General features: G+C 33.2%; 4 protein-coding genes and 1 pseudogene across 11 annotated transcripts in view; 4 read left to right on the top strand and 1 right to left on the bottom strand.

Annotated features, from left to right (window-relative positions):
• LOC143239229 (uncharacterized) overlaps positions 1-13,871 on the bottom strand; it is a 32,963-nt gene extending 19,092 nt beyond the window's left edge. For 2 of the 4 annotated variants that reach the window (XR_013021068.1, XM_076480134.1), the window contains exon 1: positions 10,232-10,375. The gene's annotated coding sequence lies outside the window, so the exon portion shown is untranslated. Of the gene's footprint in view, positions 1-7,284; positions 7,388-10,231; positions 10,376-13,006 lie in introns of those variants that run through there. The other 2 variants (XM_076480133.1, XM_076480135.1) reach the window with 2 other exon arrangements.
• Positions 13,872-39,220: 25,349 nt separating this feature from the next.
• On the top strand, positions 39,221-66,100 carry LOC143237766 (uncharacterized). 4 transcript variants are annotated; one of them, XR_013020249.1, is made up of 5 exons: positions 39,231-40,447; positions 56,770-56,871; positions 60,917-61,050; positions 61,726-61,877; positions 65,972-66,100. XR_013020249.1 is itself a non-coding variant. In XM_076477330.1 (4 exons), the coding sequence occupies exons 2-4, from the start codon at positions 56,796-56,798 to the stop codon at positions 66,047-66,049; spliced, it is 306 nt and encodes a 101-aa protein (XP_076333445.1). In that variant the 5' UTR covers positions 39,221-39,597; positions 56,770-56,795; the 3' UTR covers positions 66,050-66,100. The 4 variants fall into 4 exon arrangements, 2 of the variants coding, with proteins under 2 accessions (XP_076333445.1, XP_076333446.1); XR_013020248.1 differs by having other exon boundaries at positions 39,233-39,597; XM_076477330.1 differs by lacking the exon at positions 60,917-61,050 and having other exon boundaries at positions 39,221-39,597.
• Positions 66,101-66,875: 775 nt separating this feature from the next.
• Positions 66,876-96,211, top strand: LOC143236586 (organic solute transporter subunit alpha-like; annotated as a pseudogene). The gene is made up of 5 exons (XR_013019592.1): positions 66,876-66,986; positions 67,164-67,321; positions 74,022-74,133; positions 85,851-86,105; positions 95,354-96,211. The product of XR_013019592.1 is annotated as an organic solute transporter subunit alpha-like (transcript).
• A 4,478-nt stretch (positions 96,212-100,689) lies between these two features.
• LOC143240747 (uncharacterized) lies at positions 100,690-114,628 on the top strand. The gene is made up of 2 exons (XM_076483708.1): positions 100,690-101,193; positions 112,124-114,628. The coding sequence occupies exons 1-2, from the start codon at positions 101,014-101,016 to the stop codon at positions 113,363-113,365; spliced, it is 1,422 nt and encodes a 473-aa protein (XP_076339823.1). The 5' UTR covers positions 100,690-101,013; the 3' UTR covers positions 113,366-114,628.
• A 14,963-nt stretch (positions 114,629-129,591) lies between these two features.
• LOC143236585 (zinc transporter ZIP11-like) overlaps positions 129,592-143,729 on the top strand; it is a 34,152-nt gene continuing 20,014 nt past the window's right edge. The window contains exons 1-2 of the mRNA XM_076474880.1: positions 129,592-129,951; positions 131,814-131,852. Of these exons, the coding sequence (XP_076330995.1) occupies positions 129,844-129,951; positions 131,814-131,852 (147 nt within the window). The 5' untranslated portion in view covers positions 129,592-129,843. The remainder of the gene's footprint in view (positions 129,952-131,813; positions 131,853-143,729) is intronic.

The following is a 143,729-nucleotide window of genomic DNA, read 5'->3' as shown; positions in this document are numbered from 1 at the left end:
TCTACACCAACAAATCATCATTCCTGTGATCACGACAAACAAACCTTTATTTATATTCTATATACCACTTGTCAAGGCCAGGCATGGCCTAGCGCGTTAAGGCGTGCACTTCGTAATCTGAGGGTCGCGGGTTCGCGCCCGAATCTGCGCCAAACATGCTCAACTTCCCAGCTGTGTGGGCGTTATAATATGACAGTCAATTCCACTACTCGTTGGTAAAATAGTAGACCAAGAGTTGGCGGTGGGCTGCCTTCCCTCTTAGTCTTACACTGCTAAATTAGGGACGGCTAGCACAGATAGCCCTCGAGGAGCTTTGTGCGAAATTCCAAAAACAAACAAACAACTTGTTAACTAGATTTAAAAAATAAATTTTCATTTTCATAACTCAACTAAGAATATCTTCTGACTTTTTCAGCTGTTTTCTCCCACTTATCAGTTTTATTTTTCTGTTATTTTCCTTTTCGTTTGCTTACGTCATTTCATTACAACAATTTAGTCAAGAGTATTGTTACACTTCTAACCAATGCGAAGAAAGACAACAATAAAATGGAACCACAATATTACTGAATATTTGTACATAGTAACTATAGCGACAAGACATTAAATTAAGCGGCCGAACTTTGAGAAGAAAGAACGAAATGTTACATCAGAAAATTACTCACCTTACATTTCGCGGGTATTTCGACCAATACAATTTGTAGGTATAAAGTTTTGTATAAATATTTTAATTGTATATTCACATAAAGTCATTTTATAAAAAATGAATTAAGTTCTTGAAATGAGAAACAAAAGTCAGACAACTAGTAAGAAATATTTACTTTACTCTGCAACCTGTGACAGGCTAGGCAGTTAGTGTTAACTAACACTGTACTGTTTTAAAAAGCGTCGTACTAAAAAATAAGAAAAGGGACTATTTGTTAAGAGAAAAATATTCTTTTTTTACGGTAATTAATGGAGAGGAAAACTGTTCTGATTGTGATAACACAAATACTATTTTTGATCCATAAAGTATAGTACCGTTTATTTAAAAAATGAACAGATTTTTTAACTACATTCATTAAAAGCATATTTATAAATTACATCAATAAAGACATAATCAAACATTCAGATTTAGTACCAGTGAAAGTCGAGTTCTTGTTACGAGTACAATACTTTAAAATTCTGTTCTTTGATAAACAAAGGTTTGTCGTACGTATCGTAGCTATTTGTATAATTGTCTGAATTTAGAATACCAAAGTGGGAATTTTTTATAGATTATTGTTTGTGGTGCCAATAAATAGGTAGTGACACAATGTATTTATTATATCGGACACACATATACAGATATGCACTCCATGTCCAACAAATAATAATAAGATCAGAAAATATCACCAAATTAATTCTTTATATTGGATTTACCAAAAATATATATCTTCAATATTACACTGCTGGCCAAAATCTTAAGGCCAATGAACATAAAAACAAAATATGCATTTTATGTCGTAAGACTCCACCACTTATTTGAGTAGAGATTCGAAAAATGAAAATAAGAAAAGGGAAAATAAAATTTAAAACTTTTTAGCATTTAATGGAGAAAATTTGAACACTATGAAATTAGCCTAAGTACTATCTGGTCAAAAGTTTAAGACCATGCCAAAAAGAAGACCTAACCAAGGTAGGAAATGACAAACAAGAGGTAAAAGTAGTGAGTTGCATGGTCGTCATTGCAAATAACTTCAAACATTTGCTTTTAATACCTAGTGGTTGAATTAATTAAATAAAGAAGTAGTCATCAAAAGTTATTTTAGTGAAAAAAAACACGACTATTTAACTCAAAAACAAGGGAAAAATGCTCTCTGCATTACCATGAGTGGAAGCGTCATAAATCACGAGAAGGTCTTCTTCCCAATTTTAGCTAGTCTATTCCAAATAGAAAGGCCGAATTTACGACCTGAACTGCCCTCTAGGCAGACTGTAATTTTGATTTAGGGCACTTAACTGTGCAACTAGGTATCGGGAATGCATTGTTTCTCCTTTCAAGACAAAGCTGGACAGGTCATAGCTGAAAGGAGATTGATCGATGTTCACAGATATCCTATACACACGCTTCCAAAACTATACCTTTAATATATTTCTGCTCCTTCATCATTGTTAGTTTCTTTTCTTACTCAAGACTGTCACATGCAAAGTAAAAGTTGTTTGCAGGTATAAGGTTTTATTACAGAAATGAAGACAATAGGTACTACACAATGCTCATCTTCCTTTGCTGAATTTAACTGTCAGCCCTGATACTTATATATAAGTACATTTACGTCAATTTTTTGAACCTTATTTTAATACCTACTGGTTCAATTAATTAAATAATCAAGTAGTCACGAAAAGTTATATAATGATTGAAGAAAAAATATGACTGTTTAACTCTATGAAAAAGGGAAAACTGCTGTCTGCATTACCATGTGTGAAAGCGTCATAAACCACGAGAAGGTCTTCTTCCCAATTTTAACTAACCTATATCAAATAGAAAGGCCGAACTTACACCCTGAACTGCCCTCGTGGCAAAATGTAATTTTGACTTGGGGCACTTAACTGTGCGATTTGGCTTCGTGAATGCATTCTTTCTGCTTTCTAGAGAAGGGTGGACATTTCATAGATGAAAGTATCTTGATCGATATTCACAGATGTCCTACACACACGCTTCCAAAATTATAGCTTTAATATATTTATGCTCCTTCATTATTGTTACTTTCTTTTGTTACTGAAGAGAGTAACATGCAAAGTAAAAGTTGCTTTGCAGGTATCAGTTTTTATTTCAGAAATGAAGACAACAGGTTGTGCACAATGCTCATCTTCCCTTGCTGAATTTCACTGTCAGCACTAATACTTATAACGTATGCTGAGAGTTTTCAAGATACCAAAGACATACACAAGACCTATCGATATAGACTTCTCGATGTCTTCATGGTAAGAACATTTATGTAAATCTTTTATCAACCTTCTTTTAATACCTAGTGACTAAATTAATTAAATAAAAAAATGTCACAAAAATATTCAACGATTGAGAAAATAAAACATGACTATTTAACTCCATAAACGAGGGAAAACTGCTGTCTATATTACAATGTGTGGAAGCGTCATAAACCACGAAAAGGTCTTCTTCCCAATTTAGCTAGTCTATTCCAAAGAGAAAGGCCGAACTTACACCCTAAACTGCCCTCTAAGCAGATTGTAATTTTGATTTGGGGCACTTAACTGTGCAATTAGGTATAGGGAATGCATTATTTCTGCTTTCAAGACAAAGCTGGACAGGTCATAGCTGAAGGGAGCTTTATCGATGTTCACAGATGTCCTAGACACACGCTTCCATAACTATAGCTTTAATATATTTCTGCTCCTTCATTATTGTTAGTTTCTTTTCTTACTCAAGAGTGTTACATGCAAAGTGAAAGTTGCTTTGCAGATAAAACTTTTTATCACAGAAATTAAGACAACAGGTACTACACAATTATAATCTTCCCTTGTTGAATTTCACTGTCAGCACTAATACTTATAACGTACACAGTGTTTTCAAGATGCCAGAGACATGCACAAGACCTATCGATACAGTCTTCTCGACGTCTTTATGGTAAGTACGTCAATATTTTATGAACCTTCTTTTAATACCTAGTGGTTCAATTAATTTAACAAGGAAGTTTTCACGAAAAGTTATTTAATGAGTGAGAAAATAAAATATGACTATTTAACTCTATGAAAAAGGGAAAACTGCTTTATGCAGTAACAAGTATGGAAGCGTCATAAACCACGAGAAGGTCGTCTTCCCTATTTTAGCTAACCTATATCAAATAGAAAGGCCGAACTTACACCCTGAACTGCACTCGAGGCAAAATTTAATTTTGACTTTGGTCACTTAACTGTGTGATTAGGCATCATGAATGCATTGTTTCTGCTTTCTATAGAAGGGTGGACAGGTCATAGCTGAAAGCTGCTTAATCGATGCTCGCAGATGTCGTAGACACACGCTTCCAAAACTATAGCTTTAATATATTTCTGCTCCTTCATCATTGTTAGTTTCTTTTGTATTGCAAGAGTGTTACATTCAAAGTAAAAGTTGCTTTGCATGTATAAGTTTTCATCACAGAAATAAAGACAACAGGTACTACACAATTAGCATCTTCCCTTGTTGAATTTGACTGTTAGCACTTGTACTTATAACGTACACTGCGAGTTTTCAAGATGGCAGAGACATACACAAGACATATCGATACAGTCTTCTCGACGTCTTTATGGTAAGTACTTCTATGTCAATCTTTTATGAACATTCTTCTAATGCTTAGTGGTTCAATTAATTAAATAATGAAGTAGTCACGAAAAGCTATTTAATGATTGAGAAAATAAAATATGGCTATTTAACTTTATGAACAAGGGAAAACTCCTTTGTGCAGTGACATGTATGGAAGCGTGATAAATCACGAGAAAGTCTTCTTCCCAATTTTGGCTAACCTATATCAAATAGAAAGGCCGAACTTACACCCTGAACTGCCTTCGAGGCAAAATTTAATTTTGACTTCGAGAACTTAACATTGCGATAAGGCATCATGTATACATTGTTTCTGCTTTCTATAGAAGGGTGGACAGGTCATAGCTGAATGTTTCTAAATCGATGCTCACAGATGTCCTAGACACACGCTTCAAAAACTATAGCTTTAATATATTTCTGCTCCTTCATCATTGTTAGTTTCTTTTGTTACTCAAGACTGTTACATGCAAAGTAAAAGTTGCTTTGCAGGTAAAAATTTTTTATCACAAAAATGAAGACAACAGGTACTACACAATGCTCATCTTCCCTTGTTGAATTTAACTGTCAGCACTAATACTTATAACATACACTGCGAGTTTCCAAGATGCCAGAGACACACACAAGACATATCGATAAAGTCTTCTCGACGTCTTTATGGTAAGTACTTTTACGTCAATCTTTTATGAACCTTCTTTTAATATTTAGTGGTTCAATTAATTAAGTAAGGAAGTAGTCACGAAAAGTTATTTAATGATTGAGAAAATAAAATATGACTATTTAACTCTTTTAACGATGGAAAACTGCTTCTTGGAGTAACATATATGGAAGCGTCATAAACCACGATAAGGTCGTCTTCCCAATTATAGCTAACCTATATCAAATAGAAAGGCCGAACTTACAACCTGAACTGCCCTCGTGGCAAAATGTAATTTTGGATTGGGGCACTTAACTGTGCGATTAGGCTTCAGAAATGCATAGTTTCTGGTTTCTAGAGAAGGGTGGACATTTCATGGTTGAAATTTGCTAAATCGATGCTCACATCTCTACTAATCGTACATTTGATGTAGCTAACCGCCTCCCGCTGGTACAGCGGTATGTCTCCGGATTTACAACGCTAAAATCAGGGGTTCGATTCCCCTTGGTGGGCTCAGCAGATAGCCCAATATGGCTTTGCTAAGCAGTCAGGCGCCTGCATCTCGAATACCGCTTATCTCAATGGTTAGCAAATAGAAAAGACAGTTATGTTCTTGAGTTTGGTTTATTCTCTTTTAAATATTAATACGAAAATTAGATAGAAAGCTGGCTAGACAGAAAAAAGCAAATAGTTGTTATAAATATAGCTAGGTCAAACCGGACTAATGTCACAAGTAGGGAACGTCAAGGCTCAGTGTTAGCACATTTGTTGTTGTTTTATTTACTTTAGTGACATAGATGAATAAATAATCTCTTGATATTTTAAATTTACTGACATTATTAAAGTTTTGGGTGTTGCTGACTTTGAAAAGGATGCTGTTGCTTTACAAAAAAATTTGGATTAGTTAGTGAGCTGGGCAAAGAAATTGCACCTTGTTTCTAATTCTAATAAATGCAATATATTACATGTGGTGTATCACAAGCTGAAATTTAATTTAACATTAAAAGTATTACAGAAGAAAAAGATCTCAGTGTCTTCCTTATTGATCATTAATTTTTTAAGCCATCCAAACAATGTGCTGTTGCTAACGGCAGGGAAAATAGAGTTTTAGATTGTATCCATACAAATTATAAATACATATATAAAAAGGTCATAATGTCATTCCATAGGTCACTGATTTGGCCACATATAGAGGTCTTTACTTCAGTACGAATATTGAATAGTTGGAAAGGACATCAGAGGAGAAGTACTACTTTCAGATATGAGTGCAATTAATTTAAGCAAGTTTAAGGGAAAGCTTAAAATATATTTGAACGTAATGGCTAGCTTTGAGTTTGAATCTTTTTTAAAGTTTTAGTTTAATTTATTGGATAAGACAGTCCAGATGTATCAAACATTTTCTCGTTGTCCTTTAATGTTATAATTAATATATAGAGAAAAAATATTTTCCATTCTATTAATAGGTAGAAACGTGTTTGGTTGTTTATTTTTAAATTTCAAAGTTCTTCACTTTTGCTACACATTTTAAGCATTATCACTTATAAAAAGTTGGTTATTAGTGATAACACACATAACCAAATGTTTATAAGTAATAACACACATCAAAAAGATAAAAATTAACCAAATATTTATAAGTGATAATACACATTAAAAATATAACAATTAACCAACTGTTTACAAGTGATAATACAAATTATAAAGATAACAATTAACCAACTGTTTACAAGTGATAATACAAATTATAAAGATAACAATTAACCAAACGTTTATAAGTGATAATACACATTAAAAATATAACAATTAACCAAATGTTTATAAGTGATAATACACATTAAAAATATAACAATTAACCAAACGTTTATAAGTGATAATACACATTAAAAATATAACAATTAACCAAATGTTTATAAGTGATAATACACATTAAAAATATAACAATTAACCAAATGTTTATAAGAGATAATACACATTAAAAATATAACAATTAACCAAGTGTTTATAAGTGATAATACACATTAAAATATAACAACTAACCAAATGTTTATAAGTGATAATACACATTAAAAATATAACAATTAACCAAATGTTTATAAGTGATAATACATATTAAAAAGATAATTAACCAACTGTTTATAAGTGATCATACACATTAAAAAGATAACAATCAACCAACTGTTTATAAGTGATAATATACATTAAAAAGATAACAATTAACCAAACGTTTATAAGTGATAATACATATTAAAAAGATTCCAATTAACCAAATGTTTAGAAGTGATTACACATATCAAAAAGAGGCAAGTTTTAACTAGGTTATCCTATTCATAAAAGTATAGGCAATCTAAAGCAAAGCAAAAGAAACTTGTTCTGTACTTACCAAGAAATTATCCTTCAAACTGCAGGATGTGATCCAATCTAAGTGGTAGTCATTTAAAGACTGTTCTAAAACAAGGTTTACAGATCCTCACCAACCACATCACCTTTTAAGAGAAGTATGAAGAATAGAGTATTCCATACCTCCATATTACCATATGGTTTATGTGGCCATAACACCTGTTAGGTCAAGTTCACATATACAGGGCATCCTGATATGAATGCACCAAAAATAATGTTAAATAGATTTTTAATTACTTGGGATAAAAACAAAATTGAAAAAAAATAAATTTCTGAAGACTTCTATGTTTTCTAAGTTCATTATTATTCTTGTTACTTACATTATTTACAAATGTATTTTATTACAGATTTCAGAACTAAACTCTGTTTTTGATTAAAATTATAACACTTGAAGCATTCCTCCAGCTTAACTTTGGAAACAAAAGTCTACCACAATAAACCAATGGATATTGAGAAAATGAAATTTAGTATCCATGATGCTGTTGTATTCATCCCTACAACTATGTTAGAAAATGTGTTCTGAGAATGTGAACACAAAATTAGATTGATTGTAACTAATGATGAGAGATGAGTATAAGTTTATTAATTAAATAAAATAAAACTTACAAGCATTTAGAAGACATTTTGTTTTGAATTTTGTTGTTATCTTAAATAATACAAATATTATTCAACTTTCCTTTTGGTATATGCATTTTGAGACACCTTGTATTTCCCATTATCATCAACCCTGAATTAGCTATCACCAATGTGTAATTGGACAGTTTGTTTTTCACAAGGGCTATCTCCACTAGCCATCCCTAATTTAGCAGTGGAAAACTACAGGGAAGGCGCACTAGTCATCACCATCCACTGCCAACTCTTAGGCTACTTTTTCACCAATAAATAGTGTGACAGAAGTCACATTGTAACACATCCATTGCTGAAAGGGTGAGCATATTTGGTGGGATGGGGATTCAAACTCACAACCCTCAGATTGCAAGTCAAGCACCCTAATCACTTAACCATGCTGGATAATTAGTCATTAACTGGTAATAATAACATCAACATATTTTAAAGCTGGTTACCTAGATGCTATAAATAACCATGGTAAAACCAAAGCATATACCTGTGAAAAATATTCATCTTTCTTTTCATGTTCAAAGGGAATGAAACACATGTTTGTTTGTTTTTTAATTCAACACTTACAAACCTAGTACTGGGTATGTAAACATATATGTATATATATATATATATATATGTATGGCACAGAGTAAGTTTTAATATTTGTTACAGATTAACAAAAATAAATATGTAATTCTTTTTTCCCTAGTTCTGATGGCTTGATTAATTTATAAAATTCCACAAACATTGGTTAGTATTAATTTTTTTTTTTTGCCTATACAGTAAGTAGTGGTTAGTAAATTAAAAACTAAAATAGAAGATAAAGAAATAATTTGATAGCATATGATAACATTACTGGTTGGATCACATTTTCAGTCTAAAAAGTTCTTGTGAATTTTATATGTGCATACTGACTGAAGGTAAACTTTTTAATGAATGTAAATTTTCTTTTCAAAATATAATTTAATTATGATATTCTAATAAAGGTTTGAGATCCAAGGTACAAATGAAATCCATCTGATACTATCCAAAGACGTCTGATGGTACCATTCAATAAACATAACAATAAACAACAAAAGAGACTTTTACAGGTGCTTTATTTATATATAGTAATTTCTTAAGATTCACAGTTCTATCAAGATGGAAATGGATAAGGGATCAGAGCACTAGAAAACATACAGTAAGTTTCATTCACATGTACAAGATTAAGAACAACAGTGAAGTTTCACTCTAAAAGTTTTAGTTTAGTTTCAATACCTGAGCCATTCCTGTATTAGTATGGGTTGTTTTAGTAATAAAAAATTTATTGTGTGCAAATAAATATATACAAAACTATTCTTTCACTTGAATATACTGCATTAGCAAAACCACTTTAACTTATTCTTACATCTTCTCATGTAAGAATATTCCTGTAGTTTTGAAACATGTACACAGAGAAAGTTATCTTGAACAAAAACATTATAAAGTAAAATTCAAGGAAACAACAAAATCCCAGGTTTGAGGCTTGTTCCTAAGTTTGTAAACTTCACATTAAAATCCTTTCTTTGATACCATCACTAGTCACTTCTCAGAGATCATACGCAACTTTTTATGCAAATAATATTTATTTAACATTGACTTAGATAGAAAATAATCTTTTCTATCCATTCATGTTTAGCCTATGGTTTTATCTTGTTTCAAGGTAATATATACAAAAGTATAAACCTCCATCAGTTGCCACGTATGCTAAAGTTCAACCACAATGCCCATGAGAAGTGTGTTTTTTGACTAGTGAGAACCCCAATATAACTGGCATGGGAAAAGGTATTCAATCTTTAGTCTTGTTATGTAATACTGCCAGTGTATAAAAACAAAAATAATAAATATAAATATATCACAAAAACAAAAGTTTCACTCATCAAATTAAGTGCAAATGAGAAAAATAAAATAACATATCTGTTCAATGCAGTGCTAAGAATGAAGTTATCACAAGTGCATTGAAGGAGTTATTGCACATGAAGGATGTGTTGTTTTCCTTCTGCTGAAGGACTGTTTTTGCATGATGACATCATAATGCACCAGTGCAGTTCATATGAGTAAGTTCAAGTCTAGTGTCATGAAAACCTCATAGGAGATGCAAGAGAGGAATAACATTTGTGTGTGTGTGTGAAGACATGGATTACCATCTCATAAAAATCATTATTGAATCAATAATCCAGCTACATTCTGAAACAGGATAAATACTGATAAAACTAACTATTGTAGTTATTCTACTAAAAAAAAATACTTGAGTTTTTCTAGTGCTTTCTAACCTCAAATTTAATAATCATAACAAAATAAACCATACTAACCTTTTGCCTTTACAACTGAACAAGCAAACAGTTCCATCCTGGTAGCCCACTAGTAGGTAGCTTCCAACCTAACTCAAACCAGTTATCATTCTTTTCATTTTCAGAGCTTTTATGTCTAGCATGTCCGAGCCATCTTCTAGCAAGACAACCAAATAAAGTAAACACAATATTCATTCACATAATTTTAATATAGTTTTCTTCCTATTACCTCAAAAAATGCTACAAAAAGGGCATTCTAGAATTGTTGTAGAATTTGTAATTTAAAATAAGATAAGAATTAATAAAACAAAATTTGTACTTTGATTTAAATCCAAAAACCTTAGAAAAAGCATTTTAAATTTTGAAACAAAATTAGTGTTCACTAAATGTCTGTAGTTAATATATTTCAACCAACTATAATATACTTTTCACATTATACAGCCTTATTCAGTATCATGTATTACTCAGTTTAAAGAGGGTTAAATCTTCAGCCAAGCAGGTTCAATGCTCATATTTACACAACAAAAACTGAATGGATTACAGAATTACATGTAGTTTTTGTCACTGGGCTTAAATGCTAAAATAAATTATACGTGGATGTATATAAACAATTTGATTTTACACTGTTGATAAACAAAATCAACATTTTTATTATTGGAACCTCACCTTTATCTGTCCAGTTTTGGATGCAACACATAGAGCACCAGTGGAAGGTGATTGGACTGATTTAAGGAAATGTTGTTTCACATTGCTCCTTCCGTATGTATTAACATTTAAAATATTTTTCTTTTAAAATTTGTATTAATTTGAAGATGTATAAAATATATATTTCGCATTTTCACACGAGCATTATTTTATGTGAGACATGAGCTAAGTAGCCAGATCAGAGACCCCTTAAATTTCATAAATGGACCAAATGTTGAACTTTGTGGCATTAGGGTGGTTAAAGAGAAGCATGCGGTCGAGCTAACTGGTGAATGAATATTTGCTGTAATATTTTTATCAACGTCATCCAAGGGTCGTGGGTTCGAATCCGCACCACATCAAACATGCTCGCCCTTTCAGCCGTGAGAGCGTTATAATGTAACGGTCAATCCCACTATTCGTTGGAAAAAGAATAGCCCAAGAGTTGGCAGTGGGTGGTGATGATTAGTTACCTTCCCATAAGTCTTACACTGCTAAATTAGGGACAGCTAGCGCAGATAGCCCTCGTGTAGCTTTGAGCAAAATGCATAAACAAACAAACAATCTTATCAACGCAAAAAGTGTAGTTACCAAACTGGCCTACAACTGTGACTTAAGTCTCTTGAGACGCACGCTTAATTCTATTTGTGGCTGCACTTTTTTAATAGCTAAAATGTATTTTATTTGATATCATGACTTTTTATCAACATACACTGCAGCAAGTAAAAAAGTTACATTTAACAACTTCAGAATCACAACCCTATTATTCGCAGCAGGACTATATTTTACAAAATCAACCAGATTCTTTAAAATACATGGTGGCAGTTTTTCCTCTCTAAAAGAATGTTAATAACTTTTTTTATAGTAACACCATGGAAACCAGTTTAACAATTTCTGTCAGTACCATCATGTACTCGTACAGTCGTATCGCGCACCATTATTTATGCTAATTGCTTAATATAATATCACGCAGGGGTGTATCCAGAAATGGTCATTGGGAGGGGATAGTTTGAGTACTTGATGCAAGTGCTGCAGGCGCGAAGCCATGTTAGGGGGTTAGAGACCATGCCTCCCAAGAAATGTTTTAATAAAAACATAAAAGAAAAGCCTGAATTATGCATTCTGAGACCACCTTTTTGCAAATATCAGAATGGCACACTGAGGTGTTTGTCTTATTTTTTTAATTATAAATAAATATATAGGCCTATATATATAATATATAACTTAAAGCTATCAGGCCCAGCAAAGTAGGCCCACAGTCCTGTCATCAACATATAAAATATGGAGTCACTCAGGAGAGTGCAAAATATATGTATAGTGTCTAAAATCTGTTTTCAAATATCATGGACAGTGTATGTTGAGATTCTATGGAATTCAAGAACTTTCTTCACAAATAAACAGTAGGTGGCACCGTGGCAGGCTGGCAGCACCATGGTACTGTGAATGTGACGTTGACAAAGAGAAGTTGCGATAAATAGTCATTCACCATGTCAAGCCTGAAAAAGTAAAAGACACTGCATGGGTTCTTTAAACCCATTTGTGAGGCTGACCCTGATCAATCTGCTGCAGCCAATCAGGTTGAATCAGTCCCATTTCAACTTTTGACCTTGTCATCTATAAGAAGTCCCATTTCAACTTTTGACCTCGTCATCTATAAGAAGTCCCATTAACACTAACCCAAACTGATTCAACCTTACTGCTATTTTTGCTCTGACTCAGTAGGATGAAATTCACTCCTCACATTTAAAGCTATTCCTTCATCTTTTTCAGTACTCTATCTCTTGTAAACAGTTTGTAGACTGGTATTTCAAAAAATTCTCTCATAAAAATTGTTAATATCCAACTATGTCTCAGTGATACTCATACCATCAAAATTCTCAGTTTTCAGAACTGCTCTGAACTCATCAATTTCATTTCTAATACTCCTATCATTACAATAGAAACAATTAATTATATATTTTAAAATGTACTCATGTTTTCCATTCGACTGGCATATTGTCTCCCTGCATGCACACCGACTGCTTGCCTTGAGAAAGCAAGCAACATCCCCGCCCTTAAGAATAAACTAATCTCTCTAGCATTACAATACTATAAAAAAGCATGTAATCGTACCCAATTAACAAGGCAATTTCCACAACTGGCAGCCATCCCGCGAATATGTATGCCACTTAACTTTCAGTGTTGGGCACTGGTAGGGTGGATAATTCGGCGCCCTACCAGTGAAAGTGGGTTTTCTCGGGGTACTCCTGTTTCCTCTCACAGCAAAATCTCAGTTTCATTGGACCTATAGATCCCAGCCCTGAAAAGGGGCTCGTCTTTAAGCATCAAAATTTTCGTAACCTACAGTCATGTGTTTTAACTGTGTCAACGTTCTGGTTTTGCATCTTCCTTCTCTTTCCACTTCGACCACATCCACGCCAAGATATCTTCGAAAAAGTGTAAGCCGAATTTTTCATCTGACTCTTCACACGCATTCTGGCTCGCCGACCCTTTTCGCAGCTTTAACCGACGCTCCTCCAAGAGACAATAAAATTTGCCAACATCACAAGGTAATTTACCACCACCACTCTAGTTTCGTAAATAGGTGTTACTCCCGTCCAGTTAACAAGTTTCAAAATTATGTGCTAAATTAACTACAGGGATGAAGAGAAACAAGGGTTTCTGACCGCCCCGGGTTATTTTTTCTCCCCCTTCGGTGAACGAAATGATAATTTAACTCAAATACCAACCAAGAAATTCACTAACTCCGCATTATAAACTACTCATTTGAAAGGTCTTAACTAGTACCACCTACTACTAAGTAACTCAAGTTTATAACCATTAGAAAGTGAACTTTCCCTCAACGTAATTCTGACAGTTGTTTATAAGTGACTTGAAAAAGACTTCTGCTGAAACTGTAGATGTGTGAGTAATAAGTCGTTGTTCTAAATAGGAATGGAATTTTTTTAAACCTATATTTACTTTACTCAGAGACCCTAGTAAATTACAGGAATGTTGAGGAAACTAGTACTGTAATCTGATTTTTTTAAACCTATATTTACTTTACTCAGAGACCCTAGTAAATTACAGGAATGTTGAGGATACTAGTACTGTAATCTGATTATTTTTTTTTCAAAGTTAGTACCCTACACACTCCACTCGCAAGGCTAAGCAAGGCTTAGGATAGTTAAAAGGTATGCGCGAGTAAAGAATTTCGTAATACGAGTACATACTCGAAATCAATGTTTTTTAAAGTAATTTTCATTTACTTTATGTTTTAAGACGTATTACTGAAAATTAAACATTAATTACTGCATACTAATATGTATACTTATGTACTTTTGTAAGCCAATACATAGTTAGGCCTACTATATTTGTATTATCGTCTAAACTGAGGTAAATTTAAAACCACATTATACTACATTCGAAACTTAAACTTTAAAACAAGAGGGTAGTAAGTTACATAAGTATGTACCCAAATAACATCATACACATATGCTGCGAATTTCGACAGACGTCAAATAGATGAACAGCAGAACTGAAACTACTGCGAATTAAATGGTTCAGCGAGGCTCGGAACCTACAGGGCGGCCCGTAAGTCCCTATCCATCCATGTGTTATGTCTAAACGTTATAATACTAATGATGAGTTGAATGCAGCTGTTACCGCGGCATTTGGAACAATAACACCTGCTATGTTGAAGAAAATGTCTCATAGAACATTGTGTCACATAATATTATACAGCGAGAATAAGGGACAGCACACAGATACACTGGATACATAAGATATACGGATGGGTAGGGACTTACGGGCCAACCTGTACAATGTTTATTGGACCAGAGCAACTTTGAACCATATAATAAGTGTTTTCACACATTCTAATTGCAGTTTTATTACCTTTTGAAAGTTTCATTTGTAAGAGTTATAGGAAACATAAGCCGCTTAGTCCGATATTGTGTTCTTGGAGCAAGGGTATGTATGAATGACACTTTTCTGTTTTGCATGTGCGTTCTTGCGCTCGAGGGTTTTGTATTATGGTGCCGTGCACAACAACGGGCTAAAACGTACGCGAAGACGGTCAGTGATGTCAGCTTTACTTACAGTAGGTTTAACTTTAGATGTTAAAAGTAAAACAAATACAGAAAATTTATGGGATATGTTTAACAGTTGAAATTTGAAAATACGTACTTTGAAATTTCGTGATTAAGAGGTTATAAAAGTGAAATGTGAGATTCTTGAGACAAAGAAAGGAATTTTTTATCTCAGAATGAAAATCACTTCGGTATAATACCAGTTAAAATAATAAATAATTTCATGAATAAATATTAATAAAACGTACTTATTAAAAGATGACTTTTCGTGTGCAAAAGCCTTGTAACGTTTACTAAAAGTCTATCAAACATTCAATTATTTAGAAGTTGCTAGTATGCAAACTGTAACGAATACAAATGTCTAAGAGTTTGGTCCAAGAGGCAGTGTCGACAAAGTTAACTCTCTCCATGATGTGTCAGTTCAAGAAACCAACAACGGGACCATTTTTACTTGTACATAGTTGTAATATTATAACTTTTAATACAATATGCATATCTTCTGAAATTGTGTAGTCTTTTTAATGAAATACATTTACTAAATATTTTACTGTGAATATATCAAGTATTTGTTTTGAATAGTTTGTATGTAAAGTGAATTTTATGTTCAAATTAAAATATTTTTTCCTATCTTAAAAATTTTGGATTTGTTTTAATTAATTTCTAAAACGTACTAAATACAGGGTGGCCCGTAAGTCCCTACCCATTTGTATATCTTATGTATCCAGTGTATCTGTGTGCTGTCCCTCATTTTCGCTGCATAATATTATGCATAATACGCTCTTCAAGTGTAAATGGGCTTACATCGGCCATATTTCTCTGAAAAAAAAAAAGAAATAAATTTATAATACATGCGTAATTGAATAACATAACATATGGATGGGTAGGGACTTACTGGCCACCCTATACATTTGAAATATTTGTTTTCAATAAAACTATATTTTATCTGTTATTTTCTCCAGAGTAACTCGTAACTAACCACCACACAAAATTGAAGTAAATCTGATTTACTGATTTTAACTTTCTCGAATAATTTGAAACTGTAACATGAAACTATCTTCGTTTATCCTAAGTAGTTTTAATCTCGTAACAGTATATTGCACTTTAAACCATATCTAGCTGCTATTCGTGGCATTATAAGTTATAAATCACTTGAGGAACATGGAGGTTATATTGTGCTATCGACTAACATTACTCATGATATATTCACGTGTGTGCTTCATGAAACATTATTATCATATTATTATGTATTTGATCTTATTTAACATTAACTAACCCTATTTTTACATTTCAGTCACTTTTGTAATAATAACGAATAAACATGAAATAAAATACTTCAATATTCATTGTACTTGTTGTTGATAACAATCAGATTTCTTTTATACTAATGGTAGTAATGCACTGAGTAAGTTTTGTTTAATTAACTAAGGTACCGAAGAACATAGACTAATAACATGCAAAAAGTAGACAATTTCTCCCAATTCTTTCAATTTTTGTGGCTTTCTAACTACGTAACAAGAGCCATAACAAATTCATCCACGCTAGTCATTATCATTTCCTTTGGACATAGTTTATACTAACAGTGAAACTGACAATTCACCTTTCATAAAATAATGCTATACAAGACATGATTTAAAAGATGAAAACCTTGAATTTCTATTGTTTGTAAATAGTGTAGAATTAAACACGAGAGAAGCTTTCACACATTCTGAAAGATAATTCTGATTTTATGTTTATTAACTCTGTAACCAAAAATAAAACAGAAGGCTATAAAAATTGTGATTTGTCTGAACGATGACGATTTTATAGTGAGTGATTTGTATTTAGTATCATACATATTGGAAGGGTGGTGGATCAAGTACTGAAGAGAAGATACATAGAGAAAATGTCACATGTGTGGAGGGGTGGTGGATCAAGTACTGAAGAGAAGATACATAGAGAAAATGTCACATGTGTGGAGGGGTGGTGGATCAAGTACTGAAGAGAAGATACATAGAGAAAATGTCACATGTGTGGAGGGGTGGTGGATCAAGTACTGAAGAGAAGATACATAAAGAAAATGTCACATGTGTGGAGGGGTGGTGGATCAAGTACTGAAGAGAAGATACATAGAGAAAATGTCACATGTGACACACTAGGGGAAATTTGTGATTTTTTAAAATATTATCGTATAAAATCATGAACTTAAAACCTATTTACTGTTAAAATATGGATTATTAGCTCTATAATTATTGGAATAATATAAACAAAAAGTAGATGAAACCTCACGATATGCGCAGTACAAAATGCCAGTCAAATTAGGTTAAAATCTACATTACTCATGAACTATTCATTCTACAAGATGCCAGTCAAATCTACATTACTCGTGAACTATTCATTCTACAAGATGCCAGTCAAATCTACATTACTCGTGAACTATTCATTCCACAAGATGCCAGTCAAATCTACATTACTCGTGAACTATTCATTCAACAAGATGCCAGTCAAATCTACATTACTCGTGAACTATTCATTCTACAAGATGCCAGTCAAATCTACATTACTCGTGAACTATTCATTCCACAAGATGCCAGTCAAATCTACATTACTCGTGAACTATTCATTCCACAAGATGCCAGTCAAATCTACATTACTCGTGAACTATTCATTCCACAAGATGCCAGTCAAATCTACATTACTCGTGAACTATTCATTCCACAAGATGCCAGTCAAATCTACATTACTCGTGAACTATTCATTCCACAAGATGCCAGTCAAATCTACATTACTCGTGAACTATTCATTCCACAAGATGCCAGTCAAATCTACATTACTCGTGAACTATTCATTCCACAAGATGCCAGTCAAATCTACATTACTGATGAACTATTCATTCCACATATGAAAATATTTCTTTTCTCTCTTTCATTTGCTTAGACTTTCATTTATTGCATCATAACAATTAATTAGACTAGTTACCCGTTCAGTTGGTGATACTTAAATAAAGGCATTGTCCGTAACTTTGTATCGACAATAGTATATATAATAAAATATATACAGTTAACTTCTTGGTGGTTTTACCTTCAACATCTTTCTTTTAGTTACCCTGTACCCACCACCAGTACCATATTAGTGCACAGACCACCCAAATAAATAAATTATGGTTCATGAATCTAGTAGAATAGAAACAAGAGTGAAAGATTATTACTATTATTTTAAAATATTACCCCGAGCCCCATTAAACCTTAATCCGGCACAACCATTCATGGGTATTAAAATCAGATATTTAACGTCTTAAGCCCACATACTTACCGGTAGCTTGTGGTGGATATTGCGTTTGCTAATTTAGCTTCCTTTCTGGCTATAAGATTTCAGAAAAGAATTAGAGATATGGTGATAATGAGGCTTCTATTCTATATGTACTAGTGTGTGTTTAACATTATTTGAATGTTTAATACTTACACGGTACAGAAATGACAGTAAAATTAGTGTTAGAACTTGCAACCCTAAAATATTGCGATTCACGTGGTGGGCAGAGTGCATGCAGATAGCTTATTGTATCGCTTCGTACTTTAATAACACCAAAACTTTTGCAGAAAACACTATTGCCATCTGTAGATATTTTAAGAAACTATAGAATACCAACTATTTTTATTAGATCAAACAAATTATCGCGAAATATCTTTCAAACAGTTGAATTGTTTAATCGCTAGAAGAGGAAGATGTTAATACATATAGAGAACTTGATAAAACAAACTATGCACACACCTAGACCAACAACACTAAATCCCAAGATACAACAAACTACAAAACCTTACACTGCTGTATACCATATGTTCCCGACATCGGCGAAAAAATAACCAACATTTGGAAAAAAACTTATAACAAAACACAACATTCCATTACACATTAAATTTATTCAAAAACCAGGCACAAAACAAAAATTCCTACTATGTAAAAACTACACTGACAAACACAACACATGCCCCCCGCTAGTACAGCGGTATGTTTCCCGATTTACAACGCTAAAATCAGCGGTTCGATTCCCCTCGCTGGGCTGAGCAGATAGCCCTTTGTGGCTTTGTTATAAGAAAAACACACAAACACAACACCATCATTTGTAAAATATAACGCAACAACTGCCACGACCTGTATATTGGAGAAACAAGCAGAAAAAATGGAAACCAGATTCAAATGACACCTTCACATGTTTATAAACACTACAAATAAAATAAACACAACATAACCATAGAAAACACCCAGATATTAAGTAGGGAAACAAATATAAACAAACGCAAAATCAAAGAAGACCTACTTATACAGCAACTAAAACCAAAATTAAACCAATATAAAGGAACACGTTTACACCTATGCTAATTAATAATCTAACATCCATCTGCAACGCCCCCTACAATCCCGTGCCCGTTTATACTCTCGTTTCTGTGACATTTGTCCCTGAACGGTCACATTCAAACTCTCTTTCTTAACCTGAAGATGACCTTGAAGGGTCGAAACGTTGTTCTCTCCTTATCAGTAATACCCATACCAGCCCTCCTGAGATACAAACTACAGAATATATCCTGATGTATTCCCATGATGTATTTATCACTTCTGTTTTTGTTTCTTTTTCATTTTTCTTATGGATTTATACAAAATTTCGTCTAAAATATGATGATACAGTTTGTGTTTGCTTTCATCTAAATATTTCATATTAATATATTGTTCTTTGTTTACCTTGATAGGCATAAAAAAAATAAATTTCACTGAGTATTTAATACAACAGAAAGTATTAACGTATTAACTATATTGCTAGTGTTTGGCGAGAGGCCTCTTTAACGCCTGAGATGACATATGTAATGTGACTAACATATAATATATTCTCGTTTGTTTACAATTATGCATTCTTATAATTACTATAGCATGAAAAGTATCTAAATGTTAATATACTAATGAAAATAACCAGTCTCAGGATACAAGAAATTATATGAACTGATTTACCAGTTTTGTTAAACTGAAATAAGTTTTACAGAACTTAAAATTCATTATTTTAACTTGCTATTTTTATTTTTCATGTAAAATTTTGTTTTATTGTTAGTATGTTCATTGCTATCTAAACACTGATGTCTGGAGATAAAGGTTGTCAAACAGTATGTTAACAAGTGTTTGTGTGCGAGTGTTTATATATTTGTATGTTCGTTCCATGAAAGCACCATTTTAGTTTCACAAAAATTAACATTTTATAAAACGTCCCAATTTTGTTCTCACGAAAGCAGTGATAAACGTCTGTCATTTTGAAAACAAAATTTATAAGCTCTTAAACCTTGTATATAAAATGTTATATTTTTATAAATATTTTAATTTCGCTACACGTCTATTTTGTCATGTTTTCAGCTCTAAGACACCAGGGTACCGTATCTATAAAGCTGATTCAGTATATGAACAAGTTAGAATTTTCTGTAGCAACATAAAATTAATTACTCTTCTCATCTAATTAATTACCTTATCCCCCCATATCTATAAATACAAGTTTCTATAGAAGCCTTTTATGTGGTACTTTGTCAAATGCTTTCTAAATATCCAGATACACCAAATCTACACCATTGCTCTCATCTATACATGCTGTAACAATTTCAAAGAAGGTCAAAAGATTTGTAAAGCAAGTTTTTCCTTTAGTGAAACCACGTTGAATATCCAGTAACATCCTAAACTTTTCATGAGACTTTCCAAACCTTTTCGTACAACTGATGTAAGACGAATAAGCCCATAAACACATGTCACTACAGAACTGGAGGTAAAAGTGTTCTGGGTGACGGTATTGCCACCAAATCCACAAGCACAGTTTGATAACTAAAAATACGCTTCCATGTACTCTTACAGTATTAAGTTCTCATGAAACCATTCAGTGACTAGGAATAATACACCACTATATTTGAATACAAATACGAATATTTTAAATATTTTAATTTTCCTACCAAACTATATGAATACCCAAACCCCGTGTTTGCTATAAGGAGCAAACGTCTACACGTCTGTGTGTAAATATTCCTTTTCTACATAAACCACTTCTGTTGTTAACAGTGTCAGTTTCACTTACGTCACAAGTGTCCACCATACAACTCTATTGGAACACAAAAGGTTGGACCAGCCTGTCACATTGAATAACCTTCGATGACCACAACTTTGATTTTTTACTTGCATTTCTCTTCTGAAAGCCACACTACTACTGGAAATAGTAAGGCTGTCCGTAGACACAGCTTGCTATATTGAGTGAAAACATTCACATTAGTAAACAATCAACATGAGACTGACATGAATACACCTCCTTCTAGATGCTTTAGACATGTTAAAGACAGATAACACAAAATAACATAAAGTCTTTTTTCATAATATGATTCGTTAGAGACTGATAAAAGACGCGAGAATCCAAAACGTACGGTTAACTCTGAGTTGGTCATCGCTGTTAACAAGATAAAGTGATTTGATAATTTTATAACAAATAGGAAGAACTGTAAACATGTTTATTTGGTTATAAACAGGTAGTATAATATACCAGATTGTTTTATATACCAGTTGAGATGAATGTTTACCATATTTCTTTTCAGAAGTTTTAGATCTGGCTAATAAATAATAATACGTTTCTAAACATTTGAACACAGTGATAAATTAATCGAAATACATTATATTGTACTTGTTTCTCTGACTAATCAGTCTAATTGTATGATTTGATTGAAATAAAGTGTAATATCTAATGTATTTACTAAGTCTCTGTTTGTCTTCCTTTATTTATCAATCAACTTTTAAGACATAAAATGTTCAGCTAAACGTTCTTCTTGTAATAGAAACTCCACGTTTTTTGTTGAAAACAAATTATCAGTGACTCCTGAGATGACCTAGTGATTGAGGTGCTTGTCTCGTAATCTGCAGACCACTGGATCGAAACCCATCGTCAAACATATTTACTGTTTCTACTGTGAAGGCGCTATATAATGCGACAACCAATACCTTTTTCCGTGGGATAAGAGCACTCCAAGAACTGACGGTTGGTGAATGTTTACTAGTTGCCTTCCATTTAGTCTATCACTTCAAACATTAGGGACGACAAAGAAAAACAGTTTTGTAAGAAATTCAATCAACAAACAACCTGTTAATATAATAACACATGATGTATTAATGGTAGAAAATTTGATAGTTTCCAGTTATACTTACATATTTCGAATATTTTAAATATTTTAATGTGTTTTAATATTATTTTTAACGTAACCACTTCAAAATTAATAAAACTATAACAGTAGCCCCATCTGCTGTTTAGTGTTTAAATTAGAGCCAAGTGACTGTCGTGAGACAATGATGAGAATCAGTACAACTAGGGTAGATTATATTATTCATGTGAGTATAACTGGTGTGAGACGATTTGGGTGTCAGAATTACAGTTAAGAAACTATTACAGGAGTCAGTGTGACTGAATCTGTTATATTCGTCAGTGTGACTGATTTGACTATTTTTATAGGTGACAATGGCGAGTGTGAGACCGTTATGAATATCAACAGTACTGAAACTGTTATAGATGTCACTGTGACTGGCTTGAGTCTATATCTAGGTGTCGGAGTAACATGTACCAGACCGTTATAAAGGTGATGTACCTGACTGGCTTTGTTTATTCCGCTATATTGGACCTAATAACAAAATAATAAAAAAACAGAAACCCTATTTTCAGTTAAATACTTAGAAATGAATCGTATACTAGTTGGTTGAAAAAATATAGGGTTGACCTTTGGTTACCTTTGTTGGTGTCTCCATGTAGAATTATGTGCCTGCTGCACGTGAGTAACACCATCATATTCCTGTTATGCACGTGCAACGTACAGTCAAGTCCTGACCTTCTAGTTGAACTACAACCCATACAGAAGACTGTCGGACAGTGGTTGTGACTGACGTAGTTACAAACATATTCGTAACGTATTTAAAGTGTTTTCTTTCGGAGAATGAAATTATCATGAATATTGGGCTATCTCCTGCTTCTATCGAGAGGAGTCGAACCACTGATTATAGAGATGTACATCTGAAGATGCACCACTGTTTTATCGGAGGACATCACGAATAATAATATTAGAACCACAAAAGCTTCAAAAACAGACATTTTTTGATACAAACCCAACCAAGCCCAACTAAAACAATACTCCATCCTAGCCCACAGTTATGATTACATATATAGGGTAGCATGTGAAATACACCCTTAATATATAAACTTTTATTAATATGTGAACTTCTGGTAAATTAATCACCGTGTTGGTCCTAATGTTTTTACTATTTTATTGTCAAACAGGATTAGTAGTTCACCAATATGAAGATAGAACTTTTGTAAGTGTTGAGTTATTTTAACAAATTAATAACACATATGTCATCAACACCTTATGTTATCTCAGAAACTGTAAGTATACTTAACAATTTGTAGGTGGTGCTTCCTTAAGGAGAAATGTGAATTTGATAGAATCACACATTAAAAACCTCTCTAGTATATGGTCTAAAAATACAAATGTACATGTAGCGTAACGCTAGACAACAAGCGTTGTATTGATAAAACAGTTAGATCTAAATTCCAGGTCTAACGTCCAGACATAGCTTGGTGGTTAGAGTACTCGACTTGTGATCTGAGGATCACTGGTTCTAGTCCCCATCACACCAAATGCTCGCCATTTCAGCCGTCAGGCTTTTAATAATAATAGTGGTTAGTAGTGTTGATTGTCATATTATAACGTCCTTACGACTAGGGTTCATAGTCATATTAAAACGTTCTTACGGCTAGGGTTGATTGTCATATTATAACGTCCGTACGGCTAGGGTTGATTGTCATATTATAACGTCCTTATGGCTAGAGTTCGATTGTTACATTATAACGTCCTTACGACTAGGGTTGATTGTCACATTATAACGTTCTTACGGCTATTGTTGATTGTCATATTATAACGTCATTACGGCGACGGTTGATTGTCATATTATAACGTCCTTACGGCGAGGGTTGATTCTCATATTATAACGTCCTTACGACTAGGGTTGATTATCATATTGTAACGTTCTTACGGCGAGGGTTAATTGTCATATTATAACGTCCTAACGACTAGGGTTGATTGTCATATTATAACGTCCTGAGACTAGGGCTGATTGTCATATTATAACGTCCTTACGGCTAGGGTTCATTGTCATATTATAACGTTCTTACGGCTAGGGTTGATTGTCATATTATAACGTCCTTACGGCTAGGGTTTATTGTCATATTATAACGTCCTTACGGCTAGGGTTTATTGTCATATTATAACGTCCTTACGACTAGGGTTGATTGTCATATTATAACGTCCTTACGACTAGGGTTGATTGTCATATTATAACGTTCTTACAGCTAATGCTGATTGTCATATTATAACGTTCTTACAGCTAATGCTGATTGTCATATTATAACGTCCTTACGGCTAGGGTTGATTGTCATATTATAACGTTCTTACGGCTAGGGTTGATTGTCATATTATAACGTTCTTATGGCTAATGTTGATTGTCATATTATAACGTACTTACGGCGAGGGTTGATTGTCATATTATAACGTCCTTACGGCGAGGGTTGATTCTCATATTATAACGTCCTGAGACTAGGGCTGATTGTCATATTATAACGTTCTTACGACTAGGGTTAATTGTCATATTATAACGTCCTGAGACTAGGGCTGATTGTCATATTATAACGTCCTTACGGCCAGGGTTGATTGTCATATTATAACGTCCTTACAACTAGGGTTGATTGTCATATTATAACGTTCTTACGGCTAGGGTTGATTGTCATATTATAACGTCCTAACGGCTAGAGCTGATTGTCATATTATAACGTTCTTACAGCTGTGGTTGATTGTCATATTATAACGTCCTTACGGCTAGGGTTGATTGTCATGTTATAACGTCCTTACGGCTAGGGTTGATTGTCATATTATTACGTCCTTATGGCTAATGTTGATTGTCATATTATAACGTTCTTACAGCTGGGGTTGATTGTCATATTATAACGTCCTTACGACTAGGGTTCATAGTCATATTAAAACGTTCTTACGGCTAGGGCTGATTGTCATATTATAACGTCCTTACGGCCAGGGTTGATTGTCATATTATAACGTTCTTACGGCTAGGGTTGATTGTCATATTATAACGTCCTAACGGCTAGGGTTGATTGTCATATTATAACGTTCTTACAGCTGGGGTTGATTGTCATATTATAACGTCCTTACGGCTAGGGTTGATTGTCATATTATAACGTCCTAACGGCTAGGGCTGATTGTCATATTATAACGTTCTTACGGCTAGGGCTGATTGTCATATTATAACGTTCTTACGGCTAGGGTTGATTGTCATATTATAACGTTTTTACGGCTAAGGTTGATTGTCATATTATAACGTCCTAACGGCTAGGGCTGATTGTCATATTATAACGTTCTTACGGCTAGGGCTGATTGTCATATTATAACGTTCTTACGGCTGGGGTTGATTGTCATATTATAACGTTTTTACGGCTAGGGTTGGTTGTCATATTATAACGTTCTTACAGCTGGGGTTGATTGTCATATTATAACGTCCTTACGGCTAGGGTTCATTGTCATGTTATAACGTCCTTACGGCTAGGGTTGATTGTCATATTATAACGTCCTTATGGCTAGGGTTGATTGTCATATTATAACGTCCTTACGACTAGGGTTCATAGTCATATTAAAACGTTCTTACGGCTAGGGTTGATTGTCATATTATAACGTCCGTACGGCTAGGGTTGATTGTCATTTTATAACGTCCTTATGGCTAGGGTTCGATTGTCATATTATAACGACCTTACGGCTGGGGTTGATTGTCATATTATAACGTCCTTACGGCTAGGGTTGATTGTCATATTATAACGTCCTTATGGCTAGGGTTGATTGTCATATTATAACGTCCTTACGGCTAGGGTTCATTGTCATATTATAACGTTCTTACGGCTAGTGTTGATTGTCATATTATAACGTCATTACGGCGAGGGCTGATTGTCATATTATAACGTTCTTATGGCTAATGTTGATTGTCATATTATAACGTACTTACGGCGAGGGTTGATTGTCATATTATAACGTCCTTACGGCTAGGGTTGATTGTCATGTTATAACGTTCTTACGACTAGGGTTAATTGTCATATTATAACGTCCTGAGACTAGGGCTGATTGTCATATTATAACGTCCTTACGGCCAGGGTTGATTGTCATATTATAACGTCCTTACAACTAGGGTTGATTGTCATATTATAACGTCCTTACGGCTAGGGTTGATTGTCATGTTATAACGTTCTTACGACTAGGGTTAATTGTCATATTATAACGTCCTGAGACTAGGGCTGATTGTCATATTATAACGTCCTTACGGCCAGGGTTGATTGTCATATTATAACGTCCTTACAACTAGGGTTGATTGTCATATTATAACGTTCTTACGGCTAGGGTTGATTGTCATATTATAACGTCCTAACGGCTAGAGCTGATTGTCATATTATAACGTTCTTACAGCTGTGGTTGATTGTCATATTATAACGTCCTTACGGCTAGGGTTGATTGTCATGTTATAACGTCCTTACGGCTAGGGTTGATTGTCATATTATTACGTCCTTATGGCTAATGTTGATTGTCATATTATAACGTTCTTACAGCTGGGGTTGATTGTCATATTATAACGTCCTTACGGCTAGGGTTGATTGTCATATTATAACGTCCTAACGGCTAGGGCTGATTGTCATATTATAACGTTCTTACGGCTAGGGCTGATTGTCATATTATAACGTTTTTACGGCTAGGGTTGATTGTCATATTATAACGTCCTTACGGCGAGGGTTGATTGTCATATTTTAACGTCCTTACGGCTAGTGTTGATTGTCATATTATAACGTTCTCCCGGCTAGGGTTGATTGTTATATTATAACGTTCTTACGGCTAGGGTTGATTGTCATATTATTACCAGCGGGGTGCGACAAGATTCGTACCCATAATTCCCATCTTACGAATACAACATCCTGATCAATAGCCGATACCAGAATGTAAATCCAATAGTATGTTTATTTAACAGCTGCACAATGTACTATCTGTACTCTCTGTTCACCTGGAGGAATCGATTCCCGGATTCTAGCGCTGAAAGTCCTTCCATTAGCTTAACGCTATCAACCAGTTGAGTTCAAATGGGGAATTAATAATAACCACATAGCGAAAGTAAATGGTCAATATCAGTCTGAGATACGATATCTTTACATATAACTGACAATATTTTCTAAATAACACCATATTTAGTAGTGTACATACCTACCAATAGCAGTAATATTAAGTCAAAATGTATTTCATTCGATTGATAATTAATGTAAAATTTAACTTTTCATTTTAACATTTTACTTTTATTATGGTTTTATTTTCGACTAATTCACTTTTGTTTATCTGAAACTACAAAGTTTGTTCATCCATTTGAACGTAAATGAGAAACATGTTGTAAATGTGAAGTAGTGTATAGATGGCAGTACCGAAACGAATGTAAACAAAAATATTGATATTCAGCTATACAGAGTTCACCCCTATACGACTTTTAATATTAAATAAAATAATATTCCACTTTGAAATACGCAAGTGGAAAATGATTACGAGGTCGAACAATTCGACCAATTTCGTTTGTGAGAGTTTGTACTGATCAATACGTTTTAACTCTATATTGTTTTCTTTGTATGTTAGTCCTAGATTCTTCGTTACACTACATTCATGACATGACCATAATACTAACATAAACAAATTGCATACCAACAGTAGAAATTATATAATATCCATATTCAGTAATATTATAGTCAAGTATATACTTTATAGTGCAACATTAAATATTAATAGTGAAAGTTATGTTGGTATAACTGTAACATCCATATTTTCTTGTTTCCCTTCTTTTTGTCACATCGTTATACACTTAAAAAAAATTAATTACGTATTTTGTTACGTTTCCTCTAAATTAAAGATAGTGTATTTTGTGAATGTAATAAATTTTAGTTATGTGTACAGATTTTTATCACTTCATACATAATATAGGAGTTGGCACCCTAAAGACACCAACTATATAATATACAAAGCAATGAGTATTCTACATGTTACAATCATCTAATGCTCATGTGTCATCGTTTGTTAATTCCTTTACTTTTCAAATGAACACAAAATTTTCTTTAAAAAATCTAACTTCTAAAGGTAATATTAACATTGTTTACATTAGACTTATCATTTAAAAAAAATGGTACTGGTTATTACAACTAAGCGATTGCATCTTGAACTTCCCAGAAACATACGAAATGGGTTTATATTTAAACTGACGCTAGTGATAAAGGAGTATTACAGTTATCTTGAATGAAACAAGAATAAGAAAGATGAATCCTCAGCAGTAAGTCTGCAGAATCACATTACTAACAACTTGGTTTCAATCTTCGCGAAGGGCAAAGCACAGGTAGAAAATTATGTACTTTTGTATTTAACAGCAAACAAGCATGCTGAAATGTATTACTTTCTGATTCAAAGCAACATTGAATGTTTGGTTTTCTTAATAGATGTACCAAGATCTCTATGGAACAGCGCTATGTCTGGGGACTTACAACGCTAGAATTCGAGTTTCGATACCTGTGATGGGCAGAGCACATATAGGCTATTGTGTAGCTTTATGATTAACTTCAACAACTTAATAGGCGTGCTATCTTACAGGTTTTCATATCCGAAAATAACCTAGAGAAGAGGCTAATATCCCAATAAAATTATTCGTATTAACCAGAGGTATCCGATTATTCGAAGTATTTTAATGTGTTGGTAATTTCTAAGGTTTCCCTCGAGTCATATACAGCCTGAATGTCATTTAGAATTTGAAATGGAAAGTACAAATAAATGTCACCGATTGCATACATACAACGAACACATATTTCCATCAGTTTGTTTTATGGTCACGATGCTTTGTTTACTGATTAAAATCAAATAATTTTATCTTAAATTTCATTGCACCTCTCCCACTGCCCTATAGTCTTACTTTTTGTCTTATTTGAAGTTAAGAATAAATCTACACAATGGGTTATCTATGCTCTGCCCACCACAGGTACCTAAATTCGGTTTCTTCCGTTGGAGTATCAGTGTGCTATTGGGAGGCTCCATATAGTAAAACAATTCTGGGCACGTGAAATTTATAGCGATAATGTTAAACGATGCAACCAAAGGATGGAACAGTTCAAAAAGTGAGGCTTTTAATAATAACCAAGAGATACCATAGGAATGCAGCAGTCTCTAAGACCACACTTCATAGTCCGTTTCATCTATAAAGTAAAGTATATGACAAGAAAGAGGATTCTCACACACGGATTAAACAATGCGATAAAACTAGGGATATTTTAAGGTACACAATAAAGGGACATATCTTCTGAAACACAAAGATTTTACAAAGCATAAGATCACAGGTTTCCAACCACACCTCGAAATCAGTGGCATATTTGTTTGTTTTCATGATAAAAATGACCAAACTGGACACACAGTTTCACTTCTCCTTCGGTAACTGCGATAGAATATCTCTTGAAGTGGAATATGAATGAAGATGTTGTGGAAAGTTTGTGCAGCATTGATCGTCACATTATAACGTCCCCATTTTTCGATCAGTCCTACACCTCTATGATACATAGAGAACTACTAGCCAAAGTACTAGAAAAGACCGCAAGATGTGGAAAAATAATTTTTAAAAAATGTCTACAACAAAAACTTTATTTGCAACGTATCGGCAGATGTCCTTCGACAGGCAGTTGAAACTGTTGCATGGAGAGAAAAAAAAACTTAGACTTTAATGTTCACCAAAAACCTCTACGGCCTTCGCAGTACGTACGTCAGTGAATTAAAATCTTTATGTTCTAACCCTCAACGATTCGGTCTGAGCCTTTTTCCTATTTAACACGGTTTAATGTAAAATCACTGTAATAGTTATTTTTTAAGACAAATGTGGACAATAATAAATAATTACAATTACGAAGTGCAAAGTGTCGGTTGAAACAGTATAATCTTGTTTTTTCTTTTCAGTAAAGCCAAAGCTTGATCTTTGTGTTGAAAAACTGAAATTATGAAAAGTTGAGTGAGATAACGTTTTGGACGGATTTAAAAGTAATACTTTTTATTGTACTTTGTAATGTTGAAAACAGGTTCACGCGTGAAATACAACCAATATGACTGAGACAAATACTAAAAAAAAACACTTAAGTTAGAATATTATTGGATACTGATCAGAAAAAATAATTCTTTAGCTGGAAACAGTGATCAGTATGAAGTAATGTTAAAATCTAAAAAAAATGACATGCTTATTTTCATATAAGATTATTATTAATATTATTCAAGTGGAAACGTTCTTATATATACAAATTAAACGTTGACTGTTTGTTGTTGTTGTTTTGTTTTTCGGGAGAAAAACTCTGATGCTGATAGTACCAAATTTTGAACTAATCATAAATTGTTTATATATCTCCTCACACTGGGATATGTATTTTATGTATTAGGTTGAGGAATAATTCGTGAGCGTTTTTAAATAATTTCATTCAAGCATTACATGCAAGACTATACAATACTTCAATGCATGAACACATTACACCCAAAACAATTATTATGATACTTTATTTCATGTAATACCTAGGTATATAGTATGCATTGTTTTAAACGAAATTGCAAGAAATTAAATGCGAAAAGCAGATGGTGTCGAAAATGCTCGATTTTGTCCACTTGACATTCCATTTAATGAGCTGAAAATGAAAGCAAAAATTAAAGACATATGAAAATCAAACACACCATCTATTAGAGCAAAAAATTATCTACCAAATGACATGAAATATTTTGCGAAAGCGTTTCATTTATGAATATATTTTTTTAACTTGAAAAAACGCTCACGAATTATTCCTCAACCCAATACATGGTAAACTGTTAAGTGATTTACTAATAGATGGATCACATTCTTTGAATTTCTGTTTTCTTTAACCCACAAAAAATTGTTTTCAGTAATGGTTTTTTAGTGTTTTCAGTAATGGTTTTTTAGTGTTTTCAGTAACGGTTTTTAGTGTTTTCAGTAACGGTTTTTTAGTGTTTTCAGTAATGGTTTTTTAGTGTTTTCAGTAATGGTTTTTTAGTGTTTTCAGTAATGTTTTTTAGTGTTTTCAGTAATGTTTTTTTAGTGTTTTCAGTAATGGTTTTTAGTGTTTTCAGTAATGGTTTTGTAGTGTTTTCAGTAACGGTTTTGTAGTGTTTTCAGTAATGTTTTTTAGTGTTTTCAGTAATGTTTTTTAGTGTTTTCAGTAATGTTTTTAGTGTTTTCAGTAATGGTTTTTTAGTGTTTTCAGTAATGTTTTTTAGTGTTTTCAGCAATGGTTTTTAGTGTTTTCAGTAATGGTTTTGTAGTGTTTTCAGTAACGGTTTTGTAGATTTTTTATGAAAGTGAAATAAAAATTATTTCCATTTATTTATTTGGATGTTTTACATTTCAAAAAATATCTGCTGTACAATAGAATGACAGAAAATATCTGCTGTACAATAGAATGACAGAAAATATCTGCTGTACAATAGAATGACAGAAAATATCTGCTGTACAACAGAATGACAGAAAATATCTGCTGTACAATGGAATGACAGAAAATATCTGCTGTATAATGGAATGCCTGCTCTAATAGAATTTCATTGTCAGCCTTCTCTGCATAACTACATTTGGCTCTGAGTAATTAATAGAAAAATAGCATATTTAATCAGTTGATAAAAGAATGTAAAATATTTTATATGACAAGATATCCAGGACTTTTGGATTCATTGTACTGTCAGGCCATTGGCAGGGAAATTGTAACAAAATAAAATTGCTTGCTATATAAGGATGGGTAAAAATCATGGGTTCTATAATAAACGTTAGTTACTTTATCACCGTAAAAATATAATCAGCAAATTAGTGAAATGATTGAAAGATATTTTTCTCATGAAGAACTGGTAGAAGTTGTTACATTTTTTTTGTAATATCCATTATCTTATTTCAATATATTTCTAAATAGAAAGATGCATCTTTCTAATATGATAATATCTTGATTTTAAGTGAATTTATTCACTCACAATACAGTAAACAAGGTTATCTTTATTAGCTTTTAAGAAATCAAAAAATGGAGAGTGAAATATGAAAAACAGAATCACCTTCAACTTCTTTCAAAGTTAGAGTTGGACATGAAACAATCTCTTTTTCCTATTACAACAAATGAGGAGGACATAAGTGTTGTGATTGAAACGTTAGCACACAGGATCACTACAAAAGTTATAGGTGTTGTGATTGAAACGTTAGTACACAGGATCACTACAAAAGTTATAGGTGTTGTGATTGAAACGTTAGTACACAGGATCACTACAAAAGTTATAAGTGTTGTGATTGAAACGTTAGTACACAGGATCACTACAACAGTTATAGGTGTTGTGATTGAAACGTTAGTACACAGGATCACTACAACAGTTATAGGTGTTGTGATTGAAACGTTAGCACACAGGATCACTACAACAGTTATAGGTGTTGTGATTGAAACGTTAGTACACAGGATCACTACAACAGTTATAGGTGTTGTGATTGAAACGTTAGTACACAGGATCACTACAACAGTTATAGGTGTTGTGATTGAAACGTTAGCACACAGGATCACTACAAAAGTTATAGGTGTTGTGATTGAAACGTTAGCACACAGGATCACTACAAAAGTTATAGGTGTTGTGATTGAAACGTTAGCACACAGGATCACTACAAAACTTGAGCGTTTTCGAATAGTTTACTATTCAGGAGAATAAAAACAGATATAAAATTGTAACTGTCTCTCATTCTAAGACTCTTCATGATCATAAACAGAATTTTCCACCGTCAACCATAATTTCGGGCTTCATCCCTTGATGAATAAGATATTTCAAAATAATGTGCCCATCAAATCCATTCGTGTTCGGTGCTACAGTTGTATAATTCTTGTACTTTTTCAACATATAAATTCACAAAATTCGACACATGAAATGTAATCTTTGAAACTGCGTGGTGCATGAATTTAAAGGTAAGGAAACCTTTGAAAACTGTTCGTTATCTTCAAACTTATGGACCACTCAGTAGTTTATCTCTTGAATTATGGTTTCCTGATCTTTCTCAAAATGAAAAAAAAACGTATTTATTCAAGGAAGCTCTGATATACTTTTTAAGATATATGATAATGACACGTGTCGGGTGTAAATCGTAAATATTGAAATGTCAAAGATTCCTTAAATAAAAACAAATATGTTTGTGTAATAATTGTTACCAGTTTAGACATTGTTTTGTTTGTGTAATAATTGTTACCAGTTTAGACATTGTTTTCATTTTACGGTTGTTGTTAACAATAGTAATTTACAATTTCTGCTACGATCAAAACAAACTATCAATCGATCTTTCAAGCATTCGTTACGATTACAAACGTTACAATACTCTGAATTATTATATTAAAATGCTTCTTTACATCCTACAGAGTAATATTTTACCCCGAGGAAATCTTTCACTTACGTGATAACATTGAAATAATGATCATGGTACCATAGATACATTTTTAAGGTGCGTAAAGGTCCTTAATATACTACGTGGTTGAAATTTTCTGGAGAAACTGCATGTATTTCAATATTGAGATGACGTTCAAATTTAGAAATGCCTTCTGTTCCATTTGGTTCTTCTAGAACATTAGAGAAAGTATGTAAGCCTTTAGCCATATATGTAAAAATCATTCGTAATTGATCTCTAGTCCCCCGCTAGTACAGCAGTAAGTCCACGGAGTTACAATACTAAAATCATGGGTTCGATTCCCCTCGGTGGACTCAACAGATACCCTGAAGTAGCTTTGCTATAAGCAAGACACACACATTTATCTCCAACATTTATATTTTGGATGTTTACTGAGCGATGCTGAGGCTATGACTGTAACTTTAGCAGAGCAAAGGTGATCAATATTATTTATATCGATAACCGATGGTTTTTAAGTCGTTCAAGAATAATATTTGATAGCTTACGCCCGGGGCTGTCTATTGGTAATTCCAACGTTGTAACTTCAATTGTGTACTATGAGTCATCAAATGGTACAGCTTTTGTACTTTGTGATTAAATATATAACTAATAACTTAGTGTTAAACTTTTTCAGTGCTATTTACATATAAATTGGTCAGAAAGTGTAAGAATAGAGGAAAGGCTGTTAGTCATCACTACACGCCGCTAACTCTTTGGATACTTTTTCACCAACAAATAGTAGGATTGACTGTGAAATTATAATCCCCCACGGCTGAAAGGGCGAACATGTTTGGTGTGATGAAGATTTGAATGCTCGACTCGCAATGCGAGGGAGAGCTGACACGAACCCTAATTTAACAATGTAAGACCAGATGGAAGGCAGCTAGTCATCACCACCTATCGCTAATTTGTGAGCTACTATTTTACTAACGAATAGTGGGATTGACCATCAGGTATAATGCCCTTACGGGTGTAAGAGCGAACATGTTTGATGGGACCGGAATCCGAACCTGCAATCTCCAGATTGTGAGTCTAGCGCCCTAACCACCTGGCCATGTCAGGCCCGGAAATCTAATTAACTAAAGAATTGGTGTTTTGTACCGATTGTGTTAAATCTAGCCATGTTGAGATACGCTAATACAATCTGAGCATCCTCTGATGTCATTTTGTGAAACTATGACGTCATTGTCTTCGATGGCATCATCGCTTCTGCTCCTTCTCTCTTTCCTTACCTATTGCCTGAGGTCTACATACATGTAACACCCTCTAGTGGCGTGCCGCCCGGATGAAATATAACTACTATCGCGTTTCTTTCTATTGCGCACCAAACATGCTCGTCCTTTCAGCTGTGATGGCGTTATAATGTGACGGTCAATCCCACTATTCGTTGGTAAAAAGAGTAGCCCAAGAGTTGGCGGTGGGTGGTGATGACTAGCTGCCTTCCCTCTAGTCTTACACTGCTAAATTAGGGACGTCTAACGCAGATAGCCCTCGAGTAGCTTTGCGCGAAATTCAAAATAAACAAATAAATTCTATTGCGATTATATTTATGTCAAAAGGACCGTTTCTTCCAATATCAGGCTAAAGCGACAGTGTGATCGTGTAGTAGATGGGCCAAGTTTTAGTGTCACAACAAACAAATAACGAATGTCTTCTGACCTGTTCAAACGGAGAGTTTCATTTTTATAGTGACGGAGTCTCATCTCGTCAACAAAGTATAGGTTGTGATAAACTCGGAAATTTTCAAAAGTGTTTCGAATGTGCAACGTCAGTGGTAGTAAAATATTAACATGTTAGATAAAGATGAAAATCTCGATTTTCCAAAGAGCTCCTATGGTAATTATATCATCAACTGTTCTAAAATATGATTCATTGTATGTTGGTTGATGATACCTAACACCAACGTTTCAGGTTATTTATTCTCTTTATAAAATAGAGGTCCAAACTGGAAGAGGAATCTTTCTACAAAATGTAAGGAAATACAAATTAAAATCACAATCACCAATTTATAAAATCTAATCCTTACTTTGGCCTACAGAATAGTGTACCAAGCTGATAAAGTAGGAATTATATTTAATGAAACTGTGATTGTAGTTTTAATTTTTGTTTCATCACGTTTTGTAGCAAGATCCCCACTTTCCTTTAAAATTCATGATTTTTAATACTCTTGTATGTTTACTTTTTATGTTTTACCTCTATAAATGTATACTTTGGTTTTCAAAAACTACCCCGCTAGTACAGTGGTAAGTCTACGGATTTACAACCCTAAAATCAGGGGGTTCCATTCCCCTCCATGAGTTCAGCAGATAGCCTGACGTGGCTTTGCTATAATAAAACACAAACACACGCTTTTCAAAGTTGTCTATCCATTAACGTGTAGTGCTAGCTGTTGGGTTAAACTGGGTGTAAAAGTACATGCATAATATGTTTACTATTTATAATATATATATATATATATCGGAATATTAATAGCGGATACCTACAGACCATTCAAGTAGGCTGGAGAAATTTTAATACAAAACGTCTAGGGACTAGCTTCTCTGACATTATAATTTTAATACAAAACATCTAGGGACTAGCTTTTCTGACATTATAATTTTAATACAAAACATCTAGGGACTAGCTTCTCTGACATTATAATTTTAATAAAAAACATCTAGGGACTACCTTTTCTGACATTATAATTTTAATACAAAACATCTAAGGACTACCTTTTCTGACATTATAATTTTAATACAAAACGTCTAGGGACTGGCTTCTCTGACATTATAATTTTAATAAAAAACATCTAGGGACTAGCTTTTCTGACATTATAATTTTAATACAAAACGTCTAGGGACTAGCTTCTCTGACATTATAATTTTAATAAAAAACATCTATGGACTAGCTTTTCTGACATTATAATTTTAATACAAAACATCTAGGGACTAGCTTTTCTGACATTATAATTTTAATACAAAACGTCTAGGGACTAGCTTCTCTGACATTATAATTTTAATAAAAAACATCTATGGACTAGCTTTTCTGACATTATAATTTTAATACAAAACATCTAGGGACTAGCTTCTCTGACATTATAATTTTAATACAAAACGTCTAGGGACTAGCTTTTCTGACATTATAATTTTAATACAAAACGTCTAAGGACTAGCTTTTCTGACATTGTAATTTAATACAAAACGTCTAGGGACTAGCTTTTCTGACATTATAATTTTAATACAAAACATTTAGGGACTAGCTTCTCTGACATTATAATTTTAATACAAAACGTCTAGGGACTAGCTTCTCTGACATTATAATTTAGGTTAAGGAAATGACGTAAGGAAATAAGGTTAAAGCTTGAGACATAGCGTACATATTATTTCATCAAGCTTCAAATCCACATTTGATTTATTGGCTAAATAGTTTAATATTCAGAAAAATCAAATAGAGAACAAGTATTAATAACCCTACGGGTCATACCTTAAACTTGCTTGTCTTCCTTTTTGTGGTCACGTTTTCACTTTACGCAACATATATTGTTACTATTTTTGACGATCTCTGTTTAACCTTTTTTAAGTTAAGAATTTTTAACAATATTGTTTCTTTTGTATGTTAATTATGAGCATAAATTTGTACGATAGTAATACTGTCCTATTTGAAATAGTTAAGGCTAATGATATACATAATTTGTCTACGATGCTCACAGTATATACTTGTGAAATATACATAAATACTTTATACCCTACAACTGCGTGATAAGTTTGTAACACTAAATTTTGTGCTTCTGAACTATACTATAATGGTGTATGTATTTTGTAACTGCATGAACTTCATACATGCATGTGCATCCAATCCATTTTGGCTAGTATTTATATATATATTTAAATAGTTATATGCGAAGTAAAATGAAAATAAAGGAATCCGTTAAAACTAGCCAATCCAAACACGTAATAAATAACATTTAAATAAATAATAACAAACTAAACAAAAATGAACTAAAAGCGCTGCATAAATTAAAAAGGTCATCTGGGTACTAGCTATAATGTGGAATATAAGTTGTATACTTGATTTTGGAGGTGACTACGCATGCAGATTTTGTATTGGCACAGTAAACAAACAATAAGGCTCGAAATAATGTTTCAGTTATTTTTAAAGCTAACTCCCTATTTTCACTTCAATTCGACAGTACTTATCAATGTTAATGGAGTTAAATTAGGGATTTGTAGTTTGAGAAATAATGTATACTATTTCCAGCCTTATTTGTTTACTTTGTTTTAGAGCCCCTAGTTATAGACTTGAAAAGGTAATCCTTGCATTATGATTCAATATGCTTCTGTAATTATTTTGATGATCCATATTCCCCCTTTTTTATTTTATTTTTTAATGAGTTCAATTGTTCAAAATGAAATGAAAATTTTCATAGAAAATCAGAAGAAATGAACCATCTTGTAATAAACGTAACATGTGTCTTGCAAATGCGCGCCTGGCATGGCCTAGCGCGTTAAGGCGCGCGCTTCGTAATCTGAGGGTCGCGGGTTCGCGCCCGAGTCGTGCCAAACATGCTCGCCCTCCCAGCCGTGGGGGCGTTATAATGTCACGGTCAATCCCACTATTCGTTGGTAAAAAGAGTAGCCCAAGAGTTGGCGGTGGGTGGTGATGACTAGCTGCCTTCCCTCTAGTCTTACACTGCTAAATTAGGGACGGCTAGCACAGATAGCCCTCGAGTAGCTTTGTGCGAAATTCCAAAAACAACAACAACAACGTCTTGCAAATAAAATGACTGTCGATTACTATAATTCTTCGAAACAAACTATCGGTAACAAATAGCAATGTCTTCTTGCTGATAAATACTTGGCCGTATTTTGTCTAATTGAATTATACTTTATTCATAGAAAAAGCTACCTTAAACTTCTTCGGAAGTGTTCTTGTATTAACTCTGACATCTGTTAGGCGTGACTCCAAGGATGAAAACTACTGACTTATGGATATTGGCAAACACACGCAGAATGGAGGATCGACATAAAACTGTCTTTAGTAAGTGAAAATGAATTTTATCCATTTAAAATAACACCTTTACGTATGAAAATAATGCACCTGCTACCTTTCAAAACTTATGGACAGGAATTTAATAGGAACACCTACATGTTCCAAGGCTTGTATTGATGCTATTATAATGTTTACACCCACAGCACCTGAAAGACCTGAAGTGGATTTCTACAACCTTCATACACCTACTCTTACTGCCAAAAGTTTTAAACGTGAATTTTGTCAACCAGAAATATCGTATTAAGGACTTAAACTTACTTCTGAGAGAATAGACACAAATTATGAAAAGATTAAAGCTGTTAAAAGACTTTCCAACTTTTTATTTAGCAATATTTTTCTTTCTCTTACACTTATATCCGTGTTTCTACGTGTATATTTCGTAGTCTCTTAGTCTTTAACACAGACGAATATTCTATATATGTTTTAAGACTACTTGTATAAATCTAGCGCCATTATCATAATAACATTTTTCTCCAGCTAATAACCAAAATAAAACATTGAAAATATAGCTTATAACAGCAGTATATCAGAAAATGAGATATGTACGTAATGAATAGCTTTACTATGAAGCAATTTAATTTTAAAAATAATTATCATTTCTCTTTAGATTTCGAAAACTATCACTTAGTTCAGATATTATGAAACATGTTTTATTGTTGTATGTCGTAATATTCTTAACGTTGCAGGAAGTTTTAATATTTATTTTTAATCTATGTAAATTTATATGTCAATATTTAAGAAAATATCGTATTTCAGCAAAAACTTGATGTAACGAATGTTAAAACAGTTTGTAGAAACCAAGCTATTTACTAATATCCCACCCACTTGATCGTCAGTAAAGCTTGAGAGCTTATAACTCTAAAATTTGGAGCTCATTCTTGTAGTGGCTGTAGCGTCTCTGATTCATCGTTCAGTTTTATATTTAAAAATTATAAATTGAATGTGTTATGCGAAGTATTGTACTTTTGGCCCTCTGTGATTAATTTGAGTAGGGTTAAGACGTACGCCAACAGAAAAGTTCATGCAAAGTTGAGAATGGTAAAGTAATTTAATATTTAATTAATAATCATTTGAATTGCTATTACAATTTATGAAATTAATTATTTCTAAAGACTTCATTTTCGTTTATATTAAATTATAAATGTATTTTTCATGATATTTTGGTTACTAACAATCGTGGTAATACTTATTAACGATATTTGTAATTTTGTCATTTCTATTTGTATTACCAGTAGTGGGCATTAGTACTAGTTGTACAGGGTGTTCGGAAAGTCACTGTGCAGTTTAGTCTGTTATTAAATATGCAAGTTCACAGTGACTTTCCGAACACCCTGTAGTTGTAGTAGTAGTATGTATAATTATAGTAATAACACAATATATGTAGCAGTTAGACTTTCAGAAGACCATATTACTACTGTTTTTAGTATTGGTAGTTTATTACTCTAGCATAACATGATATTTTGGGACAACATAGGACCTGATGGTCCAGCTTGGCTTGATAAATATTTTTTTTAAAACCTTAAAGCCAGCTTTTATAATTTATAAATGTATCAACTTCTTTCTTAAAATCACTTAAATTTATTGTCTCCATAACATCTGAAGGCAAATTGTCTTAGCTAAAGATGACTCCTGCCCAGCCAAAATTTATATTTATGTCCCTAGTTCTGTTGTTCATGCTGTTAAGTATGAAAATAAAAGATGTATCAACACTATCAGTTCCATTTATAATTTAAATATCTCATTCAAACCCTCTCTAATGTTTGTTTTTGTTTCATGGGAAACCAATTTGAGAGATTTCATAGTCTCCATGTGACAATCCCTCCATCCCAGGTGCCATTTCAGTGATCATCCTCTGAACCCTATTCAACAATTCAATGTCCTTCCTAAGGTAAGAAGCCTAAGACTGATCACAATACTCCAAATTTGGCCTAACCAGTGGCTTGTAGAATGAAATTATAACATGTTTAGACTTCTGTTCAATATTTCTGTAGATACAACCTAAAATTCTATCTGTCAGACCACTGGCAATAATGCACCAATTCCTCTGCCAGACCACTGGCAATACTACACCAATACTATCTGCCAGACCACTGGCAATAATACACCAATCCTATCTACCAGACCACTGACAATAATACACCAATTCTATCTACCAGACCACTAGCAATAATACACCGATTCTATCTGCCTGACCAGTGGCAATAATACACCAATTCTATCTGCCTGACCAGTGGCAATAATACACCAATTCTATCTACCAGACCACTGACAATAATACACCTATTCTATCTGCCAGACCACTGGCAATAATACACCAATTCTATCTGCCAGACCACTGGCAATAATACACCAATTCTATCTGCTAGACCACTGGCAATAATACACCAATTCTATCTGCCAGACCACTGGGAATAACACACCAATTCTATCTGCCAGACCATTGGGAATAATACACCAATTCTATTTGCCAGACAACTAACAATAATAATGCACTCAATTCCCTCTGCCAGACCACTGACAATAATACACCAATTCTATCTGCGAGACCACTGACAATAATACACCAATTCTATCTACCAGACCACTAGCAATAATACACCGATTCTATCTGCCTGACCAGTGGCAATAATACACCAATTCTATCTACCAGACCACTGACAATAATACACCTATTCTATCTACCAGACCACTGGCAATAATACACCAATTCTATCTGCCAGACCACTGGCAATAATACACCAATTCTATCTGCCAGACCACTGGCAATAATACACCAATTCTATCTGCCAGACCACTGGGAATAACACACCAATTCTATCTGCCAGACCATTGGGAATAATACACCAATTCTATTTGCCAGACAACTAACAATAATACACTAATTCCCTCTGCCAGACCACTGACAATAATACACCAATTCTATCTGCGAGACCACTGGCAATAATACACCAATTCTATTTGCCAGACCACTGACAATAATACACCAGTTCTATCTGTTAGACCACTGGCAATAATACACCAATTCTATCTACCAGACCACTGGCAACAATCAACAAATTCTATCTGCCAGACCACTGGCAATAATACACCAATTCTATCTACCAGACCACTGGCAATAATACACCAATTCTATCTGCCAGACCACTGACAATAATACACCAATTCTATCTGCCAGACCACTAGCAATAATACACCAGTTCTATCTGCTAGACCACTGGCAATAATACACCAATTCTATCTGCCAGACCACTGGCAATAATACACCAATTCTATCTGCCAGACCACTGACAATAATACACCAATTCTATCTGCCAGACCACTGGCAATAATACACCAATTCTATCTGCCAGACCACTGACAATAATACACCAATTCTATCTGCCAGACCACTGACAATAATACACCAATTCTATCTACCAGACCACTGGCAATAATACACCAATTCTATCTGCTAGACCACTGGCAATAATACACCAATTCTATCTGCCAGACCACTGGCAATAATACACCAATTCTATCTACCAGACCACTGGCAATAATACACCAATTCTATCTGCCAGACCACTGACAATAATACACCAATTCTATCTGCCAGACCACTAGCAATAATACACCAGTTCTATCTGCTAGACCACTGGCAATAATACACCAATTCTATCTGCCAGACCACTGGCAATAATACACCAATTCTATCTGCCAGACCACTGACAATAATACACCAATTCTATCTGCCAGACCACTGGCAATAATACACCAATTCTATCTGCCAGACCACTGACAATAATACACCAATTCTATCTGCCAGACCACTGACAATAATACACCAATTCTATCTACCAGACCACTGGCAATAATACACCAATTCTATCTGCTAGACCACTGGCAATAATACACCAATTCTATCTGCCAGACCACTGGCAATAATACACCAATTCTATCTGCTAGACCACTGGCAATAATACACCAATTCTATATGCCAGACCTTTGGCAATAATACACCAATTCTATCTGCCAGACCACTGGCAATAATACACCAATTCTATCTGTTAGACCACTGGCAATTATACAGCAATTCTATCTGCCAGACCACTGGCAATAATACACCAATTCTATCTGCCAGACCACTGGCAATAATACACCAATTCTATCTACCAGACCACTGGCAATAATATAACAATTCTATCTGCCACACCACTGGCAATAATACACCAATTCCTTCTACCAGACCACTGGCAATAATACACCACTTAGATGGTTTAAGAGACTAATCAACCATTACACCAAGATCCTTTAATTTCATGACAATCTTAAGGTTATTCCTATCCAAGTTGTACTTATAATTTAAATTTTGTTAACCCACATGCAGAATTTTTCATTTATCACATAAAATCCATCTGCCATTTATCTGCTCAACTCATTTAAATTATTTAAATCCTTTTGTAAATCCGCATCAACTTCTTGACCTCCAGGAACACTCATGGCCTTAATATCATTTGTAAATTTAAGTAATTTAATGATCATTTCTTTATCTGTGTCATTGATATAAATAAAAAAAGAACGGTGGCCCTAAGATTGAGCCCTGAGATACTTGTAATATTAATCCAGTTTCTCTGAACTCCATTTGTAACAACTCTCTGCTTTCTTCCATCCAGCCACTTTTCTATCCAGTTTGGTAACTTATCCCTCACACCTAAAGCCTTTTATGTAGCATCTTCTCAGATACTATCTGAAAATCCAGCTATACCAGTATACACCCTCACTCTTATCTACATAAATAGTAACCTTTTTAAATAGTATAAAAAGATCTATAAGGTAAAATTATCCCTTATTGAAACCTTGTTCACTATCCAGTTAATTGCTAAACTTTGTTAAATGACTTTTCAAATCATATTTAATCAGACTTTCCAAAACATTTCCCATAACTGTTGTAAGACTAATAGGTCTATAATTACTAGGACAATTTTTATCACCTCTTTTGAAAAGAGAAGTGACAATAGCTAACTCACAATGCTCTGGTACCTGTTGTCCACTACTCAAGAACTAACAAAAATATAGTAAGTTGTCCACATATCCTGTCTTTAATTTCTGGAACCTTATCATTCTATAAACATTCTAATTTCTTCTTAACAAGCTCAAAATTAAGAAAATTAATTTTTTATCTTGTTTCCAGCTGTAAACTGTAATGGCAGTACAGGCCCCAATTTTTATGTGGTAAAATTTAAAATTATGTAACCCTTACTTAAAAGTAGCTTGAAGTAACAATGTTTAACTATTTAAATAATAAGCATATAGATTTTAAATCTTTGTTGATTATTAAGTGGACTGTATGTTGTACAGTTAATGTTAGCAGAAAATCAAATTGGTACATGAGTTATATAATGTGATTAATAAGTTAACATTGAGTGAGTGGTCATATGTAAATATGCATTAGTCATAAAGCTATGTTTTGTATAGAATTGCTGTCATTATTCACTCCTCTAAATACAGAACAAAAACCCATAGTTTAGATGTTTTACTTATATGTAGAATGTGTTAAATGTCTTGTATCAGAATTGAAAAATGTATTTTAATGATTCTAAGGTTTGATCAAAACAAAGTAAATTATATCTAATATTTTTTATTATAAGTAAACTATAAGAAATACTGTACTTGGTCAGCAGTTCAATTGTGGTTTAAAAGATTTACTTTGAAAGAGAGAAAATATTACTGTTTTAGTGTTTGTAGGGATTCATAAATATGTTTACATTCCATTTGTGATTTCTTTAAAAGGGTGGTAAGAGAATGAATTGTGTGTACTACATTTAGTTCACTGTGAAACATAAGATTAACAACATATTGTTCAAATATGAGTTAAATTTGATACTAGTTATTACAAATAAAATTAGGACACAGCTAAGACTGCTAAAGTAGATGTTAAAATACTGGTTACCTCAAGCCACTTGGTAACTATTAAATCTATGGGCTTATAATTGTATACTTAACACAGTTGTTACTAGCAAAAGTAAAGTGGGAACATGCAACTAAAGCAAATTTAAAAAATTGATACCAGTTATTGCTGATTAAAAATAAATTGAGATTTCTTATAGAGGAACTGGTCTATGGATAAATTGTTAATTAAATACATGTAACTACATGGCAAAAGTTTTATTTTTGTATACAAGCTGCTAAGCCTTTTTTTTTTGTTACACATTTTACAATATATTCCCCTTCTCATGACATTATAATTTCCATTTTGTCTTCATAGTTTATACATTCTACTATTAATTTTGTTTAATTATAATTTATACTTACTATTAATTTTGTCTGTGAGAGCCCCAGGGGGCCAGGGTCCACCCTATTTGCTCCCAATATTGCTCACTTTCCTCCTATTGAACCCATTTTAAGACTATATTTTGTCAGTTTTCCTTCATGTTTTCATGGATTGCCTTCTAGGCCTGTACTGCTAAACCTTTATTGTTGTTTTTATTACACATTTCACAGTATATTCTCCTCCTCATGACATTGTTTCATGAAGAACTTTTGGTGTTTCTTTTGCAACCTTTGTCCTGTACAGACTTTCTTTTTGACCTTGCTTACTGTAAGGTAGATTTTTTTCCTGATTTTCTGTCATTTTCATATGTGTTAATCATATTCATTTTAAACCCCCTTCATAGTTTATTAGTTTTGTTTTACCCTACTGACATTCCTACAGTTAATATTTACCTTTTACCTCTTGTGTTCCACTTACATTTATGGATTTTCATTGGATGCTTCCTACTCCTTCCATATATATTGGGGTGTTTGTTATTTTCAACATATTTTTTTCACATGTGGTTTCTTTGCTTCTAGGGTAGGACACTGCTGTTTGTTTACCATTCATTACTAATGGTGTCTTATGGTCAGTTCTTTTTTTCCACTGGTCCATTTTTGGCTCTACTCCTGCATATTCTCCTTGTATGTATTTGAGGTTGTTTATCTGAGCCTTTACTTTTGGTTTTCCTTTTAATTTTCCTCATTTCCTCCTTATCCTTATGTGTTGGTAGTTGAACATATCCTCCCACAAGATTGGAGTTACTTCTTTCCTCTGGATTGTTTCTCTTCTCTGATGCTTTTCTTTAAAAGAAGCTTCAGGATAATGGTCTCCAGTCTAAAAGTCTTATTCCTTTCACACTTGGATATGTCTGTAAGTCCAGGATGGTTTAATTCATGATTTTATTCTTCTCCAGTTTGACTAACCCTGTTTCATTTTGACAGTGACTTATATCACTCACCAAGGGAACACTTCTCTTCTTCCTTTTGAACTTGCACACTTAATATATATCTACTGAAGAGTTGTGTTACAAGTGCTTTGTCCTTGTTGCTTATATATCCTTTTGGGAAGTTTTCTTTTGAAGAATGCTTCTCTTTTTCCCTCACACTGGTCCCTCCATCCATTCAATGTGGAATTCTAGCTACTTATGTGAGTAGAGGTAATGTACCATATTGGAAGTTCTAATTTTTCTGTACTGAAAATGTATTTATGATAGGTATCTATCTTATTCTCCCACTCCACTGAAAAGTGCTGTTTCCAATTTCTGCCAACACATGAAGTGATAGTTCAGTAGATTGAATAAAGGGAGTCACATGAATCAAGAAAGTATGTTGCACTCTTATTGATGGAGTGTTGTTGCATGATAATTTGCATACAAGATGCATTGGAAATAGTCAGTTCCAGATGGGTGGGAGTTTCAGGGTTGTGGTGTATACAAAATATTTTTCTTTCATATAGAAGCAGCACTTAACAAGAATAGCTATCAGAAATGCATTTTCAGCATGTAAAGTAATAACGTTTTCTTCATTTGTTTTTAAATTCCAAACTCTGAATGAACTTAGTATTAATTTGAAGTTCAATGTATTGAATATGGAAGTTTCTATTACAGTCAACAACATTACTGGCACAACTTTCCAGAACTAAGAATTGACTATTTGCAGAGGAGGTACAGGTCTTAATTTGTAGGTAGCTAGATTCATATGAGTGGCTAGAAAATTCTTCTCATTTTCAGTCTGATGATCTTTCTCAAGAAGAATACAATAAAAGAGAAGAGAGTTTGGACACTTTTGTTTTTCTTGCACATTCTTATTCTGGTCAGTCACAATCTATGAATACAATCAAAGAGAAGAGAGTTTGGACACTTTTGTTTTGCACATTCTTATTTTGGTCAGTCACAATCTATGCCTTTTCAGGAGATTTTGCCTTCTGCTCCTTTTTTTTACAGCTTGTTAATCAGTTATGTAATATTATTTTACCAATTTCTATTTTCTGTGTTGCCTCTCCTATCTTATTGGGTATAATTCTTTCTTCTGAATTGTTTTTCCCCTTCACTCAACATTAGGGTTCAAACTCAAAGATTTTCAGACCAACTTCAGTAAGGTGTTGGTATGTCCTGTTCTCCTCACTTGTTAGATCAACGTGCTTTGAAGTCCATTACTTTTGAATTCCATATCTGAATTCTTAACAACTAGATTCTCTACTCCCCTTTGAGGTTGAAATCTGGGAGCAACTGTTCATTTTAATCAGAATCAGTAGTCAAGGATATGCCTTTCCATCTCTATCTTTTTATGTTAACTTTCTTCCCTCCAAATACTTTTACAGGCTTTTCATCACTCACTTGAATTTTTTTTATGAACTCATGTCCCTCCCATGCTCCATCACTACTCATTTATTAGCCTTTGCCTTTTCCATTAATACCTGGCTCATGTGCTGTTGGGACTTGTGGAGAAAGATGCATTACTTGTGTCTGTGGGGTGTATTTTCCTATTCAGCCCTGCAGAATCTGTCAACCCCCTTCCTGTGCAATATTATATTGATATATTGGGGTCATCCTGATTCCTTGAAATCCAGGATTGATGTGGCTAGATTACATTCTTACTTGTCTTCTTTGGCCTCATGTTTATCTCATCCTCTCTATATCTTCTTCCTCACTCAAGTCCTTAGCTTTCTCCCAGTGCTCCCAAACCTATCTTAATTATCCAGCACCTGGGCTTACCAATGCCAATATCATAGGTGACACTACAAAGGCTTCCAGACCTGTAAGGGTCAGATTATTACACTTTTCTCCTTTGTGGCATCATTTCATGGCAGATCCAAAAGTTCTATCAGGAGGTTTTTGCCTTCAGTTCCAATCCTGCCTTCTTCTTTCCCATTCCCATATTTCCTTCCAACCCCCACAGGATCCCACACCTCTCACTTTTCTATAACCAATGCTGTATATAACCTACTTTGCAAAGGGACTATTGAATGAGTGTTGTCAATACAACCAGGGTTTCATTCCTATCTTTTCATGGCTCATAAAAAGATGGGAGATTGGAGACCATTCAGAACCCCGTTGCTTCACTATGGAGTCTTATCTCTCATTTCAGTGGATGTTTTCTCCAGGATTCTGGAGGACCAAATTCGATATTATGGACACCTGTCTTCACATTCTTATTGTTCCCTAGTCATGTGATTATCTTGCTTGGTGGTTAAATAGGTACTAGATCACAGTGGGGGTGAGTTAGTTATGCTGTCTCCACTTCATCTGGATTTACATCTGTTTACAGACATATCTTTAGAGGATTAAGGTGCTTAACCCAACTTTTGAGAGATTTCCAGTCTCTGATAGGTTGAGGAGTCTTCTTTCCATATAAATATTCTCAAACTTTTGGTGGTTCATTCATTGAGCTTTGTCCCACTTCCTTCCTCTCATGAAGAGGAGGGTGATTACCTGCACTTCACAACTTGGACTCTCACAGCAGATCTAAAAAGAAGAATACAGGCCATGGAAATAGGTTACTACAGAAATATCTTGGACATCTCATATAAAGATCATGTTATGAACAAAGAGGCCCACAATAAGATCCAACAAGCTGTCAGGCCATATTGAAATCTCCTGACCACTGTCGAAAATGTAAACTGAGGTGGTGTGGTCACATCTCATGATCATATAGCTTAGCAAAGAACATGAGAGGGAAAAGGGAAGGAGGCAGACTGAAGAAGTAGAAAGACAACATTCAGGAGTGACAAAGCCTGGAGTTTGTAATTATAGTACACTTTAATTCCATCGTGGTCACTTACATCACTAAGCAAAAGGGCTCCCAATACAAGTCTTTGTGCTATCAGACTCTGGATCTCTCTTACTGAGCCCACATGGTGGTTTTAACTTGCCATGTTCCTGGCATCCTGAATTTGTTTGTGGATTGTTCATCTTGATGTGGCAGGATTTTTCCCTCAGAGTGGTATCTTGTATCTCAAAATGGCTGTTATGAGTATTAATACTGTTATTAATAAGGAGAGAACAACGTTTCAACCTCCCTAGGCCATCTCCAGGTTAAGAAAGAGAGAATTCACATTTTTATTTCAGTGGGTTTCTCATCATCAATAGTGATTTCTTGATCTACAGTTATTTTAGTGGGTGTGCTCTTAGCTGGAGTCTTCTCATATTGGTGCTTTTGACCCCACTGGAGCAACAAACCTTTTCTTTTAACCTCCCATTCTGCACCCACTAGCTCAGAAAGTGAATAGGTTGAATCAAAATAAGCGAAATCACCTCTATGCTTAACCCCCATTTTGAATCCTCTCCAGAGTTCATGTATATTTTTCATGCTAGCTCTGTTTTAACTAATGCAACTGTGGTTCTAGCTGTTTTAACCTTTTCTTGTCCAACCTATCCTATCTTTATCTCAGTCTGTTCTGTTAATCTCAGTTGGACATCATTCATCAATTTGTCTCTCCTCTCCATCTTCCTGCATAGCTTTTGTCATGTCTTTCATCTTAGCCCAGGAACTGACACCACATAGTGCAGATCCATAAGACCTTCTTCCTTTACTATAGCCAGAAGTCTACTTTTTGCTTTTGAGATCTTTGATGTGGTTTCCATTCTTTCTAGCATTTTGTTCCTCATCTTTCTCAGTTCTTCACCTAACTGTTATACAAAGGCTTATCCATTTTGACTGTTTAGCTATTTGGTAGCCTTGTCAAACACTCTTTATTTTTCCAACTTTCATAAAGTTTTATCTATTTTTGTTGTTGTTTTCCTCTTTTTATCACTCCCTTTGGGTTTTGTGACCTCCACGTTCCATTGAAGTAGCTGATGGAGATCTTATTGTGATCTTTTATGCCCTTTTTCATCCTCCTTTTGAACCTTTGTCTGTGTATTCCATTTATCAATTTTCATGAAAAACATATTTCCACTGCCCACAAAGTTTATCTGCCTTTCACATCCATTTCCTTACCTTCCATCTCCTGCCTGTACTCCAATTCTGATCAAGTTAACTTCTTTGTCCAGTGTACTCCATATGGTGTTATGTTGTATGTATGCCTCCTTTTGGGGTTCTTCTTACCAACTATTCCTTCTCTAGAATCCACTTCTTTCCCAGGATTTAATCCCTGTTGCACTAACTGGTTGGTTTTGTCAACTTGTTAAGCTGGCATATTTTGACTTATTCATGGAATGTCATTGTCTCTGTAACATTTCTTCTAATTAAAATCACCATATCTCTGGTGTCTTGCCTTTGCTAACCTCTAGAAAATATAATTCATGCCACAATGTGGACTGTTTGCAATGCCTTCTGTGCTCATTATCTGTACAATCTGGCTACATCCTCCTCAGGGGATCATGATCTTTCTTCCATGGCAATTCTACACTGGAGCCATTGATTAGGGCAAGTCTTATCACATCATTTATATTTTCCTTTAGAGACTCTTTTTCATCTCTGCTGATGGGATCCAACTCTGTGGTGGGTGTAGACTGGTTAGGTATGCTGTATTTTAAGTCCACACTTTACTGTTAGTGTCATAACATTTATTGTAGAGAGGGGTTGTTTCACAAGACCATAGGTGGCTTGCCCAGTGGTGTATATGTATATATATATGTGTGTGTGTGTGTGTGTGTTTCTCAATACCCATCAGTTTTACTCCCTCCTCAGTAAGGGGATCTCCCGGGATAGGTTCTGTTCTTTCAGTTTACCTCCTCTGAGATGTAAACATCCATCCATGTGTTTGCTGTGCATGGTGACTCATGAAGGGGAGGAGAGGATCCTGGTGGTTGAGGGGTCCAACCCTAACACACCACTTTTGCCTTGAATTCCTGTAGACGGGCAGCCTTGTGGTGGCCCTCCTAGGTTCAGTTGGCTGGTCCACTTGGGCTAGGGTCAACCAAGTATCAGTGTTGGATATTCTCAGCAGGTGTTGTGAACATGGTATCTGATGCTGGTATTTGACTATAGGGCTATACAAAACCCTGGTGTTTCTGCAGTGTCATTGTTTAGTATTGTGGAGCTCCATGGTGGGTGGGGTCAGTGAACTCTGAAATGTAGGTTCTTTATTATGGATACTCCTTTTTCTGACAAAATGAATAAAAATGAAGAAAATTGAAAAAAAAACACAGATCATTGGAAAACGACCACACATATATGAACAAATGTTGTACAGTCAATATTACAGCCAGATTCTGCACCTCGATTTCTGATTATCCATTCCTTATCTGAGAAATCCTTGGGGCATATGTCTCCAATTTTCATTCAGAGGGGATTAGAGAGACTTAGTGGCTCCCCAAAGTCAGTAAAGAAGTTGTGCTCTGGAGACATTTTGGTAGAAACATCTTCACCACAACATACCAAATTCCTCTTGAAATCAAAGGCCATTGGAGATATATACCCATTGAGGTTACTTCTCATGTAACTTTGAATTCTTCCAGAGGAGTTATAATTGAGAAAGATTTTAGAGAACATTCCTGAGTTGGAAATCCTAGCTGATTTTACCAGCCAATGTGTTAGTGCAATGTGCCAAATATTCATTTGTAAAGATGGAATATTGACCCTACCAGTGTTCTGATATTAATGTTAACATCACCACGTGCTCCTGCCACAGTCAAAGCAGGTTATCTGAACTGCAAGGTACGACCTTATATTCCTACCCCTCTCAGATGTTTCCAGTGTCAGCAGTTTGGTTACTCAAAAACATGTCATGGTTCTTTTAAATGTGCTCGTTGTGGTGGTAAAGACCACAATACTTACAAGTGCAACCTGGAACCATACTGTTAACTATAGTTGCCCACACCCCTCTTACTCTATTTCTTGCTCTAAATGGATAGAAGAGAAAGAGGTGTGACACTTAAAGGCGGTTAATAATATCACCTACCCAGAGTCTAAGAAATTATTGTCCTCAACTCCATCTCGGACATATGCATCTCACTCGGTGTGAGTGCAGACAGATCTTTCTGTGCCTCCAACAGTGTCATTTGCAAAACATCTTAATCTTGCACTCTCTGAGTCTACTTCCATCTTTGTCCCTACCACTCCTTCCAGTGACTGCCCAGTTTCACTTCCTTCAGGTTCAAGTGTTTTCTTGGGTCCATCCTCTTCTATGGCCTTGAGAAATAAATCGACCATTCATTCATGCCCTCAGTCATTGGAATCTTTGTCCATGGACAGAGACCTGCCTACTTGACCCATGGAGGTTGATAGATCTTTGTCCAATAAAGAAAAAAATATGGTTACAAACAGATCTCTTCACCACCTTCTCCACATAAATAATAACAGCCACTCTGATCCAGTGGAACTGTCGAGGTTTTTGATCAAATATAGATGACATTAAGGATTTGATTTATTCTTACCATCTCGTGTGCCTCTCTTTACAGGAAACATTTCTGAAACCTGCTGATACAGTCGCCCTTTGGTAATCTTCCTCGTAGAGAAATGACAGGTCGTGTAATGGACGAGTACATGGTGGGGTAGCATTGCTGGTTGATCAGCATGTGCCAATCTTGTCTTTGCCACTTGATACACCCTTGGAGGCTGTAGCCATCAGTATTTCCTTGAGTTTTACCATCACTATTGGTCTGATGAATCAGACTTTGGTGCTCTCATTGAACACTTGCTGTCTCTCTTTTTCATTCAGGGGGACTTTAATGGACATCTTCTCCTCTGGGGAAGTGCTGATATTGATAGAAAGGTTCACTTCGTAGAGCATATGCTCTCTGATCACAACCTTTCTCTTTTCAGTACTAGTTCTTCTAGTTATTTTCATGCACCTAGTCAGTCCTTTACCGCTATTGATCTCTCAGTTTGCTCCCCTTCACTATTCTCCCACTTTTCATGGAGGGCTGACAATAACCCATGAAGCAGTAATCATTTTCCTATAATTTTGAGAGATACTGGCCACGTTCAATGACATCTGATCCACGTGACCCGGTGGAACTGGATCAAGCAAACTGGTCCTCTTTCATTGCTCTCTCAGAACTTGATCCTGTCATTGTGTGTAAGCAATCAGTAGATGACTGTCTGCAGCAGTAGCTGACTGTATTGTTCCGGCAACTGCTCAGTGTATTCCTAAAATAGCAGATCAGACATCAAAGCCAGAAGGCATCTTGGATTAAATACACCTCTAGCATTTCTTCTACCACCAGTTTCAAAGTCATATGGGACAAAATTGAAAAGGTTAGTGGCCAGTATCCTTCTGTCCCTTTTTTAATCTTGTTCTCTGATGGCCAGGAAGTTGCTGATTCCAAGAACATTGCTAATAGTCTCAGCAAAAGCTTTTCTCATGCATCTTATGCTTCTGCTTCATCCCTCATCTCAGCTATCTAAATACAGACAGAATGATTGCCTCTTTCCTTTTGGGCTGATCATCTCTTTGACTATAATAACTCCCTTACATTGGTGGAACTTAAACTTGCTCTTTTTTGGTCTGGAAGTACATCATTTGGGCCTAATAATATTCATTATGAGATGTTACGCCATCTCTCTTTTCCTTCTCTTGCTATTCTGATAGTTTTTAACTGGATCTAGCAGGAGAATGTTTTATCCTGATGCCTTGTGCCATGCTATTTTACTCCCTTTTACAAAACCTGGGAAGGATCCTAAAATTATTTTGAACTACTGTCCAATTGCTTTGATGAGCTGTCTCTGTAACATCTTAGAGAGGATTGTTAATGCTTGTCTTGTTTGGTTCCTCGAATCAAATAACCTCCTCTCACCCCCTCAATGTGGGTTCTGAATACAGTGCTCCACCATGCACCACCTGATTCGAGTTGAAACATCAATCAGGGAAGCCTTTCTCAAGCAATGGCATCTTGTTTCTGTATTTTTTTGCCTTGAGAAAGCTTATGATACAATGTGGAGGTATGGTATCTTGTGAGACCTCCACTCATATAGGTTGCTTGGAAATTTACTGATTTTTATTAAACATTTTTTAATGAATTGACGATTCCATGTCTGTGTGGGTTTGACACTTTCCCATTATTTCCCACAGGAACTTGGAGTCCCTTAGGACTGTGTCTTGAGTGGCACACCTTTCATTATGATGATTGATGCTATCAGTGGATAACTACCACCTACAGTTGCAAACGGTCTTGTTGTCCAAGACTTCCACATCATGTGTCAGTCATCAAATATGAGGTATATAGAGTGGCAGCTATAGACTCCCCACAATCATTTACTGAAGTGGACTACAGCAAACACTTTCAATCTTTCTCTCTCCAAAACTGTTTCGATGCACTTTTGCTGTCAATGGGGTATTCACCCTGATCCTGAACTCTGTATTGGTGAAGTTGTGCTTCCTGTGGTCCATGAGGCAAAGTTCTTGGAGCGTATATTTGACCATAAGCTCACCTTTATTCCACACATTAAGCAGCTATGTGTCAAGTGTACAAGGGCACTGAACATCCACTGTGTTATCTCTTTCACCTCTTGGGGGGGAGGATCAATGTTACATGCTAAAACTCTTTTGTGCCCTTATTCAGTCAAAACTAGGCTATAGGTCTCTGACCTGTGGTTCTGTCAGGACTTTGGCCTTGAAAATATTGTACCTGTTCACCATCAGAGGCTTTCTGCACTTCTCCAGTCCAGAGTTTGTGCACAGAGTCCCATGAACCCCCTCTATACTTTTGTCATTTGCAACTGTCTTTAATGTATGCTTCAAAACTTTGATCTTTATCACAGCATCCCTCATAGGGTTGTGTTTTTCTTCCTCAGTGGGCCATAGTTTTTCATAATAGACAGTCTGCTATTGTTTCTTCTAGCCTTTGTATCCAGGTGCAGTTGGATGAATCGGGTCTATCTTTGGATGACATAATGGTATCTACAGATCAGCCCATCCCACACTGGCTAATTACTATCCCCAAATGTGACCTTTCTTTCAGTCATTTGAAGAAGACAGATACTTCTGATTGGAAGTAGCACCTTCTGTTTGCTGAACATCTTTTGAACCATCCTTCCATTCCCATTTATACAGATGGTTCAAAATCAAATGATTCTGTGGGCTCTGCCATTGTTTGCCGTGATTTGGTTGTTGCACCAAGAATCCCCTCTACAGTTTCTGTGTTCACTGTTGAATTGTACAGCATTTCTCTTGCCCTAGATCACATAGAAACTATGCAGTACATGAACTGTACTATTTATATTGATTCACGTAGCTCTTTGTTAGCCCTGGAATCGCTTCACTTCAGTTCTCATCTTATTCTCACCAATATTCAGAACTGACTGACCCATTTCCTTTAACATCTACTTTTATCCAGTTCTTCTGGATATCAGACTATGTTGGTATTCATGGGAACGAGCTCGCTGACACCCCAGCTAAGTCTTTCTGCTCTGGCACTATTACTGCTGTGCCTGTTCCACACATGGACTATGGTCCTGTATTCAAGCCTCAGCTCCATGCCAGTTGGCAGTCAACTGGAGTGAGCAATGTTAAAATGAGCTTTTCCAAATAAAAACCCTTTATTTGACTTTGGCCATCTTGTTTCTGTAAGAATTAGAAAGAGGAAGTTGTTCTGACTTGACTACACATTGGTCACAGTTTTATAACTCGTTTTCTTTTATCCCTGACTGATGCATCAATGTGTTGTCTGTATGACACTCAAGTCACAATAAGCCACATTTTACTGTCTTGCTGTCATTCGACTCTCAATGGCGGCACCATTTTAAACATATTTTGTCCCAAGGTTTACCCATAACATTGGATAGTCATCGGCAATAGTGACACTGTCGACCTTACAAATGGTTTTAGTTTTTTTTTAAGGCCATTGACCTTTTAAACACTATATAAGTTTTTAATTCATAAATTAGACCTTTTCTTAATTTGATTCCTTTTAGAAGTACAACTAGTTTGATATGAAATTAGAAAATGGCCATAATGTTTGAACTTACCCATTAGTCATCCTGGCAAGTTATAATAATTAACATTATGCCACAGAAAGCCTTTTAAAGCTTTTAAACAAATTGAATTACAATTGTGCATATCCTTTTGTAATAAGTGTAAAGAGTATATCTGTTCTAGAACTAGTTCAGTGTTTCAGTTTGTCCTGTAGCACACACTTTCATTCTTGATGGTTGCTTTCCTCTTGGTTTCAATGTCGTGCGCCTGCATTAACCCCTTCATCTTTGCATGGCAAGATTCTAGCTTTGTGTGAGAAGAGGTAAGACCATATCTAAAGTTTACATTTTCATGCACTGAAAATGTATTGACTTCTGATGAAGTAGTTGCATGCAGGTGTGCTGTGTACAATGTACTACTTGAAGAAATTCCATGCACTTTTAAAGTAACTCCAGTTAAAGGTTTAATACAAGTGTCCATTTTATCTCTACATAGTTTTAGTGCATAGTTGTATTATTATGCAAAGTGATCAGAGTTCTAGTATTCATTAACTGTAGAACAATGTATGTATTTTCATCTTTAGTTCTTTTATTGTAGCTAAGATTAAGGAATACTTGAAAATAAAGTAAACTTTTAAGTTTTGATTGACAGACCAGTTTTAGTCTAATTTTGATATAAATTTGAACTGATTTGAATGCAGTTTAGTACTAAATGTGTACAATATTAACTTTTGTACTTATTGTTTTAATAGGAAGTACCAATTTTATAATAACCTGATCAAACTAACAATTGCTAACTTTTGTGAAATTTGTTTTATTTAATGTTGACAAAGATTTAAAAGTTTGAATTCTAAACAGTGATAACATCATATGTACATATTTTGGAATATATGTATTGCAATAATATTGAACTTCTGTAAACACATTTTTGCACAGTTAGTGTGCATTATATATTAGTTACTTATATTTTTGTTCACAACTATACATGATTAGTAATTGACTTATGTGTTCTTAAACCGTATTCTGATGATTTTTGTGTTTACATTGTATTTTAACACATTATTAATGTACAGTGCTTTTAGTATGAAACGTAACATTTATTTACCAATGTTCTTGTTTCAGATTATGTAATTCTGAGACTAATCAGAATGAGAGTCAGTACAATGAATTGTTCAGAACTTCTAGATATGAACTACATTCCTACTGTATGGGAAGTCTTTGATGGTAAGCTAGTACATTTAGCATGTTTTACAAACATCTCAACATTTGCTTCAAAATTATGAAGTATTTGTGTTATGCTGTGTATGTGTGTGTGTATATATATAATTGTTAGAATAATTTAAGAATGTTTTATGATATCACACCATCATAAGTTAAAATAAACTATTCCCATTTTATATTTAAGTTAAATTGTATAATTAATTTATCTTTACCATTTCATCATCATAGTGCAATTTGTGTGTCACAGTAGAGTAGATAATTATTAAATTTTTTATGTATGGTTAACTTTGTATGGGGGGAAGGGGTATAGGAATGTATAAACTACAACTTGTACAGAGTGCTGTTCAACATTATGTATTTGATGTCAATTATTAACTATGTTTTACCTAACACTGTTTATTTGGCAACAGTTTATAGTAGATGAAAGTAAATACCAAATACAATGTACAGAGATAGTGAATAAAACTGTAAATATGCATTTTGAAGGCTATAGATGTTATTCATATACAATATGCAAATCTGTAGATATGCATTTCAACGACTTTATAGGTTATGTAAGTACAATATCACAATAGTAGCTCTTAATCGGGATAATAAGGAATTTCACAAAACCCTAACAAAATGTTCAAGTAAAACTGCCCTAATTAGTGAAGATTCAGTTCAAACAACGCTTTAAAACCATTACTATTGTCTGCTAATGCTGTGAACATATAGAAAAGTATGCATGGTAGACTTATATGGGAAGAAAAATCTGCTGAGCAGAGGCTATTTGTAATTAATATTGTTATTCTTGTAAGCATACAACAAAACAGTAGGTTGCACCCAAATATTTTGTAGAATCTAATAATACTGTCTGAATATCACAGAGCATTAATGGATTTTCACTAAAATTAATATAGAAGTTCATTTGGTCCATATGGGGGGGGGTGTAGAAATTTTCAGTTTTGTTTCATTATGGGCATTTTTGCATTTCTTACCAATACATTGCCACCCGTTGATCAATCTTTACCAAAATCTGACATTAAGATTTGTTGGGTCCATGCAGTAGTACTTGCAATTTTTTTTTTCCAGTTTCATATTTTGTGTTTTGCAGTTTTATGATCATTTCTTACAATTACATATAAGGAAAGCAACTTTCATGTCATAATCTTTCCATTACTCATGATTTTGCATAACTTCTATGCATGGGCAGGGTATCCCAGCTGATACCAAACAAGGTATTATAAAAATCACAAGGGGTATTGAAAGCCAATTTGTTTCTTATATATTTTGGTTAAGCCAAAAAACATCCTTATTATAGTGAAATGGTGCTAATGTTATCTTTTGAAACTAGCTTTCTTATATCTGGTACTGCTTTAAAAAACCTTAAGTATAAGATGAAACAGGATTTACAAGCCAATAATAAAACAACATTAGATGGCTGTAACATACAGATGCTCAGTGCTTTGAATACAATCAGTTGTTTTCATGAGCCAACCCCTAAATTATGTAAAGGTGTGGAAAAAACAAACAAAAAACTACACATAATGCTAAATTTTATTACACATGCTCAATGAGTAATTATCATAAAAAGCACAAGGTTTATTAAAAGTGATGTTTTATATATATGTATGATTTGAAAAAGCTTTCTAATGGTAACATTTTGAATTTGCTCAGTGAAGGTTGTTTCACTTCAGGCATATATTTGCTTATTGCTATGCATTATTGGCTGCATTGGCTTCCAGAATGGCTTTGGATTTCTCATTTACAAACTTTTAGTCTATAACTCCATCTTTTGACCAATTTGAGATTGAATTACAGTTTTGGAGTCAAGGTCAAATCCTTTTGATTGAATTATTTGATCTTTCACAAGTTCTTGTACATTAATTTACTATAATTATACCTAAAAGAATTTCAATTGCAATAGCTGTTGAGGATTTCCTCTTGTGTATAGAGAATGTAGTTGCATAAAAATTATGAATACTCCAACCACAGCATAACATTTAACATCTTGAACTAATGGGATCAAGTGGTCAATAGTAACAGTAAATCATCATGAACTGCCATGTCAAGTAATCCATTGCTTATATTTGAGCATTAAAATAAGCCAGCAGACAACAGAAATAAAAAATTGGGGAGTTAAAAACCTGCAAATGTAGATGATAATAAAAGAAGTAAGGAGACAAGGCTGGAGATGCATTACTTACTCCAACTTTGGAGATGCATTTCTTACTCCAACTTATTTTGGCTCTATACTACAACATTTAATAAAGTAATGGATTGTGGTTTGAGTAAGTAATATCTTCAGCATTGTCTCCTTACTTTGTTTTATTTGTAGGTTTTAAAATTCCAAATTTATTTACTTATCTTGTGTAAACTATGATGGATGTAAGTATCTTCATTCATTACATGAATATTGCTTTCTGTCTCACTTCATCAGAGTTTGAGTCAGACTGGCATCAGCAACTGATAAGACATAATTTGAATACATATGTTCATGAATCAACTGATGTGTGTGTGTGTGAGTACTGTACATTTAAAACTTTTAAATACACATAGTAAATTCAGAATTATAGCCAGTATTCCTTTTCCAGTATTGAATTGATCATTTGAACCAATCCTTTGCACATGGGTATTATAGAAAACTCTCTAAGATGGCAGTCTTTATGGGTTAAAAGTTTAGTGCTATATGTTAATCTATAGGTTAAAGGTTCAGTGCTATGTGGCAGTTTTTTATGGGTTAAAAATTTAGCACTGCATGGCAGTTTTTTATAGGTTAAAAATTTAGTGCTATGTGGTAGACCTTATGGGTTAAAAGTTCAGTGCTCTCTGGTTGTCTTTATGTAACATGCACATACACACACAAATACATACAATTCATTTCTTGTAAGTTATTGTCACTATCAGTGAAGTCTAGTTTCTGTTAGGCCAACAAACCTTTGAATGTAAAATCAGTTAGAAAGTTCCATGTTAATTTTAGAAAATTCCCAACAGGTATGAACTGTAGGAGCTGTAAGTTTATCTCTAAGGTAGGTAGTTAATGTAACACCTTAATGTTTTGTAATATAATTTTGACTATACATATACCTAACTTGAATATTCTGTAATAATGATTCTTCAGAATTACACAAGTCAAATTAAATTCTCCAAATATTAATGATTTTTCTATGTAATATATAATCATATTGTGATTGTCGATTAAATGCAATACAAATGTGTCATATCCACGTTAGTTTTATTTCTCAAGTGTTCAGTGAAAGATGAGACTACAGGTGATTGATCACTTAATAATTCTGAGATCCACAGAAACAGTAAAATATTAATACCTGATTAGTAATAAACATAATTAAAATTTAGTTATTTTTATTTTGTTTGTGATCATAACTACCTAATTTTTCATTATGAAGAATGGAAAAATTTGGAAATCTTGACTTTTCTTTGTTTGATAATTGTAATCACCATCTGTATGATGTAATTAACAGTCAGGGGAGTCTGATATTGGAATCTTTGTGATACTTTTAATTAAAAGATAGAATTTTACTCATTATTTCAAAAGAAAAAATATTCTGTGTGTTTGCATTGATATTAAATGTTACTTTTCTTTGTGATGACAAGAAACCCACTTGAAGTAAAAATGTATCTCGGAATGGCTGGTATGGGTATTAACACTTTTACTAATAAACTAGAGAATAATGTTTTGACCTTTTTGGTTCATCTCCAAGTTAACAAAGAGAGAGTTTCCAACTGATTGTTGCTGGGCACATGTCTTAGTGATGAGAGTATAAATGGGTACAGGATTGTATGGGGCATTTCAGTTTGGTGTTAGATTATTAATTAGTATAGGTATAAAAGTGTTCATTTATATTGGTTTAATTTTGGTTTGAGTTGTTTTATAAGAAGTGTTTCTTTAATTTTGCATTTGTTTATATTTGTTTCCCTACTTAGTGTCTGGGTGTTGTCTATGGTTATATTGTGTTTCTTTGATACGCGGTATTGAAAAACATGTGAAAGTGTTTACTGTGTTCTGAATACTTAGGTATTGATTTACATGTTTCTCTTGTTTTCTTAGCACTGGAAGACTGATTCATGCTTTCCTGTTATTGGTCTTAAAATTGAGGACATTGGCTCATTGTTCCTGTTGTCTGTTATATCACTGGCAGATGCTGATCCATGTTTTCCTGTAGTCTGTCTCAACTTATGGAAGTACTGATATTTTTATGTTGTTTGTTGTAACACTTGTAGATACTGATTTGTGTGTCCTGTTTAAACCTTTTGAGATATTGATGTGTTGTTTTTTTTTGCCTGTCTTAACACTAGGAGCTACTGATATTTCCCTGTTGTTTGTTGTAACACTTGTACAAACTAATTTATGTTTCCTATGTAAGCATTTTGAGATACTGATGTTTTCTTGTTTGTCATAACACTTGTAGATACTGATTCATGTTTCCTGTTCAAACATTTTGAAATACCGATGTTTTCTTGTTGTTTGTCATAACACTTGTAGATACTGATTCATGTTTCCTGTTCAAACATTTTTAAATACTGATGTTTTCTTGTTGTTTGTCTTAACACTTGTAGATACTGATTCATGTTTCCTGTTCAAACATTTTTAAATACTGATGTTTTCTTGTTGTTTGTCTTAACACTAGGAGCCACTGATATTATGCTTATTCATACAATACATGGCTCATGTGCCTATTTCTCTTTATATACTGTGCAGATTATACCCTGTTTCTCAGATACAACAATAGTGTTGTTATTTATATTAATTTAATAATTGTTAACAGTTAGTTTTTATTACAGTCTTAGAAAGCATTTAAGTTGTTCTAATGTATATTACAGATGTAGTAATCTTTAACATTGTTATTTTTATTGCAGCTTTGGGAAACATTGGAATTATTCTAATAAGTGTTACAGGTATAGCAACTGCATTAATATTTGCTATATTCTTCCATGAATCCATCTATTTGTTCCACCACTGGCCAAGGCAACAGTGCATTCTTACACTACTGTGTCTAAACACCTTTCCAGTGAGTTTATTTTTATTATTAAAGCTAGATAGCATACCAAAAATAACCATTGTTAAGATTTTCTATAGATACAATAAATGTATTACCATGAGTTATTCTAATTGATTATTTTCTAAATGTGTATTATGTTTTTTTAAAGGCTACTCTGAATATTGTCTGTACCCTAAAGTTGTCACTTGTTCCACTCTGAAGATTTTCTTTTAGGAAAGACTATTTTCAGTATTTTCCATTTTGGCTGAAAGTTTTACAGCATAGAAATTTTACATATGAAATATAATTTAAGATTGGCATCTTTTAATGTGTAACCAGTAATTGATATCATTTGTCTGATAGAACATAAAAAGAAAGTACAGTGTCTTTGTAATGCATTTATTAGCATGTAGATATACTGCTAATATCTTGTCTATTACAGTGTTGATACATCAGGATATGCTTTTAACATTTTGTCCATTACGATGTTGATATATTAGTGTAGGCTTCTAATGTGTTATTCAGTATAGTGTTAATATATTAACACTATATGCTTCTTATATGTCGTTTATTACTATGATGTTATGTTAGCATATGCTTCTAACGTATTGTTCATTATAGTGATGATATATTAGTTTAGAGTTCTAAGGTCTTGTTACGTTAGGATATGCCTTTAATGTGTTATCTATTACTATGGTGTTATATAAGGACATATTGCTTATGTATTGTCCATTGTAGTATTGATATATTAGTATATGGTTCTAATGTGTTGTCCATTACTATGTTCTTATGTTAGAGCATATTTTTAATCTGTTCTTTATCACTATGTTGTTACATTAGGACATGCTTCTAATGTGTTGTCCGTTACTAGTTATTACATTCAAACACACTTCTAATGTGTTGTTCATTAATATTTTGTGACATTAGAATATGCTTCTAATGTGTTATTCATTACTGTGTTCTAACGTTAGAAAGTACTTCTAATGTGTTGTTCATTACTGTGTTGTTACATTAGAACGTGTTTCTAATGTGTTGTTTGTTACTGTGTTACATCAGAACATGCTTCTAATGTGTTGTTCGTTACTGTGTTACATTAGAACATGCTTCTAATGTGTTGTTTGTTACTGTGTTACATTAGAACATGCTTCTAATGTGTTGTTCGTTACTGTGTTACATTAGAACATGCTTCTAATATGTTGTTCGTTACTGTGTTACATTAGAACATGCTTCTAATGTGTTGTTTGTTACTGTGTTACATTAGAACATGCTTCTAATGTGTTGTTCATTACTGTGTTACATTAGAACATGCTTCTAATGTGTTGTTCGTTACTGTGTTACATTAGAACATGCTTCTAATGTGTTGTTCGTTACTGTGTTACATTAGAACATGCTTCTAATGTGTTGTTCGTTACTTTGTTACATTAGAACGTGCTAATGTGTTGTTCGTTACTGTGTTACATTAGAACGTGCTTCTAATGTGTTGTTCGTTACTGTGTTACATTAGAACGTGCTAATGTGTTGTTCGTTACTGTGTTGTTCGATTGGAACATACTTCTAATGTGTTGTTCGTTACTGTGTTGTTCGATTGGAACATACTTCTAATGTGTTGTTCGTTACTATGTTCTTAGAGTGGAACATACTTCTAATGTGTTGTTCGTTACTGTGTTCTTAGAGTGGAACATACTTCTAATGTGTTGTTCATTACTGTGTTGTTACATTAGAATGTGCTTCTAATGTGTTGTTCGTTACTGTGTTGTTCGATTGGAACATACTTCTAATGTGTTGTTCGTTACTGTGTTGTTCGATTGGAACATACTTCTAATGTGTTGTTCATTACTGTGTTGTTCGATTGGAACATACTTCTAATGTGTTGTTCGTTACTATGTTCTTAGAGTGGAACATACTTCTAATGTGTTGTTCGTTAGTATGATCTTAAATAAGGATGTTTCTTATCTGTTGTGCATTAGTATGTTGTTACGTTAGAAGATGCTTCTAATGTGTTGTCCATTACTATGTTGTTATTATTAAGACATACTTCTAATGTGTTGTCCATTACTGCCTTGTTACATTCTTCTATTGTGTTTTGCATTACTATGTTGTTACATTAGTATATGCTTCTAACATGTAAGAACATTAGTACATGTTTGTAATGTATTGTTTATCAATGTTTTTGTTGCATTAGGACATGCTTGTAATGTGTTGTCCATTACTATGTTGTTACATTAGAACATACTTGTCATGTTTTGTTTATTAATATTTTGTAACCTTAGAAAAAACATCAAACATCTTGTTAATTGATATGTTGTTACACTAGAATATGCTTTTTAATGTCTTTTTCATGCTTCTAATGTGTTGTCCTTTACTAACTTGTTACATAAGACATGATTCTAATGTATTGTCCTTTACTAACTTGTTACATAAGACATGATTCTAATGTATTGTCTATTTTATATTGTTACATCAGGTCATGCTTCTAATTTGTTTTTTACTATGTTGTTCCATTAAGGACATGCTTCTGATGTTTTCTCCCTTACTATGTTGTTTCATTAGAACATGCTTCTAATGTATTGTTTGTTACTATGTTGTTACATCACGACATGCTTCCAATTTTGTGTATTACTATGTTGTTACATTAAGGACATGCTTCTAATGTGTTTTCTGTTACTATGTTGTTGCATTAGGACATGCTTCTAATGTGTTCTCTATTACTATGATGTTACTTTTGAACATGTGTCTGATGTGCTTTCTATTACTGTGTTATTACTGTAGAACATGTTTCTAATGTCTTATTCATTAATATTTTATAACATGCATCTAATGTTTTGTTACATGAGGACATGCTTCTAATGTCTTTTTTTATTAATATTTTTTTTACATTAGAACGTGCTTCTAATATTTTCCATTACTGTGCTGTTACATTAATATCTGCTTTTAACATGTCTATTACTAAGTTTTTGTATTAGAATATGCTTCTAATGTGTTGTTCATTACTATGTTGTTACTTTAGAACATGCTTCTAGTTTGTTTTCTATTGCTATATTGTTATATTAGAACATGCTTCTAACATGTTTTTATTACTATGTTATTACTTTAGAACATGCTTCTAGTTTGTTTTCTATTGCTATATTGTTATATTAGAACATGCTTCTAACATGTTGTTCATTACTATGTTGTTAGATTACAGTCATGCTTCTTATGTTTTGTCCATTACTATGTTGTTACATTAGAATATGCTTCTAATGTCTTGTTCATAAATATTTAGTTACATTGGGATATTCTATTAACATGTTGTCCATTAATATTTTGTGTCATTAGGACATGCTTCCAAGGTGTTGTCAATTACAATGTTCTTAACGTAGAATATGCTTCCAAGGTGTTGTCAATTACAATGTTCTTAACGTAGTATGTGCTTCTAATGTGTTGTCAATTACAATGTTCTTAATGTAGAATATGCTTCTAATGTGTTGTCAATTACAATGTTGGTAGATTAGGATATACTTCTAATGGTTTGTTCATTACGATGTTGTTACATTAGGACATGTTCCTAATGTTTTGTTCATTACGATGTTGTTACATTAGGACATGTTCCTAATGTTTTGTTCATTACTGTGTTTTTACATTGGGACATGCTTCTAATGTATTGTCCCTTACTTTGTTGTTACATTAGAACATTCTTGTAACATGTTCTCCATTAATATTCTGTTTCATTAGGATATGCTTTTAATGTGTTCTATATTAATTTGTTGTTACATGAGGATAGGCTTCTGATGTGTTGTCTATTAGTGTGTTGTTATATTAGAAGATGATTTTAATGTGTTGTCTATTACCGTGTTGCTACCTTAGAACATGATTCTGATGGATTGTTCATTAACATTTTGTTACTTTAGAATATGCTTCTAATGTGTTGTTCATTACTATGTTGTTACATTAGCTCATCTAATGTGTTGTTCATTACTATTGTTGCATTAAGATATACTTTTAATGTGTTGATACATTAGGACCTGGTGTTCACATTAATATACATTTTTTTCATATAAAACAATAGCAGTGAGTGTTAATATCAGTGATATGAATTCCAGATACAGCTTGTTCTTTCATTACTTAATATTTATTATATCTTTCAGTTTGCTGCTGGTGGATTCTTCATTTCCATTGTCTTTCCCAATGTAGCAGAAACTGCAAAGACAATAATACTTCTGTGAGTCATATACATTTTTGTATATAAAGTTCAGACCAAGCAGTTTATAGAACCATTTTTGAAAAAATTTACAGAAAAACCAGTATCTTCAAGTCAATTTTAATAAATAGTTATATTCTGTGTTAAACTCTCAAAAATCTACTAATCTAATTTTATTTAAATAATTAAAGCTGAAAGATTTTTACTTTTTCCTTTGCTAAGGATATATAAATGTATGTATGTTGTATTTAACTGCTGATACTGTATGCTGCCAGTGAGTGGGATTATTTTTAATGTTAATACAGTCTGATCCATGCTACAGATATGTGTTAACAACTGTTAGAAAACATCTGAGTGAATAGGACTTTTTTACAGACAGTTATATGTGTAGGGAGAATTTGATGCCATCAAGTTGCATTCCAAAAACAGTTCAGTTCATGTTGAGGTTGGAATGAATTGGAGATATTGTATACGTTTTGTAAAACTGCTGCATGTGGCTTTTCACAGAGAAAAAGATATATATTTTTCTAAAACAGTTTGACTATTTCTAAAAATTACAATAGCAGAAGATATTTGTAGCTATCTTAACCTTTCCTAATAGACAAAATGACATCAGTTACAACAGAATCATTTCACCTTACTACTTACACCATTCGTTGTTACTGGTATCACTCAGTTGTGTCCAGTGTGTTGGTTAATTAGCGTAAAGTAGATTTGGCACTGCAAGACACATTTAACTTCAGCTTTGTTAACAGAAGCTTATGTACTGTAAGGTTTTACTACATGTTTTACAAAAGCACAGAAGTATTACTGACTTTGAGGACATTTTTATATTAAATTAAATATCTCCCATGCTGGGAGAGCACTTACAATATGGTTCTGAACTCCAGCTCAGTTTACATCAACACATGAGAGTGATGATGCATCCTTCCCTCAATTGGATGGATGCCAGTCTGTTGCAGGTTTAACCTCAACTGGATAATGTGCATCGGTGAAAGACACGAGAACATGACATTGACCAGCCACAAACTTGTAACTTTTCAACTACACATCAAAAGTATAAATCAAGTGAGACACCTTGCCTCCTACTTTAAATGTATAGTTATCTTGTATATTTTTATTTGTGATTTCTGTTTCAGCTACCTCCTGCATCTCTTGTTGTGTACTTCAGACTTACGATAAACTATGGTGGTGGAGAAAACATTATTTTGAGAAAGTTATTTGGCCAAGAGATGGTTTTACAAGGCCCACCATTATGTTGCTTGTGTTTCTGTTGTGACAAGCCTCCCTTAACAAGGTAAATAGCTTACGGTGTAATATAAATACATTATTCTATGAATAAATGAGTTAATAATTGTTGAATTTCAGGCTTGATTATTAGAGGACTATTAAAATATAGAATTACTGCTAATTTTAAAAATAAACTTGTTATCAATTTCATTCACAACTTTAAAATTGACTTTTAATAGAAGTTTCCATATGGGATTTTTATTATAGAACTGACATTCCTTCTCATGTTCTGCTATCTGATTGACACTAATGTATACAGTATTTCAATTTCTTATACTTCTTATGATAAATATATGTACTGTTTGAAATATAGCTCAAACACCAAATAATATGTTGTGCAGAATGTTATAATTATGGTAACACCAAATAATATGTTGTGCAGAATGTTATTATTATGGATAACACCAAATAATATGTTATGCAGAATGTTATTATTATGGTAACACCAAATAATATGTTATGCAGAATGTTATTATTATGGATAACACCAAATAATATGTTATGCAGAATGTTATTATTATGGATAACACCAAATAATATGTTATGCAAAATGTTATTATTATGGATAACACCAAATAATATGTTATGCAAAATGTTATTATTATGGATAACACCAAATAATATGTTATGCAGAATGTTATTATTATGGATAACACCAAATAATATGTTATGCAGAATGTTATTATTATGGATAACACCAAATAATATGCAGAATGTTATTATTATGGTAACACCAAATAATATGTTATGCAGAATGTTATTATTATGGATAACACCAAATAATATGTTATGCAGAATGTTATTATTATGGATAACACCAAATAATATGTTATGCAGAATGTTATTATTATGGATAACACCAAATAATATGTTATGCAGAATGTTATTATTATGGATAACACCAAATAATGTTATGCAGAATGTTATTATTATGGATATCACCAAATAATGTTATGCAGAATGTTATTATTATAAATAACACCAAATAATGTTATGCAAAATGTTATTATTATGGATAACACCAAATAATATGTTATGCAGAATGTTATTATTATGGATATCACCAAATAATGTTATGCAGAATGTTATTATTATGGATAACACCAAATAATGTTATGCAGAATGTTATTATTATGGATAACACCAAATAATATGTTATGCAGAATGTTATTATTATGGATAACACCAAATAATGTTATGCAGAATGTTATTATTATGGATAACACCAAATAATATGTTATGCAGAATGTTATTATTATGGATAACACCAAATAATATGTTATGCAGAATGTTATTATTATGGATAACACCAAATAATATGTTATGCAGAATGTTATTATTATGGATATCACCAAATAATGTTATGCAGAATGTTATTATTATGGATAACACCAAATAATGTTATGCAGAATGTTATTATTATGGATAACACCAAATAATGTTATGCAGAATGTTATTATTATGGATAACACCAAATAATGTTATGCAGAATGTTATTATTATGGATAACACCAAATAATGTTATGCAGAATGTTATTATTATGGATAACACCAAATAATATGTTATGCAGAATGTTATTATTATGGATAACACCAAATAATATGTTATGCAGAATGTTATTATTATGGATAACACCAAATAATATGTTATGCAGAATGTTATTATTATGGATAACACCAAATAATATGTTATGCAGAATGTTATTATTATGGATAACACCAAATAATATGTTATGCAGAATGTTATTATTATGGATATCACCAAATAATGTTATGCAGAATGTTATTATTATGGATAACACCAAATAATGTTATGCAGAATGTTATTATTATGGATAACACCAAATAATGTTATGCAGAATGTTATTATTATGGATAACACCAAATAATGTTATGCAGAATGTTATTATTATGGATAACACCAAATAATATGTTATGCAGAATGTTATTATTATGGATAACACCAAATAATGTTATGCAGAATGTTATTATTATGGATAACACCAAATAATATGTTATGCAGAATGTTATTATTATGGATAACACCAAATAATATGTTATGCAGAATGTTATTATTATGGATAACACCAAATAATATGTTATGCAGAATGTTATTATTATGGATAACACCAAATAATATGTTATGCAGAATGTTATTATTATGGATAACACCAAATAATATGTTATGCAGAATGTTATTATTATGGATAACACCAAATATTATTATGTTATGCAGAATGTTATTATTATGGATAACACCAAATAATATGTTATGCAGAATGTTATTATTATGGATAACACCAAATAATATGTTATGCAGAATGTTATTATTATGGATAACACCAAATAATATGTTATGCAGAATGTTATTATTATGGATAACACCAAATAATATGTTATGCAGAATGTTATTATTATGGATAACACCAAATAATATGTTATGCAGAATGTTATTATGTTATGGATAACACCAAATAATATGTTATGCAGAATGATTATTATGGATAACACCAAATAATATTATTATGGATAACACCAAATAATATTATGCAGAATGTTATTATTATGGATAACACCAAATAATATGTTATGTAGAATGTTATTATTATGGTAACACCAAATAATATGTTATGCAGAATGTTATTATTATGGATAACACCAAATAATATGTTATGCAGAATGTTATTATTATGGATATCACCAAATAATATGTTATGCAGAATGTTATTATTATGGATATCACCAAATAATATGTTATGCAGAATGTTATTATTATGGATATCACCAAATAATATGTTATGCAGAATGTTATTATTATGGATATCACCAAATAATATGTTATGCAGAATGTTATTATTATAGATATCACCAAATAATATGTTATGCAGAATGTTATTATTATGGATATCACTTAATTACATGTTTATTGACCACATTTTTTTTTATTTTAACAACTGTCATGTTCATTGAATACAATTAATAAAAGTTTCCCTTTAGATCATCCTTCTTTCTCTGATGTTTTATAATTCCAGGATTCTGTTCTCACTGTTTTAAAGTCTTGCAGCATGTGATGTGAATAACTATCAATGAATCTCAGTTTTGGAAAGAGTTGTAGACACAGTTTGAATACCATCGGGTAGAGAAATTTATAAACAACTTATTTCGATAACAACAAATATATTTAAATAGTTTCTGCTGTTGCTTTTATAATTTATACCCTGAAATGTAGTGACAACTGCAATTGTGAAAATAGTGTGAAAAAAAAGTTGTTAATGAATATAGAGGAAATTGAAGTTTATATTGTGTATATGTGTGTGTGTGTGTGTATATATATAAAGTGGACTTTATATTGTGTGTGTGTGTGTGTGTGTGTGTGAGTTAATAGTGTGTGTATGTGTATTTCCATGTCAAATCATCCAGATTTTGGAAAATTTTCCAGGTAACCCCCTCAGAATGCCTTGAAAAAATTCACATGTGCTCATCTACCCATATAATGAAAAACTGCCAAAGATTAGATCAAATGCTCTAATAGTTTCTGATTTACAGCCCTGTAAAATTTAGTTACTTTTGTTTTATATTTGGTGAATTCATTTTTGGGCAACTTTGGCTGCTTAAAGCTGCAAGAGTAATGGTGGTAGAAGACTGAAATTTGTTACACTGGATGAATTAATCTCACAGAATTAAAAAATGGTCTCAAACCAAGTTTACCTCTCTTAGGATTTGCATAGTGAGGCTGTAAAATCACCTGAAAACCCAAAATCATAAAACATTGGTTTATTTAATAAGCCATAGCTCTAAGACTTAATATGATACAAAGCTGAATTTTGTTTTCAACTTTCCTATAACATATCAGTTGATAAATCAGTAATTGTTGTAACTAAAAGTCTATTAGATCTTCTGTAAAAAAATGTAGTTGCATGCAACTTTTTATGATTTAGCTAAAAATAGCCCTACTTCAGGCTACAGTTTGACCATGTCACCAGTTATTCAGCCTTTTCAGATTTTTACCATATATTCTTACGTCCCTGAATATGATCTACAAAAACAATCAGTATGGTGTTCAACCTACTTTTGAGTTATAATGAACTCTGCATAACTGTAATGCATACACAGTATATTTGCATTGCCATGTGATCTAACTAGTTATGCCAATAAACTTGTTCAGAAATGAATTAATTCATTCTTGTTTCTTACAACTTCATTATATAACATTATGAAAGACTGGTTAGAATATTTCAGTGGGATTCATAAAGTTCTGACAGGTATTTTTCAAAATTGGTTATATTTGCACACAGTAACACACCTGAACTGAATTGTTTTTAAATAAAAAATGTATGGACAGAGGATACTTTTAAAAATTATAACTCAAAAAGTAGGTTGAACACCACCCTGATTTTTATTGTAGATCATATTCAGAGATGTAAGAATATATGGGAAAAATCTGAAAAGGCTGAATAACTGGTGACATGGTCAAACTGTAGCCTGAAGTAGGGCTATTTTTAGCTAAATCATAAAAAGTTGCATGCAACTACATTATTTTACAGGAGATCTAATAGACTTTTAGTTACAACAATTGCTGATTTATCAACTGATATGTTATAGGAAAGTTGAAAACAAAATTCAGCTTTGTATCATATTAAGTCTTAGAGCTATGGCATATTAAATAAACCAATGTTTTATGATTTTGGGTTTTCAGGTGATTTTACAGCCTCACTATGCAAATCCTAAGAGAGGTAAACTTGGTTTGAGACCATTTTTTAATTCTGTGAGATTAATTCATCCAGTGTAACAAATTTCAGTCTTCTACCACCATTACTCTTGCAGCTTTAAGCAGCCAAAGTTGCCCGAAAATGAATTCACCAAATATAAAACAAAAGTAACTACATTTTACAGGGCTGTAAATCAGAAACTATTAGAGATATTGATCTAATCTTTGGCAGTTTTTCATTATATGGGTAGATGAGCACATGTGAATTTTTTCAAGGCATTCTGTGGGGGTCACCTGCAGCCCCCTGGATGATTTGACATGGTATGACCCTATATACATTTACGTTTGTTCAATTAAAAAAAATTAAAATCTAAGAAGAAAGGTTTGTGTTATTCCTTTTCAAAACAGTGTTTCTCCTTACAGTGTTGGAATTTTTAATGTGTAGAATATGATAGGTAAAGCTGATCAACTTTACTGAGCCAAACTGCATACTTATTATGTAAAAAACAGATAGTTCCCATGCAATATTATTTAGTGATATTAGTAGAAAACGACATCAGTGTTTTTACTTGAACAATAATTTATTTACAATGTTAAAAAACATTAAAAAACTCCAATTTTTCAGTAGAAATAATTCCACTATCTTCAAAAGCATAAACCACAATGTACACATAGTTTCCTATGAGCCTTTATAGAAGTATAATTAACATGTTTTTATATGGGCACTATTTACAACAACAACTTCCAAAAATTTAATTTCATGGCTCTTGGGCCTATATCTCTATATTTATTTTGCTTTCAAATGATCAGGATTCAATTATATTTAGTTCAACCTGTTTTTTTACATTATCCTGATCAGTAACATGGTCACCAAAAAACATCCTTGTTTGTGGGGCTATTAATATTTCTTCATGTAATTATAATAATAATAATTTGATGTTAGAATTAATGTATTTAAAACAAGTAGCAAGTGATGAAGGGTATCAGTCTAAAATCATAGAGAGGATATAGAGTATATATTGTACAAAGTTCATGTTTCTGAATGCATTAAGTTGCAGATAACAAAACAGGGAGATAGAGAAAGAATATGTCTGCCCTATGTTTTACCTTGGTCAATGAAAATAGATAATGTGTTCAGGGAAAATATAAATTGATAAGTACACCTCATTTAAAATTAAGTTGTATATTTAATGGTTTAAAAGATAAAGTAGAATTGAGGGATAAATTGTGGTCAAATTTATATTGGACAAATAAGTAGGAACTTCAAATTTAGAATAAAAGAACAGAATGTGGTGGATAAAATAAAAATGGATGGATCAGCTTTTACGGAACAGGTGGTGAATTATATATTATTGACTTGAATAATATAAAAATAGTTAAACACGTAACAGAATATGATGAACTTTTTTTTGTAATATTTGTTTATTATTAGAGGCTCTGCAAATGATGAAAAGTTAGGCTTACAAAAAATTTAGTGCACAATAGTTTAAAAAAATTTGTTTATAAACATTTGTAATTCTAGGGTTGAAATATTTATCTCTGTATAGCTTTCTTGTAATTCTAGGGCTAAAATGTCATTTATCTCCATATAGCTTAAATATAAGTTGAAGATTGACCCCATTGCTAGTTATTCAAATATAATGTTGTTTATCTCTTTCATTTATCACTGCATAGTTTTCCCATCATTTTAAAATATCCTGTTGGTAGTTCTAGTTGTAGGATTAAAATATAATTTATCTCTGTATAGATTCCTTGGTTTTCAAAATTACTTTTCTTTTTCCTTAAAACTTTTATTCAATAATCATGTTCTTATCTGTAAAATTATATATATATATGTTGTGTTTTCCTGAATTTTGTTTTTGGCATATAGATATACTAAAGTTCACAACATATTTCAAGTAAAATAATTTTCTGTGATTATAGTTTTCAAGTATGAATTTTTTTAAGTAATATGATATCATTCATGTAAATTTCTTCATTTTTCATTATTTCCTTTCAGGAGAAAGTTTTGCTTCCTAAAATGTTCAATCTACCAACTAGCACTAACACCAGTACTGTTGGCAACAGCAAGGTACATTGGAATTGAGTATGGCATCTTTACTGAAGGTTCTGTAAGTTTCAAAACCCTAGGGTTTGTTAGAAATATTGATGTTTTGTAATATACTATTTAATAATAATATTTGTTATTATATTAATACTTCTCTGTTGTGTAAGAGTTACTAATTTTATTTTCCTGACTACAGATATTTAACTCCTCTGAAAATCTTAGTCTCACATCATTTTTATAGATATCTGTATTATGAAAGTCTTAGTCTCACATCATTTTTATGGATATCTGTATTATTAAAGTCTTAGTCTCACTTCATTTTTATAGATATCTGTGTTATGAAAGTCTTAGTCTCACTTTATTTTTATAGATATCTGTGTTATGAAAGTCTTAGTCTCACTTTATTTTTATAGATATCTGTGTTATGAAAGTCTTAGTCTCACTTCATTTTTATAGATATCTGTGTTATGAAAGTCTTAGTCTCACTTCATTTTTATATATATCTGTATTATGAAAGTCTTAGTCTCACTTCATTTTTATAGATATCTGTATTATGAAAGTCTTAGTCTCACATCATTTTTATAGATATCTGTGTTATGAAAGTCTTAGTCTCACTTCATTTTTATAGATATCTGTGTTATGAAAGTCTTAGTCTCACTTTATTTTTATAGATATCTGTGTTATGAAAGTCTTAGTCTCACTTCATTTTTATAGATATCTGTATTATGAAAGTCTTAGTTTCACATCATTTTTATAGATATCTGTATTATGAAAGTCTTAGTCTCACTTCATTTTTATAGATATCTGTATTATGAAAGTCTTAGTCTCACATCATTTTTATAGATATCTGTGTTATGAAAGTCTTAGTCTCACTTCATTTTTATAGATATCTGTATTATGAAAGTCTTAGTCTCACTTCATTTTTATAGATATCTGTATTATGAAAGTCTTAGTCTCACATCATTTTTATAGATATCTGTGTTATGAAAGTCTTAGTCTCACATCATTTTTATAGATATCTGTGTTATGAAAGTCTTAGTCTCACTTCATTTTTATAGATATCTGTGTTATGAAAGTCTTAGTCTCACTTCATTTTTATAGATATCTGTATTATGAAAGTCTTAGTCTCACTTCATTTTTATAGATATCTGTATTATGAAAGTCTTAGTCTCACTTCATTTTTATAGATATCTGTATTATGAAAGTCTTAGTCTCACATCATTTTTATAGATATCTGTATTATGAAAGTCTTAGTCTCACATCATTTTTATAGATATCTGTATTATGAAAGTCTTAGTCTCACATCATTTTTATAGATATCTGTGTTATGAAAGTCTTAGTCTCACTTCATTTTTATAGATATCTGTATTATGAAAGTCTTAGTCTCACTTCATTTTTATAGATATCTGTGTTATGAAAGTCTTAGTCTCACTTCATTTTTATAGATATCTGTGTTATGAAAGTCTTAGTCTCACTTCATTTTTATAGATATCTGTGTTATGAAAGTCTTAGTCTCACTTCATTTTTATAGATATCTGTGTTATGAAAGTCTTAGTCTCACTTAATTTTTATAGATATCTGTATTATGAAAGTCTTAGTCTCACTTCATTTTTATAGATATCTGTAATATGAAAGTCTTAGTCTCACTTCATTTTTATAGATATCTGTATTATGAAAGTCTTAGTCTCACATCATTTTTATAGATATCTGTGTTATGAAAGTCTTAGTCTCACTTCATTTTTATAGATATCTGTATTATGAAAGTCTTAGTTTCACTTCATTTTTATAGATATCTGTATTATGAAAGTCTTAGTCTCACTTCATTTTTATAGATATCTGTGTTATGAAAGTCTTAGTCTCACTTCATTTTTATAGACATCTGTATAATGAAAGTCTTAGTCTCACATCATTTTTATAGATATCTGTGTTATGAAAGTCTTAGTCTCACTTCATTTTTATAGACATCTGTATTATGAAAGTCTTAGTCTCACTTCATTTTTATAGATATCTGTGTTATGAAAGTCTTAGTCTCACTTCATTTTTATAGATATCTGTGTCATGAAAGTTTTAGTCTCACATCATTTTTATAGATATCTGTATTATGAAAGTCTTAGTCTCACATCATTTTTATGGATATCTGTATTAACATAGTATCCCTCCCTTATCCAGAGGCAAAAAAAATATTTTTAAATGGCAGGGCAAGGAATACAAAATTTCAGTAACTCTTTCTTCGAGTGTTACATCATTTGTTGGAAAGTCCAAAATCTACCAATTTTAAACCAAAATACTTAAGAAGCTCTAGATTGTCTGCAGTAAATGGTGATAATGAAGAGAGAAATTTTATGTTTATTACTAAGGTCTATAGTATGTAAAAACTACACTGACAAACACAACACAAACATGATAAAATACAATGTGATAACTGCCACGACTTCTATATTGGAGAAACAAGTAGAAAAATGGTAACCAGATTCAAAGAACACAAAAAGTCGCCTTCACATGTTTTCAAACACTGCAAATCAAACAAACGCAGAATTAAAGAAGCCTTACTTATATGACAACTCAAGCCCAAAATAAACCAATACAAAGGAACACCTTTATACCTATATTAATAAATATATCCAACATCTAAGCATGCCCTCTGCATTCTACACTCAATTACACAACCACCTTCAATTATGTGGTCAGCTACCGGTCAGTAGCCCTTTCTTTGTTTGTGAACCTGACGATGACCGAAGAAGATCGAAATGTTGTTCGCTCCTCTATTAGTGCTCTTTCTACCCATACCAGCCATTTTTAAATGTATAAGTTTCTGTAAAATTTATCAAAATGCAATATATCAGTGAAGATGTAAATGGCACATGATGAGTTTACTTTATGTATCGATCATATATTATCCACTAGTTCAGTCCCATGTTTGGTGTTTTAGCTTTTCAACTAAAAAAGATAAAAGATTCTTTTATTTTTTTCCATGCCATATTTGTTGATAGTTTCAACCATTTCAGATTTAATGAAGCTACAAAGGAAATTCTTGGTTAGAAACTTTGAGGTTCAACTGTCAACAGTACTACACAATGACTTTGTTAATTTTATATAATCAGAGCCAGGCTGATTTGCACCACCATTATTTGTGATTCCTAAAACAGTAATATGTTTTTCATTTCTATTTTTGGTAAGTGTAGTCAACCAAAATGGATTCAAGTGTGTTTGTACAAACATTTACAGTAAGGTAGATTCTCCAGAAGTTTACAAAAGTGTGTTTGTACAAACATTTACAGTAAGGTAGATTCTCCAGAAGTTTAACATTTACAGTAAGGTAGATTCTCCAGAAGTTTAACATTTACAGTAAGGTAGATTCTCCAGAAGTTTAGCATTTACAGTAAGGTAGATTTTGCAGACGTTTAACATTTACAGAAAAGTAGATTCTCCAGAAGTTTAACATTTACAGCAATGTAGATTCTCCAGAAGTTTAACATTTACAGCAAGGTAGATTCTCCAGAAGTTTAACATTTACAGCAAGGTAGATTCTCCAGAAGTTTAACATTTACAGTAAGGTAGATTCTCCAGAAGTTTAACATTTACAGTAAGATAGATTCTCCAGAAGTTTAACATTTACAGTAAGATAGATTCTCCAGAATTTTAACATTTACAGTGAGGTAGATTCTCCAGAAGTTTACACTTTTTACTTGCCTATTTTTGGAAAGTGTTGAAAAATTATTAAATCTTTCAGTTGTGTGAGTATCAATGTAGTCTTGGTGTTCTGTATTTTAACTGAAAGCGGTAGTCATCTTAATAGCAGTACTCTATTTCAAGTTCTTATAAATGAAATTTTTATATATCAGTTTCATTACACTGATTCAGATATTTTGAATATTGGATAAGTTGACAGCATTCTGATTTATGAAAGTGCATGTGTTTTGAATATATGGGCATTTATAGCAATGATGTTTATAGGAATGTACATGACTAACAAGTGTTTGTGAAGTTGATAATGTCCATTCATGGTTAACATAACTTATTTGTAGCTAAGAAACACTTAAACCCCCTCAGTGTGGATTCCTGTACATGGTGAAGGGGACCTCTCAGGGAAGGTTCTGGTTTTACATTTTACTTCCTCTAGGATCTAAACATACACCCATGTGTTTGCCGTGCATGGTGACCCGTGAATGGGAGGAGAGTATCCTGGTGATTGAGGGATTCAACCCCAAACACACCACTTTGGCCTTGAATTTCTGTAAATGAGGCAGCCTTGGGGTGGCCCTCCTATCAATTGGTCCACTTGGACTAGGGTCAACCAAGTACCAATGTTGGATGTTCTCAACAGGTGTTGTGGACATTGTATTTGATACTGGTGTTTGTTTATAGTGCTCACAAAACCCTGGCTACAGACTGCTCTCAATCAATTACTGAAGTGAACCACAGCAAATAGTTTTAACTTCCCTCTCTCTCTAAAACAGTTTGCATGCATTTTTGCTGCCAATGGGGTATCCATCTTGATCCTGAACTCCATGTTGGTGAAGTTGTGCTATTTGTGATTCCTGAGACAAAGTTCTTGGGGCTTATCTTTGACTAAGCTCACCTTTATACCACACATCAAGCAACTACAAGTCAAATGTACAAGAACACTGAACATCCTCCGTGTCCTCTCTTCCACCACTTGGGGAGTGGATCAGTTTTTTATGCTAAAAATATATCATGCTCTTATTTGATTAAAACTAGGCTATGGGCACTGGTCTATGGCTTTGCCAGGATTTTGGCCTTGAAGATGCTGGCTCCCATTCATTATCAGGGAATTCCCCAGTTCAGAACTTATACACTGAGTCTCATGAACCTCCTCTTTACTGTATGCTACAAAACTTCGATCCTTGCCACAGAATTCCACATGGGGTTGTGTTTTCCTTCCTCGGTGGGTCATACTTTTTCAGAACAGATGATCTGTCATTGCTCCTTTTGGCCTTCATATCCAGGGGCAGTTGAATGAATTGGGTCTGTCCTTGGATAACATTGCTGTGTCCACTGGTCAGTCCATCCAACCATGTCTTATTACAATTCCCAAATATGACCTTTAAGTCATCTGAGAAAAGCAGATACTTCAGATTGGAAGTACTGTCTGTTATTTGCTATAAATAGAAATGGAAGGATGGTTCAAAATCAGGTAACTGTGTGGGTTCTGCCATGGTTTGTTGTGGTTCTGTGGTTGCATGCAAAATCCCCTCTACAGTTTCTGTGTTTACTACTGAACTGTATGCCATTTCTCTTGCCATGGATTTCATAGAAGCCAAGCAGTACTGAAATTGCACTATTTATACTGATTCACTTAGTTCTATACTGTCCCTGGAATCACTTCACGTTAGTTCTCATCCTGTTCTTGTTGATATTCAAAATAAACTGGCCCATTTCTCTTTGACATCTGCTATTATACAGTTTTTCTGGATAGCAGGCCAAGTTGGTATTTGCAGGAATGGGCTCGCCAACACCACAGCTAAATCTGTCTGCTCTGGCACTGACACTGCTGTGCCTGTTCCGTACCTAAACTATGGTCCTATATTCAAGAGTCAGCTCCATACAAGTTGACAGTCGACTTGTAGTGAGCAACATGAAAACAAGCTTTGCCAAATAAAACCCTTTATTGGACTTTGGCTGTCTTGCTTCCTCACTTATTAGTCACAGTTTTTAACTCATTGTTTTCTTTGTCCAAACCCTTTATTGGACTTTGGCTGTCTTGCTTCCTCACTTATTAGTCACAGTTTTTAACTCATTGTTTTCTTTGTCCAAACCCTTTATTGGACTTTGGCTGTCTTGCTTCCTCACTTATTAGTCACAGTTTTAACTCATTGTTTTCTTTGTCCAAACCCTTTATTGGACTTTGGCTGTCTTGCTTCCTCACTTATTAGTCACAGTTTTAACTCATTGTTTTCTTTGTCCAAACCCTTTATTGGACTTTGGCTGTCTTGCTTCCTCACTTATTAGTCACAGTTTTTAACTCATTGTTTTCTTTGTCCAAACCCTTTATTGGACTTTGGCTGTCTTGCTTCCTCACTTATTAGTCACAGTTTTTAACTCATTGTTTTCTTTGTCCAAACCCTTTATTGGACTTTGGCTGTCTTGCTTCCTCACTTATTAGTCACAGTTTTTAACTCATTGTTTTCTTTGTCCAAACCCTTTATTGGACTTTGGCTGTCTTGCTTCCTCACTTATTAGTCACAGTTTTAACTCATTGTTTTCTTTGTCCAAACCCTTTATTGGACTTTGGCTGTCTTGCTTCCTCACTTATTAGTCACAGTTTTAACTCATTGTTTTCTTTGTCCAAACCCTTTATTGGACTTTGGCTGTCTTGCTTCCTCACTTATTAGTCACAGTTTTTAACTCATTGTTTTCTTTGTCCAAACCCTTTATTGGACTTTGGCTGTCTTGCTTCCTCACTTATTAGTCACAGTTTTTAACTCATTGTTTTCTTTGTCCAAACCCTTTATTGGACTTTGGCTGTCTTGCTTCCTCACTTATTAGTCACAGTTTTTAACTCATTGTTTTCTTTTATCTGGGACTCATGCACCACTGTGTTGTCTGTGTGACATTCAGGTAACAACATGCCACATTTTACTGTCTTGCTATTGTTATGACTCTCAATGGTGGCACCATGTTTTGTCCAGAGTTTATCCATAATGTTAGACAGTGTCATTGGCAATGTTGACACTGTCCACCTTACAAATGTTTTTAGTTTTTTAAGGCCATTAATCTTTTTAGTGCTATTTAAGTTTTTAATTTATAAATTATACCTTTTGTAATGTGATTCCTTTATAAGAATTAAAGTCCAACTAGTTAATTTGAAATCAGAAAATAGCCATAACATCAAATAACTCAAAACCAGGACTGGAAAGAGCAACTTCAGGTGTCTGATGAACTTACCAGTTAGTCATCCTGGCAAGTTATGATAATTACAATTATTCTACAGAAAATCCTTTACAACATGTATTACTGTAGTTTTTTCTCTTACTGCTGTAAACTAGATGTAAATAATTGGATTTAACACTATTTATGTTTTTAATTCAAAAATTTATCATTGTTTGGTTTTACCTTGATTCCTTTTACAAATTTTAATAATTTTACTTTAATTTTAACTTTTTACCAGATGTTTGGTGCAGATAGCCGAGTTGCTTTGGGCCATAAAATGCCAAACCAACCAATGCTTAAATCAACTTATTTGGAGTCAAACTTTTAAGGGACCATGTGGCTACCTAGCAGTTGCATTTTACAGGTCTGCCAGCATTCTGGAGGACCATTGGCTTACTAATTTCAACCCCTGTTAAGAATCATTTACCATTCCAATTACATTTGTCTAGTGTAGTTATTACTATTTAAGAAACTTAATGTTATATTAATGTAACTAATACTGATTCAAATAAATATTGAATTATTTAAATAACAAAGCAAGCAGTAAGCATATGGTTTTTGTAAAGATAGCAGTTAAAACAGAAGCCTTTTAAGTATACGTGTATAAAAAGTGTAGTTGACATTCAACAATATCTTTACATAATATTCTTGAAATTATATTCGTTATGAGTGTATCTGTGACACAGCAGTATGTCTGTACACTTATACTACTAAAAATCAGGTTTTGATACTTGTGGTAGGCAGAGCACAAATTGCCCATTGTATAGCCTTGTGCTTTATAACAAATAATAATAGTAGTTTACTACTATTACTGATTACTGTAGGTTTACAGCATCAGTTGTATGTGATTACTGTAAGTTTACAGCATCAGTTGTATGTGATTACTGTAGGTTTACAGCATCAGTTGTATGTGATTACTGTAGGTTTCGTCTTCTGCATTATTACTACAGTTTCTCTTAGATCTGTTGTATTTTCAGTGATGTCGAGAAAACCCACTTGTAGAGAATTGTATATGCAAAAACGGCTTGTTTGGGTTGAGAAAATATTTTGATTGATGTTCCTCGTCAACCACATTATGGTTGTGGCATTAGTCACGGATCAGGGGGACACCTTCTACAAAAGGCACATAATCCTACATATGCAGAAAGGTAGTGTTGCATGCAGTTTAATATTTTTTTTCTGTTGGCTCTGAGGTGCAGGTGATCAAGGTGAGAATTTAAACCTTATGGCATCTTCCTCTGCTCAGACAGCTCAGTTGTGAGCCTCATACCTTGTTCTACTCCTTCACCATTTTTGTAACTAGTGTGCCAAGTTTTTTTTTTTTAATATTTATCCTGTTATTTACAGAACTTCACCTTCTTTATTGTGGAAAAATCATTTGTCTGGTACCTTTGACAGACATTGCTGTGCATGCTAGGAGAGTTACTGACAGACATTGCTGTGCATGCTAGGAGAGTTACTTGTCTGGTACCTTTGACAGACATTGCTGTGCATGCTAGGAGAGTTACTGACAGACATTGCTGTGCATGCTAGGAGAGTTACTGACAGACATTGCTGTGCATACTAGGAGAGTTACTGACAGACATTGCTGTGCATGCTAGGAGAGTTACTGATCATTTTAGACATGCTAGGAGAGTTACTGATCATTTTAGAGAGGGTGCTGCCATGATTTTGCCTCCTTTTCTGGACTCTCATAGAATAGATCCTCTTCTGGAAGTCTACACATTTCACCTTAATCAGTCTCAGTTTTCCAGAATTCTTCTGTCACGTACAACAGTTTTGCACTTTTGTATCATTTTTGCAGCTGTCGTCTGATGCTTATCACAGAACTCCTGCTCAAATTTTGAATGATTGTAGTCATTTATTGAGTTTTACTTTGGTCAGATTATTGGTTTCTACCCTCTTCTTGGTACCTTGGTTTGTTTGTTCTTGAGATCTTTTGGAGAGAGATGCCTTGCTGGAGGTGGTTTGCCTTCTTTCATTGGCTCTTGAAGATCTGAGAAGCACCTTCTTTTGAATGGTGTATTTTTTCTGGTATTCCTTATTTCAATCTTGAGTGAATCTGGATTGTCTCTACGTTTTTGTTTTTACCAAAGCTTCTTCATAACAATTTCCTACATTTCCCATTTGAGTTTCTGGACCTTCAGCTTCAGCACCATAATCGACTGGAGTATAAGGGCCTCTTCTTAAGTGGAATGCAGACTACAGTGTTGGTAACTACCTTACAGAGCCAGCCTGTGGGGTCAGCCTGGCATGACCAGGTGGTTATGGTGCTTAACTCTCTATTTGTGGTTTGTGGGCTCAAATTCTCATCCCAACAAACACGCTCACCCTTTCAGCCATGGGGACATTGTAATGTGACAGTCAGTTGCATTATTCATTGGTAAAAAAGTATCCTAGGAGTCAGCAGTGGGTGATGATGGCTAGCTGCTTTCCCTCTAGTCTGTCACTGTTAAATTAGGGACAGCTAGCACAAATAACCCTCATGTAGTCTTGTAAAAAATTCAAACCAAACCAATCCTATGAAATCTCAGCTCAAAGGGGTTCTTGTCAGTAGGAGAAACCTTCAACATAGATCAGTGGTTCATTCATTTCACTTCTTTATTGTCTCTCATACCAGTTGGCTTTCCACTCTCCAAGGATCCTCTTATTTCCAGCTGTTGAGCTCAAACTGTCCAGAATCATTAGCACAAAAAGGCCCTAGAACATGTTGACTATTATCTTGAGGATTCGTATGCACAACTGTTTGTTGTATTAAAAAAATGAGTGTGTAACAACCTGCCATTAACCTTTTTTATCTCATTTATTTCCTCCAGCCAACCCAATTTACAAGAGAGTTGTTTTATCCCTTCAGTTGCTCTTTTCACCTAGCTCATGGATGATAACATTTGATGTTGCCAATGTCTACCTTCATATTCTGATTGTGGAGTCTTCACAATCTTATCTCTATTTCATGTACAACAACCAGGTTTTTTTGGTTTTGTGCTCTTTCATTCAGCCTTGCATCTTCCCTGTACATTATTTTTGCTTAATAATCAGACTCTTTTCACAACATTTTCGCTCATTCGACATTCACATTCATCATTACATGGCAGACTGGTTTCTGCTCACCGCTTGGCACAATTTCACATTCAAACTTATCAGAAGCTGTGAGAACTGGGTTTCTTAGGAGAAGTGTATTCTTACTCCTGTACAATACCTTGTTCATTTAGGGATGTTTTTCAGTTCCAGACTAAGTCTGATCCAATCTTCTCCTTTATACCCTTAGGTCAAATAAAGGTTAAGTCTTCAAGTACATTTGTATCTCCACCAGTGCATGCATTTCTAATTCTTTTGATGGTGTGGGCATCCTTGAAATCACTCATTTCTTTAGTTAGTGTTCACATGCTGACCATTCAATGTCATTACAAGACCAGTGGAGCATATACACAGATGTGATGAATTTTTCAGAGATTTTGTTAGTGTTCATTTTGCAAGATCTTGGCTGATGGTTGGATAACAACAACACATCAGGTTGTGTCCCTCTATCACCTCCATGTCAAGAGATATGTCTTTTCACAAATGCTTCTCTCTTGGGTTACGAGCTTGCATCAAGAATATGGAATTCAAAGGCCTTTGGGAAGAAGAGGAGACTTCTCTTTACATCAGTCTGTTTAGAACTTTTAGCAATTCAATGAGTTATGTCTCAGATCAGTGCTTTTACCACACACTGGAATGCTCAGCTCCTGTCCTTCTGGTGTCCTGTACCACATCTTCTGACTTCGACTTAGATGGTCTCATCTAGGATTAGCATAGTCTTCATCTTTACATGCTTCCTCTGACTTATATGTTACTCAAGATTTTGCATAGATTCACTCATCCTGTTGAGCTCTGTTAGCACCACACTGGCTGGGATAGCCTTGTTTTCAACTTCTTTGGTCATCACTCTCTTACATCAGTCTTGGTTAGACATTTTTCAGCCACCTTCATGCTTGGCTTTTATTAGGTCCATCATGTGGCATCATTAACATATTCCATTCAGCATTTTCTTCAGAAGTTTATTAGTGGAAATGGTTCACATATCATCTACAGCCTCTCATATATGGGTTTAATCATTCTTGTCTCACTGTACCATGTCTTTCAGTTCCTGACAGAGTTTATCAACAAAGGTTTAATGCCTTCATGTATTGCTCTGTATAAGGCTGCTTTATCAAATATCATTGATTTTTTCTAAGAGAAAAAAGTTTCTGAATCCCCAGTTTGATCATTACTACTGAAAACATTTCGAGTTATTCATCTTCATAGGCCTTTTAAGGCTCCTAATTTGAATATCACAGTGGTTCTTTGTGCCTTATCTTGTCCATTTTTTGAACTTTTTTGGGTCACCATATTTATTTTATTTTCTTCTCTTATCAGCTAATGGGCATCAACATTTAGATGGCTTTGAACTTCATGTTCACATAACTCTTTTCCATTCCACTCATATTCTGTTGTATCTGGATAGGTCATTTCTACTCAAAACTTAAACAGCTAGGAAAGGAGGTGAGCCTTTCTCTCCTATTCATCTTCCATCTATTTCACATTTATGTGACTGCTTGGATGTTGTTTGTCTTTTTGTGCCTGGTTTGGGCTCTCCAATTTTATGTGGCAAGTACTGAGCAGTTTGGGGTTCATGTCTATGATTATTCATGCATTTAATTTTAGTATGTAGCATGAATTATGTAATTAGAAAAATATGCAAAACATAGTACTAGCCACTGACCAGTCCACTATCTCATGTATGCTTCAATTAAGAAAGCTAAGAGGCTATTTCATTATGATAAGGATTATGGTGTATAATAAATATATAGTTAGATTAAAATAGTGAGTGTTGAAATTTCTTCTCAGATTATTTTATCTCCTTTCACACAGTTATCTCCTTGCAATGCAGCTCCATATATCTCAGCCATCAGTGCTGTGTCCATGATGTTTGGTGTATATAGTCTGGTGATATTTAGTAGAATAGCTGCAGCCTCGATAAAGGATTTTCAAATCACTCACAAGTTTGTTCCCCTGCAGGCCAATTTTCTTTTCATTCGTCTGCAAGTAATAATTTTTAGCATCGTTGGATCGGTTAGAAGCATTTCCATGCATTTATCCAGTTTAGATCCACAATTACTGGACACTGTAGGTATTTATTTGATATTCTATTTGTACATTAAACTTTACTTTTTTAATGTAAACACTTTTTTATATTCATTTACGAGATACTTGTGGGTAATGATATCATGTGAAAATGTTTCAATAGGAATGACTGCTCATTCCTTGAGCATGAAATATAAAAATGAAATATCAAATAATTATAAAAATATCATCAAAGAAACTTGTAGATTATGTATTTGAACATCATGTATCAATTATGTAACATTAAGGTAACATAAAAAAGAAATAATTTTGTAGTTGGGCATAAGCAACAAATAATGTCAAGAACAAATGTATCAAGTTAAGTAAAATTAGTTTGAAATAATGGAACTTGTTTTACAATATGTTTAATGAATGTTTTTCCAACAATCTAGTAGTATAACTCAGTCTATTCTGCTAAACAGGTAGTACAATGAATCTCTCCTTCAGAATAATCTATAAGTATAATAACTCACTTTCTCTTCTTCAGCAGCTAGCAGAATGAATCTGTCTTTCTGGATGATCTATAAGTATAATAACTCACTTTCTCTTCTTTAGCAGCTAATAGAATGAATCTGTCTTTCTGGATGATCTATAAGTATAATAACTCACTTTCTCTTCTTCAGCAGCTAGTAGAATGAATCTGTCTTTCTGGATGATCTATAAGTATAATAACTCACTTTCTCTTCTTCAGCAGCTAGTAGAATGAATCTGTCTTTCTCGATGATCTATAAGTATAATAACTCACTTTCTCTTCTTCAGCAGCTAGTAGAATGAATCTGTCTTTCTCGATGATCTATAAGTATAATAACTCATTTTCTCTTCTTCAGCAGCTAGTAGAATGAATCTGTCTTTCTCGATGATCTCTAAGTTTAAGGATTGTTTCCTTTTCCTTTCCAATTTCTATTTTCTCTTTTTTCCTAACCCACAATTGATATAGAATTTGTGAAATTTAAAATTATTCTTATAGTTTTTGAGCACTTATTTTAATAATATTTGTCTTTGTTTGTTTATTCCAAGTAGTGGTTTAGAATTTTAAAGATGGCTTACCTACATTCTGTAGGTCTCTTGCCTGACCAATTTGTTAACATACACATAATTCCAATGTTAAGGATGGAGAACCAATTTCATGAGGGCTCCAGTGTTAGTAGGAGTAATGTTACTATTTCTGCCTCATGTTTAACATTCACCAACCCTGAATATATGTAAATTGTCATTCTGATAAAAAAAAATAAATAAATAATCCAGTATTATTTTTTTTGTCATCAAAGAAAGGTATATTTCATTTTAAGGTGCCATAATATATTTACTTTCCTTCCTAATTTGAAGTTTAATAATACTAGAATATCAAGCTTTATACTTTTGCTAAATTTATATTTGCAACTGATCCATGGACAAACTAAATCTTTAATATGGATATTTCACTTAAATTACATCATCAGCATTAATATTTCCAATATAAATTTGTCCATGATATCTAGACTACAAAACACATTAGCATTGAGCAAGTTTTCAAATTTAATTTGAAGTTTTGGAAAAACAGATATAACTATATCAATATAATGGAATATGCAACATACATATATTACTATATATATACACTTAATTATAAATATAAGCACTATATCTTTAAAATATAAATAAATGTCAAATAAAAACACCAAGAACCAGAAATTATTTCATTTATGAAAATAGAGAGGTTTGCTTTCATAAAGAATTCATAATCTGTGGTTCTGGAATTAAGGTTTTCGGAAGTATCATGTGGTTGTTATTTGTATTTATATACAATCCATAAGCACATAGGAGTGGGGAAAGTGACTTTGATTTTAAACATATTTTTAATTCTAAATGTTGATGTAAATACTAAATGTAACTTAATTTATGACATGTTTTAAGTAGTTTTTGAATATGATGTTTGAGTTTAAACTCTTGTTTTCCAGTGAAAGGAAATTAGAATTAGTGGTTACTTTGAGACTAGGTGTGACGTTTTGGTTGGTAGTATTTTATTTGTTAAAACTTTTTGCGTAATAGTGTAAGAAATTAATTGGCTAACCACTATTTTGTAATGTGTTATGAATTTTTGAAATTTCTAAGTGAAGACAGAGGTGGTAAGAACAGATATTATATACTCTGATTAGAATGTTTACAACAAAGTTATGTTTGAAGGAGTCTGGTATGAAATTGTCAAAGTAGGGATATAAACTAGCAATCATTTTCTTACAGTAAATATAAATGTCAGAGATTGTTCATTTTGTGTAATGGCACTTTAGTCTTAGGTGTAATTCATCTTACTCGTGAATTGTAAAACAGGATAAATACATTGTTTTATTAAATATTTGCAATATAAACCTATTTTATTTTCTGTTTGTGTTTTAAGAATTAATTTGTTTACTTGAACTTATATCTACAAGCTGATTTAAACTGATGGATCTAGGTTGATTATAATATAAATCAAGCTAGATACATTTTATTATTAATGTTACCTTCATCATTAGTTCCAATAAATGAAGTTCTTTTTCTAAGTTTTGCATGATTAAAGATAAGCTTTGTTACTTTAGTGAAAACAAAGTATTGATAAAAAATAATATAAATGATTCTTAAATATTAGGCTTAATAGTAGCAGTATTAACAATAGGCTACTTCAGTAGTGAATATTTTTTTTAGGCTGTAAGTATAAATACTATGATTAAGACTGGTGGAGAGTTTTCAGTTTTAACACTTTGTTAGGTGTAATGGGTTCATTTATTTGGGAACTCTGGACTGGCAAGTACTTTAAGGCAGATGTGAAATTTTTATTTAGAGTTTGTAGGTTGGAGGCTATCCTAATTAAAGATATTTAATTATAATTAAATATAAAGATATATGTGTAGACTGTGGGAAATGGTAGTAGGATTTCAGGAGGAGCTTACACTTTCATATCTGAGGGATACACCAGTATCAGTTAACAATGACTTTCAGGAACTACAGGAGGAGCTTACACTTTCATATACAAGGGATACACCAGTATCAGTTAACAATGACTTTCAGGAAGTACAGGAGGAGCTCACACTTTCATATACGAGGGATACACCAGTATCAGTTAACAATGACTTTCAGGAACTACAGGAGGAGCTTACACTTTCATATACAAGGGATACACCAGTATCAGTTAACAATGACTTTCAGGAACTACAGGAGGAGCTTACACTTTCATATACAAGGGATACACCAGTATCAGTTAACAATGACTTTCAGGAACTACAGGAGGAGCTTACACTTTCATATACAAGGGATACACCAGTATCAGTTAACAATGACTTTCAGGAACTATTAGAGATAAAACTAGTGTATTTAGTTATAGTAGCACCATTATGTTGAGTAACAACTTTCAGTCCTTGGCAGACTAGTAACTGTTGGAGGGAAGGAAAATAAAAGGGTTGGAGAAGAATGTGGATGATAAGGTTACAGTGACAGGTGATTCCTTGACAAGGCATGTAGTTGAATAGTCTCTGGTATTGCCAGGGAGAAAACAATCAGATTATGCTACTCAGGGGTACAGGTGGAGAATATAATTGACAGAGTGGGAGATGTAATAAAGGGGATTATCAGAAGTGTAGTTTCTCTGATGCATGTAGGGGCTAATGGTTTACAGAAAGGTAGGTCATAGGAGCTAATTATTGAGTACAAGAGATTGATAAAGGTAGTAAAATTAAAAGGCCACAATTTAATTTTGTCGGGGATACTGTCCAGAATTAACTTGTGGAGATAAAGTTTGAAATAGGTCACTGAGGCTAAAATTCTAGTATGTAAGGATGAACAGATTAGCTGGTTGAACTTGTGGGATCCATTTCAACCTTCAGCTTATCATAACACAAAATTTCATCATAACACTCAACTCAATTTTGTGTTTCTCTAGAGACTTTGCTGGGCTGCACGCTACCAGCATAATATACTAATCTGGACCCTACCTCTTAGTGTATCAAAACACTACTTTATAGCCTTTCCAGGTTGAATGGGTCATGCATGGTTTAGTGTCCTGTACTTTGAAATCTGACAGTGATGATTTGTCTCTTTCTCACAAAATTGTACTCTACACATAGGAGTCATGGGTATACCAGTGATAGCAAGATCCAACTAGTTTGTTTGTTTGTAACAATCAACATTTTGTAATTGTGAGTTGTGGTTATACACTGTTATTAGGAGTTTGTCAAAAGGGACAGTTGAGAGTGTTGCAACCTCCATTTCTGGTGGGTTGTCAATCATGGGTACCTTTTGACCTAATAAAGAAAATGAATTTTTTATTACCTTCATCAAAAATCCTAATTATTCTGTTCTCATATATCAATGAAAAAAATATACAAATGCAGCTAAATTTGTTTATTTTCTTGTTTAATGAACAATTTACAAAACTGTAAGTATATGTTATTGTTAATGTCTATCATATAATAATGTGGGTTTTTGTTACTGAGGGTAAAACCTATAGTGTAAATGTATTACAGTTGTATTTTTGAGTATGTAACTGTTTCAATACTGATTATGAAATAAATTATATAAAATGTTACTGAAGTTGACAATACAGCAAAAATTAATTCTGAACCTTTTAAGCTTTATATACAGCAGACAAAACTCAGCTGGGTCTAAATACTTGGAAGGATGTAATTAAAATACAAAATTCTGACAAAATATTCAAATACAAGATAACTGCTGTAGAAAAAATATAAAAATACTAAGTTATGGTTTATGTGGAACTAATAGAATGCAACTACCTGTTGAAAGAAAAGAAGATGTGTTGACTTCTCTGCTGAGGCCTTCTTCAGAAACATACTGTTTTTAAAATAATTCCTAAAGCTTCTTCAAAATGTTTTTTCATTATAAAGAACAGACCATATTCTTATCTACCATACAACAATGTATTTAGTTATAAAAACAAGTGTGACAAATACAGTTTGTATAAAATGCTTATTTAAAATTGTTTATTTCAGTTAAAATGAATCTCAGTATTCTATTAGATAAGGAATCACACCTTGGGGGAAAATATCCACACCACAAATTGAAATTTAATTTTGTCATCTTCAAGAACCTAGAGGAGGCTTAGATTGGACATGGAGTTAGAAAATCACAGCACTGGTTTTGTAATAACCTAGAGGAGGCTTAGATTGGACATGGAGTTAGAAAATCACAGCACTGGTTTTGTAATAACCTAGAGGAGGCTTAGATTGGACATGGAGTTAGAAAATCACAGCACTGGTTTTGTAATAACCTAGAGGAGACTTAGATTGGACATGGAGTTAGAAAATCACAGCACTGGTTTTGTAATAACCTAGAGGAGACTTAGATTGGACATGGAGTTAGAAAATCACAGCACTGGTTTTGTAATAACCTAGAGGAGGCTTAGATTGGACATGGAGTTAGAAAATCACAGCACTGGTTTTGTAATGATGAGTTTAACCCAGGGTTCTTTATTGTCATTAGTGTTGTTTTAACCCAGGGTTCTTTATTGTCATTAGTGTTGTTTTAACCCAGGGTTCTTTATTGTCATTAGTGTTGTTTTAACCCAGGGTTCTTTATTGTCATTAGTGTTGTTTTAACCCAGGGTTCTTTATTGTCATTAGTGTTGTTTTAACCCAGGGTTCTTTATTGTCATTAGTGTTGTTCAGTCATTTAACTATGAACCAGGGAGTGATGGTGACAAGGAAACAGCTTGTGAGTCCTGTGAGCTGTACTTGGCCCATAGTATTTCTAAAGCATTTCCAACTGGGTGCATTAACCCATTTCTGTTCTGCAAAGAAATCATGTATTTGAAGTTTGAGTGTTATAACTGAATCAACCATTCAAATTGGTTATAGTTTGTCATTTAAAAACAAAGGTTAACTCATAGAATCATAATAAGCTTACTTTCATGTTGTTCAAGTTTCATTACCCTTTTGTTACAAGATTTTTCTGTGTTATTGCTTGCTTTATAACTGCTGCTCGTCTTGTTACTGATGGTAATTCACTTTAACATTATAACTTTTGTTCAGTCTTGGTTTTGCAGCATCTAATTGAACATGTAGAGTACACTTTCCTTGAAATGGAACAGTAGGAATATTGTAGATATATACTTCTGCTTCAGCATTAAGAATGTCTTCAATTAAGAATTTTTTTCCTTAGATAAAGAGCCAAACTTTTAATCTTTCCATTTCAATTTTCTTCTTTGTTGTCTTTCAATAACTTTTTTAAACATTCTGAAAACTGGCAAAATTTGACCCATTTTGAAGTACAATCTTTCATACAGCTCTTGAACTTCCATCATTAATATGTCCCCCTCTATCATCAGTCGTCAAAATGTCCATTCAGACTGTAAATCAACTGCAGTCCAAGGGGCAGAAACTATACTGTAGTTCTCACATCATACGTAACTGCTTTGTGGTGCATAGTCTGGCTATTAAACTGATTCTTAAAAATCTTTCTTTACATGATAATTAATACAGATTGGTAGCAAAGTTTTTCTGCTCATCACTTGAATGTTTCGAGCATGATCATTAATTACTTCTTCCTGATGTTGTTATGTGTCTCATTTCCTTGGTTATATAACTAGAAACTGAATCAGGTATCTCTTCCTTTGTAATTCTGATTTACTGAACCTTGCATATTGTCTCATTTCCTTGGTTATATAACTAGAAACTGAATCAGTATCTCTTCCTTTGTAATTCTAATTTACTGAACCTTGCATATTGTCTCTCACTTTTGAAATTGATGCCCTATATTTCCTTTTTTGAAAGATATTTGAACCTTTGAAGGATGGAATTTTTTATACTTTTTCTCAATTGTGTATTTTTCATCATCGTATACAGAAGAAGTGTGTTTACTTTGTAACAATAATACAAAAATATTAAAATGTATGCACTGTGTATGAATAAAGTGTTGAACATTTTTTATATAAAAGGTAATGTGAAGTTTTGCCATAAGTTTAAACAAAGTAATGTTTGTAAAAATGTTAGCAGTATACAGTACTTACATTCAAATACTTTAGGACGTTGCCTATTGAAGTTAGTTTCCTACAATAAGTCTTCATCCATACAGACAACATGTAGCTTGGAAATTACCTATAAAGTATTTTAAAATGCTATTTCCATATGAATTGTCTGTTAAAGGTTTAATGCTCTGAAACTACAAAAACAATGGATGAGGCTACAGGTATGTACAATCTATACAGCCAAACAGATGAGTTTATATATATCTTGTAAACAGATGAGTTTATATATATCTTGTAAACAGATGAGTTTATATATATCTTGTAAACAGATGAGTTTATATATATCTTGTAAACAGATGAGTTTATATATATATCTTGTAAACAGATGAGTTTATATATATCTTGTAAACAGATGAGTTTATATATATCTTGTAAACAGATGAGTTTATATATATCTTGTAAACAGATGAGTTTATATATATCTTGTAAACAGATGAGTTTATATATATATCTTGTAAACAGATGAGTTTATATATATCTTGTAAACAGATGAGTTTATATATATCTTGTAAACAGATGAGTTTATATATATCTTGTAAACAGATGAGTTTATATATATCTTGTAAACAGATGAGTTTATATATATCTTGTAAACAGATGAGTTTATATATATATCTTGTAAACAGATGAGTTTATATATATATCTTGTAAACAGATGAGTTTATATATATATCTTGTAAACAGATGAGTTTATATATATATCTTGTAAACAGATGAGTTTATATATATATCTTGTAAACAGATGAGTTTATATATATATCTTGTAAACAGATGAGTTTATATATATATATCTTGTAAACAGATGAGTTTATATATATATATCTTGTAAACAGATGAGTTTATATATATCTTGTAAACAGATGAGTTTATATATATCTTGTAAACAGATGAGTTTATATATATCTTGTAAACAGATGAGTTTATATATATATCTTGTAAACAGATGAGTTTATATATATATCTTGTAAACAGATGAGTTTTTATATATATCTTGTAAACAGATGAGTTTATATATATATCTTGTAAACAGATGAGTTTATATATATATCTTGTAAACAGATGAGTTTATATATATATCTTGTAAACAGATGAGTTTATATATATATCTTGTAAACAGATGAGTTTATATATATATCTTGTAAACAGATGAGTTTATATATATATCTTGTAAACAGATGAGTTTATATATATATATCTTGTAAACAGATGAGTTTATATATATATATCTTGTAAACAGATGAGTTTATATATATATATCTTGTAAACAGATGAGTTTATATATATATATCTTGTAAACATGAGTTTATATATATATCTTGTAAACATGAGTTTATATATATATCTTGTAAACAGATGAGTTTATATATATATATATATCTTGTAAACAGATGAGTTTATATATATATCTTGTAAACAGATGAGTTTATATATATATCTTGTAAACAGATGAGTTTATATACATCTTGTAAACAGATGAGTTTATATACATCTTGTAAACAGATGAGTTTATATACATCTTGTAAACAGATGAGTTTATATACATCTTGTAAACAGATGAGTTTATATACATCTTGTAAACAGATGAGTGTATATACATCTTGTAAACAGATGAGTGTATATACATCTTGTAAACAGATGAGTGTATATACATCTTGTAAACAGATGAGTGTATATATATATCTTGTAAACAGATGAGTGTATATATATATATCTTGTAAACAGATGAGTTTATATACATGTCTTGTAAAGAACTTATTTAAAGTATTCTAGATGTTGTTTTAAAATACTCTCAGTTGTGTTTATAAATGTCAGACATGCTCAAAATCTTTAAATGAAACATGTTTGACGGTTTTTTAAAGCAGCGGGTTAATGTTCATCAGCAACCCCAGCACTCCCTTTGTATGTATTTGTAACCCCAGCACTCCCTTTGTGTGCAACCCCAGCACTCCCTTTGTATGCATTTGTCACTCAAATATCAATAAAAGTTGTTAAATGTGGCAAGTTTGCATTAAAAAATGTGAACATTTTGACTGTTTTGTGTATATTTGTTTTTCTGTTTTGTGTATATAATACAATTTGCATACCTTCAGACACCCCATAGTATAGCTTGTCATCTCTGTAGTTGACCAGGATAATAACCTGGGCAGAATTCTGCAGGAGATATGTAATAAGAAACATTAAAAAGATTTTGTGTTGAAAGTAGTATATGAAGATATTGTACAACAGTTTATGTGCATCATTGATGTTTCTGTACTTACAGATATAAGTTCTGCAGTTATTATAGGAGAAGCTTTCATCTTAGCTGTCCTAGCACGTGGTATATTTCTTCATCCTCCTCCAGACTCATCAGCCTGTGGCAATTCATCTGTCTCACAGATTAGTGTGTCTGAACAAGTTTCAGTGAACTCAGGGCAGGAACAACTTAATACAGTTTAAATAAAGTGCAGATATTTTGTCTAGATATTACAATAATAATAACAATAATTGTACTTGAAGAACAGCTGCTTTACATCTGTAGGTCAGAAAAATTACTTTCAAAACACCTAAACATTTTCATATTTTACTTATTAATTATGAGAAATTCAAGTTTTCAACTGATTAGGTACTGTAGTCATAATGTGTGTTTGTGTACTATATAATCTGAGATGTATATTTATGTTAACATTCTAAAAACATGTTGTTCTTGTACTTTTTAAACATTTTTTTGTAATGTGAAGAAAGTCACTTTCAACTTTATCAAAACCCCAAATTATAGTTTTCTTTTAACCAACACCATTAACTGAATGTAGTTTTTGCATTAGTTACTATTATTTAATTTTAATTAAGATTTAATACTTATTTATAGATCAGTATTTTAAAGGAAGTCACTGAGTTTATAAATAACTAAACTTTATTCTTCTGACATTTTTGCGTTCATTACAGCAACGTTTGTATTATTTAACATTTCCAATTCAATTGAGGGCAGGGAAGCATTGTATTTTTCTAGTCATTAAATATCATAGTACAAGTGTTTTTATGTTATAATTTTTTTCTGCATTCTTATTCTGTAAAGAGTAAACAAGTAAAGAAATTGTTTTCATCCTTGTACCAAATATGATAAGTAAAGAAGTTGTTTTTATTCTTGTCCTTATTTTATAAAGAATAAATAAACGAAGTAATTTTTAACTCTTATCCACATCTCATAAAGAATAAGCAAATTAAGAGAATGTTTTCATTCTTAAATGCATCTTCATTCCATAAAAGAATAAATGAGTAAAGAATGTTTTAGAAACATTCACAGCTACTTCATTACACATTGCCATGAAGATGTTTATGCATACCATGTCTTAATTTAGCTCCTACCCTTGTATGTGTTAACATTTACTATGCCAGACTATGATATAGCTATCATTAGACCAGCCCTCCACCGGTAAGAAAGAGATACATCCTCCATGTACAGTAACTCTCCATGAGCATGCAGTGCATACATCCTCCATGTACAGTAACTCTCCATGAGCATGCAGTGCATACATCCTCCATGTACAGTAACTCTCCATGAGCATGCAGTGCATACATCCTCCATGTACAGTAACTCTCCATGAGCATGCAGTGCATACATCCTCTATGTACAGTAACTCTCCATGAGCATGCAGTGCATACATCCTCCATGTACAGTAACTCTCCATGAGCATGCAGTGCATACATCCTCCATGTACAGTAACTCTCCATGAGCATGCAGTGCATACATCCTCCATGTACAGTAACTCTCCATGAGCATGCAGTGCATACATCCTCCATGTACAGTAACTCTCCATGAGCATGCAGTGCATACATCCTCTATGTACAGTAACTCTCCATGAGCATGCAGTGCATACATCCTCCATGTACAGTAACTCTCCATGAGCATGCAGTGCATACATCCTCCATGTACAGTAACTCTCCATGAGCATGCAGTGCATACATCCTCCATGTACAGTAACTCTCCATGAGCATGCAGTGCATACATCCTCCATGTACAGTAACTCTCCATGAGCATGCAGTGCATACATCCTCCATGTACAGTAACTCTCCATGAGCATGCAGTGCATACATCCTCCATGTACAGTAACTCTCCATGAGCATGCAGTGCATACATCCTCTATGTACAGTAACTCTCCATGAGCATGCAGTGCATACATCCTCCATGTACAGTAACTCTCCATGAGCATGCAGTGCATACATCCTCTATGTACAGTAACTCTCCATGAGCATGCAGTGCATACATCCTCCATGTACAGTAACTCTCCATGAGCATGCAGTGCATACATCCTCCATGTACAGTAACTCTCCATGAGCATGCAGTGCATACATCCTCCATGTACAGTAACTCTCCATGAGCATGCAGTGCATACATCCTCCATGTACAGTAACTCTCCATGAGCATGCAGTGCATACATCCTCCATGTACAGTAACTCTCCATGAGCATGCAGTGCATACATCCTCCATGTACAGTAACTCTCCATGAGCATGCAGTGCATACATCCTCCATGTACAGTAACTCTCCATGAGCATGCAGTGCATACATCCTCCATGTACAGCAACTCTCCATGAGCATGCAGTGCATACATCCTCCATGTACAGTAACTCTCCATGAGCATGCAGTGCATACATCCTCCATGTACAGTAACTCTCCATGAGCATGCAGTGCATACATCCTCCATGTACAGTAACTCTCCATGAGCATGCAGTGCATACATCCTCCATGTACAGCAACTCTCCATGAGCATGCAGTGCATACATCCTCCATGTACAGTAACTCTCCATGAGCATGCAGTGCATACATCCTCCATGTACAGTAACTCTCCATGAGCATGCAGTGCATACATCCTCCATGTACAGCAACTCTCCATGAGCATGCAGTGCATACATCCTCCATGTACAGTAACTCTCCATGAGCATGCAGTGCATACATCCTCCATGTACAGTAACTCTCCATGAGCATGCAGTGCATACATCCTCCATGTACAGTAACTCTCCATGAGCATGCAGTGCATACATCCTCCATGTACAGTAACTCTCCATGAGCATGCAGTGCATACATCCTCCATGTACAGTAACTCTCCATGAGCATGCAGTGCATACATCCTCCATGTACAGTAACTCTCCATGAGCATGCAGTGCATACATCCTCCATGTACAGTAACTCTCCATGAGCATGCAGTGCATACATCCTCCATGTACAGTAACTCTCCATGAGCATGCAGTGCATACATCCTCCATGTACAGTAACTCTCCATGAGCATGCAGTGCATACATCCTCCATGTACAGTAACTCTCCATGAGCATGCAGTGCATACATCCTCCATGTACAGTAACTCTCCATGAGCATGCAGTGCATACATCCTCCATGTACAGTAACTCTCCATGAGCATGCAGTGCATACTTTCATTAGAATTGCTTTTCCACAGGTGTGTTTTTTTCATAGGCATTACCAGAACTTTTGTCTATTATTGTAAACTTTCTTTAATATTCACATCATAGGCTTTTTTTTTATTAGTAATCATGAATACATGATAGAGATATACCGAATTTTAATCTGGATTATTTTTCATTTGGTTTTGTATTAAACAAATGTGTAATTTGGGGACACATTTCCCATTGTTTAATCCAACACCAAAGTTTCATGTACTACTATTCACAGTTATCTTCAAATCAAAATACTATTGCTATATGAGGCTCATTTTATTTCTAACTTAAAAAAAAAAAAATGAAACCACTGCAACATCTGTTTATGTCGATGAATTACGCATTTATATTCCCATGTTTCTGACATTACCAAAGGTTTTGACACACTTTAACAGGAACCATTTGATAATATAATAGTGACAAGAGGCACTGTGACAGTCAGTGATACTACCAACCTTATGCACCACATGGTTGACTTCTTTCTGACCTAGTATTCATGATTCCCAGTCTCCTCCTTCTATTACTTCAACTGGGCCTGCCATGTTTTCTAAAGTTTTTGTTTTAAATGTGTGTTTTTAGTTCAAGTTTTTCTTCGCAACAAGAATAAGGTAATGGTACTTTCATTTTTCACTGTTTGGATTCCATGGGTATATATGTGTATGTATGTTGCTTTCTCACATTCCAGATACTTTCCATGAATCTCAGGCTTCTTTATCAAGTCCCTAACACTTGAATCTTTTCTTTCTGTTTGACGATCTCCACTTCTTCCTTCATTTTGTTGTCTCTTTTCCCACATACTCATTTTTGTTTCTTCCTCAATTTCTTTTATGAATGTGTCATTTTTCTTAATAAACTTTATATCATGACCCTGTTAGATTCACTGAAGGAACTTGAAGAAATGTTTTCCATTTTGTCTCAGTTAACTTGATTTCTTTGTTTATGAGTTTTACGTCATCATGTTTCACTACTTTCTGACACTTGCCTTTCACAATTTTCTCTACCTGAACTGTGTATTGTATCCTTTTTTTGTGATGTCGTCATCATGTTTCACTACTTTCTGACACTTGCCTTTCACAGTTTTTTCTACCTGAACTGTGTATTGTATCCCTTTTTTGTGATGTCGTCATCATGTTTCACTACTTTCTGACACTTGCCTCTCACAATTTTCTCTACCTGAACTGTGTATTGTATCCTTTTTTTGTGATGTCGTTCTGGAAGAAATATGTTTTATAATTTTATATCTTCAGGCTATGTAGCTCATCAGCAATCATCTCCAGTGACTTTGGTTTATTACCTTTAAGACTAAAAATATATAAAGTAATGTGTACACCGATTTTTGTAGTTGTTCGATGATCAAAAACTTCACAAGATGATGCAGTGAAAAAAATTTGTTGTGAAATAATAAACGATCAACATCACAGAACATCTTGTGAAAAAGTCGCCTCCCTCCAGTACGGCAGCGTTAAATTTAGGCCTTACAACACTATAATGCGCGCCACAGTTCTTTGTGGTGGAAAAGGAAGAAGACAAACCATTTAAGTTAGAAAAATGTGAAAAATAACAGAAGTACGTTTATAATTGAAACTGACTTCCTAAACTCCAAAAATTGTAGAAATATTTATTCCGACTCATGGAGTAATATTTGATTTTCAGTATGCGTCGTATAAAAATGTCATACTTGTTCTTTAAAGATAAATGTTGCTTTAATACCCAGCAGCAAAGTTAATTTTCCTTTTGTATATAGGAGTTTATATTAATATTTGAATAAAGTATAAAAAATACATTTCTTGCTGCCCCTTGCTAGTACAGCGATAAGTCTACGAATTTACAACACTGAAATCAGAGGTTTGATTACCCGCAGTAGGCTCAGCAGATTGCCCGATGTAGCTTTGCGATAAGAAAACACACACACACATTTCTTGCTGTTCAGACAAAACATGTGTTTTATTCTAATCAGAAGAAAACAGCCTAATTTTGCTATGACCCGTCGAAACTTGTAGCGTGTTCTCTACTTAAAATTTTCGTTATGCTTACAAATTTTCAGTGAATTTTTGGTCTTATTTGTGATAGTATTTATTATTAAAGTTGATAACTAAAACATATCTCTATTGCACAGACAACAAATTATAAACTTTGTTCCTTAGAATTTAGCCCTCCAGTGACACGTCTGCGAACTTAAACGCTCGAAACTGAGTTTCGATGCCGTAGTAGGAAGGTCACAGATATATAACTTTGCGTTTAACTACAAAAACATAATCTTAAAATTTAAACTTATATAATTTGTATTGATACACGTTCTCACTGAAGTTTATTTGTACGATTCGACACACAGTGAGATAGATAGCTTTGAATTTACTAAAAAGCGACACCTATTGCTCCAACACAAAAGAGTAGAAAAACATTTGATTGGTCAAAGAGAATGACGTTCAAGAAAGAACTACGTTTTTACTGAGAAAGATAGGTGTAGTATCGAGTTGCGAAATTAAAGAATAAATATGGAACAACGAAAATTTCCTTTTCAATTTTCGGACACAAATCCAGCTGAACGTAGGTCAGAATTTTTCAAACGTTTTGGTTTTCGACCCGTCGAAGATCGTGATATGTTTTGTGAAGCAGCCCAATTAAATCCAGAGTGGCCTGACTGGCATGAAAGATTTCATCACGGAGGGTTTAAGGTGAGAATATTTTATATTCTTAAAATACTTTGAGTTATTGAAAATGTTTTTGTTTTTTTACTAATTGCTTTAAACATAAAGCTAGAGTCAAAACATGGGTATACTTTATTTCCTTTTTCTTGTAAGTTAAATTTAAAATTACTAATAGAAATTGCTATAGTTCAATAGTAGAGAGTTGGTTATATAACTACGAGATATGTTACAACTTAATATTACAGTTTGATAGTGTTTGAGCTGTTTTAAATTGAACGCAACTTCAATGAATAATTACTGAAGTTTTATAGAGGGTAGAACTAAGGTTTGTTCAGTTTTGTGTAATATAATAGATAATCATCTATAAAAAATCATTAACGTTAATGAAACTACAAAATTATTGGTTAAACAAAATTTTAGGGAGAATCATTATAATTTTGTACTGTTATGCGAGTTATTTGAAGAGTTATCTACTTCAATACACGAGATATTTAACTCCTATTTTGTAAATTATAGGTCAGGAGGTTTCAGAACTGCTCAGGTCATGTTTGTTAACATCTTGATTCATCATAATTAAGAAATGAGGTCACTGATAGTTGATTTTTTTTTTTTTTTACTTTAGTTATTATCTGCTGGTTCAGTTATCTTTATGAAGTTGTGGATAAGTCTCAAAATAATGTGATTGTGGATAAGATGTTGTGTGTCAAATAAATGGGTGATTCTGTAGAAATTAAGATCCATGATAACAGAGACTAAAAATGATTTAGAGTAATAAAAGTGTGTGTGCAAGAGGAACAATGTAATATTTACTGGGAATTTCATTTATAATAATGGTAAGAGCTTGTTCTTCTGTGTAGACAAATTGTAAAAGCTAAGCCTTAATAATAAATAAAAGGTTTTCTCCAACCTGCACAAAATGCTATGCCTTAGAAGAACAAGCTATTAATATATTTAAAGGGAATTTCATGTATAATAATTACCATTGTTTCCCAGACTAAACTATAAGAAAACAACAAAAATGTATTGTTAAGGCAATAAATCCTTTTCAAAAATGTGAATGATTTATTAGCTTGACCTTACCCAGTAGTTGTCTTTTGTCATGTCTGTTTAGATTATATGAATTGTGTGTGTATATATTCAATAAACAAAATGGATATAAACTTCTATATTGTGTTTAATGTACTTACAAGGTTTGAATTATCATTTGTTTAATTTAGTTTTTATTTGGTTGGTAGAACTGTACACCTCTTAAGACTGCTCTTCAGCCAACCTAATTACAAACAAGACATTATTTCTATATAAACATATATAAAAAGTCTTGAAAGCTGTATAATAAAAGATACTTAATATCAGTATCATGAAGTTTAGGTGTTTTACGTCTTCCTTATTTTCAAATTTACTTGTCTTAGTCTTGTGATCTGAGGTGTACTTGACAGTGTTTGGGGATCATTTCAAAGCTTCTATGCAAACTCTATGCTCTACTGATAATTCTCTGTGCTTTTTAGGCTGTAGCATGACAACAAAACTTAAGATATAGTGTTAAACACTGTCTTTGTCAAGGTTTGTTTGTAGAGTACTTCTAACATATACTGATACCATATGTTAGCTTCTTTCTGTGTAGTCAAAACACAGCATGGGGTGCTTTGACAGTTATTTCACACCCTGCAATTGATTATTATATTCATTCTAGCAGAATCCTTATGAGATGCCCTTGGTACAAGTATATTGGAATTCTAACAAGTGATAAGTATTTTCACTGTGACTCATTTAGTTGTCAACAGTGATCAGTGTAAAATTACCATAGTGTTAAAAGTCCTAACACAGTACTGTATTATAACTCCACAAATTGTTTAACTTAATTGAAAATCCTCTGGGTTTTTTATAACTTATACTAGTTTGTGAACTAAAATGGAAAGGGAAAAAAAAATGTTCAAGACATCTTAATAGGTCCCGACTTGTTTTTTTATGTAAAATTTGTTCTGAATCTCCAGTTGTTTATCCAACATTTATCCAGCTTTTAAAAATGCAAAGGAAAGATCTTTATTTAAAAATAATTGTCTATTTATATTCCTACTAGTGTTGAAATCTTAGGTCCTTACACCAAGTAAATTACCTCCTTGTTTATTTTGTTTTATTTCTTACAAAATAAAAAAATGAATTCAAGGTGTTAGATTGTCTGTAATAAAACTATCACTTCCATTTGTTGTTAGTGTTAGAGGTAGTAACTGGTAACACATGATGATAAGAAACCCACTTGAAGTAAAAATGCATCTCAGAAGGCTCTTTGCTGACATGTGTGGGATATATCTTTCAGTGTGTCAAGAGTGGTCATTTCTAAAATCTAAGTAATACATATACACACAGTGAACAAAGCAAACACAAGTGCTGCATAAATTAAAAGGATCCCCATGGTGCAGGCTATAATATGGGGTATAAAATGTGGCTCTGGGTTTTAGAGGTTACTGCAGAAGTAGGACTTACATTGAGATGGAAATAAAAGTGCCTACCAGTTTTAACGTCTACTTATCAGTCTCGCAGGTTTGTCAATCATCAATGCATATAGAAAATTAATACTCAAACAGTCCAGTAAAATTAAAAGTAAGGACTGCATTAAATACAGCAATTCTAAAGCAGTGATAAATGACATTTAAATTATAAAAAAACAAGCCCTCTCAAAAAAAATAAAGATTCTGTATAAACTAAAAGGATATAAAACACACCTTGGGTTTTGGAGGTTATTATAGAAGTAGGACCCACATTCAAATTGAACTGAGGATACGTCATCTGTCTTAACCTCTGTTTGCTTGTCTCATGTAAATAAAATATATCAAAAGAAATGCAGCCATATAACCGTTCACTTCTTAAAGACAGTTGGTGACTGCTCTCCAGAGTAAAAGTATTGCCACTTGGGAACAAGTAAGAAACTTGCCTCCTATGGTTGACATTCTATTCCTTATTGTATTGATAAAGCACTAATTTAACTTAATTACTTGTTCAGTAGATAAAATTATAATAGCCCAACCAAGTTATCTAAATTAACTAGTATAACTCCCAATGACCACTCATTAAGTATGCTACTACCAATTTTCAGACTATAAACAATCCTTTATAAGGTGTTCATCTGTTTTAAAAGTAGTTTCAAGTTGTTTAAATAAACTTACTAAGAAGTACTCATCAGAAACTTTGGACAAAAACTCTTTTTTTCTTTATCACAAAATATTTTAATTTAGTTTCCTAAATAAACCCATTGAATACTAAATTTTGTATCAGTATTTCAACATTAGTAATAAAATATAATTTTTTACAAATTTTGCAAAATCTGAGTATTTGTGATACTTAGAGTATGGTACATTACTGTTAAAAGAAGCTAGATTTGATATTGGAACATAAATATTTTTATCAAAAATTTTTGATATGATTATCAGTTATTTTAGTTTCTAGAACTAAATAATGTCTCCACATCTGAAATTGAACTATTTTCTATTTCTAATTGTACCATATAAATAGTGTTAATAAAATTGTTTATCTGAGAATTATTTGTACAAATTATAAATCTACCTGTTTATAAGTTAAAGGAAACTTTCTGTGTATATATATTATATATATATATATATAAATTATACACACACACACACACATGCTGCTGGTCAAAATCTTAAGGCCAATGAATATAAGAAAAAAATATACATTTTGCGTTGTTAGACTCAACCACTTATTTGAGTAAAGCTTCGGAAGATGAAAATAAAAGGGAAAGTGAAAATAAAAAAACTTTTAGCATTTAGTAGGGGAAATGTGAACACCATGAAATTAGCCTAAATACTAGCTGGTCAAAAGACCACACCAAAAAGAAGTCCTAAACAGGGTAGAAAATATCTAACAAGGGGTCTCAGTAGTTAGTTGCATGGCTGTCATTACAAATAACTTCAAACATTCACTTGGCATGCTCAGTATAAGCATTTGCAGAAGGCTGGCTGGAATTTTATTCCAAGTGGTGAAGATGGCTTCATGAAGGTCATGCACTGTTTGGAATTGACCACCATTTCTATAAACTTCCCTTGCCATCCACCCCCAAACATTTTCATTGGGGTTCAGTTGGGCAACACGCTGGATGGTCCAAAAGAATCACGTTATTTGCCATGAAAAAGTCCTTTGTCCTGTGGGCATTGTGGATTGCAGCATTGTCCTGCTGAAAGATCAAGTCATTTCCACACAAGCAAGGGCCTTTAGTCAATAAGGATGCTATCTCCAACATGCTGTTTGATGCCCCTGTATAACCTGAAGTTCCATTGTTCCATGGAAGGAGAAGGCACCCCAGATTATGGTGGAACCTCCTCCACTGTGTTGTGAAGAAAATGTCTCCAGTGGGATCTCCTTATCGTGTTAGTAATGTTGGAAGCCATCTGGACCATCCAGGTTAAATTTATTTTTTATCAGAGAACAAAACCTTCATCCACTCACCTACATCCCATGTTTGGTGCTTCTCACCAAAGTTTAACCAAGCTGTTTCGTGATGCAGAAGGAGGCGTGACCTTTGAAGATGTTTATGGTTTTTAAAGCTTTTCTCTCATAGATGCCATCTTATTGTTCTTAAGCTTATTCTGCGTCTGTAAGGGCCTTAATTTGGTTTAACGGTTGGCTGGTGTCTTCCTGGACAACCCGTTAAATCCTTCTGCTTAATGCCGGTGAAATTTTCTTGGGCCGACCACTTGAAATTCTTGTTCTGTATCCCTCAGGGTCTTTTAAGCAATTTGCAACAGCAGTTTTACTATGCCCAATCTCACCAGCAATGGTACATTGAGAGAGACCTTGCTTTTGCAGCTCAACAATGCTGCCATGTTCAAACTCTCAACTTTTTTAGATTTTGTCATGTTTTTACCCAATGTAACACGCTTGATGTCAGTGAGGGATGTTGACAATGCTTATGCTTGAACACAAATGACTAAATTTTGTTGTATGTTTACCAATTAATGCTTTGTTTCAGTATGGTCTTAAACTTTTGACCAGCTAGTATTTAGGCTAATTTCATAGTGTTCACATTTTTCCTACTAAATGCTAAAAGTTTTTTTTATTTTCATCTTTCGAAGCTTTACTCAAATAAGTGGTTGAGTCTAACTACACAAAATGCATATTTTTTCCTATGTCCATTGGTCTTAAGATTTTGACCAGCAGTGTGTGTGTGTATAATGTATGTATGTATATATGCAGTTTTCACTAAACCGATTCTCATTAACTTAGATACAACCTTGCTGTATAGGTAGTTCCTACTGGAACTCCTGTTTAAATACACAGTCATTGGGAAAAAAAGTTATTATAGATATCAAATTTATTATTTATTTTTGGAGGTAAGTTTTCTTCCAGTGCTATAACAGGATGACAGTATATTTCTATTAATGAATTCATAACAGAAATTAAATTTTCTAATGGATTGTTATATACTGTGTTGTAAAATCAAATGTTTGAATATTTTTTGCTTCTTCACAATTACTCAGGTATTCTCAACTGGGTTGGTTAATTTTTACTATATTAAGTAATATATTTAATCAAGTGTACAGTGGACAGTTTGTGTTCATTGAACAAGTAATACATTTAGATTTATTTCTATAAAGTCATGTTTTTTTATTTAATCTACTATGTTTCTAGTTTTTTTTTCACGTATGTAACAATACAGAAAAATACACAAAAAAATATTAAATGCTTACATCTGGACTATTGTTTTTTTTGCCATTTGAAAAACTCAATACTGCTATTTTGTAATGGTAGTAGTACATGAAATAACTTATTTCTTACAGTAATTAAATACATAAAAGTAAATGATGCCCTATCTCTTATAATTTTGCTTTTTAATCAAAATATGCATGCCTTAAAATAATTCGTGGACCTGATTGATGTGAACTTGGTAATAATCTTTAGACAAAGTAATTCAAACATTGTTTTCATAGTCTTGTACAGAAATAAATATATTAAAGTCAATAAACAATCCAAGATCAAATATTAAAGAGAATTATTGACCATGTCTGAATGGCAGGATGTGCTATTTCCATGGACCAAGAAAATTACATGATATAAAATTAGTCTGTCTCTTAGCACTATCTGTACTATAAAATTATAGTTTCATGTTTAACCTGTTGGCTGCTAAGGCAACTCCAAACCAAGTTCAAAATACAACTCTAATGCCTCTTAATTGTGTAACCTTTTTCGTGATGCCATTTTGGATTGAAAGTGAAACAATATGTAAGTAAGTCAAATGTGTGTATGGTGCTGACATCTAGCATTGAAGTTGAGTATTATTGAGAACGAATTAACTCGTCCGTGTCACTGTTACCAATCGGCGTGGATGAGCTATCTCGTCTACAGCACTGAACAGGTTAAACTACATGTAGGGATGAGTGTCACATGATACAGACAAGAGAAGGATGAAAATGTATTTGAACATTTCTTTTTGAAATTGAAAAAATAGAACTTGTTATAATATAATGTATTAAATACATTTTCTTGCCAGGTTTATTGATAATAATGTGCTGTTACTTGTTTTATTATAATTCCATTTGAATATTATACAGAATTGTGCATTAATATGACCTGAACATAACATGAACGTTGAAAACATATGATCTTGTCACTTATTGAAGTAAGTCCCCTACCTAAATAACTTGACAAGTAATGTACTTTAAGTGTACTGTCTTGAGAAACAAGCAGGTATTGACAATATGTTAATGAAGAGTGATGGAAGTCAATATTTAGTATACAGCACTTTGCCAGATCTAACATATAGTTCCAGTAAAGAAACCAAAGTTTGAAAATATAATTGTAAGAACACGAGAGTGAAAATAAAGAAGTTGTATGAAAATATCAATTGTGACACACCTGTGATACTTGAATAAAAAAATTCGATGTATAATGTTATGGCAGGTATGTTTAAACTGAATTACAGTCTTTACCTTTAATGTAGACTAGGTGAGTGCAGTAGTTTTGACTTTTGTTTAATAAAAGCAAAATCTTGAAAGATACATTCAATCTTTATATATTGTGGGACAGTGAGGTGGCAAATATATTTGTGTAGCAACTTTTGTCATGGAAAGGAAGGTATTTCAGAAATTATATGCTCTGTTTTGTTTGCTTGTTTTAATATACTTGTGATGATGTCATTGTTGTCTCTGTATTTTTGCTAAGTAATATATTGATAGATAATAACTTAAGCTATTTTGTAATTATATTTTCTTTTTCACTGAGTGAACCTTTTTCTCAAGGTGTAAATATCTTTAATTTTTGACTCGGTGTTTAACTTTATAAAACTTTTCCTGCAGTTTTCATTCTTGGAGATTCATGCTTTACAAAAATTTGTTATTCTACATATCTGACAGAAACCTTGTTGTAATGTTATTGGAGTTGTCCTGAAAGTGGGTATGGTTGCTGATTCTTCCAGTGTATCATCAACAAACTACCATGTTTTTATTAGTGTTCATATTTTTCTACTTTAAGCTAGACAAATCCTGAATCATCTGAAAAATTACAACTTGATTAGAGATTAATCAGAATATATGAAAAACCAAAAAGTACTGGACAAAGTTGTTTATTACTATAAAGAATATTTAGATGAGTTGGAAAATGTTTTTACTACTGGACCTTTTGTTGCTCTAGGACCACCAAACAAAATCTTCTGCAAAAGAAACTCAAGACTTGCATCATGGTGATTAACCTAAATAGTTTGGCAAGAACCATAGAAGAACAACTAGTTAAAATTTGTTGAATTACTAATAGATATAAAGTGGTTTAGAACCATTTCATGTGGTGAAAGAGTTATAGGCATGAACATCAAACTGCAGTGAAAACAGTGTGGATAACAAATGGTAGATTTTGACCTTCAAAACATTTCATTGAACACTCATTCATCGTGACAACAAATTTATATATAATTTATAAAAATGAAATAAAACATTCACATGTAGTTTAAGAATGCACTGTATAAAGCAGTTGTATTTTAAATAGAAATTGAAATAAAACATTCACATGTAGCTTAAGAATGCACTGTATAAAGCAGTTGTATTTTAAATAGAAATTGAAATAAAACATTCACATGTAGCTTAAGAATGCACTGTATAAAGCAGTTGTATTTTAAATAGAAATTGAAATAAAACATTCACATGTAGTTTAAGAATGCACTGTATAAAGCAGTTGTATTTTAAATAGAAATTGAAATAAAACATTCACATGTAGTTTAAGAATGCACTGTATAAAGCAGTTGTATTTTAAATAGAAATTGAAATAAAACATTCACATGTAGTTTAAGAATGCACTGTATAAAGCAGTTGTATTTTAAATAGAAATTGAAATAAAACATTCACATGTAGTTTAAGAATGCACTGTATAAAGCAGTTGTATTTTAAATAGAAATTGAAATAAAACATTCACATGTAGTTTAAGAATGCACTGTATAAAGCAGTTGTATTTTAAATAGAAATTGAAATAAAACATTCACATGTAGTTTAAGAATGCACCGTATAAAGCAGTTGTATTTTAAATAGAAATTGAAATAAAACATTCACATGTAGTTTAAGAATGCACTGTATAAAGCAGTTGTATTTTAAATAGAAATTGAAATAAAACATTCACATGTAGTTTAAGAATGCACTGTATAAAGCAGTTGTATTTTAAATAGAAATTGAAATAAAACATTCACATGTAGCTTAAGAATGCACTGTATGAAGCAGTTGTATTTTAAATAGAAATTGAAATAAAACATTCACATGCAGCTCAAGAATGCACTGTATAAAGCAGTTGTATTTTAAATAGAAATTGAAATAAAACATTCACATGTAGCTTAAGAATGCACTGTATAAAGCAGTTGTATTTTAAATAGAAAATGAAATAAAACATTCACATGCAGCTTAAGAATGCACTGTATAAAGCAGTTGTATTTTAAATAGAAATTGAAATAAAACATTCACATGTAGCTTAAGAATGCACTGTATAAAGCAGTTGTATTTTAAATAGAAAATGAAATAAAACATTCACATGCAGCTTAAGAATGCACTGTATAAAGCAGTTGTATTTTAAATAGAAATTGAAATAAAACATTCACATGTAGCTTAAGAATGCACTGTATAAAGCAGTTGTATTTTAAATAGAAATTGAAATAAAACATTCACATGTAGCTTAAGAATGCACTGTATAAAGCAGTTGTATTTTAAATAGAAATTGAAATAAAACATTCACATGTAGCTTAAGAATGCACTGTATAAAGCAGTTGTATTTTAAATAGAAATTGAAATAAAACATTCACATGTAGCTTAAGAATGCACTGTATAAAGCAGTTGTATTTTAAATAGAAAATGAAATAAAACATTCACATGTAGTTTAAGAATGCACTGTATAAAGCAGTTGTATTTTAAATAGAAAATGAAATAAAACATTCACATGTAGCTTAAGAATGCACTGTATAAAGCAGTTGTATTTTAAATAGAAATTGAAATAAAACATTCACATGTAGCTTAAGAATGCACTGTATAAAGCAGTTGTATTTTAAATAGAAATAAAACATTCACATGTAGCTTAAGAATGCACTGTATAAAGCAGTTGTATTTTAAATAGAAATTGGATGTTGTTTACATTACACATTTTACGCTATTCACGATGCTTACAGTAAGCTTTCACTTCAAGTTGCAGCATAAAAGAAGCCACAAGGTATTATCAGTCACATTAGTTATTATTAGTTATTAGTCACATTATTAGTTAGTATGTTTGTTTTGTTATGTTTAAAAAGGTTATTTTTCATGTATACCAGTGATACATAAACACAGTGAAACCATGTGTAGCTTTTGAAACAAATTAAAAATAAAATTTTCCTTTGTAAGAATATAATTATTATAGAAAAGTTTTAAAAGTATTGAAGAATACCTGGAAATCTACAATTATAAAACATTTTTAATTTTTTCATAAAGAACATGACACAATGAAATATACATATCTCATATTGCTTTTAAATAAAACAATAAGCCAAACCAAATCACTCAACAGTTGTATTGAGTTGTTGTACTCATTATGTTTTACAATGGCGACTGTATATATTATAACTTGTACATATTGTATCCATGCAATAATTGTTTGTCTCCATGAAACAAGAATGGCAAACAATGTTTGTACGAAATGATTAAAAACCCTATAACCCAAGCATTTGTGAAAGGTGTATCTTCTTCAAAATAAGATAGGCCAACATTTTGAAAGTGCTTGGGTTACATGGTTTTTATTATTTTGTATCTGGACTTTTTGAACATGCGTTTTTCATGTCATGAAAACAGTATTTGTAATCTAACCAGTTTAGTTTTACTTCAGAAAAGAAATGTGGAGAGTTATATTTATGGAAGTTTTTCATAGTTTGTACTGTTTTCAGTTGTTGTCATATGTATGTTTTACTATATTTTGCAAATCGATGTTCTTGTTTAATACAAAACTACATAATTGGCTGAGTATTCTCTTCACTGTAAATTATTAAACAGACTTTAGAATAAATCTTGTAACTTATCGCTGTTTTTTTGTTTTGTTTTTTAATGGTTCTGAATGAATAATTGTTACAGTTCCAATTGATTTTCAGCTTGTTTGGTGACCTACACAGATGTAAAATAAGTTTAATAATTTAATATATTTTGAACATTAAATTACAAATGTTGTTCAAGGCTGTACGTATTTAAATGTTTTGATTGGGTGGAAACAGTGGTTTAAAAGTGAAATGTGTTATTGAGCTAAAGTAATTAAATAAATGTTTTACAAGCACATGAGGTAAAGAAACAGTTAACTTTATAGCTGATGTGTTGACAGGTTTAATTTAGAAATATGTAATGTTATTTGCTCTTTCATTTGTGCTTTCTTATATTTTATTTCAGAACATTAATTCTTAAATTTGTATTTGCAAATAGAATTGTTTCAATATATATGTATATTATTATAATATTTCTATTTATAGCATGGGCATTGTGAGGGAAATAATTCCCCATCAGAATCCAACTCTGGTAGTCCAAACATTTGTCGCAAAGTAGGATCATCCTTTAATAACTGGAATTGTGATGAAGAGGGCATGCCGATTAAGGTAATTCATCAAAAGGGTGCCCCTATGAAAACAAGTGGTGAGTACATGTGTACTTCAGAGTCAGAGACATCATCTCAAGGCAGTGATGCTCAGCCTGGACAATCCCAAAGAAGACCTCTGGAACCACGTGTTTACCATATTCCCATACTTGTAGAGCCTCGGGATGGTTCAACAAGTTCAGGATATGCTTCTGATAGTACTGGTGAAGAAGGAAAAACCAGATCCCATCAACAACACTCTTCTGAAGGAGAGGATTGGGGTAGTCCAAGTATAAAGCAGCTAAGACAGAACTTTGAAAACCACAGTTCCTCTGGTGGCAGTACATGGCATTCTTTATCCAATAGACAAGACTCTACTAGTCAAAATTGTCCAGCTCGAGGTGATTGTGATTCAGAGAGTCCACTTGTATCAACGACAAAAGTTTTCTACGTACCAATTCAGAAGGAAATGCAAGGAGATTTCCCAAATAATCGAGAGGATTCTCCTCAAATCCTTGTGAATCACAAAGATCCTTGTTCTTCTCTCAGGGCTGAGGAGCTCCATTCTGGTAACAATTTCTCCAACAAAGGTTGTCACATAACAAGAATAAATATTAACAGTGGATCTTCTCATAATCAAGGACATAATGAATCTGATGCTAGCCAAGCTAGTTGTGATTTGCCTTGTACCCAACAGCAAAATGCAAGTACTACAAGTGACAGTTGTGATGGACCCTCAGAATACCAACAGCTAGACCCTTTTCAGCAAATAGCTGCTATAAGAAGTGAACTTGATAGCCTTAAAATGGAAGTAACAGCCTTTGATGGATCTACCATCAATGGACAGAAGAAATATGGATACTTGGATGAGATGTTGACAAGGTGTATGCTGAAACTTGATGATGTCAGTACTCTTGGGGATGAACAGGTTAGAAATGCCAGAAGAGCTGTTATCAAAGATGTTCAGCAATGTATTGCACAACTGGAAGCTAAAGTAAAACCTCTGTCTGAGAACTGTAATGAAGAAATTGTTTCTAAACCAACTATCAAAGAAAGTGGAGAGCCATACTCGGGAAATGAAGACATTCTCAGTCAACAGCCAGAAGTGCAAGAGGAGTGTGCTGAACACACAAAACTGTAAATTAGTTTCATGTAATTGTGTAAATGAATATAAGACAACCTGACCCAGAAGGAAGTAAACAGTAGTGATCTTTTCATAAATGTTTGGATAGCATAAGATTTTATCTTTTGAGAAAATGATTGTTAGAAAGATTATTTTGGTCATTTGTCACTATTGTATCTGATATATTAATTACTTTATTTTGACATATATCAGCTAAGCTTTCAAATGTAAATAACGTACTAACTTTGAACACAGTTATTAATTTATAAAGTTCTTGTACGTTTTTTCTAGATTTTTGGAGTGTCTGTGTTTGTCATGTGAACATGCTTTTTTTTTTAAAAGAAAGTTTCTTGACAGTTTTAAAGCACAGGAGAAATTTGATCCCATGAATAAACAATTATTTTTAGTGATTTTTCAAAGAGAAATGCAACTTATGTCCTGGTAGCAAGAAGAATCCTTTGTTTTAAAGTGAAAACCAATCTATTTTGGTATTAGACGCAGTTGAGACAAGAGTGAAACTTATATTTCACTACTTATAAGATTGTTTAATTGTTTATGTGATAGTAATAACTATTGTCCTTTGTGTACTATTAGTCTGTGTTTTTTAACAAATATATACATTGGAAACAGATAAGTGTTAACAGTGTACTGTTAGCATAAAAGTCAAGAGCTATCGTAGTTCTGTGTTACTTTTTAAAGTAAGATATTCTTATAGTAGCATTTAAACAAGGATTTGTATATGTGCTACAGTATTGAAAGAGAAACTTCTTTGGTTGCTATCTCAAGTGTTTCAATGCTGTTGAAGAAGTCTGCATACTAGTAATTAGTATATTTGGGTTGTAGCATGTGAACAGTCTTGTTAACTAATGCTCTAAGACTGTGCTTCTCAACTTGGTTTTCTAAAAAGAAAATCGAGGAGTTCTGTAGAGGTTTATGGAATGTAAGAATTCCACATTCTAGTGCATAAACACACAATTACAATCACATCTTTATTAGTATAATGACAAAAGTCACTGCATTGTTTTAACCCTTTGCGACGGGCTTGGTATAATGTACAAAAACCCATCTACACATTTACACACTTTAAGTATTTGCACTGTAGCTTTTGATACAGAAGACTTTGGTAAATTTTACAGTTCTTTTGTACACAAAAAATCAGAATTTTATTGAAATATTCTTACTAAAGATTTGTTTTTGAAAATATCAATTCTGTTTTGTTACTAGTCCAAGTGCAAAGTGATTTTATGTTATGATTAAATAAAACTGTTCTTCATCCCAAAATATCTGGAGTATTCTTTGCTTAATTTCTGAAACCTTCTAACTGCATTTCAAGTGTTTGTATTCAGGAAGACTATATTCTATACTCTAGCTAATTGTGGTATGTCAATTGTTCAACTTCATAATATCATATAAAAATAAAAAAAGGAAAAATAAATATAAATTATACTTTTTTTCATGCTACAGTGACTACATGTTATAATACAAATGTTCAGTTTGAGTAGCGTAATTCTCACAATGTTATATATGTATTTATTGTGTTTTATTATATTGATCTTCCAGTCACACTGAGCTAACATTACATAGCTTGTATTGACATGATGCACATGTATCTAGTAATATGAAAGTGGTCTTTAGTTCCAGTCACACTGAGCTAACATTACATAGCTTGTATTGACATGATGCACATGTATCTAGTAATATGAAAGTGGTCTTTAGTTCCAGTCACACTGAGCTAACATTACATAGCTTGTATTGACATGATGCACATGTATCTAGTAATATGAAAGTGGTCTTTAGTATTCCCTTTCTTGGCTGTATGTCAGTGGACTAGTATTCTGTAATATACAGTTACATTTCAGTTATTATACGTTTTATATGGATATAGATTAATACCATTTAGAAATAAATTATTAAACTTATTCTCCAACAAAATCAAGAAGCAAACAATTGCCACTTCTGGCTGTGACCTTTGTACTCCATTGCTGCTAGACGTAGGCTGTTAAGCCTTAAAATTTTGCAAGTTGGAGGATATCAAACTTTTTTAAGTTTTTTATTTATACAGTTGAACAACTAAAAAAATCATAAATAACTATACTGATACCATAAATTCCACTATAATTTATCAAGCTTAGTAATTTAAATCTAAATACATTTTAATTATTTCCAGCAGAAACAAATCTTGATTTAAAAGAACGTGGTAGTCTTTTCACACATTAAAATAGCTCTGGGGAAATTCTAAGTTGTTGATTGGTTATTCTTAATTATTCACATGTTATATATTGTATATAAGGGACTGTTTTCAAAAATGGAAAAGTTGAATTGGGCCACTGTGTTTGATTCAATACATAAGCCACATCTCGGCAAAATAAAAATGAGGTTCTTGTTTTATATTATAGCTTGTCAGTATTGTTAATTTGAGTTCCTAATTTGTTCTAAACTATAAACATTGTATTTTAACATCACAAACTTCTAATTTTAAACAGTGTATATATATGTTTGAATTATAATCTACAATTTTATTTCAGATTTATTGACATTCATAAAATAGTAGTTCAATAAAATTTTGAATGCAAGTCAACAAATGCGATGACATGACCTTTGACCTGTCGCAAAAGGGTAAAGTTAGTGAGCAAGACTTAAGTCATTATTATTGTTTGAGTGAGCACATTTCTCACTGTGTGTGTCCAAATAATTGGCTTGAGGAATTTTTCGTGGTTTGGATGTATGTATCTCGTTATATAAATACATTAAACATAGGTACTCTGTCTGGAATTATAGATACAGTATTGCAGTAATGTTTTTAATGAATGCTTTAAAGGGAAGAGATCTATGGATTCAAAATGGTTGAGAACCAATGTAGTAATACAAAACAGACTTGTGCAGTGAAGATATTTTATCTAAGTCTTGTAGATGCTGAACTGAATACTTACATATAGCTGTGTTTAAGCATTGTACCTCAAGTGTATAAATAGTTATAACTCTAAAAGAGTAATGTAATGAAATATTTGTATCCTTGTTTGTGTACCTCGAGCGTATAAGTAGTTGTGAGTGTTATAATAATACACTTGTATACCTGCTTGTGTATCTCAAGTGTAATAGTAGTATTGTGTTATAGTGCTGTAACCTCAGGAGTAATTTAATGAAGCACTTGTATCTGTGTTTGGGAACCTCAAATATAGAAGTAGTAGTAAGTGTTACGATAATGTAACCCTAAAAGTTATAAAAAGAAATTGGCCTTTATTTGTGTTAGTAAACCTCAGATATACAAGTTGTAGTAAGTGTTGTAATAGTGCTATCTTAACAGCTGTCATAAAACACTTGTATACCCATTTGTGTTCCTCAAGTATTATAAGTATTAGTGTTATAATAATGTTGAAGATTTAGTAAGTGTTGTAATGATGCACCCTTAACAGCTGTCATGAAACACTTGTATACCTGTTTGTGTTCCTCAAGTGTTATAATAATGTTGAAGATTTAGTAAGTGTTGTAATGATGCACCCTTAACAGCTGTCATGATGAAACACTTGTATACCTGTTTGTGTTCCTCAAGTGTTATAATAATGAAGATTTAGTAAGTGTTGTAATGATGCACCCTTAACAGCTGTCATGAAACACTTGTATACCTGTTTGTGTTCCTCAAGTGTTATAATAATGTTGAAGATTATTTAACTGCCATAGCAGTATTGTTGTGTACAAACAATTAAGTAGAAGTTAATTTGTATGTTTTTAGCAAAATGTGCTTTAAAGCCAGATATTTATGTACAGTGTGTGTGTGTGCATGTGATACTAATGGTTTCCTTTATTTCTTGTACATAAAGTACAAACATGTGCATCATAAATAAAGATGTAGTTCATTGAATTGTTGCTCAGGTAGTTTATTTGAATATTTCATTAAGTAGGGTTATACTTGCTTCATCATATATGATGGGTTGTATGTAACTTCACAAGAACATTCCTTCATTAGTTAGTTGGGCCTTGTTTTTATTGAACTTTAGGCATTTTCAGTCTTTTTTTTTTTTTTTTGCCCCACCTTTTCTTCACAGCTAAGGTGTTTTTGAGTAAATATTATGATTTTATGTCAATACACACGAAGAAACCACAGCGAATAAAAAAAGTGACACTCAGTTATAAGCAACATTAGCTTTAGGATTGTAACCCTATTATTTGGAACAGAACCAACCAGATTCCTTATGAAATATATGTTTAGTTTTTTCTCTCTAAAATAGTATTAATAACTTGCTATATGGTAACACCATAGAATCTAGATTAGCAGTTTATTTTAATTACTCATATGTGAAGGATCATTATTTATGCTAATTGCTTAAGCTAATATCATGTGACACTAAACTCCCTAATCAGAAAAATGTCAAAAATTTTAAAAAATTGTGTTTAAAGTTGTCCAGGAATAATAACCATTAACCTGTATATATTTTTAAAACACGAGCTTGAAACTGTGAATCTAGTTTGTTTGGCCTAATTAATACTTGTGTATCTGCATGCCCTTTCACCCTGTAGTTTTGCTGATCAAAATCGGTTATCTTCACTGTTAATGACTAAAAACAGTCCACCTTTATGAAGCTGTACTAAACATGTTACATCAATAGCTTACACGAGTTTTTGTAGAGGTGTGCACAAAAATGTTGGTCACATTTGAATAACTTTATGTAGCTTGTACTTGGAACAAATCTGACACTTAATTGCAAGTTGTAAAGACCTATCAGTGTACAAGATTTGAAAAACAATCCAAAAAAGTTAAGTATGTTTTTCTATCAAATCAGTTAATACTTTTGGTGAAAAGAAAAAAAATTATTATATTTGGTATATTTCTTAATGGATTGTCTTGAAATTTAGTATTTGAAGTAAGGATCCATCACAGCACATAAGATTACATTGTTTAACATCACATTTAAAAGTTTCCTATATATTTTTTGTTGTATGTGTGTAGAGGGGTATTGAACATACATACCTTTGGGGGGGAGGTATAGACCTTGAATAATGTCAGTCTTGACAGTAAGATTCAAGTTAATACATTGGGAAAGGAAAATTAATCATGGAAATCACTTCTTTCATATGTAGAATTTACAGTAGTATCATAGTGTATTAGTCTGGAATCTACAGTAGTATCATAGTGTATTAGCCTGGAATCTACAGTAGTATTATAGTGTATTAGCCTGGAATCTACAGTAGTATCATAGTGTATTAGTCAAGGAACTTTAGAATTCAGCTTGTTTTGGTAATAAACTTTACTAAACTGAGAGATGAAAAAGAGAGGATATTCATACTGTGCAGCAAGCTGTATTGTACAGTAACAAAGCTTGTTAGTCTAATACATAATTTGATTATAATATTTTACACATCTACAAACAGTGTTTTTAAAGTTCCATAAATACTTTAAACAAAATTTTGAGAAGCTTTTCTGTTATACTTTCTGCTTCCTAGTTAAGAAGAGGTTAAGTTTAATTTCACTTCAATATTCCCTACAACTAAGATGTGTTTATTTCCATGGTAGAGGACCAATCACACAGACAGTAATAGTATCACTTCAATATCCCCTACAACTAAGATGTGTTTATTTCCATGGTAGAGGACCAGTTACTCAGACAGTAATAGTATCACTTCAATATCCCCTACAACTAAGATGTGTTTATTTCCATGGTAAAGGACCAATCACACAGACAGTAATAGTATCACTTCAATATCCCCTACAACTAAGATTTGTTTATTTCCATGGTAGAGGACCAATCACACAGACAGTAATAGTATCACTTCAATATCCCCTACAACTAAGATGTGTTTATTTCCATGGTAGAGGACCAATCTGATATAAAATTGTATGCTCAGTTCATAAAAGTGTTTTCAGATTGGATATTTAAAATTTCCAAGACAGGAAATCCCTTAAGCTTAATAGCATTGAAAAACAAAATAATATGGATGAACTTGTGGGTACTAGGACCATCCTGATAGAGAATTGCAATGAGTAGTAACCCAGCTACGTTATGTGGGAGGTGAGATTACACAAATGTTTGTGTGGCATTAGCCATGCATGTGTCCAAAACAACAGTATACAACATAAGAAGGATCTTCATCTGGAAAAGCTGCTACTATAATGTATCTATTCTACCGTTTTACCTCGAGCACTAAGTGAATGAAATACGTGCATGTTATTCCATACAAAGACATGCTGGTCAAGTGCCAAATTCAGCACTTGTGGATTTCTGTGTGATGAAACTGATAATGGGAAACCACTGTCTGTGGAAATTTACATAGAAGAGTTTTGGATGTAACAACTTTTTCCAAATGAAACTACACCATAAGGCTATTGTGAATGTACACAGTTATCAGAATGAATCTAGACTAAAAACAGGGTGAGGCTTCAATATAACTAACCTCTGTAAAGGCATTCTCTTATCCTTTCCAATGTCATTTTGACATCGAAGCTGTTGCAAGGTTGTGTAGGTGACAGAACTCTGATTGCAGTGAGTGTGGAAGTACCAAATGATGTTGTAATTTCTGTTTTATTGGAACTTTTTTTTTTTATTGAGCCACCAACTGTTCTGTGCCATTTTTAATCCACTAAATTATTTGTTTAATGCTGTTGTATCTTGGATGAGTGTCTTTCATTTGGCTTTTGGACCACAGTAAATTCAACATATGTGAATGCCTTTACCTTGGATTTCTGCTTTGTTGCATTTTAGGTTAGTTGCCTTATACTGTGCATTTCTCTTTGCAGTGGGCCCAGCATAGCGACATGGTTAGGATGCTTGGCTCACAATCTGTGGGTCTAGGGTTTGAATCCATGTCACACCAAACATGCTCACCCTTTCAGCCATGGGGGTATTAAAATGTGACAATCAATCTCACAGTATGTTGGTAGAAGAATAGCCCAAAAGTTGGCAGTGGGGGGTGATAACTAGGTGTCTTCCCTCTAGCTTTACACTGTAAAATTAGGGATGGCTAGTGCAGATAGTCCTTATGTAGCTTTGCACAAAATTCAAAATAAACAAATTCTTTGCAGTGTTTACTTTCTTTGATAATTAAAGATCTTTAAGGTAACAGATTAACCTTTCAATTTTTCCAATATTAAAATTGTATGTTTGAAACTTCTAGAACCACTTTGCTTTCTGGCCTTCTGGATTGCAGAAATTCATAAGCCAGTTCAGTTCTGTATGATGTGTAAAATGTTGAGCCACATAAGTAGTGATGTAAATTAATTGAAGCTTGAATAACACTCGATAGTTTGTTGTTATACAACACCTTGTTTTTCAATATTCATTACATTGCTATAGCAGGTGATTACATTAAGATCATTATGAGATACTAGCATACTTTTCATGGCTACATAAAGTTAACATTATTGCAGTATTCTCAAATAACTACTGTCTTCCATGTAAGAATCGAATGGATCTACTTACAACAGGAAGTTATCCAGAATTATCACACAGTAAACCTGAATTGAAGAAAATAAGTTTGGTTTAAGCTAAGAGAATATAGAGACTGGACACGTTTAAATTGTCTGCCAAATTTATCAAGGTAGTCGTTTTGGTTTTTAAACCTTCATGGGAGAACCCAAAAGGCAAACCAGGGGCACTCAGAAACTTATTGTTTCTCTTCAGCCCCGCACGTGCTCAGAGGATAGGCATGTCTTGTAAGGTAGAGGTGTATCTTGGTTTATGACTGGAAAATTTGAGAAATCGGGAAGACTGCAAAGATGTTAGGCCAGGCCATTTCTCTGGGGGCCAGTGAATTTTATCTTGTGATAAGATGTTCAGATGAAGCAATTTGTGAAGTAGCGGAAAGATCAAAGCTGCAGCCCATCATGTTTTATCTCAAGATGAACTAAGCAGAGAGAGTTGTGAGAGAAAGAAAAGAGAGGAGGAATAAGATGTAACAGAGAAAAAGACCGAAAGGGATAAATAAAGAAGGAAAGAAAAAATCACCAACAAAGAGAGAGTGTGTGTGTTTTCATTTAGCAAAGCCAACTCGGGCTACCTGCTGAGAGGAATCGAACTCCTGATTTTAGTGTTGTAAATCTGTAGACTTACCACTGTACTAGTGGGAGACCTTTAAAAACTGCCCATCATGGGTATCAAAACCCGGTTTTTACCGGTGGAAGTCTGCAGACATACTGCTGAGCCACTGGGGGGCTTAAGAGAGAGATGCTTAGCCTTCGCCTTGTTGCCTGCCTCGCTTACCAGACAAGCATTTACATGTGTTAAATCGGTCCACTAATCTGTCTATCAGTGTAATCCACTAACACTATTATTTTCTAAATTCCTACCTGGTGCGGGGTTGAAGGAGGACTCGTTAGTCTTCGAGCACCCCAGGGGATATTAATGTTTCTGAGGAAATATTAATTTTAAACCTAAACACATGCAGATATAGAGAGAGAGTTAAGCACCGAGCCTTGGGGTATACCAGCATTTAAGTTGAATCGATTTTAAAGAGATGAATGAATTTTGACTACAGCTGTACGGTTAGTGATGAAAGCTGGCGATCCATCGGACTAAAACTGACGGGGTGTTTTGGGCTTGAGTTTACTGGAGGCCATTGTGCCATACTGAGTCGAATGCTTTTTGGACATCCATATCTATACCAGCTGTTCTGAGATACAGGTGTTCTATTTTAGTTAAATCAGTAAAAATAAGTCCACATTTGTGTTTTGTTTTGTTTTTCTTTGACCTTTATGCAAACTTTACACGACCACAATACATATCAAGTGAAAAATATACAAAAATAAAATGGTATTAGTTAAAACGAATTTGATAAAAAACTAAATCTATACTTTTCAAAATTGTCAATTAAAAGTACTATGCACATTTTTTCTTTACGCAAATTATTGACAAATGAGGATATTTACCAAGATTGGAGCAACCCCAAATGGCTCAGTAGTTAGGTTACAGGTTTTTGACACTAAAAATTGGGTTATGATATCCTTGGTGGGCAGAGTACAGATAACCCACTATGTAGCATTTAGCTTAACAACAAAACTAACCGACTAAGTCTGGTAATAGGACTAGTAATTAAGAATTACTTTCCTGTTAATAACTTTAGTTAGCACAATAAACGTTTTGCACGTGAATGTAAATAGCCTTTGTTTTAACTAAGTACCGCAGTTTATAATTTCACAAGATAAATTATTAAATAACTTCAAATATACTTTTAAAAGACTCGCAATTTTTTTCAATGTATTCAAAGTGGGATCGAAGTATATTTCGGAGTTAATGAACCAGACTTGAATACTGGTAATACCATAAAATATTGTTCGATTCTAAGTTGTGGCTTCCTTTGTTTATTTGTTATTAAACACAAAACTTCGCTATGGGCTATCTGTGCTGTACCCAACACAAGTATCGAAATCCAATTTTTAGTGGATTAAACCCTTAGGATTACTACTGAGCCACTGTAGAATATTGGTACATTATAGAGGTGACAGTCAATCCATTAAGATAGACAATGGGTGTCGCTGAATGACTGCCTTCTGGTAATTAGTTCAAAATTAGGGACGGTGCCAGAAAACCTTAGTAGCATACCCATAAATAAAAATAAACAAGTGTACATGATATAAAATAATAATTTATATTGTATACCATACGAACTATTGTGTGCAAGTAAGATTATATATAACTATATAAAATAGTTTTTCCATACTGAAAACTACAATCGTGATAACAAACAAAACTTATGATATTCAACATGGTTATCTTCAACGCTCTGTATTGTAAAAAGTTCTAGTATAAAAAGTGAAGGAATTTCTGAAATAGGCAAGCTTGTATTATAAAAATTAGGATCGTAAATTGTTGAAATTAACCGTAAAATAAATGTTTCCGGATAATTCACGTTGAAGGAAAAGCACACCGAAACTATTTAATTCTACTCAGTATTTCTTAACTTTATGGTAAATTTGTACTGAAACGATAGCACATGTCCCTGGTGTTTTCAATTCATTGTAAATCTATAATGAAGGGATAGTACATCGAAATTACTGAATTGTTCTTTGTGTTTTAAACTTTATGGTAAATCTATATTGAAAAAATAATAGTACCTCGAAACTACTTACTTGTCCTCCCGTTTCTAACTTTATTGTCAATCTATATTGAAGAGATGACACATTGGAACTATTGCTTTCTGTGTTTTAACTTTGTGGTAAATCTGTATTGAAAAAATAATAGTACCTCGAAACTACTTACTTGTCCTCCCGTTTCTAACTTTATTGTCAATCTATATTGAAGAGATGACACATTGGAACTATTGCTTTCTGTGTTTTAACTTTGTGGTAAATCTGTATTGAAAAAATAATAGTACCTCGAAACTACTTACTTGTCCTCCCGTTTCTAACTTTATTGTCAATCTATATTGAAGAGATGACACATTGGAACTATTGCTTTCTGTGTTTTAACTTTGTGGTAAATCTGTATTGAAAAGATGACACATCGAAACTACTTACGTGTTCCTGGTAAGTTTTACTTCGTGGTGAATCTACAGTAAAGAGAATGTACATTAAAACGTTTTATATAAATGTGTTTTGCGTAGAATTATGACATTATCTGTAGTCAGAAGAAACAGTAATGATCTACAATTGTAATTTCTTGTAGCTTGAAATACAACACACTCTACTAAAATGAAAATATTCAATTTGATGACTTGTACTAAAATATTGTGAAAGCTTTAGTGTCTACTGCTCATTAAACTTGAAAGATCAGTTGAAATACAGTATGGAAGTCTAATCGCACTCGTTTAATCTTTGAAATTACCGAAGGACATACATGACTGATTACAGTCTTCTTCTGTTGTTATTTTTTCTTTATATATAAACTTTGATTGCTCGTGGTAAAACAATTTCAATCAAGTTTGCTTTATATGAATACATGCTGTATTAAACCTCAGAAAAAAAAACAAAAAAACATTTGTGCTGATTTATATTTTAGTATTCTAGACCGTGAAGGAAAACTTGCAGCAACTTAAAATAATCCAGAAGAAGGTGAAAACTCGGAAAGTAGGTGTATTTTTAGACAGAAAATTTCAGCTGTTCCTGCGTTCTATGCCAAATGAGGCCACAAGCGTTCAAAGAGGTAGAAAGCAATATACACTTCTCAAAAGTTTTATGTTTCGTTACCACGATACTGACTAAATATTGAAAACTTTCCTGTACTATAAAGTCGTTTTCCTGAAAATACTGTTTTAAAGAAATACTGTACTTATGTGTAGTTATTGCTGTTCTTGACGTTTGGCGTTCGATCAAAAATATCTGGAGGAGGTGTTTTGGTTGGCAAGATAACGTCGTATTTACCTTTCTGTGTTGTGAGAGGAAGGGACATATTTCTGTTCATGCACTTTAGAATAAAGTACGAAAGGGTATCATAACACATGTCGCCCAAAAGTAAATGTACGGATGACATCACTGTTTAGAAATATCTATAAAATACTCTCTACTTCTCCATGTTACAAAGAACTTGACGAAAACTCTCATTTAAAGTTAGTTACACAGTTCAGTTGTTTTCCACTTAAAATATGATTCAATGAAGATAACTACGAAGCACTCTAAGGGCAACTTTTTAACTATCAACAACTGATTCGTTTGGTTCCATTTTTAATTATTTATGTTGTAACGAATTCCCTCTTTTCAGGTGAGCTTTAAAAGTTTAGAGTTGAATCTTAAGATTACTAGTGAACCCGTGGGCCTAATGGCCCACATTTACAGGACAACCATAATGCTAATGCTTAAACTACTATTTTACATTTTTAACTTTACTTACACTTCCCACTGTTATGCACAATTTAATTTTTCTAACCAAGTTACGAATGGTAATTAGTAAGCCTATATATTTGTATTTAAACACAGAGTTAGACAAAGGGCTATCTGTACTCTGTCCATCACGAGTATCAAAACTTGGTTTCTAGCAATACAAGTCCGCAGACATATCACTGCGGGAGGGAGGTTTATATATGTATGTGCTCTGAGGTAAATCAATGCTACATTTTCAGGAATCTCTGTAAAATACCCAGTTCCCTAAAGGATTGGATTTAAAATGTTAACTTCTGTGCAAACCTCGAACCCGAGACGATTCGTTTAACATCACTTAGAAGTTATTGATTCCAGAACTTTAGCAGAATGGGTTTACAGGAAATCACCAGGTTCTCAAGGGGTGAAGTGGAAAATGTTATATTTCTGAAAACCTCGGGACCAAAACGATTCGTTTACAACCAACCAAAAGTCGGTGAAACCAGCGGTTTTAGAAGAGTTATATGAGAGAAAAACACTAAACCTCATTGTATAAACATTACAGAGATTCTATATATGAGAGAAAAACACTAAACCTTATTGTATAAACATTACAGAGATTCTATATACGAGAGAAAAACACTGAACCTCATTGTATAAACATTACAGAGATTCTAAATATTGTATACGTAGTTAATATCACTTATACTGGTGCCAACTGAAATACATCGTATTCAAAATAGCTTTTAGCTTTACGAAAATAAACAAACATATTTTACATATTGCCTATAAAACAGGTGTTTATGTTACCCTTAATGTTACCAACTATGTCTATCTGGCCTATAACTAACAACTACAACACGATGTCTTTATATGGATCTTAACTTTATCAAATACAGTGCAGTGTGTTTATCTTGCTCTTAAACTTGCTCACTAAAACACTATGTTTATATTGTTCGAAACTTTAACAACTGTAAAAATAAGATTAAAGCCAAATTTATCCTTTGATCAACCAATAAGTTATAATGATTTGAATAATTTTCACCCACCATTGGTAATCATGAATAAGAAAGGTAAAACGAAATGTGTTCATCTTTGTCATTTCTTTCCAAATATTCTGTTTGCCACCTCATAATACGGTTATTTAAGCCTTCTCTTTGACGAGGTAAAACTTCATTGTTTATAAAAAGTAATAAACTGGTCTAAATTATACAGTACTGAAAAATAGTCGAAACTAAGTCGTAAGAAATGAATTGCAAGGAAATACAAAGAATTTTGTAGTAGTAGAGAATGTATATGTGTGGTGCTTGTACTCAATACAGTGAGCTTACATTTACTGTATGTAGGATTGGAAAAACATGTAACATTGATAATAACTTATTATGAAGTATTCAGTAGACACACGATTTAAAATACTAAAAATAAATAAGAGGCTTAATTTCTAATTCGATTATCACTTGTTACTGAGTTTTATTGATTTCTGATGAGGTGTTGATAGAAGATTTAAAGACCATGTAACATTGAGGCTTCAAATTTAGTTTTCTGAATTTTCAACATATAAGCCGTTTTAAAAAGTAAAATTAAATATTTAAGTTTCTCCATTAGATTAAAAATTAATATATTTGAGAAAACTTGTATATGTAAAATGAAGTGTGAATGTAGGACTACTTGAGTAGGAGTCCCCCCTTGTACAGCTAAATCAGGGGTTCGATTCCCCTCGGTAGACTCGGCAGATAGTCTAATGTGGCTTTGCTATATGAAAACACGCGCGCGCGCACACTTCCATAAGAAAATTAAAATAAATTCAAAATAGAGATTGAATTAATACGAAAGAAATACTGAAAATAATAATATAATGTAAAACACTTAATGGCTTATATCTTTTGTTTGTTTGGGAATTTCGCACAAAGCTACTCGAGGGCTATCTGTGCTAGCCGTCCCTAATTTAGCAGTGTAAGACTAGAGGGAAGGCAGCTAGTCATCACCACCCACCGCCAACTCTTGGGCTACTCTTTACCAACGAATAGTGGGATTGACCGTCACATTATACACCCCCACGGCTGGGAGGGCGAGCATGTTTAGCACGACGCGGGCGCGAACCCGCGACCCTCGGATTACGAGTCGCACGCCTTACGCGCTAGGCCATGTCGGGCCGTAGGCTTATATCAATGAAATTAAATGCATGGCTTAATATAAAAACTTATTTTGGCACAAAGTGTGATTATTATTGATAATAACTTGGTAGATGTATAGAGAGAATCAAATATGAAAAAATGAGTGTAAGATACAGATGAAGGACAAGAGGGAAGAAGTGTTGAAGGATGGAAAAAATTATTTACCTTAAACCCGTATGTAAATTTAATCATGTGATTCTTAAGTTCATATAGGTTTTATTAGTTGTAACTTATTGCACTACTAGTTGCATTACCCGTCCTCTGGCCGGAAGTGACATAAATTCATGATTAATGAAAGGTAATCCTAGGACAAGAAAAGTTGCTTCCCTTATATATAATTGTAGAAAAAAAAACGCCCATAAAACTGAAAAACAAAATATGTGAAACAGGAAACTTGCATGTATTTTCATACGGACCTAACAAACCTTCGAGCCAATTGTGGTGAAGATCCATCGTCAGGGAAAGAAGCAGTGGTATAAAACGCCATAAAAACCACAAAACTTAAACTTTGTATTTATTTCTCCATGGACCCAATGAACCTCCATACTAAATTTTGTGAAGATACTTCCAAAAGAGGTGAGGTAATGATTAATACATTTATAATAACTGTAAAACTCAAAACTTGTATGTATCTTCCCCATGTCAATGAACCTCCATACTAAATTTTGTGAAGATACTTCCAAAGAGGTGAGGTAATGATTAATACATTTATAATAACTGTAAAACTCAAAACTTGTATGTATCTTCCTCATGTCAATGAACCTCCATACTAAATTTTGTGAAGATACTTCCAAAAGAGGTGAGGTAATGATTAATACATTTATAATAACTGTAAAACTCAAAACTTGTATGTATCTTCCCCATGTCAATGAACCTCCATACTAAATTTTGTGAAGATACTTCCAAAAGAGGTGAGGTAATGATTAATACATTTATAATAACTGTAAAACTCAAAACTTGTATGTATCTTCCCCATGTCAATGAACCTCCATACTAAATTTTGTGAAGATACTTCCAAAAGAGGTGAGGTAATGATTAATACATTTATAATAACTGTAAAACTCAAAACTTGTATGTATCTTCCTCATGTCAATGAACCTCCATACTAAATTTTGTGAAAATACTTCCAAAAGAGGTGAGGTAATGATTAATATATTTATAATAACTGTAAAACTCAAAACTTGTATGTATCTTCCTCATGTCAATGAACCTCCATACTAAATTTTGGTGAATATGCGTCCACACTCTGAAAAGTATTTACATGGAAAAATAACGGACATTATTATTATACTTATATAGATTGTTGATAATAAAATACGATGTCGTAACATGTTGGTTGTACAAGACTGTTCTCAATCTTAAGGTCTTTATCCTTATTCTGTAAACTATTGAGTGATTTTATTTTGAAACTGAGAACAGTTTTATTTTAAAACATTAATTGTAGACCTTAAATGTCAGTTTGCTTTCAACACGTGTGTGTATTTTTTTTAATTAACATCAGCAACGTACTATGTACGTACTAAACATAAATTCTATAAAAAAATGTGTATTTCACCTTGTGTCCGGCATGGCCAAGCGCGTAAGGCGTGCGACTCGTAATCCGAAGGTTGCGCCAAACATGCTCGCCCTCCCAGCCGTGGGGGCGTTATAATGTGCGGTCAATCCCACTATTTGTTGGTAAAAGAGTAGCCCAAGAGTTGGCGGTAGGTGGTGATGACTAGCTGCCTTCCCTCTAGTCTTACACTGCTAAATTAGGGACGGCTAGTACAGATAGCCCTCGAGTAGCTTTGTGCGAAATTCAAAAACAAACATAACAGAGGAAATCGAAATCCTATCACAACCTCAGATCATTTGGAATAATAATTAACGGTGAAACTACGTCCCAACACAACCTGAAGTGACACTTTCCTCTGTAGAATGACGGCTATCGTAATGAAAAATAATATTGTAATGAAAAGTTATTGTGATGAAATTGGTCATATCTCTTGGTACTGGTAACGAAATAAGTAACAATTTGAAACTGAAGGCTCACGAGCTAAATTCGTAAACCACATTTCGAAATTAACAAATTTTTGGCTGACACAGATCCACAGCCTCTATGATATATTTAAATATGTTAATTGAAATAATGATGTCCACAACCATCCTCTACAAAAGATTACTGCTTTGCTTGGTCCATCTCAACATTCGAATTTATTTCGCACTTCTATATAGTTATTTTGGCAAATTACACTAATCACGTATTCTGATGATGAACTTAAGCGAAATTATCTTGTATGACCTATTTATATGGATCCAATTGTGAAATAAAACGATGCATTGTGTGTGTAAAATACGTTGCGTTTATCAAAGCTCTATTCTACAAGATGGCGCTACGAACATTGCAACAATAATTTTGAATTTAATAATACGTAATACCAATTACTAACATTATAGATTTGTTGAGAAAGCCTTGAATTTGTTTATACTAATCTGAACATTGACTATTATCAATCTCAGTATTGAGAGCTATTTACTTAGTGTTATTCATGTATCATGATATTTTATTCTGGTATAATTGTATCTGTTGGTTTGTAGGTATTTGTTGAATACTCACTCATAAAATGATAAAGAGTTTTTCACCGGTTCAACAAACTCTTTTAGGTACCTTTTTAACATGGGGTGTAACAGCTGCTGGTGCTTCTCTGGTGTTTGTTTTTGATTCGAAACAGGTAAGCTTAAGTGTAATCTAGATAGGATGATGTAGGTCAAAATCGTAGAGAAGATGTGTGATTTGATATGCAACGTGTAACTTGCAAACAGTTATAGATATCTAAATTTAAGAATTAACTCTAAAATGAAAATGTTTTTTGCTTTGCGTTTTTCAGTGGTGCAATTGTTATAAATGTGGAGTGTAATAACTATTTCAACTAAAGCAAAGTGCGAGTAAGCGCATACATCCTTCACTCAGCGTTGATCGTATTTGACTTAAAATGAGAAAATTAATCCATATACCTGTCGTTTTCAACGGACACGGACCATTTCTAGCAGGAGAATGCGGAATGATATTCTACACATTTTTTGAAGTTTCATCAAAATTCTGTCGTTTTTAACTGAGTCATACAGCAAAAAATAGTGTGAAGAATTGGTCACCATGTTAACAGATAGGAATTGCTTTGGATTTTGTGACTTTGATCGTCTGAAAACTAATCAGTTAAAAATATTGCTGACAAACAAAGGTGGAAACTTAACCTCTGTCCATTTTTGGTGATGGTGGTGAGTAATGACAACATTAAGTGGTAAAAAGTTATTTAGATGTTTAGAAAAGAAGGAAAATTTTCAAACATCAAAATCAGAGTGAGAAACAGATAGGTTGTCATTCAAGTACCAAAACTTAACTAATACTTTGTATAATATGCACACCATTACAAAAGTTAAATTTAAAATTAAACTTTGCAGTCAGAGTATTTACTTGAATAAACAAAAAGTGAAGAATAGCTTAAAACGTCTCGTTGCCATTGGACAGTTTTAATGCATTAGCAAATATGCTATAATATGGCACATGCAGGCCTTATAGAGTTGCTACTGTTATCATAGGTTCTGCAGGTTCTAGTACTTTTTTTACATGTGGGTTAAAGATAACAGCAGGTAGTGGAGTGTAAGTGGAGGTTATAGCACTTGTTACAGTGAGATTATATGGTACATAGTGGTAATACATGTTACTGATATATATATATACACATAAAGTTTAATATAGGAGGTGAACTATGTGATGGCTATTGACACTTGTGTTATGAATACTAGATCAAGGTAATATACTAATTACAGGTGCATCTCAATTGATGTTGGATGTAGCTGGTGTAGTAACTGCTACATTCTAATTATGTAATACATGTTAGACCAGTACACTGCCTATATAACAGTGGACCTTGGATGTAGTCAGTGTTGTAGTTGTTACATTCTGATTATATAATACATGTTAGATATGTTCACTGTTTATATAACAGTGGATCTTGAATGTAGTTAGTGTAGTAGTTGTTACATTCTGATTATATAATGCATGTTGGACCAGTACACTGCCTATACAACAGTGGACCTTGGATGTAGCTGGTGTAGTAGTTGTTACATTCTAATTATGTGATACATGTTAGACATATATACTGCCTATATAACAGTGGACCTTGGATGTAGTCAGTGTAGTAGCTGTTACATTCTGATTATATAATGCATGTTAGACATGTACACTGCCTGTATAACAGTGGCCCTTGGATGTAGCTGGTGTAGTAGTTGTTACATTCTGATTATGTAATACATGTTAGACATGTAAACTGCTTATATAACAGTGGACCTTGGATGTAGTCAGTTTAGTTACTGCGATGTTTCAATTATGTGTTACATATTAGGAATATACACTGGCTGTGTAACAGTGGATGTTGAACATGGCCAGAATACTAGCTACTATGTTCTGAGCATGTATTACATATTAGATATTATGTAGTAATTATTGCTGTATGCTGGTTTTAAAATAGTTGTTATCTATAGAATTTTTATTAAGAAATATAATAGGTTTTTGGTGTTTTTTTTCAATACTTAGAGAAAAGTTTTGGATGGAAGTCTGGGTTTTGCAGCAGGGGTAAGTATAACATAGCTATGATGTTATAGAAATGTAATTGTACTTGTGTTCTAATACCAGAAGTGATTTAATTTTCTAAATATAAAAAGCAAGATAAGAATAAATTGGGAAGGTTAAAGAATGATAACTCTCCTGGGTCAGATGGTATTTTTAAAGAATGATAACTCTCCTGGGTCAGATGATATTTTTAAAGAATGATAAATCTCCTGGGTCAGATGATATTTTTAAAGAATGATAACTCTCCTGGGTCAGATGATATTTTTAAAGAATTATAACATTCCTGGGTCAGATGATATTTTTAAAGAATGGTAATGCTCCTGGGTCAGATGATATTTTTAAAGAATGGTAATGCTCCTGGTTCAGATGATAACACTTCTGGGTCAGATGATATTTTTAAAGAATGATAACATTCCTGGGTCAGATGGTATTTTTAAAGAATAACACTCCTGGGTCAGATGATATTTTTAAAGAATGATAACGCTCCTGGGTCAGATGATATTTTTAAAGAATGATAACGCTCCTGGGTCAGATGATATTTTTAAAGAATGATAACATTCCTGGGTCAGATGGTATTTTTAAAGAATGATAATGCTCCTGGGTCAGATGGTAATTTTAAAGAATAACACTCCTGGGTCAGATGATATTTTTAAAAAATGATAAATCTCCTGGGTCAGATGATATTTTTAAAGAATGATAACTCTCCTGGGTCAGATGGTATTTTTAAAGAATGATAAGGATCCTAGGTCAGATGATATTTTTAAAGAATGGTAATGCTCCTGGTTCAGATGATAACATTCCTGGGTCAGATGATATTTTTAAAGAATTATAATATTCCTGGGTCAGATGATATTTTTAAAGAATGATAAGGATCCTGGGTCAGATGATATTTTTAAAGAATGATAACTCTTCTGGGTCAGATGGTATTTTTAAAGAATGATAATGCTCCTGGGTCAGATGATATTTTTAAAGAATTATAAAATTCCTGGGTCAGATGATATTTTTAAAGAATTATAACTCTCCTGGGTCAGATGGTATTTTTAAAGAATAATAATGCTCCTGGGTCAGATGATATTTTTAAAGAATTATAACATTCCTGGGTCAGATGATATTTTTAAAGAATGATAATGCTCCTGGGTCAGATGATATTTTTAAAGAATGATAACATTCCTGGGTCAGATGGTATTTTTAAAGAATGATAATGCTCCTGGGTCAGATGGTAATTTTAAAGAATAACACTCCTGGGTCAGATGATATTTTTAAAGAATGATAACGCTCCTGGGTCAGATGATATTTTTAAAGAATGATAACACTACTGGGTCAGATGATATTTTTAAAGAATGATAACATTAGTGGGTCAGATGATATTTTTAAAGAATGATAACACTTCTGGGTCAGATGATATTATTAAAAGAATGATGCGCTCCTGGGTCAGATGATATTTTTAAAGAATGGTAATGCTCCTGGGTCAGATGATATTTTTAAAGAATGGTAATGCTCCTGGTTCAGATGATAACATTCCTGGGTCAGATGGTATTTTTTAAAGAATAGTAATGCTCCTGGTTCAGATGATAACACTTCTGGGTCAGATGATATTTTTAAAGAATAACACTCCTGGGTCAGATGATATTTTTAAAGAATGATAACGCTCCTGGGTCAGATGATATTTTTAAAGAATGGTAATGCTCCTGGGTCAGATGATATTTTAAAAAAGAATGGTAATGCTCCTGGTTCAGATGATAACACTTCTGGGTCAGATGATATTTTAAAGAATGATAACATTCCTGGCTCAGATGGTATTTTTAAAGAATAACACTCCTGGGTCAGATGATATTTTTAAAGAATGATAACGCTCCTGGGTCAGATGATATTTTTAAAGAATGATAACATTCCTGGGTCAGATGGTATTTTTAAAGAATGATAATGCTCCTGGGTCAGATGGTAATTTTAAAGAATAACACTCCTGGGTCAGATGATATTTTTAAAGAATGATAAATCTCCTGGGTCAGATGATATTTTTAAAGAATGATAACTCTCCTGGGTCAGATGGTATTTTTAAAGAATGATAAGGATCCTAGGTCAGATGATATTTTTAAAGAATGGTAATGCTCCTGGTTCAGATGATAACATTCCTGGGTCAGATGATATTTTTAAAGAATTATAATATTCCTGGGTCAGATGATATTTTTAAAGAATGATAAGGATCCTGGGTCAGATGATATTTTTAAAGAATGATAACTCTCCTGGGTCAGATGGTATTTTTAAAGAATGATAATGCTCCTGGGTCAGATGATATTTTTAAAGAATTATAAAATTCCTGGGTCAGATGATATTTTTAAAGAATTATAACTCTCCTGGGTCAGATGGTATTTTTAAAGAATAATAATGCTCCTGGGTCAGATGATATTTTTAAAGAATTATAACATTCCTGGGTCAGATGATATTTTTAAAGAATGATAATGCTCCTGGGTCAGATGATATTTTTTAAGAATGATAACATTCCTGGGTCAGATGGTATTTTTAAAGAATGATAATGCTCCTGGGTCAGATGGTAATTTTAAAGAATAACACTCCTGGGTCAGATGATATTTTTAAAGAATGATAACGCTCCTGGGTCAGATGATATTTTTAAAGAATGATAACACTACTGGGTCAGATGATATTTTTAAAGAATGATAACATTCGTGGGTCAGATGATATTTTTAAAGAATGATAACACTTCTGGGTCAGATGATATTATTAAAGAATGATAACGCTCCTGGGTCAGATGATATTTTTAAAGAATGGTAATGCTCCTGGGTCAGATGATATTTTTAAAGAATGGTAATGCTCCTGGTTCAGATGATAACATTCCTGAGTCAGATGGTATTTTTAAAGAATAGTAATGCTCCTGGTTCAGATGATAACACTTCTGGGTCAGATGATATTTTTAAAGAATAACACTCCTGGGTCAGATGATATTTTTAAAGAATGATAACGCTCCTGGGTCAGATGATATTTTTAAAGAATGATAACATTCCTGGGTCAGATGGTATTTTTAAAGAATGATAATGCTCCTGGGTCAGATGGTAATTTTAAAGAATAACACTCCTGGGTCAGATGATATTTTTAAAGAATGATAACACTCCTGGGTCAGATGATATTTTTAAAGAATGATAACGCTCCTGGGTCAGATGATATTTTTAAAGAATGATAACGCTCCTGGGTCAGATGATATTTTTAAAGAATGATAACATTCCTGGGTCAGATGGTATTTGTAAAGAATGATAATGCTCCTGGGTCAGATGGTATTTTTAAAGAATGATAACTTTCCTGGGTCAGATGATATTTTTAAAGAATGATAACGCTCCTGGGTCAGATGATATTTTTAAAGAATGATAATGCTCCTGGGTCAGATGATATTTTTAAAGAATGATAACGCTCCTGGGTCAGATGATATTTTTAAAGAATGATAACATTCCTGGGTCAGATGATATTTTTAAAGAATGGTAATGCTCCTGGGTCAGATGGTATTTTTAAAGAATGATAAGGATCCTGGGTCAGATGGTATTTTTAAAGAATGATAAGGATCCTGGGTCAGATGATATTTTTAAAGAATGATAAGGATCTTGGGTCAGATGATATTTTTAAAGAATGATAAGGATCCTGGGTCAGATAGTATTTTCCCAAGGGTTTTGAAGAAGGTTAAGGATTGGATTTAGCAATTTACTACTATTTTTATTAGTCCCTGAATACGAGATATTTGCTAGAGGAGTTGGAGTTAACTAATATCACTCCTCTTTTAAAGGGAAGTGTTAAAAATTGTCCCAGTAATTATAGACTTATTAGTCTTACATCAGTGAGAATATAAGAGTGGATGGATGTAAGAAAGCAGAAGGTTGTTACAAATGGAGTTTGGTGAAACTGGATTATTGTTACAAGTGGGATACCTTAGGGCTCAGTCTTAGGACTTTTGCTTGTTTTGATTTACATCAATGACATAGATGGAGGAATGGTCAATAAATTACTTAAACTTGCTGCTAATATGAATATCTTTGGTAGATGTGAAGAGGATACTGCTGATTCACAAAAGGATTTAGATCATTTGATAAGTTGGGTAAATAAGTGGTGGATGGGTTATAATTATAATAAATCCATGATATTACATGTGGGTTATTATTGTTTGAATTATAATTTGGATGAGAATAACCTTTATTGTGTTAAGAAATAAAGGGATCTAGGTGTAATGATTAATCAGTTTCTTAAGCCATCTAAGCAGTGTGCTGTTGCTAGTGGTAAGGCAAATAGGATTTTATGTTGTATCTATAGAAATACTGGATGTAAGTTTAAATAAATAATAATTTCATTGTGTAGGTTACTGGTTGAGCCACATTCAGAATATTGTGTTCATTCTTATGCTACAATAAGCAGTTTGCAAAGAATATCCTGGGTAGAATAATCTAATTCTTTTCTCCATATTTACACCACAGACTATTCTATCCACATGCTTTGTCGGAGAATCACCTGTAACTATAACTAACATTCACACCTTTATCTGTTCCTTTTATTGTCCTTCCATCCAATAGTTGCTATTCTGCACAAGTCCATCCATCAGCAATGGCACATTGTTTAGATGGGTTAAGATTAATCAACAAGTATGCCAAGAACCTTTTTTTTTTCCTTATTAGAATTATACTCATGGTTCAAATAATGATTTCCCACAGGCATTTACTGTAAAAGCTATCTACCATTTATGCACACAACTTACCAACTATTTTAAATCATTTTGGCAAGAAGCTGTTTCTTCAGCACAGTCGACAACAACAGAAGACCTTAATATTGTTAGCAAATTTATCAACCATTCCATTGCCAGTATTATTCCTGTAAAATGAGAAGATCCTAACACTGAGCTCTGAGGTTTGTGTGATACTAATCCAGTTTTATTAAGCTTCACTTATAACAGACTATTGTTTTCTTCCTTTAGCAATTTTTCTATTCAATGAACCAACCTATATCCCACATCTAAAAATAATTTTCTGACAAGATTTTTATGTGACATATAATGAAATGTTTCCTGAAAACCTAAATATATCAAATCCACATTTTTTCATGAACAGTAACATCTTCAAAAAATATTAAAAGATTAGTAAGGCAAGATCTTCCCCAGTGAAGCAATACTGATTACCCAAACAAAATTTTTTAAACTTTGGTGAATGACTTTGCAAGGCATCTTTTAGCACTTTCTACAACATTTTCAATCAGTGATAAAAGACTAGTAAGCCCAATAGTTATTGTAATAATTTCTTCATTTCTCTTGAAAAGAAGAGTAACATTAGCCAACTTCCAATCTTCTGGTGCCTACCAGAAGTTCAAGGAATTAGTAAAATAGTAGCAGTTGTCTCTCATATTAATGTTAAGGAGTGATCCTTAACATTCTCCAAATCCTTTGGGAAATATCTGTTCTATGGGCTGGCTTTATTATTCATTAAATTTTTCAATTTTTTCCAAAAGCACAGTGATCATCTTATTTCCTTTGTCAGTATTAATTTAAGAAAAATTAGAATTTGATAATCCATCAAATCATATAATCACCAAATATGAGCTTTCCTTTATCATCCCTCAAATGTCAACTCCCATCCTAACAAATTGCTAACTCTTAAAGTATTTAAAGATATTCTTACTACTAATTCTCAAATTGTCAGCCAACTGTATTTATTTTTTTACAATATGAGTGGTGTTTTGAGCCTTTTTTTTCTGTATAGTTTTTGAGATTTCCCAGTTTTTGACAAATTCTCTTGATTTTTATAATTCTATAAATCTCCCATCATAACATTCAGTTTAAACTTCTTAAATGTATAATGTTTTTTTTTTTAATTTTGTCTTATATATACTTTATGAACCAATATGTTTCATTACTTCACTCATAATACCTAATCTGTAAGGACCATGCCTGTTTGGAAAATTTAAATTTATTTTCCACTTTAACACATTATATCTGGTTATTCAGTTCATTAATTTACCTACTTCACAAAAGATATCTCTTGTCACATATATTCAGAATTGCACCCTAATGGATCAGTGGCAAGTCTTAAGGCTAATATAGATAAAAACTAGTAGCCTATTGTATAAGTTTGTGCTTGACTGCAAACAAATGGAAACCTTTCAGAATTTGCTTTTTTATATATCTTACTTTCACTGGCTCTTTGGTGTGGATTCCTGTACGTGATGAGAGGACTTCCCAGGGAAGGTTTTATACTTACAGTTCACCTCCTCTGGGATCTAAACATCCACCTTGTGTTTGCCGTGCATGGCAACCCGTGATAGGGAGGAGAGGATCCTGGTGGTTGAAGGGTCCAACCCTAGCACACCATTTTGGCCTTGGGGTGGCCTCCGTTGGATCAGTCGGCTGGTCATTACTTGGCTACGGTCAACCAAGTACCAGTGTTGGATGTTCTCAACAGGTGTTGTGGACATTATTTCTGATGCTGGTGTTTGGTTATGGTGCTCACAAAACCCTGGCATTGCTGCAGTGTCCTTGTTTGACACTGTAGGGCTCCATGACAGGTGGGTTCAGTGGGCACCAAAATTTCCCTCTCTTTATTATTGATTCTCCAATTAAAAATCTTAATAAAGTAGTGAAAAAACCATCTATAGGTAAATGAACCACATCTTGAAGATTTTGAGTAGCAATCCTCATCATCTTTACCACCTATTGTACCCCATTTTCTTATATTGCATTCACTTCCAGACAAACCTTTGGGGCAAATGTCTCCCTTTTTTATTCAGAAGGGACTAGAGGGACTTGCTGGCTCTCCAAAGTCAGTGAAGGAGCTTCGATCTGGTGCCATATTGGTAGAAACATCCACATCTCAATGCAGTGAACTCCTCTTGCATTCAAAGACAATTGAGGATATACCTATTGAGGTTACATGTTATACTACTTTGAATTCATCACAATGAGTTATTGTTGAGAGGGATTTGAAGAACATCCCAGAGTCCGAGATTCTTGCTGGTTTCTCCACCCAAGGAGTTTCTGCAGTGAGGCATATAACCACTTGCAAAGATGGAATTATGGTACTGACCAATGTCCTCATTCTCACATTTACATCACCATGTCCACCTGCCTCCATCAAGGCAGGTTATCTTAATTGCAGAATACAGCCAAACATTCCAAACCCTTTCCAATGTTTCCAGTGTTAACGGTTCAATCACTTGAATACATCATGTCATGGTTCCTTGATGCGTGCTCATTGCAGTGGCAAGGACAATAATGCCTATGAGTGTAAAACAGACCCTCACTGCGTTAATTGTAATGGCTCTTACAGGTGCATTATTTGAAAATGATTCATAACATTACTTACCCCGAGGCTCGAAAGTTGCTGTACCCAACTTAATCTCAGACGTATGCTGCTGTACTTCGTTCCACTACTACAGTGGGAGTGCAGAGAGATCTCTGTGCCTCCAAAAGAATCATTTTCAAACCAAATGAAACATCTATTGACCTCCATGGCATTTCCTTGGATCCATCTTCTTCTCCCACCCCAAGATGCAAAACAATCATTCATTCATGTCCTCAGTCTCTGGAATCCCCTTCCAACAGCAAAGACCTGCCCAATCAACCTAGGGCAGGATCCATGGAGGTTGATAGACCTCCCCTCCTTTGAATGAGGACAGTAAGGAAAAAGGATGTGGTCGTAAACAGAAGGGTTTTCCACCCAGTTCGCATACACGTTTGGGTTGAGAAAATATTTTTCGTATAGGAGCAAACAACGTTTCGACCTTCTTCGGTCATTCTTCAGGTTCACAAAGAAAGAAAGAGGTATCTGACCAGAAATTGACCACATGTTTGGAAGGGTTTGTGTAACTGAGTGTTGGAATGTAGAGGACGGTGTTAGATGTTTGAATATATAATTTTATGTTACTTATTTTATTATTTTTAATATAGGTATAAAGGTGTTCCTTTGTATTGGTTTATTTTGGGTTTAAGTTGTTGTATAAGTAAGGCTTCTTTAATTTTGTGTTTGTTTATGTTTGTTTCTTTATTTAGTATTTGAGTGTTTTCTATGGTTTGTTGTGTTTATTTGACTTGCAGTGTTCGAAAACATGTGACGGTGACTTTTTGTGTTCTTTGAATCTGGTTTCCATTTTCCTACTTGTTTCTCAATATAGAAGTAGTGGCAGTTATTACATTGTATTTTATAAATAATGTTGATGTGGTGTTTGTCAGTGTAGTTTTTACATTGTATAGACCTCAGTTTTGTGCCTGGTTTTTGAATAAATTTGGTATTAACTGGAATGTCATATTTTGTTACTAGTTTTTGCTAAATGTTGGTTATTTTTCTGCTGATGTCGGGAATATATGGTATGCAACAGTATATGGTTTTGTGATTTTTTGATTCGTGAGATATATTTACTTTTGTTGGTTGATTTTGCTTTCTGTCTAGGTGTGTGCATTATGATGTTTTCTAAGGTTTGTGGAGGACACTTATTGATGTTGATGAAGTATTGTTTTATTTTGTCTAATTCATCATTAATTTTATCTGGTGAGCATACTTTTATGGCTGTGTTTATTTGGTTTTTTTAGTATATTGAGTTTTTGTTTTGTTTCATGTGCTGAGTCCCAAGGAATGTGTAGTCCAATATGGGTGATTTTTCGGTGGATTTCTGTTTTAAATTGCGTGTCGGTTCTTGTAATTTTGAGGTTAAGAAATGATATTTGATTGCTTTCTTCCTGTTCACATGTGAAGTTAATGTTGGGATGTACAGAGTTAATGTGATTGAAAAAATTAAGTGTGTGTTCTGTAGATCTGAATCCTGCACAGCCGTGCCATTTACATATCTGTACCAGTATAGTGGTGGATGTAATGCTGTGTTAATTGCTTGTGTTTCAACTTGTGTCATAAAAATATTGGCTAGAACTGGTGATACTGGGTTGCCCATGCTTAGGCCATTTGTTTGTATATAGTTGTTGTTGTTGAACATGAAGTTTGTCTTTATCATGGTGAATTCTAGGAGGGTTGCTAATTGGTTGCTGGGAATGTCTATAGATGGGTTAGGGTCTTGGATATAGAGTTCTAAGGCTATCTTGGAGGCTTCAGTGGTTGGAACTTCTGTAAAGAGGGATATAACATCGAAACTGGCCATTAAAGCTTTATGATTAAGTTGATTTAGATTAGACTTGAAATTAAAAGAGTCTTTGATGAATGAGCTGGCTGATGTTACATATTTGGAGAATGCCCATGCTATGTATTTACCAAGATTGTAATTAAACGATTCATATGTTGACATTATTTGTCGTAGTGGACAATCTGGTTTATGAGGTTTGGAGATGCTGTATATTTGTGGTGTGCGTGAGTCGGTTTTACGTAGGTAGGAATAAGGTGTTTGTAAAATTGTGTTGGCTTTTTTCATTTGTAATAGCAATTTGTTTAGTTAGCGTTCGTGTGTCTTTGTTAGATTTGTGTGTATTGGTTTAAATTTGTTAGTGTCTGATAGGATGTTCTTCATTTTTGGATGTATTCATTTGTGTTCATTATGACTATAGCGTTACCTTTATCTGCTTTTAGAATTTTATGTTTTTGTCTTGTTTTAGGTTCTTAATGGAATTAATGTCTCTTTTTGTAAGATTGTTTTTTAGCTTTCTGTTTTGTGAGAAAAGTCTTTGAAAAAATCATTTGAGATGCTGTTTTTAGGTGTTTCTGGAAAATATAAATTTTTAATTTTTCCTGGGACGTTTATTGTTAGATGTCAATAAAATTGTCTAAGTTGTCTTCTTTCTGTTGGTTGTTTTCTTGTTTTGTTTTTTGTAGAAAGTATCACAAGTCTCCTGGCTAGATCTTCTAAACATGTTTTGATTTCTAAGGTTGGAATGTACTTAGGTGCTATTGTGAAGTTGAGTCCTTTGTTAAGTAGATGTATCTCGTCTGTGTTTAATTGTTGGTCGGATCTGTTAATTATAAGGTTAGTTTTCGATTTGTCGTGATGTCTTTTCTGTTGTTTGCATCTTAGTTTTTCTAGTTTTTTGTTGTGGCAGATCTTTTTGTCTCTGTCATTCCTTGTGTTGATTTGGTTTATGTTTTTTTGTATAAGTCTGTAAATCTCTGGTGTAATGCAGCATGCCAGTTGATGGTCTAGGTTCATTTTTTGTTTTTGTAAGTCATGTAGTTCTTTGTATTTTGTGTTCAACATGGCTTTAAATTTATAGAAAAACTACTTGTAAGGATCCCAAGATTCCTTCAAACTACTGTCTAATTGCTTTGACGAGCTGTCTCTGTAAGACCTTAGAGTGGATGGTTAATGCTTGTCTTCTTTGGTTCCTCGAATCAAACAACCTCCTCTCACCCACCCAGTGTGGGTTTCAATGATAGTGCACCACCACGGACCACCTGATTCAACTTGAAACGTCAATCAGAGAAGCCTTTCTCAAACAACAACATCTTGTATCAATATTCTTTGACATTGAGAAGGCTTATGATACAACATGGAGATATGGCATTTTGAAGACCTCCATATATATGGATTACGTGGCCATTTGCCCATTTTTATTAAAAATGTTTTAATGGACAGGAGTTCGAGTTAAGTGTGGATTTGACATTTTCTTGTTCTTTTCTACAGGAACTTGGAGTCCCTTAGGGCTGTGTTTTGAGTGTCACACTTTTCAGTATAAAATTCACTGAACAACTCCCTCTTACTGTTGCAAGTGAGCTCTTTGTCGACGACTTTCACACCCCATGTCAGTCGTCGAACGTGAGGTATATTGAGCGGCAGCTACAGATTGCCCTCAATTGTTTACTGAAGTGGACCACAGCAAATGGCTTTACCGTTCTTCTCCCTAAAACCATTTGCATGCACTTTTGCCACCAATGGGGTATTCACCCTGATCATAAACTCTGTATCGGTGAAGTTGTACTGCCTGTGGTCCCTGAGACTAAATTCTTGGGACTTATCTTTGACCATAAGCTGACCTTTATACTACACATCAAGCAGCTACAGATCAAATGTACAAGAGTACTGAATATCTTTCGTGCCCTCTCCTACCACTTGGGAGTGGATCGACGTTCTATGTTAAAGATATATCGTGCTCTTATTCAATCAAAACTAGATTATGGATCACTGGTCTATGGCTCTGCCAGACCATCGGCCTTAAAGATGCTGGACCCTATTCATCATCAAGGACTTTGGCTTTGCACTGGGGCTTTCTGCACTTCCCCAGTTCAGAGCTTTTACAGTCTCATGAACCTTCTTTGCACCTATGCCATTTGCAACTGTCTTTACTATATGCTTCAAAACTTTGTTCCTTACCACAGGATCCCACCTTGGGTTGTTTTCCTTCCTCAATGGGCCATGTGTTTTCAGACCAGACGGTCTACCATTGCTTTTTTTGGCTTTCGTATCTAGGTGCAATTCGATGAATTGGGTCTGTCCTCAGATAACATTGTTGTATCCACTGGTCAGCCCATCCCACCATGGCTTCTTACAGTCCCCAATTGTGACCTATCTTTAACTCATCTGAGAAAAGTAGACACTCCTGATTGGAAATACTGTCTGCTATTTTCTGAACATCTTTCGAACCATCCTTCCTCTCCTATTTATACAGATGGTTTGAAATCAGTTGACTGTGTGGGCTCTGCCATGGTTTGTTTTGGTTTGGTAGTTGCAAGAAGAATCCCTTTTACAGCTTCTCTGTTCACTGCTGAACTGTATGCCATATCTCTTCCCCTGAATCACGTAGAAGCTAAGCAGTACTCCAACTGCACTATTTATACTGACTCGCTTAGTTCTCTGCTGGCCCTGGAATCGCTTCACGTTGGTTCACACCCTGTTCTTTCCGATATTTAAAACCAACTGGCCCATTTCTGTTTAACATCTACTTATATCCAGTTTTTCTGGATACTGGGCCAT

This window comes from Tachypleus tridentatus, chromosome 13, assembly GCF_004210375.1.
Source record: "Tachypleus tridentatus isolate NWPU-2018 chromosome 13, ASM421037v1, whole genome shotgun sequence".
NCBI classification, from domain to species: domain Eukaryota; kingdom Metazoa; phylum Arthropoda; class Merostomata; order Xiphosura; family Limulidae; genus Tachypleus; species Tachypleus tridentatus.
Note: the sequence above shows the minus strand (reverse complement) of the source record. Positions and strands in the feature narration are given on the sequence as shown.

Bases quoted from the DNA above. Each gene is read 5' to 3' on its own strand.
- LOC143237766 (XM_076477330.1), top strand. From the start codon at position 56,796: ATGAGAGTCAGTACAATGAATTGTTCAGAACTTCTAGATATGAACTAC. The intron at 56,872-61,725 runs GTAAGCTAGTAC...TTTTTATTGCAG, and splicing joins TGTATGGGAAGTCTTTGATG to CTTTGGGAAACATTGGAATT. The intron at 61,878-65,971 runs GTGAGTTTATTT...TATATCTTTCAG, and splicing joins TGTGTCTAAACACCTTTCCA to TTTGCTGCTGGTGGATTCTT.
- LOC143240747 (XM_076483708.1), top strand. From the start codon at position 101,014: ATGGAACAACGAAAATTTCCTTTTCAATTTTCGGACACAAATCCAGCT. The intron at 101,194-112,123 runs GTGAGAATATTT...TTCTATTTATAG, and splicing joins TTCATCACGGAGGGTTTAAG to CATGGGCATTGTGAGGGAAA.